The sequence below is a fragment of the Crocodylus siamensis genome, chromosome 1, assembly GCF_052110815.1.
Source record: "Crocodylus siamensis isolate JL-2025a chromosome 1, ASM5211081v1, whole genome shotgun sequence".
Taxonomy (NCBI): Eukaryota; Metazoa; Chordata; order Crocodylia; family Crocodylidae; genus Crocodylus; species Crocodylus siamensis.
The window spans coordinates 387,905,028-388,049,206 of NC_143395.1; the positions used below are offsets into that span (position 1 = coordinate 387,905,028).

At 45.7% G+C, this 144,179-nt stretch overlaps 2 protein-coding genes across 7 annotated transcripts; both read right to left on the bottom strand.

The window, feature by feature from the left end:
- Positions 1 to 5,084: 5,084 nt before the first annotated feature.
- On the bottom strand, positions 5,085 to 63,750 carry ZC3H12C (zinc finger CCCH-type containing 12C). 6 transcript variants are annotated; one of them, XM_090029441.1, is made up of 9 exons: positions 63,515 to 63,652; positions 55,212 to 55,399; positions 39,630 to 39,667; positions 37,328 to 37,405; positions 30,945 to 31,708; positions 15,498 to 15,637; positions 12,083 to 12,317; positions 9,589 to 9,695; positions 5,085 to 8,260 (listed from the first exon to the last, which is right to left on the bottom strand). In XM_090029441.1, exons 4-9 carry the CDS (start codon positions 37,349 to 37,351, stop codon positions 6,864 to 6,866), a joined length of 2,667 nt encoding a protein of 888 aa, XP_089885567.1. In that variant the 5' UTR covers positions 37,352 to 37,405; positions 39,630 to 39,667; positions 55,212 to 55,399; positions 63,515 to 63,652; the 3' UTR covers positions 5,085 to 6,863. The 6 variants fall into 6 exon arrangements, with proteins under 6 accessions (XP_089885567.1, XP_089885598.1, XP_089885575.1 ...); XM_090029472.1 differs by lacking the exon at positions 55,212 to 55,399 and having other exon boundaries at positions 63,515 to 63,750; XM_090029449.1 differs by lacking the exon at positions 39,630 to 39,667.
- A 72,402-nt stretch (positions 63,751 to 136,152) lies between these two features.
- LOC149875206 (uncharacterized) lies at positions 136,153 to 138,894 on the bottom strand. The gene is made up of 3 exons (XM_090052336.1): positions 138,882 to 138,894; positions 137,438 to 137,613; positions 136,153 to 136,905 (listed from the first exon to the last, which is right to left on the bottom strand). Exons 1-3 carry the CDS (start codon positions 138,892 to 138,894, stop codon positions 136,153 to 136,155), a joined length of 942 nt encoding a protein of 313 aa, XP_089908462.1.
- Between the last annotated feature and the right edge of the window lie 5,285 nt (positions 138,895 to 144,179).

Here is a 144,179-nt window from a genome sequence, read left to right on the forward strand (position 1 = left end):
CCTCAGGCACAGAGCAGGGGCTGTGAATTTATCAAGTGACTTGTCATCCAATCCTTGGGTAAAGATTATGCAATTAATGAAAAATAGACTTGTGACAGCATCTGAAAAGGAGTCAAGTTCTGTTGATACACAGAGACTCTCAAACAAATTCTGCCACTAAGTTACTGACAATCCTCTTTAATTCCTTGGCTTTTTGTTTTCTTTGCAAAGGAAAGCTGGGGACAGAGCAGGAAAAGAACAAAGGCCAGGGCTCAAAAGCTAAATCAATTAAACACAAATTACCCCAGTAACAATGTGCTGACAGTTCTTGAACCCCTTATGTATTTAACATACTTGATCTTGGCACTGCTAATAAAGTCAAATAAAGTTAAAGGAAGCAAGCTGTTGTCTTTTGCAATTCTGTGATGCTTTTTAGAATTTCAGTGCTAATTTGTGTGTCAATTTAACAAGTTTTTTTTTTTATATAAAACAAAAAACAACCCAACCATTAAAAAATGTATCTTTTTATTTTTCTCTAAAAGCAGAATTCATGTACATGTTTTGCAATGGTTTTCATGAAGTCTAAAATATTGTTAACAGATGTGAACAGTCACATCACAGTAGTACAGAACAGCCAGTGACGGAATTGAGAGGAAGTTTAACAATTATTTCATTAAGTTGTCCCAAAGTTCACTGACCCTATCTTTTTCTTCAGGACAAACACTAAAATCCCAACTAATTGATACAAGTTCCAGAGAGAATATACGGGGAGGGAATGAAACACAAAATATGATTCATGCTGCTAAGTTGCCTGCATTTTTGTGTGAAGTATATATATTTTTTGTTGGTCAAATGTGTTTAAAAAATGTGATCCTGCCCAGAAAATTAAAAAAACCCCAACCCTATGCCATGTTAACTTCATCAGCTGAGACAAAAAAAAATTGCTTTACAAAAGATGGACAAGTTTTGTTTTGCAAAATGAAACCAAGATCACTATCTATTTGAAAGGTGTGAATAAGAATTTGGGCAAGTTGCTCAATATAAATATTTGTGTTATGTTCAAATGATCAGGAACAGAGTGGTGGTAAAATTCACTGCTGCAGTTAATGTTAATGCAGTTTTACCTATTTGCTGAAGCAGAGGATTTGAACCTACATACTGCTAACTTCACCCATCTCCATTTCAAAACAGAAACAAACTTGAGCCCTGATTCTATAAAAAAGTATGCATGTGGCTAATTTTGTACCTCTGTGTAATTCCACTGAAGTCAAGCCTTTGGGATTATTCCTGGGCTTCAAGTTAGAAGTGTGTGCAAGTATTTCTAGGATTGGCACTTCACGTGATGCCACCACCTTCTGAACGAGAAATAAAAAATCTCTTGAGAAGAAAGTCCAACCTTTTCACACTCTAAAGAGGTCATTACAATCACTTTAACTTTCAGTGCTATCAGTTAGACACAGTAGCATACAATTATAAAAATGTTGACCACTTTTTAAGAACTTAAATTTGCAGCCAGCCCGACTAGTTATACAGCAGAGTTAGCTACTGATTGAATTAACTCTAATTTGATAGCAGCCTTTATATACAACTATACCATTTTTATACAGAACAAAATGTAATAATTTTAATGCACTGCAAAAATATACATATAGTAGTATGATTCACATGTGCACAGAGTGCAGAGATATACATCAATCAGCATTCCAGGTCGAGATATACATCCGGGCTGTCCTACTGGCAGTCTGCAGATTGCATGTGGCCCGTGAGGAGTTAATGCACAGCCCTGTGCTCTTACTGAGCTGCTGCTTTCATCATCACTCTGACTGCAAGTCTCCAGGCTCTCACCTCCTTCCTCTGCCTTTGCTGCACAGAACAGGGATCTGAGGGTGAGCCTGGGACTGAGGGTGAGAAAGGGGACACACTGCAGCAGCTGGGGGAAATCATTTCCATAGTGTGTCTGAGGCAGCCAGTATAGTGCGGAATGGGCTTAGAAGTTGGACAGCCCTGATATGCATGATTAGACGACTGACACACCAGTTGCTGATGAAGTCCTAAGAAAACTACAAAATTAAACTTACTCTGAATTCCTGGGCATGAAATCTAGAGTATAACCATTGCTGTCTAAGTCAGTTAGAATGGTCATTCAAAATGAATCTGGACTATCTGCATGTTCAAGTTAAACAATACGTATATCGATTTTTATGCAGTCCAAATAAAATTCTCCAGTGACTTCCAAACTTCTTGATAAGTTTATAATGAATAAAAAATGTGAGATCTGGCTTGGTTATGAAACCCTAGCCCTTAAACAACAAAACAAGGCCAATATTCTAGCTTTAATCAGTTATTTGCTTTGTTTTGATGTTTTTCTTCAATAATAATTAAAACTTAGATACAAATGTATACATTATAGGAATAAATTAACATTAGTAACTGTAAATAAAAATAAATAATTCCTAACCTACTTTTATTTAAAACTATTTTTAATTGCACAGTATTATAAGCATCCAGTAGTAAGGTAAGTCAACTGGGTATTTTTCTCAACATTTGGGATATAATGATAGCAGTGTGTCTAGTATTTCAATCCTAACAACTCAAAAAATACCTTGTTCAAATGCTTAATGGATGAATGTTTTGGTAACGTCTTACTGTGGTGACCATGGCGGCTTTAAAAAAAACTTCATATCTAACCTTCCTAGTCAAAGTTATCTACTTTCCTGATATGAAGCCACAGGCTTTTCATTTTGACAAACACAAGGTGCTTTTGGTTTCATCAAGGTATTTGTTTTTGCCAGTGGTATTTTCCTTTTGCCTCTACTGCCAAATTCACCTCTCCTCCTCTCAGTTTAATTCATTTGTATCTTCTGTCACCAACCTAAACAGCCAACCCTTTCAGCTTTCAGCTTTAAGTGTGTCACCCAGTGGCATCTCTAGATCTGGACCACCTCCTGCATGCTTCAGTATTGCGTTTATAGTTTTGCTATTACAATAGGTAGTTGGGGAATGTTATATTCAGCCATACTGAATAAAAAAGGTTACTTGACAAAGAAGAGATCTTACCTCATAATATTAGCAGCAGCTGACAACTGGATTCAAGGATAAAAGGAAGAAATTTCTAAAGACAAAGCAGTGGTTAATACCATCACAACTTTGTTATAAAATATGGGCTAAATTCAGTGCTGGTGTAATTCCACTCAAATCAGTGATGTATCAGGAAAAAAATGCCTTTCATGTTAAGCTCATTTAAAAGAGTATCTAGAGCAGGGGTCAGCAATGCTTTTGGGCAGAATACCAAAAACACCCGCAACCTCGACTTGTAAGATGTTGGCATGCCGGGGTGGATGGTGGGGGAGCCCTGAGGGACCTGATCTTTGTTGTGGCAGTGCAGTTCCGGCCCCTTTCCCACTGTCCACCCTGAGGCACGCACGCCAAGGAAAATGCCTTTGCATGCCACACTCTGGCACCTATGCTGGGGGTTGCTTACCCCTGATCCAGAGAAACTTAATTAAAAACTGAATATGAAAGTGAAGATAGTTATACAAAACAGCCACAGATGGAAATACTATGAAAATACAGATAGGTAAAAGTACTGTATATTTACAAACTATTACTTGTATACCCAATAACACTTTGGGTGTTGTATTTCAAATACTGAAGGCAAGGAGACATGTTTACCCTCTTTTCAGTAATGGTGGAAGCCTCCATTTTCTGAAGCTGCTTTATCCAGGACTGAAATCCATAATACTTCATTAAAGCAAAGGGAAAATCCTTAGCCCAGGCTTTTTTACTTTTTAAAATATAAATCACATTACTTTGCAGTTATATTAATTTATCTTACATAAAACAATGTCAAGTCCCCAGTATTACCATTTCTTGCTTAATACTGGTGTCATCTTTTAGCTATTACATATCTAGCCCGATTTCTTCTCCTTGGAAGAGTTTACAAGGTACTGCTTACCTTCTCTGTTGCTTGCAACAAAGGAGGAAATACCAAAGACCTAATGTTTTGTCAGCAGTACCCTTTTCTTCATACAACATAACCAAGTTTGAATTGAACTGGAATATCATTGCACAATACTAAAATACTTGCCAAGTAACTTCTCATCTACCATTTTGTAAAGCATTTTAGTGCTGCAGTACAAAGCACAGAGTTGGACAAACTGTTAAAATTCTAGCAATTAACTTATTCTAAATGATTAAATATACAAGGAAGCATTCAATGCTGATAGCTCGTATCTGTGCACTGCAGTATGCAGTCCCATGCGATACCTCTCACAGGAAGTCAAGCCTAATGATTTAGCACTATAAGTCAAACTGCTACATGTATATATTAGGACATAACGTGATGCTCAAAAGATGAAATGCGTCTGTTACACATATGTGTGTGTGTGTATAGGATATGTGTACGCACACACACTATATCTGCTCATGTTTAAAAGTACTCAAGTTTTTGCAGAAGTCAATTCTGACATAAAAAATAAAGTAGAAACTCATTAAAAACAAAACCCTACTATAATCATTGCAGTACTAAAATGGCTGCACCTACACTATGGTGTAGTATGCAAGTGTAATTCAATTAAAAAAGTACAACTAAGATCATTTACTGTTTTTAGTCTCAGTGTCAGCAATGTATCGTCCTGTACTTTAAAACACATTCTAGAAAGAATGGTTGACAAAATCAAGGAAAATGGTAGTCACAGGTTCTCTCTCTCTAACCAGACAACCCAAGACAGCTTATGTACAACACCTCCTGTAATTGATACAAGGGACAGATGAATGAAGATCCCAAATCAAGCCTGTGTAAAGTAAAAGCTGTGTAGAAGAACACTTCCTGAATTAAGTTTGCTGAACACGGTTCAGATTATTGGCTATGTCTATAAGCACAATGCTTTTTAGAAGCATTTACTGTGTACCCAAATCCTACTTCTCACAACACACAGTGTTGCACAAGTAGTGAAATGTTTTCCTATTCAAAGGTGCTCGGACATTCATTTCAGGCAGCATTTTACCTTTATTTTTAGTATGTTTACACTAGGTACAGTTAGTTTAGAAGGAAGAAAATGCCAATAGTTTTTTTTAAATATAATATATGAAACTGAGACAGACGCTTACCTAAATAAATAGCTGTATTTTTATTTGTCTAATCCTAGTATAGAGCTGAAATCTATTATGTCAAATAAGGGATAAAATGTTGCCCAAAAGTCTAATCATAGTTACACATTTGTGTTTTCATTAGATCTACAAATCAAAATAGTTCTCATTTAAAAAGATACAATTTGTATCAACAGTAAAAGGTACTTTCTGGTTCTTCAGGGCCTTACCTTAAATTGCAGCAATTGTACCAAAATTATTAGCAGTGATTTGTAAACTAGTAAAATTTTAACATTGAACAACATTAAGCTGGAGGGAAACCTAAAATGATAGGAAACTGACTACAAGAATGTAAACAGAACTGTCATCATTTGCAAAATCTCCTTTTTTATATATATAAAAAGCATGAGAGATGCTAGTAAAACCCATGACTTAAAACCAGAAATATCCCTTACTAGTGCTAGAACAGACTATTTTGTCCATTTCTAAACTACACTGTTTGTGGCAAGACTGGGCCTACATAATACAACAGGCCAAAATCTAATTTCAGGAACATATACAGTATTTTACAAAAAAGTTTTTAAGTTATTATTTTCAGCTACGATATCATTACCATAGTGCAGTTAATAAAGTTGCATATCCTCAACACACAAAACTTTCTCGGGCCAGCCTTGATAAACAGTGAGAAAATCTAACTGTATCATAAATACAAAACTTGCATTGAGAATAATTAGATTCATTTTAAAAACAGGTCAATATTTTATGAAAAACATGTTTTATCCAGTATACTTGTGCACCAGTACAAAGGGAAAAAGGACACAAAACAACTGAATGGAATCCTGAGGTCTCAGTTCCATTTCTACTGAGCAGAAATACATAAGACCTGGATCACAATGCATGTGAACGGAAACATTAGTGGCCTATTTTGGGACATTCTGAGCATCTGCAGCTTCTTTTGGAGTCTAAAGGAGTTCCATATGCTCAGCCTCTTTGACAACTAGGCCATCAGGCTTTTGCCTTATCCATAAAACAATGGACATGAGTTGCTTTCCTCTGATTGCATTTGCTCGTACTTAACTGCATCAACAAATTATTTAACTATTTTTTTAAAAGCAATGAAAAAAGTGCCATCCTATAAATTACTAATATATTGTTACCCATTTCAACATTAACTGGTAACTTAAGTTATTAAAAAATAAAGTCAGTGCTGTAGTAAATCTTTGTTTTCTATAAATAGGTGATTATAGCATAAAGAAGCCCACAAAAGCAAAAAATAAAATAAGCAAACACCCCATCCACAATCTCAGTTGGGATAAAAACTTCAAAATTAAGCTTGGCTTTGAAAACTGTTTGCCATGTCTATTAAAATCCTTTTGACTTTCTGCAGCTTGCTTTAATGCCTCATAGCTGAAGGACAAACATACAGGAAGTTAAAACAAACAAAAACAAAAACAAACATGTAATACAAATAGAAAGTGCTGCATATAAACCCCTGATGCACCAAAGACTGTTACCAGAGACCAGAGATAATATATGTATATTCACTTAAGCTGGAAAGATTTTCAGCCATGAATATATAGCCATTTAAAAAACCTTTAAGTTAGAGTGTAAAACAAATCTGTTTTTTCCAGTGCACGGGGCTATACATACAGATTCCATGATACAGTATTTCACATAAATGGATTACTATATAACCTCCTTGCTGAGAAGGAGATCACAAATGCTATTGTAGCAAACCTCCCTCAGCATTAGAGCTGAACTGAAAACTACCAGACACCACAAAGATGCATCATCTCTCAATAACCTAGCTGGGATTTTTCCACTAAAATGGCTGCAGCAAGTTGCTGAGCATCTGTCATGTGAGGGTTCCTTTTCATAACAATTCTCACAAGATCAGAGGGGAAGATGTTGCAGAGGTTTATATAAATTTTCTCCCGGGTGTCTTGATGCCTTGGAGGGTCTTGGGGGATTCCACAGTAAGGTATGCGCCAAGTCTGGTCTTGCTGCTCAGGTAAGCTTTGGAAGGCAAACTGTTCATAACATGGCTGTGTGGGATTACTAGGCAAGGAGTAAGTCTGACGATAGCCATATGCATCAATCCCATAACTCTGCCTATCCCAACTTCCAAGCCCATCTTGGCCAGAATAAGGTTTCCTGTGTCTTAGTGGAGAGTTATCATATAAGCGTGAGTCCGAGATGCTTTCTATTCTTGTGGACACAAGGGCTCTCCCCAGATGCATGGTCTTTGAATGTGGTGAACTCTGAGGAGCAGAATAGTCATTAGGACAACTAGAACGAGCACCCACTGCAGGGTGCTGCAGATGTACAGCCATGTATGGAATTGGAGGCTTTTGGTGATGCTTTGGTTCTTCATGACTGTAACTCTGCACTCGTGTTAAAGGATCGTGGTAGCTCTGTAGAAAGGGCTGTGAGTTAAGGCGGCCATGTGGGTGCATATGTTGGCACTTTAAGTTTTCTTCCAGTTGTGGGTCAGGTGAACTTACATAAGATCGATCATTGTAACCCACGTAGGAATCACTACTACCACAGCTCATACTACCTTCACTGCTACAGTCGGAGGCTACAGAGCTAATTCTATAATCTGTATCTAAGGAAAAACGCCTTTCAGGACTTCGTGGACCAGATATGCTTAAATTTGAATATGCATTCAGCATAGAGTAATAGCCTACATCTACAGGAGACTCACATTTTGGATACTGATCATAAGGCATAAGCGTTCCGTGATTTTTGGTTGCCATCATCATTGGAGCGTACTGTCCCTGCGGTCTTTGATCCTGAGATGGGAAATGAACTCCGGATGAAAGGCCATTGCTTAAAGGTGCAGTACTTTGGGGTTTTGCAGCAGAAGAATTCGGTATACTAACTAATGAAGGTACAGACCTGGTTTCCAATTTGTTTTTGGTGGGAAGCTTTTCCTCCAAGTCTTGATAGACTTGAGTCCTTATACTAGGATCCGATTGCCTCTTTGGAGCAGTACGTTTGAGATCAGAAGTGCCATCATTCTTAGTGCTACATGGAACACTGTTGCTTTTCACCAATCCTCCTTCACTTGCAGTTTTAGCAGCTGTGCTTCTGCACATGGCACGAAGTTCATCAGCTACAGACCGTTGAGGCTGATTTCCTCTTTCTGGATGGTAGTATTTGCATTTATGCCCATAGGTACATTTCTTTCCTATTAACAGTCACATAAGTCAAAGTAAAAAAGAAAAGAAAGAAGCGTTCAGTAATATAAACTAGAAGATCTCTAAACTGTAAAATTTTGGGGTGAGCAGAACAGATTTTAAAAGCACATGTCTGCATGTTCCTGAGGCAAAGCTTCCAAACCTGCCTTCCTGTGCTGTGGAGAAAAGGATTACCATGTGTTGCACTTAGTGCTCTAGAACAGTGATGCTCAACCTTTTGCTTGCATGGGCCAGAGTGGCTTGAGGATGGTTCACAGGCTAGATCAGGCCCCACAAACAAGGATCAGGTGAAGAGCTGCAGGACTGGGGCCCGTACCACTTCCAGCCAGATCCTGGGTCCCTGGATTGGGCCCCAGGCCACTTCTGCAACATGCTGTCTAGCCCATGGGGCTACCTATGGGTCCAGAAACTTGGCAGCAGGGTAGTGGCAATTGCTGCTACTACTCTCCCACTCTCTTATTTCTGATCATCTCCTAAACAGAGTGTGGCAATACTAAACTGGTTTTCATTTGTGACTTCCAGTTTTTTACTGTAGGGCACTAAACCATTGTATTGTTCTTTTATCTTCCTAGCCTTCCAGAAGGTAATATTTTCACTACTTTTAAATAACATCCTCAGTTTTAAGTGTTTGGTTTGGTTCTACTGTAAATACAGGGAAATCTCTTACATATGAAGCAAAACTGTGGCTGCATACAGACAGACCACCTCACTGTTAGAGGTGATTGAACTAGAAGGGGAGGCATAAGCCACTGAACACCTGAACAGGAGGAGTCATTACATTATCAAGCAGGAGGCTCTCCTAGTTACTGAGGTCACTTGAAGGGGACATGATCAGTCAAGAAGTAATTAATGACTACTTTCTTCCATAGTAATCTGGCATGCCCAGATGCCCAAAGACATGCTCTACCTTTTTATAATGAAGCCTGGTCAAACAGATTAGATACCACAGGACTCCAAATCACACTAAAAACCCTTCTGGACCTCAGATACTTAGAAGTATCTTGCCTTACAGGAGGAATATGGAATTATACTGAGTGTGATCACATCTCTCTGTATTGGCTGGTGCTCCCAGTAGCCAACAGCCTTTTACTTACTGATGACTAATAAAGTTACTTCTTCAGAGTAGATACAGACAAATTCTTTAAATAACAAATGAATTAAACATGTCAGTTCTCATTGATCTAGTCAGGTTTGCATGAGTCATGGTAAAAACCCCCCCCAACCCTATGTAAACATCTCACTATTCTTGTCACAGGGATAAAGAAAAGAAGGAGTTCACTTCATATCTTCCAATAGCAGAATATGTAAATCAAATTACCATATGGACATGGTTGCTTCTTGTGTTCTGGAACAATTGGTTTCTTCCTAAGAAAATTGTCCAAACTTGGGCCATGACGGCCAAGAGGATCATCAGGAGGCATGAATCTATAACACATACCAAATTAAAATAAAATAAAAATTAAGTTAACTTTATCAAGCAGCTTACAGAATTTCATAGTATTATCTTCAGCTACAATATTACTACCAGAGTATAGTTAACAAATGTTTCATGTCCTTAGCATATAAAGACTTTGGGCAGAATTCCACTGGATACACCTAGATGGCGATTACCCAGCTGCACACATGCCATTTTGGAACTTGCATTTTGGAGTTTGTGATTAAGCTCTTAATGCACTCTGGGTGTGCAAGTAGCCATACGGCTACTGAGTATGCTCAGTAGGACTGTACTCTAGCTAGGCTAGTAGATGGCACTATATCCTTCTAAGGCCAGGTGAAGACCTGAAATTATAGCTGCATAAAAATCCATGACACGATGGAGTGGGGGTAGGAGGAGGACCTTCCATCTTTTAATTCAATAGTCTAGCAGTTAGGACACTTACCAAGGAAGATCTAAGGTTCTCACATCTGCTCCCCAGTACAGTATTCTAACCACCTGGTCATATTAGTCATTATTCAGACCCCTTTCCAGCCCACCCCTTGAAGCTGGACATCCAAAAGAGTGAGATATGTGGGAACAGGGGAAAGAGCGTGAGCCAGAGGGTGTGTGGTTCCATGAGATGGATGGTTCTTTGGATTTAGGGGTCTGGACCCTTGCTTCTAATGGGGCAAAAGTGTGTCCACCCATTTTATCCAGTAAATACTAGATGCATCGTGCAGTGGCTCAGCTTCAAGTGGAGGACTAGAGAGGGGATTGGGCAATGCCTAACCTGTGCTATAGTGGGTAGCAGGAGATGCAGGTTTCAACCCTCTCCAGATAAAGGGGGCCTAGAACCTGGGTCTTCACTTTCTGGGCAAGTGTCCCAACCACTAGACCAGTGATTCTCAAATGTGGTACCATGGCACCCTGGGGTGCCTTGAGATCCTTTTAAGGGTGCCATGGATTGCTGCACAAGTTAGCACTGTTAAGTATACAATATGATTTAAAAGCTAAACCCAGAGATTTCAAATAGGAATCCACAGCATTAAAAACATTCTGAGTTCTCAGCAACAGAAGAATTGTTCTATTATTTTTCTGTAGTAAAAAAAACAAGTGAAAGCTAAGAGCTGGAATTTTTTGAGGGGAGTCTTTGGTCAATGGGAGGTGCCTTGAACTCAAAAATGTTGAGAACCACTACATTAGGCAACTGAGACATAACATGGAAGAGCCCTTCCTCATCTCTCTGGCAGCTTCAAAACAGTGGTGGGGTGCTTGAACTAAAGCTCACTGAACTTTAAGTCAGTTTCAAATGTCAGCATCATCGAACGAGCTTTCGTTGAAGCAACCCCAGAGCCATTTTGAAGCATGCGATACTGAATACATATGATGCTGCAGGCACTTTAATTAAAGCAGCTCTCAGAGCAGCTTTAATTAAAGCCCCCTGCCTCCCCTCCCAGCCCAGAGCATGTGTATAGATGCCCTTTGTGTTCTTGTTGCAACTACCTGAAGGAGAAGACTGCCCATTACAATAACCTGTTTCATGTATTCTATAGCGGTAAACACTGTCCAGAAAACAATATAGCAAAGAAAGTCTGTGTATGCTGCAACTAAGAATTTGTCAAATCAGAATCAGCCAACAAATCAGCAAGTTCCAAACATACTGGAAAGTATCTTCCACACTACACCATATCTCTAACAATGATGATTCCCAGGATATCCTCCAGAGCCATCTTGCAAGCTGTTTTACAGTTTGCAGGCCTGCAGAACATTTCCCAGCACAATCCTGCAGCCATAACTGTAGCCACAATTTTAAGCCTGGGTGCTTAAAAATAAGGCACTTCACCCAATTTTTAACAGTTAAACTGATGTGACTCAACTGTCAGTGATGCTGAGCAATTCCTGCAGCCAGGGGAGTTCACATGAGCAGCAGGTGCTCAGCTTGTTTGCAGTTTAGTCCCTGTCTATGTAGATGCCAAAATATAAATTAAGGAGCTTACTTTTACATGATTACATTTGAAACTGTGGCTTAAAGTGCCTTAAGAATCTTTGTTCCTCACAGAACTGCCTGGGTGTTTTATGACATGGCACACATGCAATGTACACAATAACTCAGCACTTTAGGGGAATTATATAAGCCCATTAGATAATTCAATCATTTTTTCAGTCTTTGGGTTCTTCCAGGACAGGTAGAAAAGTTAAGGAATTCAAAAGGTTAGGGACTAATACTCTGGCAAAGAGCAATTTTCAAGGCTTTGATGATTAAGATCAGACCCAAAGCCTTTGATTTTCTTCATGGGTAACTAATAATGTTAATGGAAGCTAACTTGAACATAAACCTTTGCAGGAGCCTTTTTTCTACACATTTTTTAAGTGGTACAAAGTCAGGATTACTTACTTGTCATTGACAAATGAATACATCAGCAAACGTTCATCTATGAACTTCTTCCATTCTGGTTTTTCATTAGCTAGGTCCCTGTAGTTATCATTAGAAACAATGATACCATCTGACTCAAAAGCCAGCTTCACTATGAACCGGTCGTCATAGCATACCACCCTTCTCCCCTGCACACGACGGGACGGTGTGAACACCAAGATTTTTTCCTTTTCTAACTTACGCAAGATTTCCTGATCTAGAAGTAATAAGAAATGAGCAATGTTTTAATGTCTGCAGTGAATAAAAAACTCATTTGATCTAAAGATCTTAGGGTTGAGGCAGAAAATCAATTCAGGTACAAAAAAAAGTCTTTTCACAGACTAGTTATAATCCAGCAGAAAGTGTCTGATATTTTAAAATTAATATTTATCAATTGACCAGCAACATATTTATAAAGTAGATTAAAACGTCATATTGTTTTCATAGGACCAACACAGAGGCTTATGTTTTGTGATCACCCTGTTGGTTCTGCAGCAGTCAACAGATGCACTATTTCTCAAGTTCATAATTAAAAGTCCTGAACTACCCTGCTATCAGGAACAAATCCCACAGGATACAAACATACCTACCCCGCTGGGGTTAGGTGACTTGGGTACAGTAGAGACCCCATCCTACTGCACTCACTGGTTTCGTATAACTAAATTGTTAAATCAAGAGAGAACTTTTCATTCCCACTGAGGCCAAACTTCTGAAATAGCTCCAGTAAAGAAGACTCATTTTATAACAGGTGATTGAAAGATAGACAAGAAATTAGCAGAAAAGATTCTTCCCATCAGGAATCTCCAGTTCTGGCTCACCTACTTTTCTAACCTGCAGAGTCTAATGTTGCCTCCATCCCTAACAATCATGGACGCTAACAGTGCTCACATTAAAGAAATGGACTCTGGCTTCATCCTTGGGCCGCAAAGGATCAGACCAAATAAAAGCAAGAAAAAGCTGATCAGACAAATCAGCTAGTTACCATACAGTAAGGGCAGCAAAGATATGGCCCACAGGCTGGATCTGGCCCATGCAGCTGTTCCATTCAGTCCACCAGTGAATTTGGGCCAATGAATTTGGAAGCACAGCGCGGGGAGGGGGCTACCATGGAATTCAGGAGTCCTGTTGGACAACAGCATAGACAGGGGGGCAGAGGAGGGCAAGTGACCTGGGCTTGCTTATGCTGCCTCCACTGCAGCATGGTTCTGCTTGGCCCATAGTTGCTTGCTCCACCATCTCTGCTGCCACCACTGCTGTTGCCACCTCAGCTTCTGCTGGTCCTGCTGTAGCCACTGGCCCCATGGATCCAGCCTGCAAAGAGCTGTATGGTCTGGTCATGGCCAGGGAAAGTGTAACACCCTTGCTCCATAGGATTTATCTCCCTTCCTGGCCAAGAAATACCTTATTTTGTTTTAAAAAGTCAAATCAACACCCCCCCCCGAAAAACAAAAACAACCAACCCCCTTTCCCCGCCCCCCAAAAAAAAAAAAAAACAACAAAAAACCAAAAATCACCCACCCCATCTTTGGACCTATTAAATTAAGTCTATTTTATACCCTGGAGACATTTCTGGCATTTGGCAAGTTCCTTTAGAACAGCCAGACCAGTGGAATCAAAGAGGTACACCACAGCATGACAAATTTATACAGGTTGAGCATCACTGAAACACACAAAGAAACACTCGCATGATACCTAGTATTTAAGCACTTGAGAGTCTTAAGAGCAGGTTTTGACCTCAAAGAGCTAAACAGCTTTTTGGAGTACAAGAAACTTCAGAGAACCTTTTTTATTTGGAATAAAGACTATGCTATTTGGGATATCAACTACTCTACACTCAAGATTTGAGGTCAAAAACATTCTTTTCAGTACCAAACCCCTCTTTTCATACAATGACTTATTAAATGGTTTGAAACACAGTAATGTGAAGAGACTCCTGTTATACCATACTGAGATGACTGGCACGTAAACACCCTGCTATTCTCCCTTAGAAACTACAACAGCTATTCATTTATACTTTCTTTCATTCTAAATACTAAATTCTGAAGAATACCAAAACAGCCTATTTGGTAGTCACAGTTTCAATCAGTGGAAAAAGATAAAGCCTTTTTCCATAGGTGTTCTTTCATTACCTGCTTAGGGCAGGTCATGCTGGGAACTCTTCAGGTTAATTAAAAAAAAAATTCTAGATTTCAAACCGAAGGAAGGAGTTTCTCTTCCTTTCTTGATATAACCCAAAATGCATTGCAGAGAAAAGATCTCATCCTACCCTGACATGAAGCTGGCCCTAATTTTCATCTAGAAAAGCAAAGCATGCCCAATATCAAGTCAGACAGGATGATTTTTGTCTCTCAAAATAAACTCACTGCTCGTAACAGTTAGAGCATGTTAGTATGGGTTTCTAGTGCTACCTCACTACAAAAAGGAGAGAATCTTTCCCTGCTGTTTAAATGAATTTATGTACATGCAGCTCCAGTAATCTATGTGCTCCCAAGATTACTGTTAGTCTCACTTGCTGTACAATGTTTACCAGTTTTGCTAGTGTATTCATTCCTGAAGATGGTCTCCTGGAGATTGATATACTACCGGAAGTGACCTCTTGTGATAAATTCCAGTTTGCTTGCCTGTCTGTCAGTCACCCATGCAGGACTACAACCTGTTAGCTTGTATTACTAGAGTTTTTTAAACCGAAACCTATTCTACAAGAAAAAGAAAATTCCTTGTGATTACTGTCCTGACCAGTGGTGCTCAACCTTCCAGCTGTCTGGGCTGGATGAATGGGAGAGGGCTGGTCTAGGGGCCAGATGCATGTGAGGTCAGTACATATATGCAATCCTGAATATTGGGCAGCTAGTCCCACCATGAACTGATGATCTAGTGTGCAGAGCTATGTCACCTGGCCCATGGGAGTGACAAATTTCCAGAACTGTGTGCAACAGGAGAGCAACAATTAATACTGCTACTGCTCCTCCACTACCAAATTTCTGGAGCTGTGGAAAGCCCTGCAAGCTGAACGAGACAACTCTGTAGGCTGTATCAAGCCTATAGGCCAGAGGTTGAGCACCGCTGGCCCTGACAAGTTAACCATTTATCAAAAAAGCTGATTTTCAGTACACATAGCAGATACAAATGACATGTCCTCAGTGGTATGAATAGACACTGGCAAGCAGAAAAGGGGGCGAGATTAAAAGGAATTTTGCTGGTGATGAACCATGCATTCCCCCAATTTCTTTTTCCCTACCTGTAGATCACAGAAAAGGTCTTACAACAAGGATACTTCACCATAGAAAATATGTAGCTGCACTTAACTTACTCCACTCATGCTCACAAACAGTCATTAGGAATTACACACATTGTACTACACTGTTCAACAGGCAAATGAAGGCAGGCCAGAGATTACCTGTGATAAGAGCATCCGGTCTTGACTGTTCTTTCCTCCAGGCTGGTACAAACACTGTAACATCTTTGTGACCTCTTTCCAAAAACCAGTCTACAGCTAATTTTATTCCTCGACAAGAAAATACTTCCTTGTTGCCATGGCTGAAACAGACATAAAAGAAACACTTTATACCCTGAATGGAACACAGTGCAACACACATCTGCTTACTCTCAGATAATGCTGTTAACTCCAACATTGTGCCTGGACTATAGACAGGAATGACTAGATATGTCTGTATACACCCAAAACTATGACATAAATGACATGACAGGACGAGAACTTTGGTACAGGGGGATAGCTTGTTCAGGTTGGCCAGACGGAGCAATAAGGGAAGAGGTACTGCTTTGTATATCAAGGACATGTATACTTGATCTGAAGTTCTGAAGAATGGAGAGGCAGGTTTGTTTAATGTCTCTAGCTTACATAATATCTTTGGTTAGATAAAAGGAATGAGGGCAATGTCACAGGGGGAAGCTAATTTAGTTAGGTACAGACCATCTAGTCAGGACGATGAATTAAGTTATTTTTAAGCAACTATTATGCAGGCGATGCCACATCACTATAGGAACGTACTATGGCAACGTAGTGTTCGGGTCACAAACCACGATGCCACAGCTATGCTGCCATAGCAACACGCTCCCTTGTTATAGCGTATTGCTACAGCGACACAGCAGCCAGAAATAACTGTGTGTGGTGTGCACAGCGCAGTATATGCTGTTACTGCACCATCATTTAGTACTGCCTTTTGGAAGTACTAAGTGATGGTGCAGTAACAAAGGCGCTGTAGATGTGTAGATACGCCCTATGAGAGGCATCCATAGGACAGAATCTACAGGTGTGTAACAATACAGCAGGACCCATACACTCCATCAACTACCTGCGACATGTTTGGGAAAACCGTTTGCTTCAGAAGTGGGAGCAGCTATTTTAGATCTGGTTCTGACTAGGGGACAGAAATTGATTAAGGATCTAAAAGATGGAAAGTAATTTGGGTGCAAGTGATAAAAAATGACTGACTGCTATTCTAAGAAAAGACAGGTCTGAGAGCAGTGGAGTAAGGATAATGGAGTTCAGAAAAGCAACAAAATCATGAAACTCGTAGACAGGGTGTTTGGGGAAGCTAAAGGGTTAAAGGCATGCATATGAGCTGGCAGTTACTAAAGAGCCTCTGTCAAATGCACAGGAGCAAACTATCCCCATGTGAAAGAAAGGTACAGTCCATTACAACTACCTCAGAAACACTTTACTCACCCAAACATGGCACTTAACTAAGCACAAGCATAAAGAAAAGCACAAACTTGCAAGAACAGAATCAGAAAGGCTAAATGAAAGACAAGATCAGTTTCTCTAAGCAGGGGATGCACCAGGCAACACAAAAAGGTTCTACAAAAAGGAAAAGAAATGGAAGACTTGGCCCACTTCTGAAGAGTAAAATTACAGATGATACTAAGACCACTGAAGTGTTCTGTACCCTTTTTGCTTCAGCCTCCACAGGAAGTTTAATTGTGAACAGACACCTAACAAAAGTAATTAATTAATTATTAACAACTTTTCTGCCTTTGTAAGATCCCCACTACCTCAATTAGTTTGTAGTAGGATTTTGACATATGGCAGAGGGATTATCTGGTGCCAGGGAGGTGTCATTTGCTGGCCAGATTAATTATTAATTATTCATTAATGATTTGGAAGATAGGATTGAGTGCACCCTTAGCAATTTCGCACATGACACCAAGTTGGGTGGAGTTGCAGACACCCTGGAGGGAAGTGCTATGTTCCAGAATGATCTTGACAAAACTAGGAAAATGATCTGAAATTAATTAAAAAAAAATCATCATGGAACAGTACAAAGTCCTGCATTGCAGACAGAACAATGTCCTGCACAGATATAGACTGGGAAATAAGGTTGCAGTACTACAGAAAAGGACCCGGTGGTTTATAGAGGATCATAAACTAAAAGCACATTGTTGTTGCAAAAGAACCCAACAACATATTGGGCTACATTAATAGGAACATCATCTGCAAACCAAGGGAAGTGATTTTTACACTCTTCCGCATTGGTGAAACCTCACTGGTCCAGGTTTGCATGTCACTCTTCAGAAACAATGTAAACAAACTGGTGTTCAAAAGAGAGCAACAAAAGTGATTTGAGCTCTGGGAAACATGACTAAGTAGCCTGGAGAAGAGAAGACTGAGGGGGATTAATAACAGTCTTTAAATATCTGAAGGGTATTTTTCAGATATGTGGGGAGCCAGAGGAAAAGCAAGGGCAACGTTGGACCCCTGCTAAACCAGATGGGGCAACTGACAACTGACGCCCAGGAAAAAGCCAACCTATTAAATAGATACTTTGCGTCAGTCTTTCATCAGTCACACGGGATGCCCATGCCTGCTATAGGACAGGGAAATCTGGTGAGGGGGATCCCCTACCCTCCATAAATGCTGACCTCGTGAAGGAACATCTTGAGAAGCTGGGTACCTTCAAGTCAGCTGACCCTGACAACCTGCACCCCAGGGTACTCAAGGAGCTGGCGAGCGTCATAGCCCAGCCCCTGGCACGGATCTGTGAAAACTCCTGGTGCTCTGGTGTAGTGCCCGAAGACTGGAAGAAGGCCAATGTGGTGCCGATCTTCAAGAAAGGGAGGAGAGTGGATCCGGCTAACTACAGGCCCATTAGCCTGATTTCTATCCTGGGGAAGATCTTAGAAAAGTTTATTAAGGAGGCCATCCTTGAGGGACTGGCCCAGGCTAACATTCTGAGGGATAGCCAGCACGGGTTTGTTGTGGGTAGGTCTTGTTTGACCAATCTCATTTCCTTCTATGACCAGGTGACCTATCACCTGGACAAGGGAGAAGAGATTGATGTCATATATCTTGACTTCAAAAAAGCTTTTGATCTGGTATCCCATGATCACCTCTTGGCCAAACTGCCCAGTTGTGGCCTTGGCTCCACCACGATCCGCTGGCTGGGAAATTGGCTCCGTGGTCAGACCCAGAGGGTTGTGATTGATGGCAGTCGCTCATTGTGCTGCCCTGTGACCAGTGGGGTCCCTCAAGGCTCTGTCCTGGGACCCATCCTGTTCAATGTCTTCATTAACGATGTGGACATTGAAGTCAGGAGTGGACTGGCCAAGTTCGCCGATGACACCAAACTTTGGGGCAAAGCATCCACGCCAGAAGATAGGCGGGTGATCCAGGCTGACCTGGACAAGCTCAGCAAATGGGCAGACGAGAACCTGATGGTGTTTAACACCGAAAAATGCAAGGTTCTCCACCTTGGGAGGAAAAACCTGCAGCACCCTTATAGGCTCGGCAGTGCTACGTTGGATAGTACTATAGAAGAAAGAGACTTGGGGGTCATCATTGACCACAAGATGAACATGAGCCTGCAATGCGATGCTGCGGCTATTAAAGCGACCAAAATGCTGGCGTGCATCCACAGATGCTTCTCGAGCAAATCCCGGGACGTCATTCTCCCCTTGTACTCGGCCTTGGTGAGGCCGCAGCTGGAGTACTGCGTCCAGTTTTGGGCTCCACAATTCAAAAAGGATGTGGAGAAGCTTGAGAGAGTCCAGAGGAGTGCCACGCGCATGATCAGAGGTCAGGAAAACAGATCTTATGATGACAGGCTGAGAGACATGGGACTCTTTAGCCTGGAAAAGTGCAGGCTCAGGGGTGATCTGATGGCCACCTATAAGTTTATCAAGGGTGACCACCAGGATCTGGGGGAATGTCTGTTCACCAGAGCGCCCCAAGGGATGACGAGGTCGAACGGTCACAAACTCCTGCAAGACCGTTTTAGGTTGGACATAAGGAAGAATTTCTTTACTGTCCGAGCCCCCAAGGTCTGGAACAGTCTACCAGTGGAGGTGGTTCAAGCACCTACATTGAACACCTTCAAGAGTAAATTGGATGCTTATGTTGCTGGGATCCTATGACCCCAGCTGACTTCCTGCCCTTTGGACAGGGGGCTGGACTCGATGATCTCCCAAGGTCCCTTCCAGCCCTAACGTCTATGAAATCTATGAAATAACAAAGAGGATGGAGATAAGACTTCTCTATGGCTGCAGGGGACAGGATAAGGAAGAATGGTCTTAAATGGCAGCAAGGAAAATTTAGGTTGGATATACGGAAGAATGTTCTTACAAAGCTGGTTAAAGAATTGGATCAGGCTACCTATCCAGGTTGCGAAATCTCTTTCCTTCAGAGATTATTAGTGTACATTTGGCTCGGCTGATTTAGTTAAGGATGATCCTGTCTTGAGCAGGGCCTTCCACTATATAACCTCCTAAGGTCCCCTACAGCCCTACTTTTCTAAGATGCTAAACAAAATAATTATTGAGAATAAAAAAACAACTTACATGGGTTTTGATGAATGTAGCAACAAATATCAAACTGATCTAATTTTCTTTTTCATAGGATAGCTTTCCTAGTGCATAATGGAAAAGCACTAGGTATATGTTAATTTTAGCAAGGTGCCTGCTATGGTCTAATTTGTTATTCTTTTAAATTAATAAATTACAGCGTAAATGTAAATCACCAAAATGGGGGCACACAAGTGGTTGAACAACGGAGCCCAGAGAGCAGCAATCTAAGGTTTGCTGTCAAGACTGGGAAGGCACTTAAAGCAGGGTCCCACCGGGGGTCCTGTAGGGTCTGACCTGGTTCCAACCTTACTCATTATCTTCAGTGATACTGGAGAGGGTTAGAGAGTCCTTGAGGCCAGGATTAGAATTCAAAATGATCTTGAAAAAATGGAGAAATGGGAGGAAATAAACTAGAACAGTAGCTGGCAACCTTTCTGAGCTGCAGGCTGCAGCAAACTGGCTCTGGTATAATGCGGGCCAGCAGACTTCAGTGGCATTCCAGCAGTGTTCAGCAGTGGGGAGGCTTTACCTACATTCGTGGTGGGCTGGGCATTGGAGAGCTATGCTAAGGCCTGGTGACTGGAAGCCGCATCCAGGCCACAAGCCAAAGAATACCGGCTGCCCAGCCCCAGTGCAGACCACCGCAGCTTGGCCTCAGCCCCAGAGGAGAGAAAGCCCTCTGGCTTGATATGTTGCCAACCCCTGGTTGAAATGCAATTCTGTAAAAGACAAGTGCAAAGCACCTTACTTAGGAAAAAGAAATCAAGTGCACAAATGTGACATGGAGAATAACTGGTCAGGCAGCAGTTCGGCAGAAAATAATTTGGGGGTTGTAGTGGATCATTAAAGTGGATCACAGCTACACACTGGTCAAAAATGTGATGCTGTTGCATAATAGGCCAATCTACTTCTAGAATGTATTAACATTGTATGCATGACAAGGAAGGTAATTATCTGGCCCTGCTCACTGCTGTTGAGACCTCAGCTAGAATACTGTGTCCAATTTTAGGCATCATGCTTGAAGACACAGATGAACTGGAACAAGACCAGAACAGAAGAAAAATACAAAGAGGCTTGGAAAACATTGCCTCTGAGGAAAACTCAGTTTCCTCAGAAAAGAGCAGACAATGTTAACCATCCTCTAGTATGTGAAATGATGTTACAAGAATGCTAGCAACTAGTTCTTCTCTATGCCTGCAAATCCCTTTGTGTGGACCATAAGTTGCCAACCCCTTGCTCAAAGTATACTTGATCCTGCCTCCTTCCAACCTTCTTTCCATGAAAAAGAAACAGGAAGACAGGAGTAGAGGGCTACAGTAAGGACAGGCAGTTGTCACGCTTGTGATATATTTTTTTTATTGTCGCGGGGTGACGCAGTCTGTAACAGTTGTCAGCAGCGACTGGGCCTGAAACTTTCATCATCAAAAAAAAAACCTGTCCCCCCCCAATCAGTTTAAAGCCATGGCTGTTACTACTAACAGCTGTAGAGCTGTGGGGGCTAGTGCCTAGAAACAGATTTGATCATATGCTGAACCATACAGCCATTTTTGTGCACTGACTGCAAAACTCAGAGTTGCTGTGGATTCCAATATGCCCCTGTTTAGCTTTGGAGGGAAAAATTATTTAGTATCTCTTGAAATACCCAAAATACTGCTACCAAGCAGGGGATCATGATATCCACCTCCTTTGTAAAGTACATTACATAAGTTAGGTATTAGCACAATGATCATGTATGGATATTAAAGAGCCTGCAGCACATTTCCAAAGAATCAGGTATGCTTGTTCCAACTACTGGCCAAATTCTAGTTAGTTTATTCTGCTACAACTACCTAAGGCCAATTTGTAGTAAAAAAGCAGTTTTCACTGCTAGTAGTAAAGAACTGTATCACACTGTTGTGCTGTTTAAAAGAACATCTGTGATTCTCTCCAAAAGTAGTCCAGAAATCCTGACCTCAGTAAAGGCCATGAGAGTTTTGGTGATGATATAATCTGGTTATGAACCTAGCAAAAACCATAGGATGGTAGTAGAGAGGGAAGGTGTTCATGTTATAAATAAAGTCTGAAGCATATGTATTGTGGCAGAGGTACACAAATTTTAGCTACCTTGTAGAGCAAGCAGGCAATTATGAGCTACCAAAGGTTTTGTTTTTGTGACTCCCAAAGTGCAGTTGGAACAGGTATTACAATTTGTAATTCAACCAAAAGAATTTAAGATAATTGACAAGAATATTTATGACAATAATGTCTCTAAGAGTAAAACATACAGTGTTTGTGAATACTGCTGTCCTGGGCAGACTTGCTTCTGCCTTTGTTGGTATCGATTCACTTCACCAATTGTTTCATAGATGTGATAAAACAGGAGATTGAGAATTTGGTTTTTCATCTTTTAGTTTTGCCTCCTGTACAATTACCTGGAGCATAGAAGAGAAGCATTTCTACTTCTTTGTCCATGAAAATGATTTTTCAAAATATCTTTAAAAATAGCAGAAGTAGCAAGCTTTCAAAGAGTAAATAAAGGTGCAGTACTGCAGATGGCTAGGAGTTATACTGAGTAAGCGTTAGGACCTATTGTAGTAGTCTACCTTGGTGCTGCTTGTAGAGACAACTTGACCTACTGTATGTACTCAATAGAATGGAGGCAAAAATAAGTTCCTTGATGGAGTACACATTTCCTCTTTATACTCATGTTATGAAAAGCTTTCCCACCCACTTATTTCTCTCCTGTCTTCTTACAGCCACATTTACACACAATCAGCTGGGTATTTTATTTTAAGATAGGACAATAGTAAATAATTAACTTTTTCTCTGGAGCTAACACTGAAGTGCTGCCTAATAGCTTGCATAGTTAGGGACAAAATACCTGATAAAACATTTCTGCAACCTCTGTTACTTTGCTAGTAGACATCTACAAAGAGTGGCTATGCATTTTAATCACAAGGTAAACTTTAGACAGCAATGGTATACAACTGAAATGATGACCAGATGAGACACTTGCATGACTTCAGAGCAAATATATATCCATTGCCATTTTTAAATGTATAAGATAGTTGAAGGTATAAAAAATTGTTAAAAAAAAAATATAGATCCAGTCATTTCTATAAGACACCCCCCCCCCCCCCCGCCAAGAAAGAAACTGTGTTACGCAAAGATTTTATTCAGGTATGAATATACAGATTTTTTTCATGGAACATAATTTAGGAGAGACAATGATGTGACGTTAGGAAGTCCTTTCCTTCTCCATCTTGACTCCAATGTTTTCTCCATATACCACATGAAGTAAGAGAGTAGTACACACAATATAATGCATAAAAAGCATTTCATAATGGATCTGACCATTGAACAATTTTGTCCAGCATCTTATTTCTCACAGTAGTTAGTATTAGGTGTTTCAGAGGAAGAATCCTTGTAATGAAAAGTTACAGTATAAATTTATCTGTGGAAGTTCTCTTAATCCCCCCAAAGCTTCACTTATAATCCAAAATGGGAGGATTTCTGTCCTTTCACAAACTTTGATTGAATACAGCAACCCACAATAATTTGCTATCTTTGTAATACTTTTTTTTAAATAACCCTGCTACTTTCTTAGCTTCACTGTTACTGAATTTCACAAAAATTGTGTACTGTGCGAAAATGTACTTCCTTGCATTTCTTTTGAATCTAGTGCACTTCTGTCTATTTTGGGAGAAGCTATATGAGAACATAAACATATTCCAGGCAGTAAATTTTTGTCAGCACGATAACAGAGAACTGCTTCAATACATTGATTTCTTAAAAATATACAGCACACACAGAAATGACTATTGTTTTAAAGCTGAAGTTTGCACACATCAGATTGTATGTTTATCTTATGATTATTAGAAAAGTCCTTAGATAAGTTATTGGAAAACTGCATTTCTAAATTCTTCTCTTTCAACAGCGTATCTGCCAGATTGCATATTAAACTTTTGATGCATGAAACGTTTATATATTTAGTAGGTTTAAAGTGATTTTTAACTTACGAAGGACTTTCCTGTATAATTTTTTTAAATGCAGCAAAATAAGACAACCTGAAAAAACACATATTTCTTTGGTGATCATTGTCAAACCTAGATGAAAGCATGGGGACAGACTGTCTTTTAATCTTCCCTTTTTCCCCCTTTGGCAATGCAGTCCTCTCCCTGCCAGCTCCCTTGTGCCTGAGACTGTTTGTAGATTTTGCCCTGTCTTGTTTGGCACAAGGGGCCCCATCACCAGCACAGAGCATAGCAGGATGTCTTGCAGGGTAAGAACACTCTCAACCAGGAGAGCTTCAAAAAACATTTTAATAAAAGTTTCAACTTGGACTGCCCTCAGGGACCTCAGCAAAAAAGTGATATGCAGGCATGCTACTGGAAAGAAAGAATTTGGGACAAAAGTGTCAAAATTAGCAACATGTAAATAAAATCCCATAATTTAATTAAATAAAAGCAATGATTTGAGCCCCCTGCAGGCAGCAGCAGCTCTCTCAGACTGGTCACTAATAACTCATTTTTGCCCACTGCAGTCAGTCTCATGCAAGAAGTCCTTTCCTTCTCTGTGTGGGAAGTAGCCTTAAACTAATATTGGCAGCTGTTTTCAAGAACAGTGAATGTGGTTACACAACACACTAAGTGCGCAGTAGCCTATAATACTGTGCAGTACCATGTCACAACACAAACAGTGTTAACATGCTACTGCTCGGTAGCGTCACTAAGGTGGTGTTCAGCGGCACTACTGCACAGTAACTCTGGTTACAGCACAGTTAGTACTTGATTATACAAGTACTAAAATAAATGCATAGTAACCACTGTGCACTAATAAACGTGTAGGTGCACCCACTGAGGACAAACACTGTCAACTGTTAGTGCCTACAGTTTGTATTTCCCATGAACAGAAAGACTAAATCAATAGCAATGTGAAAGCTAAAATAATTTAAGGAAACAAATCTAAGGTGTCCAATAGGTCCAATGAGCATTCACTAAAGCAGGGGTGTCAAACCGATGGCCTGTGAGCCAGATTCAGCCCACAGAGCCTCTCTATACAGCCCACCTTGCTACCAGAGGGCACCAGAAGGGGTGCCCTTTGGCCCTGTGAGGCAGCAAGCCACTGTTAGATCCTGCACCCCACCCAACTCCGCCTCTCACCAGACCCTGTGCTCCTGCTGGACCCTATACTCCATCTACTCCTATCTTGTTGGACCCTGAAATGTGTCCCTCCCCACCCCTTGCTTTGTTGGACCCTGCATTGCCAGCCTCTGCTCCTACTGGATCCTACATTATGCTTCCATCAGACCCTGTGCTGTAGCTGCTGCCAGAAGCTGCACCAGCCCTGCTGCTGTTGCACCTTGTCCCCTGACATCAGACTCCACATGTCCACCATCTCCTGGATTTGACACCCCTGCACTAAAAGGTCCTAATCTGCAATGCACCAACTCATGGGCTGACAGCTGTTTGACAGCTCTCAAAGATATCTTTGTACAGCTTGGCAAAAAAAAAAAAAAAAAGTATGCTATAAGCCAATTCAAATCCTTCAGGCAATACTTGATGATAAAACCTGCAATACAAAAGGACTGATTAATTTGTTATACTTAGCTTAGAAGACTAACTACAAGAAAATCCACCTCAAAGTATTTCTTTAAGCATGAACAAGAGTTGTACTGAAGGCATCAGGACTATTTAAATCATGAAGGCTTTCCACTGCTGCAGATCTTTATCTAGAATCTCCCCAGACGTTTGTTTCTGCAACCACCCTTTCTAAATCTCTTAGATGGAAATTAGAATCATAAAGCGGTAGGGCTGGAAGGGACACCGGAGGTCTCTCAGTCTAACCCCCTGCCTGAGATCCCCATCCAAATCTTCCCATACAAAACCTTGTCTAACCTATTACTAAAACTACACAAATCAGCTCTGTCAGTCAAACATATATAAAGCACAACCTCTTAACTTGCCACAGGTAAAGCAGAAGGATAATTGGTGCCCACAATCCTGCTGCTGCAAGGGTTAAAATATGCTCAAAAGATCCAAGGAGGAAGGCCAGGTGCCCCATAACAGAGGAAGGCAAAACCTCCCAACAGTCCCTACCAATCTGGCTAGGAGGTAAAATTCCTTCCCTATCCCCAGCATGGTTGTCAGTCTGACCCTGAGTGGAAAGGTAAGATCCTCTAGCCTAGACCCCCCCAGATTTTAGTCATACTAGGAGCACTGGCACACTCCAGTCAAAAACTCCAGTATTGACTGTAGCCAACACCAAATGCTTCTGATGAAGGCAACCCCACCTTTCCCCTCCAAACCTGACATGCAAAGCCAGAAGTGTCAGGGAGAACGCTTTCCTGGTCCCATGCAGTAGGCAGCAAAACCCAGAAACATGGGAATTGCCCACAGAAGACCATAGGTATAGCTACACCTAGATCATCCCCAACTAGTACTTGTCCAACCTCTTCTTGAACACCTCCAAATGATGGAGATTTCATAACCTCTCTAGGCAGCCTATTAGCAATTCCTATTTAGGATTTATTCAGTGCAATAATCAAATACTATCTATCAAATATTATCAAGTAAATATTTCTTGCTTGTGGACACAGCAACACAGAAAAAAAAGCATAAAGACCACATCATGATCTCCTACGAGGACAAAAAGGTGGGGAAACTGCGCCTTCCAAGATCTCACTCATATCTTTCCCTCTCCCACAAAGAACAGGCACAATTTATTTTCCTGGGGCTACAACAAACATGGGCATGAGATACTATGGCCCCGTGGCACTAGCCAATTAAATTAATCCGGACTGCAAGTATGGCTGAATGGCCAATTGACAATCCACAGATCCTAGGTACTCCTAGTGTACAAAAAAATAGATAAAAGGAACTGGCAAATCTTATCCAGAATGTCTCCCTGCAGTATAGCCAGGCCTTCCTACATGAGCTTCCAAAATGCCTCTGGCTGTAAAAGAAGGACTATAACCCTACTGCTGTTACCAGCATATTCCATGTTATCAACCCCCCCATGTAAAACCTGATTCTTTGCCACAGCATTTTACTGATAATGTTTTACATCATAGTAAGCTCTGCATTGGTATGTGACTCGCTTCCAGGACTGGTTAAGAAATAAAATGAAGGCACAGATATCTTAACTGATGTATATTAAAGAAAGATGCCAGGTCCTGAGCTGCTTTTGCAAGTACCCAATACAGTGTATGGGTAAGGACATCTTGTTTTATTCCCCTCTTCCTCATCTAATTTGTGCTGGTTAATCTTCATGTGCAGATTAGAAAAGCCCGAACTGTATGCTAGTTGCTAATGCCACCTAGGGGTCATTCTAGCTTTAAAAATCTGATGCTACTTATAGTCAGGGCTATAGATAGCCAATGCTTCCTCTATCCCAGCCAGGCTCCAACAGCAGGAATAAAAGCAGTTTGTATTTTTTTAAAATCCCGCAACCTACCTCCAGCACCCTACAGAACCCTAGAGTCTACCTCCTGCCCAGACTCCAATTTTTCTCCCCTGAACTCTATGCAGAGCCTCACAGTGTATCACCTTCATGGCTTGGTAGTGAGAAATGCTGCAGACACTCAAACAAGATCTACATGCAGTCGCTCCAGAACAGAACACCTACACAGAGGTACAAGCCAAGTAACTAGGTTAGTCAGAGACCAGATTTACATTGCCAGTGTGGCAGGAAAGGTGCCACAGAGCAGCGACACCTTTCCTGGAGGATTTGGTTCCAATAGTTGAAAGTAATAAGAAACAATCAAGCAACAAAACTATAATAATATCTTCTGGTTTGGAAGATTGTTTTAATTAAAACAAACCACTTGAAACAGTGTACAAGTATGTAATGAAGTTTTAAACAAAATTGTTATGCATTTTAGAAGACTTTGGATCATTTCTGGTTAGAATAGTAGAATAGATCTTGCTTGTGTTAATTTGAATATAACCAGTTTTAAAAGGTATGCTCACTTAATTTCAGCTAGGTAAGGGGAGACAGGGAAAAGCATACGAGGTGGAAAGTCCTTGAGGAAAAAACTTAAACAGATACATAATTTAGGCAACACTCAGTTTAGAAAGAAGACAGAGTCCTGCATCCATAACCCAATTACAGTAATTTAAATCTACTGAAAATATGTAATTGCTATAAATACAAGACAGCTCTGTACATATATTTAATTTCAATCTGTTTCTCAGAAAATTGAATTAAGAACTAAATAATCTTAGATGCTTTAAGGCCTGAAGTTTCTTCTACCAAGCGTTATTACAAAGCTATTGAGGAGGTTCCTTATCTTATCAAAACACTAAAACAGTTTTTTCCAGTATGACTGGCTAGGACGGGGTGGGCAAAATACGGCCTGCGGGCCGGATTCGGTCTGTGAGGCCATTCTATCTGGCCTGTGGGGCCCCTAAGAAAAAATTGAAAATTAAAATTCATTTGTTCTTGGTTCCTGTCAAAAATGACAGGAACCAGGACCAGTAGGACCCAGGGGAACCCTCAGCAGGCTCCTGCAACAGCAGGGCCTGCCCAGCCCGCCCCCACCCAGGCTGCCACCTCTGCCCCTGTGCTGCCCAGCACGTGAACTCTGGGCAGGCAGCAGCAGCAAACACTGCTCGGCACAAGGGGGGCGGGGGGCACAGCTGCTGCAGCACAGCCCCAAAAGGCAAGCCCAGGGTGGGTGTGGGGCCCAGGCTGGCAGCACGGTTAGGTTAGAAGCTGGTGCTGAGTGTGGGGGAAAAGCAGCCCCTCTCCTGTCCCGCGGCTGGTGCCCTGCGCTGCAGCTGCTTGCAGCCTGTGTGTGGGGCTGCCTGAGCCTGCTCAGAACAGCCCTGTGTGGGCTGTGAATGGCTGTACCAGGGAGTGTGGGTCACAGGGCAGGTGAGGGGCCGCTTTTTCTCATGCCCCGCACCAGCTCCTTCCCTGCTGGTGAGCAGGGGGGTTGGTGCTGTGCACTGCCCCCTGCCTGTACTGCAGGGCTTGGGGGGCACTGGGAATGAGCGGATGTGGGAGGATGGGGCCCACACCGGTGTCTTAGGGCCAGCACCAGCAGGGTCCAGAGCAGAGCAGCAGGAGTACAGGGTCCCAGCTGGCAGGGGCTCTGGGGAGCCAGGCCAGCTTCCCCTTCTCCCTGCTGGTGCAGCCCAGCCCAGTTCCACAGACCCCTGCCAGCCTGTGCCCCACTCTGGTCCCCAGTGCTGGCCCTGGGACATTGGTCCCGAGATGGTGACTAGGGGTTGGGGCACCTGTCAAGGGGCGGGGCTACCCATGAAGCTCTCGACATCTTGCCAAAACTGGGTAAGAAGCCCTCCACCTGAAATAATTGCCAGCCCCTGGGCTAGGACAATCCTTGTGCTCTGTCCAATTAGTTACTCACCAGTACTTCATCCACATGCCCACTGAAAGCACAGCCACCTAAACTCTCTGACATCCCTCATTTCAGTTTCTTAAGTACATCTTTCCCTAACTCCTCCTTGCCTAGTAAAGCAGGCTTAGACACCCATCTGTCCCACCAACAGTAATTTCCATAGGCGTAGTTATTTGATAAGTGAGGATGAGCACTCAGTGTATGTCTCTCTCATTGGATTAATGAAATTCTGGAGATACAGTAGTGTAACAGAGGGCCTTTTTGGAGCTAATTTCCCTGTGGCCCGCCCACCTGCTTCTGAGCTAACTGCCCACCATGCCTTGTTGTTAATTAATTAATTGATGTTAATTAAGCGGAAGGCTGCCCATTTCTTGCCCCAATGCCAGGGGGCGCTATCTGCAGCTCTGTTCTTCCCCTACACTGCAGCCCAAGCCTCACAGGTGGCATCCAGATGTTATCAATACCACCGGTCTCACACCGGGCCCTAGAATCCTGCTCTTTGAACCCCACCTGGATCTCTCCATTCAGGTAGCCTATTCCACCTTCATTCCAGGCTGCACAGCTCCCTGAGCTGCTTCCCCCTTATGGGTGTGGTCCCCTGGGACCTTTGGCTCTACTGGTCCTGGCCCACCTCCAGGCCAGTCAGAACCCCAGGCCCTCAGCTCTGGGCATCCCTCACTGTGGGCCCTTGGCCCTTTGCCTCTTCTGGTCCAGGCCCCAGCATGGACCAGTCAGGGGATGTCAAGACAGGTTTGAGTCTGTGGCTCCACTCTCACTGGGGTCCACCCACCAGACTCTACAAGGGGGTGACACACCCAATTGTGAGAGCTGGGGTTAAGGCACCCTGACCCACTTTTCACTGGGGTGATACTGGCCTGGCATTTCCTGGGGCATTGCCATAATATCTAGTTCAATATCTTGTCTATAACAGTGGCCATTACCCAACACTTTGGAAGTAGAGTAGATCACTGTGGAATAACCTACACAAAAAGGAAAAATTTCTTTCTTCAATTAGTTTTTGGTTAATACTCTGAGGCAAGAAGATTCGCATCCCACCTCTTTTAAATTTATAACAGTCTATTATTATTTTTGTAACTGGATGTAAAAAATACCCATAGAAATTCTTGCTAAATGTTTGGCCTCAGTGACATCTGGCGGTATTAGTGCCAAGATTAGTTAAGCAGGGCATTAAAAATAAAAAAAGATTTTCTTTTGCATTTACAATTTGAAAGATAAAAAAAACTGATTAGCTATTTCTTTGTTCTTATGTTGTAATATTGTCCCTTAACCTAGATTTGTTAGATCCATTGCTGCCTTGTTTAATCTCAAGAGACGCAAGTAATTTTACATCATGTGTAAAGTTAGCCACCTTGTTGTTTAATATATTAATTGTAAATTTAGAAAAAGTAAACTAAGTGAAGAGATCTAATAGCAGAAGCAGAGGGACTTGCATAATTAACATGTAGTTGCAGTTTCTACGATAGCATAAATCACTGTACTCCGACTGACAGACTCAATCTCAGCACTCAATATGCCATCTGGGTTTCCATACATATGGTTGAGAAATAACCATACTATGACTATGCAAACAATAAATAATGGACAGTTTTTGATAAGTAATGAAATAGCACATCAGCCCTCTAGTTGCTTGCAACAGTTCCATTTTCATATACATAAAACAAATGCTTCATTGCCACATACCTCATTGCCACATTGCTGCCATCAATTACTATTGGCCTCAGGTTGTCACCATCCTCTGTCACATCCTCCTGAAGTGGGGACTCAGACCTCTGAGACTCTATGGAAGATGCTTCACGCATTACACTAGTGTTAACATTACTTACGGTCTGATCAGTTTCAGTTTTATTTCCAAGTTTGACAAGTTCTCCCAAAATATCATTGATTAAAGCATCAGTACCAAGTTTACTTAGAACAAGTTGAACCTGTTCTTCAGAGTAACCTAATTTAAGTGCAAACTCCAGTTTGGTTTGATATTCTTTCATCGCATCAGGGGGTTTCTTTACTTCCTTAGATACTATATGAGCCTCCTCAAGCTTAAAGTCTTGCAGGATTTCATTACGCTTTAATATATGAGGCTCTAAGCAGGGAGATCTGCACAGCTGTCGGTGAGTCTTAGGCAACAAGCATGATTCTGATGCAGTGTTATTCAGTCTTTCTGATTCATTATCAGAATTTGTGCTCTCTTCTGAATCACAACTGGAACTTCCAGTCTCTTCCGATGCCTCCTTGTCTGCATCTTCCTTCCTGGAGTTTACTTTATCCATTGTTGGTTTCTCCACCACTGACCAAGGTACAATTGCATTTATTTGTGTGTCAGTGTTCCCCACATAGAGATGGCCTAGGTCATGCCCCAGGTGATCCTTCAAGCCCATGAAGCTGCTGCATGTACTCGACTCCACTTTGCTGTTTTTCCTGTACTCCTGAATATAAAGTGTCCCGTATTCCTACAGAAAAAATAAAAATATTGGCACCAATTACCTCTTATTGTGGCTGATTGTCTTACTATTACCTTGGGATTTTGTTTTCTGCCACCTCAAAAATATCCTTATTTTGGATGCGTTTTTTTAAAATAGTTCCTAGGAAATCTGCTAAGTGTAACAACACTTCAATCCAACAGAAGTGTCCAATAAAGGTAACTCCACTTCATTTAGAAACTAAGCATTTTCCCGCAGTTTTCATAAAACATATCTATTTCTAAATTAATGAATAATATACATTAAAAAATCTGCATTTTTTTCTTAAGTTATAAGTTGTGCAAAAATATAATGAGTACAGAGGAAGGGGAAACAAAAACACTAGAAACTTGTTTACTATAACTTCAAAAGAGGGGACCCTTCTGTCTAGATTTAAAATAAATGTGATAATCTGACATGTTCAGAAAACATTACTGAACAATGGCATAAACACAGCTATAAAATAAGAGTACTACTGCAGAAAAACTTTTTAAACTAAATAGCTCAGACCTTCCATTTACTAAAAGGTTAACTAGTATATTACTACCTTATTGGCCTAATTAGGCAAATATGCTTAAGTTGCATCATACGGAAAGTAAGCTGATGTTGGAATAACCAAACAACCAGCCAGCTCCGAAACAGCAAATTAATTCAAGTGGGTAAACATCCCCAACATATTTCTAAATTGTGTTATAAAGCATAGACCAAATCAGAAAAGCCTCTGTATAGCCTCTAGGGAGCTTTGCTTTAATAATGAGTGCAGTACTTGGCTCAATATGCAATTCCAAAATCCAATGAAACAGGTTTCCGCTGATGTCAATGGGATACACTTCAGCCCTCAAGAACCCCATCTAGAAAAAAAACACTTAAATATTGACTTCAACAATGAGACTACATTTTTGCTAAAATTTTGTCATGGTTGCAGACATTTTGCTGGATCAGCAGCTAAAGCTGGAGATGGGAAGAATGTGGGAAAAATGGAACAAAGCAAGCTGTAATTTCTGCACCTCAGAAAATCTTGTATTAGGTTTACTGAAGCAGTTTCCCAGATTTTTTTCAGATACTTCCATAACCTATATTTAAAGGGAAATGAGTACTTCATTTACTTTGTTTTGCTCTCTCAAATGAGAATTCAGGCAGAGGGTAGAATTGCTTTTTTTACTAAAAATGAAAGATATTTTACTCTTCTTGTTAAAGAGGACTACACTGTCCAGTTGTAGCTTTAAACGCAACAAAACCTTATACTAGGGGAGAATGAGCTGAAAACAAGAAACAGCACTTTGTGTTCTGACAGGGCAACAAATTAAGTGATGTACACATGTAAATGGGAGAACTTGAATTTGTCCTATATAGTGTGACTAAATTTGGCCAAAGTCACCCTAAGAAAAATCACTGTTTAAACAATTCCATACTAACTCCTAAACACAATTCCATGTCTGTATCCTATTAGAAACAATCCATACCTGACATACAAAGTCTTTTCCATGCGAGTAAACGACTCTCTCCTATTAAATTAGTAGGTATATATTGTTAAGAATATCATCATTTGCACAGTATATATTCCATTTGATAAGGGGAAAAAAAAGTTCTGAATGTATGTATAGAAATTGATGCAGGCTTTTCTCAAGACAAATGGGAATGAAGTGAGTAAGCCATCCATGACTAGATAAAAATGGGTTTTAAATGCATTAAGTGTTAAGACATCTCCACGGCAGCAGAGCTTTTCAGTGAATAGCTGTATTAACTAAATTGTTCTACCAAATAACTTACCATTTTTGGTTTGATACCAAGCAGCAATTTTTTCTGACTAGTTTGATGTAATTTGGACCAATAGAAAGAATATATTCTACTTTGATTTCTACATTGGCTTAATTTAGTTAAAAGTGAGTGAGATTGATACTCTCTCATAGGATATCAGTAGTCAATGATAGGTCCTCTTTACATGGAGCTTTATGAGTTCAGGCAATACTGCAGATTAAATACAAGGGGAATTTAGGAAGTGAATCTTTACACATGGTGATTTATTAACTACTGTAATATACTTGATAGCATAGTGCCAGTAACAAATCACAACAATATCCCAATAAAAGGATACAGTTAAAAACCCACACAGTGGGCCTTCATAGAACTGCCACCAAAAAGTACCTTAAACAAGAAAAACCTATTGGAAGTGAGGCTGCCTAGCAACCAGTCTTTAGTTGCTAGGATGCACTCCTTTAACATGCCATCATGAATGCTAGCACAGTGAAAGAATAATTTGGTATGAACAAAAGCCCATGAAAAAGACTGGGACTTAAGTGCGTCTGGTTTACCCTCTGAGAACAATGCAGCTGCCAAACCAATCTGGAAGCTCCGACATCATTGTTCCATAAACCCCACAATCTGCTCTGACTGGAGGAAATATATTTAAAATCAGCAACATTTTTAAGCTGGACTGAAAAGTTGGGTTGGATGATACATTGCTGCAACAGAATACACTAAGGTAGATGTGTCACTACTCAAATCCTTGCACAGTGAAGTACCAGTTAGCACACTTAACTAAAAGTGGTATTTTTCATTTGGACCTTAACTGAACAGGAGAAACACATCTTGTTATGTATAGACTAAAGAAAATGTTTTATATTAGTCAAGCTAAACTAATATGGTTCTTTCTGAAGTTCTATCCCAAATATTTCTCTTTAACATTTTTAAGAAGTCTTTAATTGTAACTATAAAAACAAACATAATATTTTCCCAGTTTAACAGAAATGTACTGAGGATTAGACATATCAAGCACATACAAATAACTAACTTTGTTTGGAGGGCTCATACACTCAAATGTATTGCATGTAATAGTATGAATCCATCACCAATGAGCTTTGTGCTTATGGGTTTCACATGTTTGCCTTAATCTCTACCTTGCAAAAAAATATAACTGCCTCATTTGTGTAACACTGCCATTCTCCAAAAACTGTCTGGAGAAGCTGCATCAGTAGCAGCTTTCAATCTACTGCAAAGTTTTGTCAGGAAACTATCATAGTAAACCAGTTGCTAAAGTAGTAAGTTCACTACAGACATAAAGCATAAGGATTTGAAATATTTTGACATCTTACTTTTAATTTTTGCTTAATCAGTATGTGATTCCTGCCGTCAGGCCTGTGCCCCACATGCAAATTCTGCATATCTACAAATTTTACAATGTCTGTTATCTCCGCCCACACCATTTGTGATAAGCAGCAAAGAATTTGCAGTAGTATAACCTGAGAATGTTAAGACTCGAATTTCCAACCCGATGTTCTGTGTGACATTCACTGATTGAAAATCAGATCTTACAGCTAAGTGCTCCAGGAACTGATTATTTTACTTGGAGCAAGACAGCAAAGAATGAAATGAGACTCACTCTACCTGAACAAATTAGCCCATGTTACTTTTTCACTCTCCCCACCCCCCATCAAATACCTGTTGCTAACAAAAAGCAACAAAAACAGGAAAATAAACCTGAAGCAGCAGGAACACTGAACATGAAAAGAGCCACACGTTATTTACAACAGAACAAGCAACTGCTTTGAAATATTTTCCTAGACATGTTACCTAGATGAAAATCTCCCTTGTGAACTTTGACTGCCAATGTATGTATAATAACTGCATGAACAATTAGTAGCAGAAATAAACCTGTTAAGAATAAGATTACTATGCTTGTTGGTTATACTTGCAGTGCAGTTAAGTAATAGCTTTGGTAGGTATAAAAATGTAAATATAATATAGAAGTCACCCAGGTTAACCTAGAGAGATGAATGACAATCACTGCAATGAGATGGGATCTTATTTGAATGTACACATAGTTATAATCATCACATCAAAACTTTTAAGGACTTAGATTAAATTATATTAAAAATGCAAAAAAGAAACCTATAAAATAAAATGTGGCCTAATATTTTAAATTAGCTCCCTTTTTTATAGAGAGTTTAAATATTATGTAAATCAAATAACAAAGACACATACTTGTTCAGTCAAGGATTTATACTTAGCACTTTGGAGGAACAAAATGCTACTATGTTACAGAATTGCATTCTTTTTCCATTTACAGTTCTTCAACTTCAGTAACAGACCTACTTTCCATTAAACACCAACAAGAACCATCTCACTGACTCTTTTTGTATAAAACCTTTCTATTTCTCAAAAGGGACAGAAACAATTAGATCATCCAGTCTTTTAGTACATATAATGACAATGTTCCACTTACAACTGAAATTTTTATTTGTAGTTTACTGCAAACTTAGTACATGGAATAAAAAAGAAAAAACAAAACAAATTAAGTGGGGAAATAGTGTATTTTGTGGCAAAATGTTTGTAAAAGCAACTACATTTGTCCTTAAAAGAACCTCAGTGTTTTGAAAGGTAAATCTTACAACAGATAGCCAATTCGTTTTGTTTTCATGCAAAAAATATTCTTAATTTTTTAAAACAGCAAACAGTAACTATTGTACCTCAAAGTATTAAAACACCACAATCATTTGTCCCAAAAACTGTATAGGCTATTAAGACAGAAGCCAGTGTACTTGTTCTCAAATGGCAAAGATATTGCAACAATGCAAATAAAATATTGAATATGTAATAAATACCTACTGCTGTAGTTTCTGTATATTTAATTACCATTGTATTTCAGCGAGCGTTGTTGTCTGCATCGCTCTATCTAACAAAGGAAGGATGTCCCATTGAACAGATTGGTTAATGCTCTGGGGCAACAGATGTCTACTGGAACTGCAGGAGACCAGCAACTGGTGGCCTGCCCATCTTCTGAAAACTTTCAATAGACTTATGCATATGTTCACACAATAGGGCATGTGGTAGAAATGCAAACCTCTTTTTAACCCTTTTATGTGCTCTCCTTCCCTCCCAACTGATATATGAAGGTCTTTGTTTTTTTTTCTTTAGAGGATCCTTGGAGCACTGGCTCATGGAACATACACTGTTTGTTATTTAGCCTAATATCTGAACCCAAAGCATAAAACAGAATAGATTTAAAATTTCACCAGAATATGCTGGTTAATTCTGCAACTGTAAGAACATCACTCAAAGCACAAAGTCTTTGACCACAACATACAAGTTTGTGAGAGTAGCTCAAATGAACTGATGTTACATCGTACTCTAAATCCATCCCAAACACAGCCACTGTACCACAGTGATGTTCTACCTAATTTTAGGAAGCCTATTACATTTTGGTGAAATTTCATAAACTGGGCAAACATGCATAAAATATATTTTTTCACCCAAAGGAAAAGTAAATCAAGCATTGTATATTTGCAAGAAGGGGTAAAACTTTGAACTTAAAGCTGGAGTCACCAAAAATGTACAGAAAAATTTAGCCCTGTTGAAGTGTTCCACCTCTCATTTTCACCCTCCCAAAATCCAGCACTATTGGTGCTCTTAGAAGTTCCTTACTTGACTATATCAAATTAATGATCAGCCTTTCATAACTTATTCTCCAAATGGAATTTTAAAAAGAGATTCCAAAGTTGGAAATTCCAACGGGTGTGTATGATGTTTATGTTGCTCAAAACTGAAACCGACACACTGAAATGTCAGAACAGTGAAATTGCTCAATCCTGCAAAGAGAGTGCATATACTTACGTTAACTGGAAAACACACAGACATTGGTTTCTTGTTGCAGTTCCAGAAGCAACTCCTTAACACGATTTCAGCTGCAGACTTCAGGGAAGCAAGCAGAACAATGAATGGTTGAACAGATGGAATGGCAATGTCTTTGCTTAACCTATTACTGAGTGGAATAACAGCCAATCACAGGCCAGAAAGCTCACAATTAGTTGGCCAGGCAGATGCAAGGCAACCTCCAAACCCTGCGTCAGGTTTGTAGGTTTCTAAGATAAGCAAGTTGATGTCATTCTCAGGGTCTGCCCTGGGCAGCATGTGTATTAACGAGGGGTGTGCAGCAACAATAGGCCATACAAAGGAGACTAGCAGGCAGCTGCTGTATGAGAGCCAGAGTCATTAGGGAGCAGGCTGCCAACAAGAAACACCTGGCTTGGGCAGACTTCAGCTTTTCCTCCTTGTTTCTAATTCATGAAACAAAGAAAAGAATTATTTTTAAGTAGTAAAAGTTGTTAGTTTCTATTAAATAAAAATTCTAAAGAATATAGCCTTGTCTACTACAAAGAACCTTTAGGGTATAGTGGAAGAAATAAAAATACAGAAATGGAAATATCACATTAGTAGTTATGTACCTTTTCCCATTAATAAAACAAATCATGAGATAGGAAAGGAGCTAACATTATACCCTGAAATACATCCAAAAGCATTTTTTGAATTTCCTGAAACTTTACTTTTATGTGCCAGTAAACCTAATGAACTAGTACTTACTCACAACTGAACATAATACTTAGCATAACTATTTCAGTCCCAATATAAAAACAGAACAGATACATTTTAAAACTAAAAATATTAATTTCAATGGTTGAATATTGGATTTTGCTAACCAATGGCATTAAAATATTAAAAAGCTGACACAAAGAAACAACAAACTATTCTAGCACCACTATAATAGTGACTCATCTCTATTTGCCCGTAAGAGGAAAACCTCTTAATCAACAGATTAAATCCTGAAGCCAAAAAAAGGACTTTCTAGTTCCTGGCAGTGTGTACAGATGAAGAAATAGCTAAACACATATTTTGGAAATTAAGTCGTTACCTGAGCCCATTTAAAAAATCTTTCTTCTTGTGGAGTAAACTATTTTGAAATTAAAGAAAAATGACCAAAACATAATTTTTAATAGACATATCAAGTTTGGCAACATGACTGCTTAGTTTTGAGGTTATGTAAGAAACAGAGAAATCTGGACATATACATTTAGGACTTTTTTATCTTTGTTTTTGTTCAGTTAAGATTGAGCACATCATTTTCTAGAACTCTGCATTTTACCAATTTTCATTCAGACTGAATATTAACTGACTTTCACATGCATTCAATAGGCATATTGAAGATAGTGAAATGGTAGCTGTTCGCTTATTCTTTCAGAGGAAATCTACTGGGGAACATCTACTGTGATTTAAAAACATCAGAGAATGCAAATCTCTGCATTGTTAGAGCTCATTAACTGTAATAATTTTTTACTTTTATCTGGAATTTTAAATGTGTCAGAATAATAAATGAATCCGTGTGGCACTGTAATACAAGACTAACATATATACTGATCAGATTTAGAGATCTAAAACTAATAATAATAATACACCAAAATACAATGCCTGCATGCAATCTATTATACAACCACTAAAATAGCTACTATCATTACTATTTTGAAGTTTTTAATTCAGAAGCTGGAGGAGTCTTCTCACTAATTTCTGCCACTATGAACACAAAGAATGAGAAAAAGCTACCCAAGAGCACAGCAGGAAGCCTGATCTCCAGCACTGGATTAAGCTCTTTGCAAACACCAAATAAAAGCAGTGATCTGAAAAAGCTAATCAGTCCCTGCTGTGGTATTTAGACTACCCCAGTTGCGGGTATTGGATAATGTTAAGCATATTAAAACATCTGTAGGTGAAATAAGGACCCAGTCTGGTTTACCTAGTTTAAAGGCACTGACCTCAAATGCAAGTAGCATAACTTTTCTAGCCCTTGGCTCAACAGCTGTCTAAGTAGAGCCAAACACTTTTATATGGTTATAGAAATGTTTATTTTGGCAAACAGTACACATGCTGTACTCTGAGTACAGGCAAAACTCTAAGGCAAACTTGGGAAACATAATGGAAGTAGTGGACTTGTGGGTCGGTCTATACACACAAATGCACAGTCATGCAGGTGGACAGTCTGACTTAAATAGAAGGTTACTAATTTTCAAGAATCACCTCCTCGCTATATATTCATGCATAAGAAGCTTTTTAGATCTCATGCCTAATAAAAAGCAAACTACATCACCTTCAATTCATCTCCAGGCCAACGTTGTTTTGCAACTTCTGAAAACAGTCAAGATCAAAATAGATGTTTAACATGGAAGGATAAAGCCTTCATGTTATATTTTCCATGAATAAATCAATATAAACTATTTTGACAAAATGCAATAGCATTACATTTAAATATAATTGTAAGTTTATAATGATTTAAACAACTGACTAACATTTTTGCACAATCTTGATCATTTCCTCTCCCAAACAATTTTCCTAAATCTTCCTTAAAAAGAAACTTTAAAAAATGCCCAAGGTGTACAAGATGTCAGAACCATTTTATTAAATCCTGCTCACAGTGACAGAAATGCACTCATATGAGGGATTTATCCAGTACATTAGATTTCCTACTGGGAACAACAACGGCAACAAAGAAACCTTAGCAGGAAACAATGTGGATCTCTTGTCACATCTGTGACAGGGTATAATAGCATTACTAGAAAGTACACACTGCAGATGAACAAAGAAAGCTCTACTTCTGCCGCTCAAACCTTCAGCAAGCTGACCATACTAGCTAGCTCCTATTGCTATACTTAAAATACAGTATAGGAAATTAATTGGCTTTGAGCAATCATTGAAATGCAGCCTACATGTGCAATGGTTCTTTGCATTGTTAGCCCCTTCCTGATCTTGAGAAGCCAGTGGTTCTATTCTATGGATCTCTACAAAGATTAGATACTGTATCACCACTCATGAAGGCCCTAACATTTTTTTATTTAAAAGTTAGTAGATGTTAAGTACCACCACAAATAACAAGAATTAGATATAGATAACTAACCCTGAATAACAGCTGGACACCAGAGTGAAAAGAGATTTCAGAATGGCACAAAGCAAAGCAAGGGGGAGTATACTAGAGTCTCTTAGAGGAAATGCAAGCAACATGAATCTCAGAAATGTGTGAAGCAGCAGGGAGGGAAGAAGGCTCTCCCACTGTTCTGTTAGGTATGAAAGACACCCTGGGAAGGATTGAAAAAGGCTGAGAGAGGGAGTGTTGAGATATTCAGAGAGTGTCAGGCTAGGGACAGACATTCAGAAAGCCTCAGCCTGAATTGATTCAATCTTTGCAGGTTAGTCTAACCTGCTAGGCTAGACCAGTTTGTAACCATTCAGGCATCTCCTCTGGACTGAAAGAAATGCAAGCAAATGCCTGCAGTGGCTCAGGCTAGAAGCCAGGGGGCACTAGAGCAGCCCTCCTCCCTTCCAGAGTGCTGAGCTGATAAGGGCATGGCCAGCCAACAGCAAGATGCTCTGATTAGAGAGGGGTTCCCAGCCCCATTTCTGACCAGCCCAGCAGGAAACTGATAACATAGTGTTTATCACCCCTAACTCATTGTTTATCACTGCATTAAGAAAACAACAGTGGGACATTATCAGCTACCTGTTGATTCTGCCTTTGTCCTGTCTGGCACAGCACAGACTATAGCCAGCATGTGGTCTGCTAGCTAATGCTGTGTGTTTGTGTAAGGCAGAGGGGACAGCAGAATTCCTGCTTGGGGGAGTGGAGGAGAAGGCACGCAGATGCCTTCAGGATCTGCCAGAGCTGCAGCCATGGAGCAGAGGGGAAGGGCCAGCTCTGCTGTGGAGCAGACAGCCCCACCCAGCCCAGTCCAGAAAGCATGCCGGGATACTGGGGGAGTCTGGTTTATCTTAAATCAGCAAGGGGTCTGGGACAGACATTGCATAAACTGGTTTGATCCAGACCAATTAAGTCAGATACCATATTCAACCACGTTCATCTCAAATTGATTTTAGCCATTTTTGAACTGGTTTATGTGCACTGAACATCTGTTCTGTTACAGATGTAAACCAGTTTCTGACCTCTTAAACCCATTTATGTGTAATGTCTGTCCTTAGCCAGGGTGGCCAAGTGGATGCAGGCAGAAGACAGAAAGGTATTACTAAAAAAAGGTGAGCACAGTCTTTCAAGTTCCAGTAAACTCCTGTTACTTTGAACACATTAAAAACAAAAGGCTATTTTTTTCAAAGAAATGATCTTAACACACACATAAGATGAACATTTTTTTCTGTTATTGTAACTGCTAGAGGTGTTGCTGTACCATAATGCAAGAAAGAGAAAGATTTGTCTCAGTAGTATGTTTTCTTTCTTTTTGTGTACAACCTTATCCCAAATATATCATAATCTACAAGCACATGATTTTCTTGTTTGCAATAATACATCTGACATGACAGTTATGCATGTACCATTACAGCAGAAATTCAAAAAGCATTAGATTTTAGCTTCAATGCTTCAGACAGGTCTCATAATGTGGCATGACAAAAATAACCTTACATTTCACAACTTGCTTTGTAGCTGCAAAGGAAGACCTCTAATATTTAAAATTAACAGTTGGCAGTCAGCTGAGAGTACTAGTTCATCAGTAGTTAACACGTTAAGAGACAAAGTCTAACCCAAATACAGCACCTTGAAGTGCTACCTTCTATTCTTCAAAACTGAGAAAACTTCAATTTAAACTACATCAAATTTTATCTAATTTGTTAAGAAATACAAGAAATGGTTTTCCCCAGGTAAGGAGCTGAAATTGTGGTTTCCAAACTATTTTGTAGGAAAGAACAATCTGTACTAGTATACAGCCAACCGTCAATCTAGTATAATATTTTGCTTCTTACCAACACAAAGTACATCAGAAGGTATAAGTAAGTTTCATAGGAAATAGGAGTTCAAATTTACCCTCTACAACACTTTTTAAAGCATGTATTTAAATAGTCTCAGCTCCCTGTTATAAAATTATAACATTCAGAAGCCATTCTCTTGTTTATGGTAAAAATGTTACAAGGTTTTTAACAACTTTAGAAAGCCTTCAGTAAAGTGTCAAGGAATACTTCAGCTTGTGATAGACTCATCCATTTCTACACATCCACAGAACTTGTTAAAGATAGGAATTTGTATCAAGCAGCCCTCTTCACAAATGAGTGCATGTAAAGACTAGGCAGCCTGCAGGATCCATGAAGCAACCGTTAGATCACAAATACTGGAGCATGCTTTAAGAGAACTTCTAACTGTTGCAATGCTGTTAACATGGTAGAAGATTTGTATAAATCAGAAAAATAAGAAAAATCGGAAAATGTATATCAGTTATTCTCACTGTTAGTGGATGTACACACCTCTGTTCTTAGGCTGATTGAAGAAAAAAGCCTTAATCTTGCAAAATGCTGAATGAAAGAGGCCCCAGATGTCCACAGAGAGCCCCTTCAAAGTAAATGGCCTGCACACACAGTGACCAACAGGCTCAGGGGCAACAAGAACTGCCAAAGTCAGTAAACTTAAAAAACCCTGTCTGTTAACTTCCCATTATGAGAAATGGCACCTAAGATTATGGTAACAAAGAGTTTTGACCAAAAAAAGTCTTCTTTCAGATTGCTTTGTCTGTAGTCTCTTTCACTATTTCTGGTTACACGGTTATGTCTTGAATTGCACAGATAGATTCTTGCGCCCAGAGCTCAGTGGATGTCTGTAGGGGCACAAGAGTCCATCTGTGTGGATCTCAGTGAAGCCTTGGACCCTCCTCCCTCAGCAGCTCCTGTTTGTGTGGGTCTTTTGTACAAAGTCCAGGCAAAAGACTGTTTTTTCAAACATGTGTAACAAGTGTAAAACCCCACAAGCTGTCAGAAGGCCTCAAACATGAGCATAATAACTTTTAATCATTTTTTAAAAAACTGATCACATTTCAAATGCATACATCTCCTTCAAATCCCAAGTTTACTGCAAGTGCACAAGTCACCTCACCATGCCGGTTTAAGAAAATTGATTTATTCAGACATCCAAATTTTAACCTGGTGTTTTTAACACAAAATAAAAATGCACTACTTGAGAGGGCTGCTGAGTGACTATTCTTGTTGATACCAGTAGAGCAAACTTTTTCCTCATAGTTCTGGAACATCACAGAGGAAGGTGTAGAAGGCAGGGAGCATGGGACAGAGAGGCTGCTGCCTATGAAAGTTTAAGCCTCCAGTTAGTCTCTAAGGCTAGGGACAGACATTCAAAAAACCTGAGCCTGAATTGATTCAATATTTGCAGGTTAGTCTAACCTGGCTAAGCTGAACTGGTTTGAAACCAGACAGAAATTCTCTCTGGACTGAGAAAATTCAGGCATATGCCCGCAGTGGCTCAGGCTAGAAGATGGGAGGTGCTAGAGCAGCCCTCCCTTCCCTTCTGCAGGGAACTGAGCTGAGCTGAGGGGGGAAATGGCCAGGCCTGGCCAGGACTCTCTCATTAGGCAGGTCTTTTCCCCACTGGCTGCTCAAGGGGTGGGAGTGTTGCCAGCTCCAGGCCCCGGCTAGCACTCTCAGGCAAGGAGGGTGGGGGTGCAGTGCATGCATCTGTTGATGATACAGAGCTTTTCAATCTTCCTCCCTGCTTCATCATACTGTCTGCAGCAAACTGACAGGCAAGAAAGCCACCTGGGGGCTGATAGTGATAAAGTCTGTATCACCTGATCAGCAAAACAATGGCCTCTATTACTTTAAACTTCTTAAACACCTTACCAGCTGATCTTTTGATTAGTTCCAAACTTCCGCAAGCAGTCACTGTTCTGTCTGCCTGGCCCAGTGAAACTGGAGAGACACCTCTCGGTATTAGCTAGCATGCCTAGGTCCATGAGGCTGGGGTCTGTGCTGTGGCAGATTGGAGGGAGAGAAGGAGGGGGGGAGTCTCCTGCTTTAGCAGTGAGGGGGGTAGGGCAGGGAGGAAGCCAGGCAGTCTCTGCTGGAGCCTTACAAAGCATTAGCTAGCATACCACATGCTGGCTATGGTCCATGCTGTGACAGAGAGGAAGAAAGGATCCCTGCTTAAGTAGCGAGTGGTGAGGGGATGGGGGGGAGTGGGGCACGGGGAAGCCAGAAGACCTTGCTGTGCCTGCAAGTCTCTGCCAGAGCTCTGGCCAGGGAGCAGAGGGGAGGGGCCAGTTCTGCTGTGGAACAGAGAGTTCCACCCAGCCCAGAGGGACTCTGATTTGACTTACACCAGTAAGGGATATGGGACAGACACTGCATAAAGTGGTTTGACCCAAAATCAGTTAAGTCTGATATTATATTCAACCAGGTTTATCTCAAACCCATTTCAGCCATTTTCAAACTGGTTTATGTGCACTGAACATCTGTTCTGTTACAGGTTTAAGCCAGTTTCTGATCACTGAAACTGGTTTATGTGTAACGTCTGTCCCTAGCCTAAGGTGCCACCTTGCCCAGCTTTCTGCCTGACTTCAGATTAACATGACTAACTATCTCTCTTTACTCAGAGGTGTGTATGTGTGAGTGCCACTTGAATGTAGAATCAGTCTTCATTGTTATGCTTTCTACAAGGGACCTTACTGCTTATGAACTAAATTAAATGGCCATTTAAACACCACTCTCCTTAGAATATAACTTAAAGATTATGAATGTTAGATGCTGATTTTTTCCCACCTTCCAAATGTATCATGGACTAACTGTATGGACTAACTGTATGCTTTCTGCGCATGAAAAAAGTGTCTGTAATTAACTTTCCCTGTGACAATATTGGGCAGACAGCCAATACCTACAACTGTACAGAGTGCACACTGTCCTGCTTAGCAAAGTGCTTTTATTCAAATCTGTCAGAAGAAAATCCTCTAACAAGACTAACATAGCTATGTGAAAAAGCATTCCCTTTCTTTCAGTAGTAATTTACATGAGCTGGATACCCTACATAACATCCATTATAATACATTAGAGCTACAGGGCTCATTAACCATGCTGGATAACTCTCTTTAAAAAATTTTAAAAAGCAAGAGAGAAAATATTAGACAATTTAAGAGTTCTAATGCAGTCACCTGTGTGTTAGGTGGTGAATCTTGCAGGAAGCACATGACACCAATGCTCCATAATCCAGAGTTCCTGCACGGAGTTTAAGGTGTTGTTTCAACTTCATGAAGCACTAAATGGATCGGTTACTGCTTATCTGAGACATCCTGGGTGCTTCTACATGTGCTATTAATTTGAAGTAGGCTTACTGAACAGTAAAAATACTGCACAGTAAGCTTAGTGGGGAAGCATGTCTACACGTGTTCCCTCTTGGAAGCAGATTTGCTCCCAATGTCCCAATGTCCATGTAGATGAACATGGCTGTGCAGTGTGTGATGCCACATGTTCTGTTGTTCTCCGCACTGCAAGGGAGCGCTGCAGAGCATTTTTTGACCCCTGGCTATCCAGGGCTTAAAAAAAAAAAAAAAGTGGGAAAAAGAAGTCGGAAAACAAAAATAGTGTGCCATGCAGTGCACATGGCAGCAGCATGTGCCACTCAAGCCAGAGTGGCTGGACCCAGCCAGGGGCTACACAGCAGGATCGCCAGTACTGCAGCCCTGGGAGGCCTCCAGGACTCCAGATAAGGCTGCTGGGGCCAGCCCAGTGCTGGTCCCAGCTTCCCCTACCTCACCCAGGGTAACCTGCTGCATGCCCGAGATATGTAGTACAAGCATTCTCTGGAGACTAGTGACAGCACAAGGTGCACCACTGCTAGTTGTCCCTGGGGAACCAAATGTCTATGCATGTCTGACCACAGCCAATGGGAGCAGCCTGAAAAGGGCTGCTCCCACCCTGCTCTGCCCCCCTGCAGTAGCCAAGGGGAGCTCTAGGCCCCTCTTGGGTGCTAATCCAGGGGCTGGCAGGGAGCATGGGGCCAGAAGACAGCTCTCCCTTGGCACCGTACACATTGGAAGGGGTTCTGATGTGCATGGGGCAGGAGAGGTGCTGCTGCAGAGCCCTCCCACTCTATACACATGGGGATGAGCCCTGTGCCCAGGAAGGCTTCGCCATGCAGCCCAGAGCTGGCTATGATCTGTCCTGTTCTGACGCAGCTCCTACCCAGCCCAAGGCAGGGCAGGGAACTCTCTTGGTGCAGGAAGCTTCTGGCCCTGGCTCCATAATCATGGAGCCAGGGCCAGGAGCTGCCTGCTGCCAGGGCAGGGGGACACTGTCCTGGCCGGGCTCTGACTTTGGAGCCCACCCCAGCAGCAGGCAACTCCTGGGGGCAGGGATCAATCTCCCAGCCCCTGCTCCGATTATGGAGGCGGGGCCAGGAGCTGCCTGCTGCCAGGGCAGAGGGACATTGTCCAGGCCTGGGCTCCATGCTTGGAGCCTGTCCTGGCAACAGGCAGCTCCCAGGAGAAGGGATTGTTCTCCCGCCGCTTGCTGCCTGGGCTGACTAGCAGCAAATTTGCTGTCCGTCAACATCTACATGTGTGCTACTGTGCTGTCACTACTGCATGGTCCATTTTCTACCCTGCAAATTAACCCTGCAGTTGACTGACTGTGCAATAAGCACCTTCACATATAGATGGTAGATTGCAGTATAGCATCTCTCATAGACACACTCCCTGTCTACCTAACTCATACTTTTGCAGCTATCAATTAAGCCAGGTCCCTCCATAGAGGCTAGAACTGAGAGACTTTCAATTGTGGAATTCATTTCAGTCCTGTCTGGGAGTATAATACTCAAAACACATGGGCAACTGGTGCCTCCTGAGTCTGGGGGGGACACACAGACCCTGCTGGCGGGAGCCACAACAGTGGCAGAGCTGGAGAGTACTTGCCAGTCAGCAGTGGGGACGGCCCTGTAGGGGGGGCACATGCCCCCCCTACCAGTCGCCCATGCCGAAGCATAAAGCAAGGCCCATCTCTTTACTCTGGCATCTGAGCAAAGCAAGACTTAAATAAGGTTGAATATTTGTGGGTGTGATGGTTTGCTGTCAGGAAGTCTGAAATTGATAGTGTTCCCTGGTTTGTTATTTTCTGGGGAAGCTGTTGGAATTGGTTAATATCTTTGTAAATTTAAAATCATGACAGGTACCTAGATCAGATAGGGAGCAGTTTCCTCCCCATAACTAAATAAAGAAAAAGTAGTGTACCAAACATTTAAGGATACATTTGATTGCATATGATTTAGCTATGATTTTTTAAAATTTACCTACCCTGTAACACAGAGAGCAACAATTCAAGCAAAAAAATCTAACACCGCACTCAGACAAGGCTCAAGTTGCCAAATTATACACAACTTGCAAAAAACAAGTCCTTATTTTCTTAATTATCCTAGCATAACAAAAGGAAGCAGAAATGCTCTTATGCTTAGTCTTAACCTAATGAGAAATGTAAAAGACAGGGCTGAATTTTATAAGTGTTTCCTCACTGGGAATAATATTTCTCAGCTTTCTGGTTTTAGTGCAAACATCTGGCTTCTAAAAAGTTCCAGCTTGTTATGCAGTTAAATCTTGTGACACCAATATGCAGGTATGAAGACTCAATTTAGAACTGGCAATGCTATTAATATTCAGAGGTATTAACTCTTCTAGCAATATAAACTTGTATTTACTGAGAGATAATAAAATTACTCTCCAAAGAACCACTACCATTTTAAATCAGTTTATCTACCCCTATTTAGTATATGCAGTGACAATATCTTTTCTGTGAGGGCTGGAATGGAAAGTTTTTCTTTTCTCTTCCTGCAGGCATAATTCTACACCTTTCTGAGTGCATCTAAGCTGTAGACAAACAATTTAGCAGCTTGTGGAAGTGTGAAATGAACAGAAAGAAAGATAAATCTTAAGAAGATGGTAGCTATGATGGTGCTAAAAGTGAGTTATCTGAGGTTGTTCCCAGCCCTACAGGCCAATGAAACAAAATGTACCGAACTGTAACATAAAGGTGTCTGGAATTTAATGAGACACTCCAGCCAGTGACCATGCAGGGTCAAAAGCTGTCACTCCATGGAAACAATTTGATTTGGGATGACTAGTCTTCAAAAGGTTATATATCGCTTTGGGGGTAAAGGACTATAAACTGAAACAAATGTATTTAACTTCTGAAGGCAAAGGTATAATTAACTGAGGGCAGGAACCTCCTGTAATTCCACACTCTAGGCCAGTGATTTTTAACCTGTTTTCATCTGCAGAACCTTAAAAAAAATTGAATGGAAGGGTGGACCCCTTTGAATTGTATGTGTGAGTATTCACATATTTTTGTTTGATCATAGTAATCTTTTGTGGACCCCTTAGACATAGTCTGCTGACCCCGAGGGATCCACAGACTGCAGGTTGGAAACCACTCTCCAGGCACGTACTGAACTTTTGCAGGTCCTGTCTATAATTTAATTTCTCATAATTTACCCAGGAAACAGTTCATAAACTTTACCCAAACATACAAGGAGCGAGTACAAAATGCTATGACTACGTAGAAAGTTTATATGGTTTACACTGAATTACCCTTTGATAAGGTGGCCAAACCCAAACTAGCAAGCAATCCTTGATGGTGTATAAGGTGGGTGCAAACTTTTGTTGGAGGATGCTAAGAATTGCACAAGCTTACATTTGGTACTAGACGCTGTACCCAATTTCTCACACATGCTCTCAAATAAACTTGGCAAGTGACTAGCGAACAGCAGCTGAAGCAGAAAGCTCAGACTGGGTGCCGACTATGAGCATGACATCAGAACCCCACTCTGGGGAGTCTTTGCCACTGGGGGCCATGTGTAGACAGAATGAGAGGTGTGTTAGCACCACACTTTAAAGAGGGCTAAATGCTTTTGCACTGCTTTAATGGTGTTGGTGTTTGCATGCCTCAGTGGCATATTCCAGCTTCTGTAGGAAATTTGGCAACTTGAAGGAGTTTTAGTTTGCTGCCCTTACAATCGTGAAGCGAAGCACTGGGCTCCATGCAGCTCCATGGCTCTCCAGGAAGGCCTGAAGGAAGCCTGGCAGCAGCCTGGGAAAGCAGCTCCGCCTAAGAAAAGCAGCAAGCCTGATTTTCCTCCTCCCCACCATTCCGCTAGAGCCTGCCTGTCTGAGCTGTGCAAGGGCCCGGTGTTTTCCTCTGCGGCTGTGGGACCACCTGAGCTGGGTGCCTGTGGGCGGGTGCTGCCTGTGGGAGCATCACCGCTGCTGTGGAGGGAAGCACCAGCCCCCACTGCAGCCCAGGGACCGCTCTGCCCACCGGCAGCTCGCCCTCCCCCTCCACCAGAGAGGCAGGTAAGTCAGCGGGGCGTGTGCACGACGCGGAGGTTTAATCGGCCCTAAATTGAAGCGGTGTTTTTTAAAACCCACCACTTCAATTTAGGGCTCCTGTTTCATCTATACACACCCAGGGATGACGGTGGCATTGCAGCACCATGGCAAGAGACAGGCAGCGCAGCACAAAACTGCACCAAGCAGTATATCTGGGGGACATGGTGCAAGCGGGACAAATGGAACGGCATTCCCCTCTAAGGAGCCTTTGTCAGAGCAGGCACAGAGTGGCACCCAATACGTATGTACTGGGGAGAGTAGGGGGAGAAGAAACAAATGGGGCACAAGAACTGGCTCTCAGGGAGCCCAGCCACAGGGCAGCTGCTGACAGAGCTAATGCGGATACAGCAGTAGCAGTGGCAGCAGCTTCAGTAGTCTGGGCAGATGAGATTTCCCTTCCTTTCAGCCATACCCCTCCTCCCTACCCTCATCCCACCCAATCTACAGTGGTCAGCACATCCTTGCTGCTCTCACCCCCCAAGCACTCCATAAGCTTGCTACGCCTCTGTTCAGATTTCAGCCTTTCAGCTATAACCATAGGCTGGGGCTGAGGGGCAACTTCAAGAAGCCCAGTCTGCAAACAATGCAGGCTCCAGAAACAGTAACAAGTCCAACTTACAGCTCAGCAAGAACAGCAAAATCCCAACTGGCAGTCCAATGAGAATGGCAGCTGCAATTCTAGGAGTAGCTGCTACAGACTCAAAAACCAGGTTTACTGCCCTTAATGTCTGTGAACCCAGTCATTCCCTATCCAGAAACAGAACCACTTTCAGGGCTGCACCTAAACAACTTGAGATGGCAGTTACTGTAATGCAGGGGGAGAAGCCACTAGAGATTTTTAATTAATTCCTCCTTCGACAGGAAAAGGACAGAAGGGGAACATGACACTGTGAAAATACTTGTGAAAAATATGGGCCTGTCGTATCTACCATTTTAGAGAACCAGGGGATTTCTGAGGAAGTACAACAGTGGTTTTTATAGGGGAACTCTTCTCAGAAACACAGCCACATGCCAATACTTGATGTGTGTGAGAGCTGTCATTGTCCATGGCTCAACTGTGATACTCTGATACAAAGAAAGAACCAACAGATCTTCTTGTCCTAGGAAGAGCTGGTGCCTCAGAAAAAGCAGGTGCTAGATGTTTAGGCTAGTAGTCTTAATTCAGCAAAAGGACAGGCAAGAATTTTTTTTCTGGGGTGATATCTTTTATTGAACTAAATACATAGTTGGGATAAAGTAAGACAAACTTTCAAATGCAAAGCATTCATCTTGCTCATTTAATTTTATCCCAACACTGCAGCTGGTCCAATAAAAGAGATCAACCCAAAAAATCCTTGCGTCTTGCCATCACAGCTACAACACCCCCTAACACTGCTTCACTACTTAAACAGAAGGAGACTGCCAACCACTTCTCAGGTGCAGGCTAAAGGAAGGGGTAGCAAACAAAGAAAAAGAATCTAATTCTTCTCTGCTACACCTCCTACCCCAAGGCTAAGGAAGCCTAAGAAACATGCTAAAGCTGATCCTATTTTGTCAAGTGAAACAGAGCAGCTTCCAGTGGAGTTTGCCAAACTTAGGTAGATTTGTCACATCAGAGTTTTAGTAGTCTTGCTCTGGATGTTGCTACAGCACAATGGCTATTCAATACATCTAAAAGTTTCCAAAAGCCATTACCTCATGAATCAGATTGCATGCAACTTCCTATACCTAGTGATTTATCTTCCTGTCAGCATTACCTGTCCTGAATCACTTCAGTTCATATATAAACTGTTAGGATGCTGTGGGAAAAGAGGTGTTCAGGCATCATCCTAATCAATTTGTGCCCTCGACTAAAATGTCCAAAAAGGTTAATGCTACCTTAGCCAGCCTCTGATCTCTGCCTATTTATGATACTGGTAGAGTTGCCAAGCAGTTTTTTGCATTTTTTTAACTTTTTAAAACATACATTTTCTGACTGTACTTCTCCATCTACACTGACTTCTGCCAAACCTTGTGCTTATTTGTACCAAACCCTGTGCAAGTGAGCAGCAGCAGTAAATGGTAAGCAGTTTGCAGGTCAGTTAGCTGCCCCTCTCTTTGAAGGGGAGCCCTTATACTTGGTGAGAGGAACCAGGGAAAAAGGAACCTTTTATGACCAAGGAGCAGTAAACAGGCCAACTTATTGACAAGTTTGCTAAGGAAAGTGTGCTTGGAAGAAGAGTAGCAAAAAAGAGGTGGCAAATTAAGAAGACATCACAATGCCACAGCCACTGCCACCGCCACTGGCTCTGCTTGCACCCATGAGGGGTCTGTCCAGGTAGGAACGCTCACTGTTGAGATTCACCCACGTCCTGGTTTGGCACTGAAGTGTGTGGCCTGCAGGTTCCTTCTAGTGATAGGGAGGTGGGGGAGTGCCTGCGATGTAAGTGGTGCCTTCTAGTGGTGTCCCTCATGAAGCAGACACGAGGCCCAGAGGAGGAGTGGGAAAGATTCGAAACATTCTCCACCATGAGGACTTCATTGATTCTATGCTGAAGGAGATCTCTAGGACCGTGGAAGAAGGACTACCAAAGGCAGCACTAGAGAAGGGATAGGACATGTAGTCCCAGGAGGATGGAAGCTGGAAGCTTCTGACCTCTAGCGGCAAGCATACATCTTCATATCCACTTGCACCAGTTTGCCTGGAGAATAGATATGGGGTCCTAGAAACAGAGGAGTACGTTCCATTGGAGGACAGGCCAGGCCTTCCCAAGGTGTGAAGGACAGAGACCGCTACCACCAAGAAGCAATGGGTGGTAGGGATTGAAGACTCCCTTCTGCAAGGGGCGGAGGCATCCCTCTGCCAACCTGACCTATTGTCTCAGGAGGCCTGCTACATGCCCAGAGCCCAGATCCAATATGTCACAGAGGGATTAATGAGACTCATCTGGCCCTCTGACTACTACCCCATACTGCTCATTCGTGTGGGCATCAATGATACTGCCAGGGGAAACTCCAAGCAGATCAAAAGTGACTACAGAGCTCTGGGTGCAAAGGTGAAGGGGACAGGGGCTTAGGTGGTGTTCTCCTCGATCCTTCTGGTCAAGGAGAAGGGCCCAGACAGGAGCAGGTACATCCAGCAGATCAATGAATGGCTGTGCAGATGGCATTGCCAGCAGGGCTTTGACTTCTTTAACTATGGAAGAAGTTCCAAGAAAGATTGCTAGGAAGAGATGGTATCCACTTGCTGAAGACAGAGAAGAGCAGCTTCACAAACAGGCTCACTAACCTAGTGAGGAGGGCTTTAAACTAGGTTTGCCAGGGGATGGAGAGCAAAGCCCTCAGGTAAGTGAGGAAGTGGATGACCCGGAGGAAGAGCAAGCAAGAGGGGGCAACAGAGGTGGCCTTCTCATTCTTCCTGAGAAAGTAGAACAAATGGCTAGTTTACTGCAGGTGCTTGTACATGAATGCATGGAGCCTGGGAAACAAACAGGAAGAATTGGAAGTCTTTGCTCAGTCATGGCACTATGACATGACTGGAGTAACAGAGACTTGGTGGGGTAGCTCGCATGACTAGAGCACTGTTATGGATGAATATAAAATGTTCAAGAAGGACAGGCAGAGGAGAAGGGAAAGAGGGGTTGCACTTTATGTAAAATAGCCATATGATTATTCAGAGCTCCGGTATGAAACTGGAAATAAGCCTGTTGGAAGTCTTTAAGTCAGTGTCAGAGGGGAGAGCAACAAGGGTGATGTTGAGGTGGGGGTCTGCTATAGACCACCAGATCAGGAGGAAGTGGTGAATGAGGCTTTCTTCAGACAGCTAGCAGAAGTTTCCCAGTCACAGGCCCTGCTTCTCATGGGGGACTTCAATCACCCTGATGTGCTGGGAGAGCAATACAGCAGTGCACAGGCAATCCAGGAAGTTTCTGGAGAGTGTTAGGAACAACTTCCTGGTGCAAGTGCTGGAGTGGTCAACTAGGGACCATGCTCTTCTTGACCTGTTGCTCACAGACAGGGAAGAACCGGTGGGTAATGTAGCAGTGGATGGCAACTTGGGCAGCACTGACCTTGAGATGATTGATCTCAGAATCCCAAGGAAAGGAAGAAAGGCGAACAGCAGAGTATGGACCCTGGACTTCAGAAAAGCAGACTTCAACTCCCTTAAGGAAATGATGGGCAGGATCCCCTGGGAAGCCAGTCTGAGGAGAAAAGCAGTCCAGCAGAACTGGCTGTAGTTTAAAGAAACCTTATTGAGGATGCAGGAATGAACCATCCTGATGTACAGGAAGACTATCAAGTATGGCGGAAGAGCAGCTTAACTTAGCAGCGAACTCTTCAAAAAGGTCCCAGACAATTGGAAAAGGGCAAATATAATGCCCATCTTTAAGAAAGATGGCCTTTATTTAGAAGAAGGAGGCTACAGGGAACTATAGACCAGTCAAGTCTTCAAGGAATCCATTTCTAAGTACTTGGATGAGAAGGTGATTAGGAACAGTCAGCATGGATTCACCAAGGGCAAGTCATGCCTGACCAAACTGACTGCCTTCTATGATGAGATGCCTGGCTCTGTGGGTGCAGTGAGAGCAGTGGATGTGATGTACCTTAACTTTAGCAAAGCTTTTGATACAGTCTCCCACAAAATTGTCACAATCAAGTTAGGAAGTACAGGTTAGATGAAGACTACAAGGTGGATATAAAACTGTCTGGATTGTCGGGCACAATGGGTAGTAGTCAATGGCTCGATGTCTAGTTGGTAGCTGGTATCAAGTGGAGTGCCCAAGGGACTGGTCCTAGGACTGGTTTTATTCAATTTCTTCATCAATGACTAAAACATGGGTTACAGTGCATCCATAGCAAGTTTGCAGAAGACACCAAGCCAGGGGGAGTGGTAGATATGCTGGACAGTAGGGCTAGGATTCAGAGAGACCTCAACAAAGTGGAGGATTGGGCCAAAAGAAATCTCATGAGTTTCAATAAGGACAGGTGCAGGGTCCTACACTCAGAACAGAGTGCTATGCACTGGTACAGGCTGGGGAATGACTGCCCAAGCAGTAACTGCAGAAAAGAATCTGGGGGTTATAGTGGACAATAAGCTTAAGATGAGACAACAATGTGCCTTTGTTGCGAAGAAGACTGGGCTGCATCAGTAGGAGCATTGCCATAGATCAAGGGAAGAGATTATCCCCCTCTATTCAGAGCTAGTGAGGCCACATCTGGAGTACTGCGTTCAGTTTTGAGCTTCTCACTACAGAAAGGATGTGGGCAAATTGGAGAGAGTCCAGAGGAGAGCAGCAAAAATGGTTACGGGGCTGGGGCACATGATTTCTGCAGAGAGGCTAAGAGAACTATGCTTATTTAGTTTAGAGAAGAGAAGACTGAGAGGGGATTTAATAGCAACCTTCAACTATCTAAAGAGGGGGTGCAAAAGAGGATGGAGCTAGACTATTCTCATTGGGCATGTGTAGACAAAACAGGGGTCCTAAATTAAAGCAGTTGGTTTTAAAAAACACTGCTTCAATTTAGGGCTGATTAAACCCCCGTGTCATGCAAACACCTTGCTGACTTACCTGCCTCTCCGGCGGAGAGGGAAGAGCGAGCTGCCGGCGGACTGATGCTTTCCTCCACAGCAGCTGCGGCCACCCCTCCAGGCAGCACCTACCTGCAGGCACCCAGCTCGGGTGGTCCCAGGAGGCACTGCAGCTGTGAAAGGAAGCACCAGGCTCCCATGCAGCTCAGGCAGGCAGGCAGGCAGGCTCTAGGGGAGGAAGAAAAAAATGAAAAGATCAGACTTGCTGCTTTTCTTGGGCAGAGCTGCTTTCCTGGGCTGCTGCCAGGCTGCCAGCAGGGTTCCCTGCAGAGCCATGGAGCTGCATGGAGCCCGGTGCTCCGCTCTGTGGCTGTAGGGGCAGGAAACTAAAACTCCTCAAAGGAGTTTCAGTTTGCTGCGCCCGAAGTCATTTAAGGTGCGTTACACCACTGAATTTCCTATTGCACTGGTGCAAAAGCATTTAGCCCACTCTAAGGTGCTGTGCAAACACACCTCTTGTTTCATCTACACATGGCCATCGGTGTCAGATGAGAGAACAAGGTACAATGGTCTCAAGTTGCAAGGGAAGTTTAGGCTAGGCATCAGGAAAAACTCTCTCACTAGGAGGATAGTAAAGCACTGGAACAGGATACCTAGAGAGGTTGTAGAATCTCCAACCTGGGAGGTTTTTAAGAACCAGCTAGACAAAGCCTTAGCTGGGATGATCTAGTTGAGGATGGTCCTGCTTTGAGCAGGCGGACTAGATGACCTCCTGAGGTTCCTTCCACAACCCTAATTTTCTATGATTCTATTTGTAACTTCCAACTGCTTCCTAAATCCTTCTTGTCAGATGCAAGTCAGTGTATTTTTCTAATTGTAGGGGCAACAAATTGTATCTAATTCACTCCTCCCCTCCCAACCATCAACTTTGCAGACCATCGTCACTTTCTGTTTCCTTGGCTACAACTCCCTCTCCTTTCTTGTGTATGCTACTGACCACTTTTGCCTCTAACTAAAGCCTGTCCTCTCTAGCACCTAATCCAATACCACTGGCTTTGAAACCCATTAGTAGTGCATTTTACAAAAACTCTTCAGTTTTCTATCTATTCACCCTCAAGAAAAATACAATTTGTAGAAGAAAGATACGACATTAAATGTGCAGCATCTTTCAAAAGCTCTGTATAAAAAGACTTGTTAGCTCAGTCATCCCCAGATCCAAAACTCCTATGCCTAAAAAAGGCAGCCTGTGAACTGTCTTTTCCAAGGTACATGTGAGATTAAACTTCAACATCAAAGCATACTGGGAAGAGTGAAGATATACATGCAGCTATCTTCTATCATAAGGACAGGAACATGGAAAATGATAGAGGAAAGGACTCCGTGGTAACGACAGCAGAAAGAGCCATGGATGACCAACCAAGAAAAGAAGAAAACGGTCCAAAATCTGTTACAGCTCATGAGGTGAACCTGCAGAGAGTAAATAAAGCCTTGGGAGCAAGTGGGAGAATGCTTCCTTCTATTCCCTCATTCCAAGACCTGAAGAGGTCTCTTGCGGCCCCTTGTGAAAAAACTTGTGACTCAGAGTAGAAGAGTAGACAAAGGAAGGATATGTTTAAAAGTAGGGGTGCATCAATAGAGATTTTTAGGGTTGATACAGATAGCCAATTTTTAAGGAGGCATATTGGCCGATTCCAATCCCATTTCCAATGCAGCTGCACGCAGCTGGTAAGTCTGCTGTGGTGAAAGGGGAGGCAAGGGGTATGGGGGGGCAGATCAAGGTCTCTGTGGTGAGGAAGTAGAACTGGGGCTGGGGCAGGCACTGCCCAGGTGGGGCAGGTGATAGAGCCGCAGCTTATCTGGGGAGCACAGGAGGGGGGCTCTGGGAGGGCACGGGGGGGCGTGCCCCAGATCGGTGTGGGGCGTGGGCAGGGTGGGATGCAGCTGTGGGTTGGGGCTGGCACCAGGGCACCAGCGGTACTGGGAGAGGCCTACAGGGGAGGGCTGCAGCCACCCCAAAAATCACCATAGCCATCCCATAGCTCCCCTCCCAGTGCTGCCACTGCCCACCCCATGCAAATCCAGGCGCACATGCCCCGCCCCCATGCCCTCCCAGACAATTGGTGTGAACAGTGGCAGGATCCGCTGGATGGAGTGGATGAGCCTCTGAACGAGCTGTGCGCAGCAGCAGAAGCCGCCCCTCCCTCCCACCTTCCCATTGCCTCCAGACAAGCTGCAGCTCCATCCCGTGCCCCCTCCCCCCCACCGCCCGCCCTGGCTGAGCAGTGCCTGCTCCTGCCTCAGCCCCAGCCCCACACCTGCCTCACCACAGGGGGCTTGATCTGCACCCCCCGTGCCCCTCCCAATCCCCCTCCCCTTTCACCACAACAGACTTACCAGCTACACACAGCTCTCCACACTGCCAGCTATGCTTCTCGCTGCCTACGTGCTGTGCTGCAGCTGCGTGCATGCATGGGCCATTTATTGGCCAAATTATTGGCCACATCAGGCCAATATTTCCAATATAGATAATTTTCTTTATATTGGTGCCAATCCGATATTGAACCGATGTATTGGCTCACTTCTATTTAAAAGGCCTTTATTTAGTTTTCATTTTTTTTGCACTAGAAGAGGTGAAGCTGTAGCATACTACAGAATTTAATCAGTTCTTCAACAGGGGTATACCAAGACAGCACTTGCATTGAAACAAGTGAGTGGTACACTCAGGTGTCATGCCTAGCATTTCTTAATATGTGAAATTCAGTCTAAGCTCGGCATACTGAAAATAATCAGTCAGTCCTGGCGTAAGTGAAAGAGTTGGAGACGGCCAGGCTTATTCAAACAAAACTCATGCATTAAAGGAGCCCTCACTACCCATTCTAGTAATTAAACATACAGTAGAGTGTCTAGTCAGAGTAGTCTGCTTATGCACTACCTTTAACATGTAGTTTATCAACTAAAAATGAAAAAGTGCCAATTCTTTCAAGCTATAAAACGAACAGTTCAAATCCTAGGTTCCTTACCCTATGCCCATATTTTTTTAACATATTAAATACTTGATACACTTGAAGTGTAGTTATATAATAAAAGCCTTGATCAAAGGTCAAAAGTCTTCCCTTAGTCTCTCTCAAAATGCCATTCAAACCTTATATAAAGTCTAGGATATAAGGACACAGACATGACTCTATGTAGATCTCCCGCTACTGTATCCTGGGGCAGCAGAGGTGAGCATGAATTTTCTTGCAGGAAGGAGGAGTGGGGAGAAGAGTGAGCGAGCAAAAGCAGTCTACCCTGGGATACCGGAGGACCTGGCCAAACATAATCACCATGTGTGTGACACGCCACACACTCAAATTATAGCTTGATAGAAACCAGCTATAAAAATGTTCTACCTTTTTCAAGCAACAAATTTATGGCTAGTTGGTCATTTTTATTGGATAATAATTACTTTGCACGTGTAGCAAATCTAAATTTATATGCAATTAACTGGTTAATTACACAAATTGATGTAACATTTCAGGGACCCTTGACTACTTCCTTGGAGTGACAGAAACAGGAAAGCTACCCAGGCTGCCTTATCCACATAGTTACTTGACTGCAAGTTACTATATAAGGTTTTAGTAAAGAATCTGAAGGCAATCCTAGGCAATTGTTAAGATATATAACAAGAAATACCTTTGGCTTTTACTTGTGGTGGTGTGAGTATCTGAATGTATGCGGTCTGCAGCATGGACTATGTCTTGATAGCATGGATATGAAAGGTTAAATGTTTAAAAGAGAAAGATATTTAATACCAGTAATGTACTGCCAGTTGACATTTAACGTAAGGTGCAGTCTGGCAGGGAAGGGAAGCCCAGCGGTGCCTCAGGAACAGGAAGGCAGCCAGGAGGGAGAAGTGAGAAGGGGAGAGGTGAGGGAGCAGTAGTAATCATAGCTATTTTGCTCCTTCCTTCCCAGTGCACTAGGGACTGCAGCTGTTAAACTGTTTATCGGACATAATTAGAGGAGGTTAAACAGAGATTTTTTTAAACAATATTTACATCCTTACTTGATAGGCATTTGTAAGTTATGTAACACAGTGGGAGCCTGATTGGGTTTTTTAGGTGCTACTACAATAATGAAATGAAATTAATTCAATTCAATGAAATTAATTAAATGAAAAAGCAAAAGTGAATTAATATTCGACACCCAAGACCAAATTATCTCAGAGTACCTTTAACAAATCAGCATTTAAGGGCAGCCATTTTTGGGGTCTTAGGTACTGAAAACCTGCAAATAGCTGTGCACCTTGACTTCTATGATCATATGACATGCTTATTGGCAGAGCCTTTTCAAAGGCCTGTACCTTTGAAAACTGGTCCTTTCAGCCCAAATATCGCAATTAGATTAACAAAAGAACAGTAATACAAATCAGAGCAGTAATAGTTCTAGTCCAGCAGCATCACCGAAGCAGCTAGTCAGCCCCAAATAACTTCAAAGAAAAATGCAAGAATCCTCGTGACCAGACAGTCAGGGAATCTTCAAACGTCTAGTGGTTAAAAGTCATGCCTTGAGGCATGAGAACTAATGTCTCATATGTTATTTGTTCTATATTATAATTGTGGCATAATCACTATCTCGTACATGAAATGAGAGGAATTCCAGAAACACTCTACTTAAATAGTTCCCTGAGTAATCTAGATGTGGCTTTCAGGATTTACAGGTATTCTTTACTTTGTAGTTGGCTCAATCATCCACTTGGCTAGCAGTCACGGCAACAGAAGCAGAGAAATTAGTAGACATATGGAAGTCTCTTGATTATTTATTCTCTTTTTCAATTCCAGTCCACTAACTCATCCTAGTCACATCTCAAATATTATGCCATAGGAAAGGGACAAGGTCAGCATAATATATTCAGAAAGGCGGGGGGGGACCGACAGACACAATAACTTTGCCAATCACAACACTCCTTTGAACGCCATTATTCCTGTCTCATTCCTAACTACAATGTATTCTCTACATTCCTGTCTCATTCTGTAACTACAGTGTATTTCAGCCCTTAAAACATTTCTTTAAGACAGTGGTCTCCAAACTTTTTTGATTGTGCACCCCAACAGTAAAACATTTTTGAGCACACACCCCAATATATGTATATTTATATAAATATACATAGAAATTCTAATATTTTCTTCCCGCACCCCAATGGATCGTCTTGCGTACCCCCTGGGGTGCACACACCCCACTTTGGAGACCACTGCTTTAAGAGATTCACATAATAGGAGAACAAAGGCATGAGATTCAATGGCTAGAAGTGATGCCAGACAAATTCATACCAGAAAATTTTCATTTTTTAACAGAAGGCAATTAACCACTGTGACAACTACCAAAGGATGGAGTAGATTTTACATCCTTTGGGATATACATACGTATATTCATATTCTTAATTAAGGGAAGTGTGGTATGCCTTTAACATCTACATTATTCAGTGAGCAGCTGTGACAAAATAAAGGAAAAACAAGTAGTGGACAGACCAATTCCTAGAAAGAATCAAGGCTCAGGTCCAACTCTTCTAGGAATCAGTCTGCTTACTACTTATCTGTCCTCTTATACCTGACTTTCATTTAGAAACAAGCAGAAAGGGACAACAGGGCCAGAAATGAGGTACTGGAAGACAGACTGTGTCTGGCCTTTAGTTTAAGTAACTTCTGAAAACACTGTAGAAGAGAGGGTGGCTGGGGGGAATTTAGCTTTGAGCACTTAGCCTCAGTAGAGCTTTCATTAGGCAGGATGGTCTGCTTCTCAGGAGACAAAATAAGCATTTTTAAAAGCAGATGATCAGTGGATTTGGACTAGAGGAAAGACCTGGAAGCAACCCTTGGAGTTTTTGAATAAAGACCAAGTGTTTCTAAATGGAAAATTCCTCCCCAGGCAGAAACTACCAGCTTGATAGATTACCTGTATAGTTGGTCCAATAAAAGATATTATGAAAAACAAAATGAAAAGACTCCCCCAAAAATCCTTGCTTCTCACATATTTTCTGGACAATCACAGGTACAGCAACACTTCAGCTCTATTACAACCTGATAAAAGAACTACTGAGTGAAATTCTATGGCCCACAGTATGCACCAGTAATTCAGACTAGACTGTAACAGTCCTTGTTCACCTTCAACACTACAAATCACAGAGTTGTTCACTAGCCTGTGATTTTAGATAAAAGCTGACCTGAACCCAAAAAATGTTTTTTTCCCCCCAATGCCTTTTGAATTCCTTATTTTCAGCCAAGTCTTTGGGGTATTTTTAACTGGAAGCTGGAAGTACCAGAAATCTTAAAAAAAGAAAAAGAAATAATTTTATAAGATTTCTAGCTCCATTTTATATAATTATGACTGAGATAATTACAACATAAATTTTTGGCTGCTCCTCAAAATCAAGCTGAGCCTCCAATGTGCTTAAGGTTCAGTGAATCAGTAACAAGTATCTAGTTTCCCTGAGAAGCAATAAATGCCTTTAGAATATAACTGTTTAATATTTTTAAAAACACAATCCAGTCCAGCAATGAATACTTTCCAACAGATTAATACTCAGCCCAACAGTATGCATCTCTATCTACGCATAAGGAGCAACAGCATCCACAGACAGATGAGCAAAGTGCTGGATAATCCCTCATGCTTCATCACTCAGTTCTCTGAAAATTACATATGTAAAATGACACCCTATTTTCCTCATCTTCTACACTCTAAGAATATTCCCCATTAAAAAAAAAAAAATCAAGATGTCTCGAGTTCTCAACTCACATGCAGTCTTCATACAGAAGCCTGGCAGCGCATACTGAGACATAGGTGTCCTATGTATGTCTAACTGACAAAGCAACTCCAGTACTTTAAATCTGGGGGGCAGCCCCAAGGTCAGATTCATTCCCTCCACACTTTAAATTTACTGTATCATTGAGCTATCAAAGACAACTGAGAATCACAGAAAATTAGGGCTGGAAGCGACCTCAGAAGGTCATCTAGTCCAGCATTTCTCAACCCATGCGTCGTGACCCAAAAGTGGATCAGAAGACTATATGAAGGGGTTGCAAACAAATTTAAAAAATGGATCAAGAAAACTTTTAAAATGTTTCTCTTTTAAAGAAGAAAAACGTGGGAAACCATGGTTTTTCCCTTGCAGGCTGGCAGAGCTCCAGCCCGCAATGGGCTGCTTGGGTCTGCCCTCCTCCACCCCCATCCCACACACTGTGGGGCTGGGACCTGGATGAGAGGGGCAGTGGGTCAGGAGTGCGGGGCACTGGGTTGGGACTGGCCATCAATGTTTACAAATGGGCCGTGGTACGAAAAAAGGTTGAGAACCACTGATCTACTCCAACCCCTTTCTCAAAGCAGGACTGTCCCCAGCTGTCTCATCCCAGCCAAGGCTTTATCAACCCAGGTCTTAAAAACCTTGAAGAATGGAAGTGATAATATTGCTTTCAATAGCCTTTCACTAAAATCCACTTCACTGAAGACTTCACCAGGTATACACACAGTTGGTGCAGTCAGTTGTACTGGATACATCTTAGTTTCAGTAAACTGAACAGCAAGATGCTGGAATGGGAACTATACCTGAGGTATGTGAAGGGGTTTGTTCTTGATGAAAAGGCTGTATTAAACCTCTATACCAGTGATTCTCAGTCAGGATGCCACGGTCCTTTCACAGGTGCCAAAGCATGCCAGGGTACCTTGAGAGAACCACACGTTGTTCGCTGCGCAAACCATGTACCAGCGCTTTGTTTGACAGAGTCTTCCTCCCCGCTTGCCCAAAGACCGTAACACAACGGCTCGAAGCAGCATCTGCATTTTTTGGCTGATCCATTCACTTATTTGCCATGGGCTGGAAATTCATTCGTTCATTCATTCATTCATTCATTCAGCGCTTCTCAGTTGGGGGGGGGGGGACGACACTGCAGCACATGGAGGGACTGACTGCCTCGACAACCTTTCCAGGGTGCTGCACACAACAGGGCGTAAAAGACGCTCACAAGATAAACCCCGAGGTCTCCCCTGGGCACTCGCTGCATGGAAACCCTCCGCCTGCCATGCCCTCCCCAAGTGCCTGGCCACGCAGGGCGGGCTCCGGCAGAGGCGAGGCTGCGCCTCCGGTCCGGCCGCGCTCGAGGGGCTCCTTCCCAGCTCGCTACAGGTGCGGGCGGGCGGGAAAGGCCTCCTCCCAGGCTCCGCGCCCAGCCCCGCTGCTAGCAGGGGGCGGCTGCCTGGCGGGCGCGCGGGTCTTCCCCGGGAAGAAAAGCCCCTCGCGCAGCGCTGCTCGGGCCGCCCGCCGTCAAGGGCACCGCGGCCCGGGGTCACAGCTGCGCCCGCGCGGGCTCTTACCTCCCCTCCGTGCAGGCCTGCACCCCGAGCCCCGTTCCGGCTCCGGCTCCGGCTCGCAGGCTCCCGGCGGCAGCAGCAGCAGCGGCAGCACCATGGAGCCGCCCGGGCTCGCCTCAGCCCGCGGCCGCGCCCCCTCGGCGGGGCCTGGGAGGCAGCGGCGGGGCCGGGCCGGGGCCGGGGCCGGGGCGCCCCGCTCCCTCCCCGCGCCGGCCTGGCTGCGCTGCCGGCTCGCGCGCCGCCCCCCCTCCTCCCGCGGGAGGCAGGGCTGGCAATCACCGCCCCTTGCCGGGTCCGGAGGGGGCACGCGTGCTAGCGACGTGCCCGGATCCACGGGGTCCCAGCCTCGCCTGCCATCGTGTCCAGGGGCTGGTCCTTGAAGGAACGGGCCGGGGGAGGGGAGGGGAGTCCTGCCAGGCGCCCCGGGGAGCCATCTCTTCCCCGCACCCGCCCGCAGCCTAGCCTAGGAGAAGGGGCAGGTGCTCCTGGGCGCCCGCCCGCACCTGCCCCTTCTGCAGCAGAGGGTGCCCTGGGCGCCCGCCGCCTCCACCACCTCCCACTGAGGCGCTGGCTGCACGGGGCCGCTCGCCTCTTCCCTTACCACTCCCCCAAGTGCCGGGACCTCCTGGCCAGCCTCCTGCTAGCTAGCCCTGGCTCCCCTGGCCGCATATCTGACCAGGAAGGATTTGTATTCCCTTTGGGAGGCCTCAGGTGGGGTCCTTTTCAAATCTGTTTGATATTGCCTGTTTTCTAATAAAATGTTACCAAAAAAAAAAAAAAAGGTCTGGCTGGGAGGGTCCCAGGAAACTGTGGGGCCACTTTCCTTGCCCTACTTAGTCCCCGTCTCCACACAGAGTTTCACTGGGCAGTGTCCGCTGGTGGGCACTGGTCGAGTGCTCTTCTCAGTGTCCCCCACCCTGGCACTCTTGGGATGAATCTTTGACCTCCACGCCTTTCCCTGTTTTCATTATTTGTCTCACGTACTCAACTGTCACCTTTCCTGTAGCCTCCCTGGCTGAGGGAGGCCAATAAGTTACTTGGTGGGCCTAGGCCAATGTGATTGAAGGTGACAAATAGGCCAGGTCAACCTCCTCCTGGCCCTGGCCCTGGCCCTGGCCAAGCTGGCAGTGTATGTGACCAGGAAGGACGCTCTGGCCAGGAGGGTCCCCAGGGGCTGCGGGGCCACTTGCCCTACTTCATTCCTGTCTCAGAGCAGAGTATTGCCGGGCCGTGTCCACTGGCTCCTGGGACTCATTTGAGGGCCAAGGGGCACTGTCCAGTGTGCTTTGCTCAGTGTCTCCCCTTGGCACTCTTGTTACAAACCTTTGACCTCCGCTTCTGTCCCTGTTTTCATTATTATGTGTCCCAAGTATTCAGTAGCACGTCAGTAATGGCCCCCAGTACTAAAGGAGGCTTGTAGTTTCTTTGGTGGGCCTGGCCCCTGAAATGTCCTGCATGCCAGCACTGACACATGCCCTCCTGCAGCAGAGGGAGTCCCTGGCACATGCCTACCTGCAGTGTGCCAGGCTGCAGCCCCTGCACTGCCTCCTCCAGAACCTCCCACTGGTTCTGCCTGCACTTCTCCCTGCACCTTTCTGGGTGTGCACTCCCCATTGGCAGCTCCACCAAATCCTGGGACCTCCTGGTCAACCTCCTCCTGACCCAAGCCAAGCGGGCAATCTTTCTGACCAGGAGGGAGGCTCTGGCTAGGAAGATGCCCAGGGGCTGCAGGCCCTTTTCCTGTCCCTCGTCCATTTATGTCTCTGGGCAGAGTTCCACTGCTGGCTTCTTGGACTCATTTGAGGGCTGGTAGGCACTGCCTGGCATACTTTGCTCGGTGTCCCCCCTTGGTGCACTCATTTTGAAACTATGACCCTCACTTCCGTCCCTGTTTTTCTTTTGTTTGTCCCAAGCAATCAATTGTTACATCCTCAGTGCCCTCCTTCTTAAGGAAGGCTTATAATTTTACTTGGTGGGCCTAAGCTCATGCTTCCCCAATGACATAACAAATAGGCCTGTATGCTAGTACATGTAGGCACGGTAGAAATGGGCATCTCTGTCCCAGCCTCAGTGACACTCCAGAACAGAATTAAATAAAGGACTTGGCTTCACTGGGACCTTATAACCAAAAAAACCTCAATCCAACTGCAACTTGTGCAGCTTCACCCGAGGGCACACAGCAGATCTGGCACGACTAAACCAGAGAGAAAACCTGTGCTGGGGGCTCTCAGTGCTGCTCCTAGAGATTGGCCAGAAAAGCCCTTCCTACATCAAAAATGTTCTGTAGTTGGAGCAACCTAAGCCCTTAAAAATGAAAGGAGAAGAATGGAATAAGCAAGAGCAAGCACTCAGGCCTGGTAGTCTAGCAGTTAGGGCATTTGACATAGAAGAGACCCTGCTCTGCTTCCTTCAGTCCAGGGACCTGGACTTCAGTCTTCCACATCCCAGTATCACCCAGGCTATGTTAAGGTGAGGTGTTTTTTTCTTTCATGCTCTGGTTTTGACCAGAAACTCTCCCCTTGCCCAAACTGGCATGGGCACATCTACACAAAGTTTCTGTTCCAATAAATTGGTATTGGTCAAGCAAAAATTTCATCAGAAGAGTTCCAACCAGCATAAGTTGCTAACAAACCTGTTGAAGCAGTGTTAACAAAAGGTTGGGGGGGGTTTAACTCCTAGTGTACTGAGGTGAAAGGGGCAAACTGCAATTCAAGAACACAGGCAAAACAGTTTTGCATCAATTTTGCTGCAAAACTGAGGCATGCTAGAACTATGTTGGGTATTAGCATGTTTTGTCTAAGCTCTGCAATAATAGTTTTTTATATGAGCAGTGGAATATAGGACTGAAGTCTCTTGTTGCAGGAGCCTTCTACAGCTGAATAGCCTTCAGGAATGTAAACTTCTCTCCATTGTGCACTCCCAGTTCACAGGAATTAAAATGAAACAGTGACAACAAAGAGATATTTACCATCAGAACTGGACCAATGTGTTCATTCGTAAGCAGTACCAGCATTCTTTGGGGCTACATATAATCATAAAATCATAGAAAATCATAGAAAATTGGGCTTGGAAGGGACCTCAGGAGATCATCTAGTTCAACCCCTTGCTTAAAGTAGGATCATCCCCAATAGGGGTGCACCAATAAAGATTTTCTTGGCCAATTTTCTTGATTATTAACCAGCTGATACCAATCTGATAACCAACTGGCAGGAATGCAGCTGGGCAGTGTGGAGAACAGCACCCTGCAGGTAAGTCTGTGGAGGGGAAGAGGTGTGGGGGTGGGAAAGGGTGTCAGGGGGCAGATCAAGGCCTCCATGGTGAGGGAGGGAGTGGGGCAGGGGCTGGGGGCACTGCCTAGCCAGGGCGGTGAATGGGACCTGGGGTGGGACGGAGCTGCAGACAGCTCATCCAGCATCCCAGCACTTTTAAACGGCAGTGGGGGAGCTTGAAGTAAAACTCAAATGAACTTTAGTTCAAGCACTGTCGCCACCATTGTTAAGCACTGGGACACTTTTAATTGGAGCAGAGCTGAGTGAGGTGAGGGCAGATACAGGCTGCACTCTGTGGGCTTTGGGCTGCCTGCTTTACTGCCTTTGCCCCGGGGGCTTCATGTTGGTCATACATCCCCTGCTTGCCCAGCAGCAGGAGGCACAACTTGCCACCTCCACTGCTGCTGGGCAGGCAGGGAGCATGCGGCCAACATGAAACCCCTGGGGCAAAGGCAGCAGAGCAGAGAGCCCCAAACCTACAGCGCCACATCGTTCCTGTGCACAAATCTGGGGGACATGTGCCCCTCATTTCTACCCCCGGGGATGCACACAGTGGTGGGAGCCCCCACTCTCCCAGACAAACTACTCATGGCTCCATTCCGCTCCCTGCCCTGGCCCTGAGTCCCATTCACTGGCCTGGTTGGGTAGTGCCCTTGGCCCCAGCCCCCAACCTAGCCCTTGCCCCTGCCCTTGCCCCTGCCTCCCTCCCTCCCTCACTGTGGGGGCCTTGATCTGCCCCTCCCATGCCCCTTCCCTCCCCCATGACTCTTCCCCTCCACCGACTTACCTGCAGGGCACTGCTCTCCACACTGCCTGGCTGCATTCTTGGGCACGTGCATGTATTTGGCTGCACACATGCATGCAGCATCTGGCTGCATGCATACAGGGGCCCTGGCCAGCAGGCATATTATATTTATTGATGACATTATCAGCTACACAGGCCAAAAAAGGCCTATAGCTGATAATGTTAATTTTCATAGTTTCTAGGGTCGGAAGGGCCCTGAGCAGATCATCAAGTCTGACCGCTGCCATGGCAGGAAAGAGTACTGGGGTCAAACGACCCCAGTAAGGTTTCATAGTTTCATAGTTTCTAGGGTCAGAAAGGACCTGAACAGATCATCTAGTCTGACCCCCTGCCATGGCAGGAAAGAGTACTGGGGTCAAATGACCCCAGCAAGGTATTCATCTAACCTCCTCTTAAAAACCCCCAGGGTAGGAGCCTGCACCACATCCCTTGGAAGTTGGTTCCAGGCCCTAGCCACCCTGACTGTGAAGTAGCGCCTCCTGATCTCTAACCTAAACCTACCCTCTGCCAGCTTGTGACTGTTATTCCTGGTCACTCCTGGTGGTGCTCAGGGGAACAGTGACTCCCCCAGTGCCTGCTGATCCCCCCTGACTAGTTTATAACAGGCCACAAGATCCCCCCTCAGCCTTCTCTTTTGGAGGCTGAACAGGTTCAGGTCCCGTAGCCTCTCCTCATAGGGCCTGCCCTGCTGCCCCCTGATCATGCAAGTGGCCCTCCTCTGGACCCTCTCGATGTTGTCCACATCCCTCTTGAAGTGTGGCGCCCAGAACCGGATGCAGTACTCCAACTGCAGCCTGACCAGTGCCACATAGATGGGGAGGATCGCCTCCTTTGACCCGCTCGAGATGCATCTGTGGATGCATGACAAGGTGCGGTTGGCCTTCCTAACTGCCTCCCCACACTGCCGACCCATGTTCATCTTGGAGTCAATGATGACTCCAAAATCCTTTTCCACCTCCATGCTGACAAGAGGGGAGTTCCCTAACCTGTAGGTATGGTTCCAGTTGTTCCTTCCCAGGTGCATTACCTTGTACTTGTCTGTGTTGAAACCCATCCTATTCTCTTCTGCCCACCTTTGTAACCTGTCTAGGTCTGATTGTATCCTGTTGCTTCCTTCTAGTGTGTCCACGTCCCCCCACATCTTAGTGTCATCAGCAAATTTGAACAGGGTGCTTTTTACCCCCTCGTCCAAATCACTGATGAAGATGTTGAACAGTGCGGGCCCAAGGACCGAGCCCTGCGGAACCCCACTGCCCACGTCCTTCCAGGTTGAGAAGGACCCATCCACTACCACCCTCTGGGTGCGGCCCTCCAGCCAGTTGGTGACCCATTTGACTGGGTGGGTGTCTACGCCACAGCCCTCCAGTTTCTTAATGAGAACGGGGTGAGAGACAGTGACAAAAGCCTTCTGGAAGTCCAGGAAGATTATGTCCACTGCTACCCCTGCATCTAATGATCTGGTGATCTGATCGTAAAAGGCCACCAGGTTGGTCTGACAGGACCTGCCACTGATGAACCCGTGCTGGTTGCCCCTAAGCATGCAGTCTCCTGCTGGCCCCTCCTGGATGTGTGCCAGAATAATTTTCACGAACAGCTTGCCTAGGATCGAGGTTAAGACTAACTGGCCTATAGTTTCCTGGGTCATCCCTCCTCCCTTTTTTGAAGATGGGAACCACGTTGGCCCTCTTCCAGTCCTCCAGTACCACTCCAGAGCACCACGAGTGCTCGTAAAGCCGTGCCAGGGGACTTGCAATGACCTGGGCCAGTTCCTTTAGAACTCTAGGGTGGAGATCATCTGGACCGGCTGACTTGAAAATGCCTAGCCCCTCCATAGTTTCATAGTAGTTTCATAGTAGCTAGGGTCGGAAGGGACCTAGGTAGATCATCTAGTCCGACCCCCTGCCTTAGCAGGAAAGAGCACCGGGGTCAGATGACCCCGGCAAGGTGCTCATCTAACTTCCTTTTAAAAATCCCCAGGCTAGGAGCCTGCACCACTTCCCCTGGAAGCTGGTTCCAGGCCCTAGCCGCCCTGACTGTGAAGTAGCGCCTCCTAATATCTAATCTAAACTTACCCTCCGCCAGCTTGTGACCGTTATTCCTGGTCACTCCTGGCAGCGCACGGGGGAACAGGGACTCCCCCAATACCTGCTGATCCCCCCTGACCAGTTTGTAGCAGGCCACAAGGTCCCCCCTTAACCTTCTCTTGTGGAGGCTAAACAGGTTCAGGTCCCGTAGCCTCTCCTCATAAGGCCTGCCCTGCTGACCCCTGATCATACGAGTGGCCCTCCTCTGAACTCTTTCCATATTGTCCACGTCCCTCTTGAAGTGTGGCGCCCAGAACTGGATGCAGTACTCCAGCTGCGGCCTGAACAGTGCCGCATAGAGGGGGAGGATCACCTCCCTGGACCTGCTCGAGATGCATCTGTGGATGCATGACAGGGTACGGTTGGCCTTCTTGACTGCCTCCCCACACTGCCGGCCCATGTTCATCGTGGAGTCAATGACGACTCCAAGATCCTTTTCCGTCTCCGTGCTGGCAAGAGGGGAATTCCCCAACCTGTAAGTGTGGTGCCGGTTCTTCCTCCCCATGTGCAACACCTTGCACTTATCAGTGTTAAACCCCATCCTATTCTCATCTGCCCACCGTTGCAACCTGTCAAGGTCAGCTTGTAGCCTATTGCACCCTTCTAGTGCACCCACATCCCCCCACATCTTAGTGTCATCAGCAAACTTGAACAGGGTGCTTTCTACCCCGTCATCCAAGTCACTGATGAAGATGTTGAACAGTGCGGGCCCGAGGACCGAGCCCTGCGGAACCCCACTGCCCACGTCCTTCCAGGTCGAGAAGAACCCATCCACTACCACCCTCTGGGTGCGGCCCTCCAACCAGTTAGCGACCCATTTGACTGTGTGGGCATCGACACCACAGTCTCCCAGCTTTTTGATGAGGACAGGGTGAGAGACAGTGTCGAAAGCCTTCCGGAAGTCCAAAAAGACTACATCCACAGCAACCCCTGCGTCTAATGATTTGGTGACCTGATCGTAAAAGGCCACCAGGTTGGTCTGACAAGACCTGCCACTGATGAACCCATGTTGGTTGCCCCTGAGCATGCATTCCCCCGCAAGGCCCTCCTGGATGTGTGCCAGGATAATTTTTTCAAAGAGCTTACCCGGGATTGAGGTAAGACTAACTGGCCTGTAATTTCCCGGGTCCTCTTTTTTTCCCTTTTTGAAGATAGGGACCACATTGGCCCTCTTCCAGTCCTCCGGCACCTCGCCAGAGCACCACGAGTGCTCATAGAGCCACGCCAGGGGTCCCGCAATGACCTCGGCCAGTTCCTGTAGAACCCTAGGGTGAAGATCGTCCGGACCAGCGGACTTGAACATGTCCAGCCTCTCCAGAAGTACCCTAACTAACTCCTCGCTAACCCCTGGCCCAGGCGTGTCTCTCTCGGGGCCCGAGGGGGGCCCAGCAGGGAGGTGGCTGAACTGGTCCCTACTTAGGAAGACAGAGGCAAAGAAATCGTTAAATATGTTAGCTTTGTCATCTGGCGTGATGACTAAGTTGCCCATCGTGTCCTGCAGGGGCCCCACATTACCCGGGACCCTCTTTTTACCCCCTATGTATTTGAAGAAGGACTTCTTATTGTCCTTAATCCGGGAAGCTAGTCCTATCTCCAACTCTGCCTTGGCCCTCCTGACTGCCCCCCTACATCCTCGGGCGACTGTAACATAGCCCTTCTTGGTGATGACCCCATCTTTCCATTGGGTATATGCCTCCCTTTTAGCAAGGAGACATTCCCGGATGCTCTTAGTGAGCCATGGGGGTTTATGTGCCCTCCTGCTCCCTTTGACCCTTGTTGGGATTACCTCCCTTTGGGCATGGAGGATCGTCTCCTTAAGGAGCAACCACTCCCCTTCGACATCTGATTCCCTTCCCCTCTGGGTCCTCAGCGCTTCCCCAACGATCCTCCTTAGCTTGTTGAAGTCAGCCCTCCTAAAGTCTAGGGCTGTTGCCTTGCTGCAGCCCTTTGCCACCTTACGCTGGATGGTGAATTCCAGCAAGCGATGATCACTGTCTCCCAGGTGGCCCATCACCCGCAGCCCCCTCACCAGGTCATCACCCGTGGCCAGCACCAGGTCCAACAAGGCGTCTCCCCTGGTGGGACTGTGCACCTCCTGGGTTAGATGGAGGTCCTGCACTCTGGCTAAGAACCGACGTGAGCGATCAGACTTGGCTGACTGCTCCTCCCAGCAGATGTCTGGGAAGTTCAGGTCCCCCATGATGACCACATCCTTAGCCCTCACTGCCTCTGTAAGCTGACCTAAGAATTCCTGGTCGAGCTCTTCTCCCTGGTTGGGAGGTCTATAGTAGACTCCCACCGTTAAGTCTCTCTCCCCTGGACTGCCTTTTACTCTAACCCAGAGCACCTCAGAGTGCCCCCCCTCTACCCCCTTGCTAATTAACGAGGAAGTATATTCCTCCTTGATGTAGAGTGCTACTCCTCCACCTTTCCTTCCTATCCTGTCCTTCCTGTATAGCCTATAGCCCTTGACACTCACCGCCCAGTCATGCGATGAGTCCCACCACGTTTCTGTGATCCCTACTATGTCAGGGCTGGTGACAGCTAGGAGGAGGGCGAGTTCCTCCTGCTTCTTCCCCATACTTCGAGCATTCGTGTAGAGGCATTTGAGGCCTCCAACGGTTGTGCCCACTGACCCCCTAGTCTCAGCAATGCCCTGTCCCCCATCGCTTACCTGTTTCTCCCTTTTGACCATTGGTCTGGGCTCGCTGGCTGTTGCTGGGCCTGGTAGTTCATCTCCTCCGCCCTCATCTTCCCCCTCCCCCGACGAGCCTAGTTTAAAGCCCGCCGAAGGAGGTTCACCAACCTGGAAGAGAACACACGCTTACCTTTAGGGGAAAGGTGGAGCCCATCCCATCCCAGCATGTCTCTCATCACGATGTGCCGGTCATGGCTGAGGAAGCCAAAGCCCGCCTCGAAGCACCATTCCTGTAGCCTCCAGTTGGTCTCCGCTAGGCACATCTCGTGACGTCTGCCTCGACCGCTCACTGGCAGGATGGAAGAGAAGACCGCCTGTGCGCCCATCTCCCTCAGCACGCCTCCCAGAGCATGGTAGTCCTCCATCAGGCGATCAGGGGCTCTCCTGGCCGCATCGTTAGTACCCACATGGACAAGGACCATGGGGTAATAATCGGTGGGCTGGATGATGGACTGGAGCATCCCCTTCACATCCTGAATCTTCGCTCCGGGCAGGCAGTAGACCTCACATGCTGAGGGATCCTGGCAACAGATGGGGCCCTCCGTACCTCTCAGGATGGAGTCACCAATCACGATGACGCGACGCTTCCTCCTCTTAGGCCTCTTGACTCCCGCCGCCCGCACAGGACATTGTGTGCGCAAAGTCTCCTCCCTGGAATCTTCCACTGCTCCCTCCTCCTCCAGGGCTGCCAGGACCTCATATCTGTTCTCCAGATGGACAGGAGGAACTGGTGCCGCAACATGGTTAATAGCCCTGGCGCGGGAGACCGTCTGCCACTCAGCAGTGGAGGGCTCATCCCGGGCTGCCCTCTCCTCTGTCGTACCACCCTGCAGAGAAAGAAAATACCTATCAATTTCCTCCTCTGCCTCACGGATTCCCCTCAGCCTGCTAACCTCCTCCAGGAGCTCCTGCACCCGCTCCTCCAGGGTCCTAAGGCGGATACCTACAGGACAGGTGCAGGAGTCCCCAGTCCCTGCCCCCCCAGACCTTGCCGGGCAGTTCCCGCAGGCCAGGGGGTTGGAGGATGGCAGCCCCCCCCGAGGGCTCTGTCTGGGTGGAGGCCTCGGACAAGCCCCGGGAAGGCCGCGCCCCCCAGGCAGGGGCCCTGGCAGAACTCCGTGTCGACACCATCGCAGGAGTTGCTGCCCTTACTAGCAGAGCAGGGCTCCCTAACTAAATCCTCGCTAACCCTTGGCCTAGGTGTGCCTCCCCCGGGGCCTGAGGGGGGCCCAGCAGGGAGGTGGCTGTCCTGGTCCCTACTTAGGAAGACGGAGGCAAAGAAATCGTTAAACATGTTAGCTTTGTCGTCTGGTGTGACAACCAAGTTTCCCAACGCATCCTGCAAGGGCCCCACATTACCTGGGACCTTCTTTTTACCTCCTATGTATTTAAAAAAGGACTTCTTATTGTCCTTAATCTGGGAAGCTAGTCCCACTTCCATCTCCGCCTTGGCTTTCCTAACTACCCCCCTACATCCCCGAGCAACTGCAGAATAGTCCTCCCTGGTGATGACCCCTTCTTTCCATTGTATGTAAGCCTCCTTTTTAGCAAGGAGACATTCCCGGATGCTTTTGGTGAGCAATGGAGGCTTGTGTACTCTCCTGTTCCCTTTGATCCTTGTCGGGATTACCTTCCTTTGGGCTTGGAGGATCATCTCCTTAAGGAGTGACCACTCACCTTGGACACCTGGCTCCCCTCCCCTCTGGGATTTCAGCGCTTCTCCAACTATCCTCCTTAGCTTGTTGAAGTTTGCCCTCTTAAAATCTAGGGCCACTGCCTTAGTGCTTGCCTTTGCCACCTTGCACTGGATGGTGAATTCCAGCAGGCAATGATCACTGTCACCCAGCTGGTCGAGCACCCGCAGCCCTCTCACCAGGTCATTACCCGTGGCCAGCACTAGGTCCAACAAGGCGTCCCTCCTGGTGGGGCTGTGCACCTCCTGGGTTAGATTGAGGTCCTGCACTCTGTCTAAGAACCTACGTGAATGATCTGACCTGGCTGACTGCTCTTCCCAGCAGGTGTACATCTAGCCTCGTCTTAAAAACCCCCAGGGTAGGAGCCAGCACCACCGTTCTTGGAAGTTGGTTCCAGATCCTAGTCGCCCTGACTGTGAAGTAGCGCCTCCTGATATCTAGCCTAAATCTATCCTCTGCCAGCTTGTGACCGTTATTCCTGGTCACTCCTGGTAGTGCATGGGGGATCAGGGACTTCCCCAGTGCCTGCTGGTCCCCTCTGACTAGTTTGTAACAGGTCACTAGATCTCCCCTCAGCCTTCTCTTGTGGAGGCTGAACAGGTTCAGGTCCTTTAGTCTCTCCTCGTAGGGTCTGCCCTGCTGCCCCCTGATCATGTGAGTGGCCCTCCTCTGGACCCTCTCCATGATGTCCACATCCCTCTTGAAGTGTGGCACCCAGAACTGGACGCAGTACTCCAGCTGTGGCCTGACCAGTGCTGCATAGAGGGGGATGATCACCTCCTTGGACCTGCTTGAGTTGCATCTGTGGATGATTGACAAGGTACGGTTGGCCTTCCTGACTGCATCCCCACACTGCTGGCCCATGTTCATCTTGGAATCAATGATGACTCCAAGATCCTTTTCTGCCTCTGCACTGATCTGATACAGCACTGATATATCAGTGCACCTCTAATCCCCAACTAGAGGTTGGGGATCATCTCAGCCAAGGTCTTGTCTAGCTGGGTCTCCAATCTCCAAGGATGGATATTCTACAACCTCTCTGGGTAACCTGTTCCAGTGTTTTATTACCTTCCTAGTGACAGAGTTTTTCTTAATATCTAACCTAAACCTTCCTTGCTACAACTTGAGAGCACTGCTCCTTGTTCTGCCACCACTGAGAATAGTTTAGCTCCATCCTCTTTCAAACCTCCCTTCAGGTAGTTGAAGGCTGCTATTAAATCCCCTCTCAGACTTCTCTTCTGCAGACTAAATAAGCCCAGTTTCCTTGGCCTCTCCTCAGAAGTCCCACAGGCCCCTAACCATTTTCATTGCCTTCTGCTGGACTCTCTCCAATTTGTTCACATCCTTTCTGCAGTGGGGGTGATGTGCAAAACTAGACACAGTACTCCAGATGTGGTCTCACCAGAGTCATTTTATTTACAACTGTACATAATCTTATGTACCATTTAGATTATGGTTTGTATGGGAAGGTTTGGATAGGGATGATCTTGCGGGGTTGGACTAGATGATCTCTGGAGGTCCTTTCCAGGCCTGTTCTCTATGCTTTTCTGATCTGTTTTGGAGTATGGTGCTATTTCTGCTGTGACAGTGTGGTACATCTATCCATATAACAGTAACAATTGACTTTTCCTAAATACTAAAATATTAAGCTTCTTAGAAGCCTAGCTTTGGCTACTGAATGAGCCAATGTACTGAAAAACTTTTTGGCCAAATTGGGATGTGCTGCCAAATTATGAGATCCTTAGCTGGTTTGGACCAGCTAGCTAGACTTTTCAGCCAAAGGTAATTAAATCAGTACTTTGCAACAACTTTGTCTCTACAGAAATTAGTTGTCATCTAATATAGCACATTTTAAGTGGTATTTTGTCACCTTCTAAATGTTCTAGTTGGTACTAATAGTTTTCTTCCAGGATCTCAAAGTGCTTTGCATGCAGTAATTAATTATTTTTGCTGCACTCTTAGGAACAGATTAGTACTGTCTCCATTTCTACAGTGGAGGAAACTGAAGCTACAAGAATAAGCATTTTGTCAGTTTGTGAAGTCAGTAGCAGGGTTGTAAAAGGAACTCAAAAATCCTGACTCCAGTCCCATGCTCTTAATTACAAGACAGTTCCTCCCACCATGTTGTATCTTTTGTGCCAATTTAGTCTGCTTTCCCCCTTTCCCCAGCCTTCTGTGCCTGCTCCTGAAAGTCTAATAATGTAGCTTATTGGTAGGAAGGCTGTCACTGGATATGAATGAAACTTGAATTTGAAATTAAAGCTTCTCACTCAAAATGAGCATGTACACAGTGGGCACATCTACACTTGCAAATCATCTGGGAGCAATTTATTCTTGAGTAAACCACTCAAATGTAAACTCTCCCAGGCACGCATCTACATGTGCAGGGACATGGGAATAGATTTGCTGTTCCTACAAGCAAACTGCTCCAGCTCCCTGTAGCCCTGCAGTGGGCCCTTCTGCCACCAGGGGGAGCTGGAGGCTTTGGCTGCAGCTAGTCCAGGACCTTAAAAGCCTGTTGGGACACTATGGCCTCTGGTCACAGCCAGCAACCATGTCCCCCAAGACAGGCTGCAGGACAGCTGCACCAGCCTGGCTCTACCCCGGTACTGCTCCATTGCACAACAGTGCTGCACAGCTTCTATAGCCATGCCATCCAGCTCCACAGGGTGCTGCAGGCACCTGCTAGGCCTGGTAGCACTCAGAGCCACCAGCAGCCAGCTTCTGGCCACTGAGTCTGGCTCCAGCTGGCCACAGGATACCTGCATCAGCCTGCCTGGACCCTGCACCTGCTGCCTAACGCTGCCTCACCGCATGCCTACCAGTCCCATGGCATGCCCCTCTGCTGGGTGCTGGAGGCACCGCTGCCACACAGAGGCCCAGTGAGTCATCAAGGGCACCATGCTGGCATCCTCCCTGACACCACATGCTACCTCCTGGGGCTCCAACTGGTCCCAGAAGAAGACTGCAGGCCAGATTGTGCTGTGGGATGAGGATGAGGTCCTGAGCCAGTTTGCATGGGATGGGAGCTCCAATGCCCACATTTACGAGGGGCTGTTGGCTGCATGTGGGAATGTGGGCACGACCGATTGGTGTGCCAGTGCCACATAAAAGTCAAAGTGTTGTCGGCACAGTGGGTCACTGTCATTGACCATAACTGCTGATCAGGGGCTGCCCTCAAGTCCATGCCCTTTATGCAGCAGCTGGATGACATCCTCACACCCCAGGACCCTGGCTACAGCAACACTATCTACTCCAGCACAGGAGGCCTGCATGAGCTTCCGCTGTGGCCTAGTACCTGTGAAGATGCATCACCAGGATAGGGTTTCCTGGCCTGCTAGGAGTCCATCCCAACATTGCTCCCCATCCCCAACATGGTTGAGTAGCTCCAGGAGCCTGGACCAGTGCCTGCCCCACCATTTCTGCAGGCTCAGCCCCACCCATAAGGCCAGGCCGGCCGTGGCACCACCAAGCCACCAGCTGCTCCAGCTCCTCCTTAGAGGGATCCCTACTCAGGCAGCCAGACACTGCACCTCTGTGACCCAGGACACATGCCTCTGTGACCCAGGTGCATGCCCTCGCTGCCAGCAGGGACAGTCCTGGGCCACAGGCCTGCCTTGCCCACTGGTAATCCCCACACGGGGGGGAGAACCTTCCCTGCCCTGCCCCCTGCCTCAGTCCCCCCACCCCAGCCAACCCAGCTGCACTCCCCTGGCCTCCACGTTCCCACCCCACCCACCCTCCGCCGCACTCAGGGAGGCAGTTCAAAACTTTATTAAACAGTCTGTGTCCCCACAGTTAGGTGGGCACAGGCCTCACATCCACCAAGGAATGCGTCAATGCTGGTGGTGATGTTCTCCTTGGTTGTGGGGAGCAGGGATGTGTAGCAGAGTTACAGGTAGCCCTCCAGGCAGTGACAGAAATTACAGGGCAGGGCAGGCTTTCCCACTGCACTGCTGAAGCACAGGGTCCTATGCCAGGTGCATAGGTGCACTCAGGGCACCATGGCCATCATCAGCAACAGGGTGTAGTGGGTTGGGCACCCCTCGGTCTATGCAAAAAACTCCTTGCTTTGCACCTGGGATGCTCTCAGCAGGGGCATGCTCTGGGCATAGCACCTCTGTGGGGGACACTTGGCACCCATGCACAGCCCCCTGGTATTGAGCATCTTTGGGCTGGACTCAATGATCCTTTGGGTTCCCTTCCAGCCCAAATGTCTATGAAATCTTATCTCAGAAAAGTTGCAGACTCTCACAAACAGCTTCTTTCTCATGGCTTGGCAGGTCCTGAAGCTCCATGCAGGGGGAAGTACCAATTGACAGGCAGGATGGTGACTTAAAGTCACTGCCAGCCTCAGCTGGAGCCCTGCAGATGTGCCAGCTCAGGCAGTGGAGCACCCAGAACCAGACCCTCTTGTTGGACCACCTGTTTATGGTGTCTGAGGAGCACCTGGCCGACTTGAGGGCTTGGCAGGTAGAAAATGTCATCCAGCAGGAGGCTTGGTGTGCGATGGATATGGCCTGTGGAGCGATGTGGGACTGGTGCAAGGATGAGACTGAGCAGACTGGGAGTTCAGGGAGAGGCTCCTGGCCCTAGAAGAGAACCACATCCAGGCCTTGGAGTGGCAGGCTGTGCCGGTGGCCAGGGCAGTGGAGGCAATGGAGGACGACTGCCTGGTGCTGGACACCATCCTGGCCCTGGCAGTTGCCTTCATGCCATCCACTGCCCTGACCTTGGCCACAGACCCATTTGCCCCCTGACAGCCACCTGCGACCCAACAGCAGGTCCCTCTGTCAACCTAGGCAGAGGTACAGTGTTACCTCCACTGGCCAGGAGCCCCTGCCCCGGCCCTCACTGGGTCCCCCACTACCCAGCCCTGCACCTAGGCACAGGCCCGCCATTTGCCCAAGCTCCACAAGGCCATGGAGCAGGAGCTGCCTACAGTGGTGCCAGCACCACACATGGGTCCTGCTGATCCTGGCCACTGGCTGCAGGGTGGGAGCCACCCGTGCTGGGAGAACAGCACCTGCTGTTGTCCCTGGGTCACCCTCACTCCCACTGGGCTTGACAGAGCATGCACACCCATGGGGGAATGGCCAGATGCTCAGGTGCTGGCTGAGTGTCCCCAAGCTCTGCCCCACCAGGGCACACACACACACACCACTTGTAAATAGTACATTATTGTTGGTGGGTAGTGTAGCTGGTGGAGGGGCTCTGTGGGCAGAGAAGCCAGGGTAGAGAGAGGCTCTTTGTGGTTTTCTGTGGAGGGAAATAAAGTGCTTTTATGAGAACTGTCCAGTTGGGAGATGGAGCATCTTTGGTGTGAGGGGCAGACTGTGGCAACAGAGTTGCTGTGTGCTGCCCCCGTGTTCTGCATGATGCTCCTGGCCAGAAAAATGGTTGGCCAGGGAGCAGCACACAAGGCTGCCTTTTGTAGATGGCTCTCCAGCCCTGCAGCAGGATAGGCTCCCAGCCCTGGAGCCCTGGGGCTAGACTGAAGCTGGGCCCCTCGTGGTGGGGCTGACCGGGAGCAACTTTGCGCTCATATGCAGTAACTATTCATGAGTAAATCTGCTACTTGCATTTGCAGGGACACATGGTTGGCACTGGACCCAAAAGGTTCTTACCCCATGAAGCTTTTTAGAGTTTGTCCTGGGACAAGGAACATGGATGTCTGAATGACTGATCTTTGTCCCAAGATAAAATGTTTTTTTCCAGAAAAAATGCAATGTCTGTTTGTAGTCTCAAAATCTTTTATTATACTGAAATAGTTCTTAGGCATTCCAATCTGCAGGTCCAGATGCCCTCCACCCAAGGGTTTTGAGGGAGCTGGCAGGTTTATCGCGGAGCCCTTGGCCCAGCTGTATGAGCATTCGTGGTCATCTGGCTAATGTGGTCCCAATTTTCAAGAAAGGGAGGAGGGAGGACCCAGGTAACTATAGGCCCATAAGCCTCACCTCGGTGCTTGGGAAGATCTTGGAGAGAATCATCAAGGAGGACATCTGTGGGGGGCCAGCAGAGGAGATCATGCTCGGGGCAATCAGCATGGGTTCATCAAAGGCAAGTCCTGCCTGACCAACCTGGTTGCCTTTTATGATCAGGTGACTAAATCCTTGGATGATGGTGTTGCCGTGGACGTAGTCTTTCTAGACTTTAAGAAAGCCTTTGACACTGTCTCTCACCCCATCCTCATCAATAAATTAAGTGACTGTGGCACTGATGCCTACACAGTTGGATGGGTAAAAAATTGGCTGATGGGGAGCACCCAGAGAGTAGTGGTGGGTGGGTTGTACTTAACCTGGTGAGATGTGAGCAATGGGGTACCCCAGGGCTCGGTCCTTGGGCCCGCACTGTTTAACACCTTCATCAGCAACTTGGATGAGGGGGTGGAAAGCGCGCAGTCCAAGTTTGCTGATGACACTAAGATGTGGGGCGAGGTGGACACACCTGAAGGGAGAGAGAGGCTGCAAATAGATTTAGACAGACTACAAAAGTGGGCAGATGAGAATAGGATGGAGTTCGATGTAGACAAATGCAGGGTGCTGCACCTTGGGAGAAGGAATCCACAACATACATACAGGCTGGGGAGTTCCCCTCTTGAATGCACAGAGGCGGAACGGGATCTTGGAGTCATTATTGACCCCAAGATAAACATGAGCAGCCAGTGCCAGACCACAGCCAGCAAGGCCAGTCATACCTTATCATGCGTCCAAAGATGCATCTCAAGCCGGTCCAGAGAGGTGATACTCCCCCTCTTGCAACATGGTCAGGCCGCAATTGGAGTACTGTGTCCAGTACTGGGTGCCACATTTCAAGAGGGATGTGGCCAGCCTGGAAAGGGTTCAGAGGAGGGCCACCTGCTCGGTGAGAGGGCAGCAGGACAGGCCCTATGAGGAGAGACTGAGGGACCTGAACCTGTTCAGCTTCAGCAAGAGGAGGCTGAAGGGGGACCTGGTGGCTGTCTACAAACTCATCAGGGGAGATCAACAGCAAATAGGTAGAGCCCTTTTCTCCCCAGAACCATCTGGGGTGACGAGGAACAATGGTAATAAGCTGATGGAGAATAGGTTTAGGTTAGAGATCAGAAGGCAATTTTTTACAGTTAGGGTGGCCAAAGTCTGGAACCAACTTCCCAGGGAAGTGGTCCTTGCCCCTACCTTGGGAAAATTCAAGAGGACGTTGGATGATCACCTGTCTGGGGTCTTGTGAACCCAGCATTCATTCCTGCCTGTGGCAGGGGGTCAGGCTAGATGATCTGTTCAGGTCCCTCCTGACCCTAGCTACTATGAAACAATCAAAGTGGGGCTTTACCTAAAACCTTATTGTTTTAGGTATTACATGTACACATATAATACAAGATAGTCCTTATCTGAAGAGCTTTGAGTAGATCAGTGGCTCTCAACCTATTTGCCATACTTGCAGTAGGCCATACTTGCAGCTCTCAATATGTTATGTGGGCCACACCCAAACAATTTACTTCCTAGATATCCATTTAAAAATGTTTTGTATCTGTTATCTGACAGTGATGCAAGACAATTTAATACTCTGTAATAGCTCTCATTTCTACACTGTCAAATGTCCTTATTTTTTAACAAGATGTCACATGGGCCGCAGCAGTGTGCTGATTGGATCACATGTGGCCTGAAAGCTGTGGCTTGAGAACCACTGGTTTAGGCAGAAAAGACAAAGGATGGGAGAAGGGCAGTATTATTACCTTCATTTTGTATACGAGGGGCAGATGGAGAAATTAAATAACTTACCTAGTCCAGACGATCTCCACCCTAGAGTACTAAAGGAATTGGCTGAGGTCATTGCAGGACCCCTGGCACGGCTTTACAAGCACTCGTGGTGCTCTGGTGTGGTGCCAGAGGACTGGAAGAGGGCCAACGTGGTTCTCATCTTCAAAAAGGGTAAGAAGGAGGACCCGGGAAACTGTAGGCCAGTTAGTCTTACCTCGATCCTAGGCAAGCTGTTTGAGAAAATTATTCTGGCACACATCCACGAGGGGCCAGCAGGGGATTTCATGCTTAGGGGCAACCAACACGGGTTCATCAGTGGCAGGTCGTGTCAGACCAACCTGGTGGCCTCCTATGATCAGATTACCAAATCATTAGATGCAGGGGCAGCAGTGGACATAATCTTCCTGGACTTTTGGAAGGCTTTTGACACTGTCTCTCACCCTGTTCTCATTAAGAAACTGGGGGACTGTGGTGTCAACACCTACACAGTCAATTGGATCGCCAACTGGCTGGAGGGCGGCACCCAGAGAGTGGTGGTAGATGGGTGATTTTCAACCTGGAGGGATGTGGGCAGTGGGGTTCCTCAGGGCTCAATCCTCAGGCCCACACTGTTCAACATCTTCATCAGTAACTTGGACGAGGGGGTAAGTAGCACCCTGTTCAAGCTTGATGATGACACTAAGATGTGGGGGGATGTGGGCATGCTAGAAGGGAGGAATAGGCTGCAATCGGACCTAGACAGGTTACAAGGGTGGGCTGATGAGAATAGGATGGGATTCAACACCGACAAGTGCAAAGTGATGCGCCTGGGGAGGAACAACCGGCACCATACCTACAGGCTGGGGAACTCCCTTCTTGTCGGTACAGAGGCGGAAAAGGATCTTGGAGTCATCATTGACTCCAAGATGAACTTGGGCCGGCAGTGTGGGGAGGCAGTCAGGAAGGCCAACCATACCTTGTCATGCATCCACAGATGCATCTCGAGCAGGTCCAAGGAGGCGATCCTCCCCCTCTATGCAGCACTGTTCAGGCCGCTGCTGGAGTACTGCATCTAGTTCTGGGCGCCGCACTTCAAGAGGGATGTGGACAACATGGAGAGGGTCCAGAGGAGGGTCACTCACATGATAGGGGGGCAGCAGGGCAGGCCCTACGAGGAGAGACTAAAGGACCTGAACCTGTTCAGCCTCCACAAGAGAAGGCTGAGGGGGATCTAGTGGCCTGTTACAAACTAGTCGGGGGGGATCAGCAGGCACTGGGGAAGTCCCTGTTCCCCCAAGCACTGCCAGGAGTGACCAGGAATAATGGTCACAAGCTGGCAGAAGGTAGATTTAGGCTAGATATCAGGAGGCGCTACTTCAGAGTCAGGGTGGCTAGGACCTAGAACCAACTTCCAAGAGAAGTGGTGCTGGCTCCTACCTTGGGGGTCTTTAAGTGGAGATTAGATGAACACCTTGCTGGGGTTGTTTGACCCCAGTAATCTTTCCTGCCATGGCAGGGGGTTGAACTAGATGATCTACTCAGGTCCCTTCCGACCCTAGAAACTACGAAACTATAAGAACACAGAAGCTCTGTTGCCATCAGGCTCCGGGAGCGGCAAGAGATATGCGGGTGCAAACCTGCTGTGCCCCTGCTCTCTGAAGCCCCCCAGCACCCCCCAGCAGCTGCAGAGCACCCCGCCAAACCCCAGCACAGCTGGCAGTAAGCAGGGCCCGTGGTGGGAGGGATTAACCCCAGGCAGCAGAGAGGATGCGGCTGAGTGGGGCTAAGAAGGGTCTCGCTCTGCCCTGGCTCCTACTTAGCCCAGCCTTCCAGGGAGAGAGTAGGTGATAGGGAGAGGGTACCTACCGGTCCCCCTCCGGTGGGGCAGGGTCGCCTAAATCCCAGGTAGGGTCTTTCCTAGCCTGGGAGCAGCATGGGTCTGATGGCAGGGCTACTGCGCATGTGCGCAGTTTAAAAGGGCCCACCAAAGCAAAAAACACCCAGTCAGGCTCTGGGAGCAGTGAGAGATGTGCAGATGGAAGCCCATTGCACCCCCTGCTTCCTGAAGCCCCCCAGCAGCCAAGGAGCACCCTGGCACCCCCCCATCACAGCCGGAGATAAGCGGGGCCCGTGGTGGGAGAGGGTTAACCCCAGGCAGCGGAGAGGAGGTAGCCGAGGAGTGGGGCCGAGGAGGGTCTTGCCCTGCCCCAACTCCTACTTCACCCAGCCCTCCAAGAAGCTATGTGACCAGAGTCTTGCGAACAGGCCACGCAAACAGTCATGCTTGTCTGCCCGGCGCAAGTTAGTGTGGAGTTTGCTCAGAAGGGTGAGTGGGAGGGCCCGAGGCCCTGCCTGTGCGCTCTAGGGAAGGCACTTCCAGCTGCAGCCAGCCTCCCAGCAGCATCATGCGGATGGACATGTGCCACAACCTGAGGGTCTCCTCAGGGTCTGTGCCCCCTCTGGCACCTCAGAGGCCTCTATCCAGATGGAGCCCATGATTCCAGGCTTCATGCAGACGGAGTCCCTGGCTCTCGGCTGTGGGGGCTGTCTGTCATTTTTTCAGGCTCTGGGGTCTGGGAGCATGGGCACCTCCTGTTGTGAGGTCTGCTCCCTTTTGGGGTCTGTGTTGCCCCAGCTGGTGGAGCTCCAGGCTGCAGTCTAGAAACTGCATGCCATCAGGGATGGTGAGCGGGAGATAGACTTCTACTGCCAGGCCCTTCTTCCCCTGGAGGCAGAGGATAGATCAAGGTCTCCTTCCACAACAAGGGAGGACTCTGGGACCTCCCATTCTGTCCAGCCAAGGGGATGGACCATGGTGGTCAAGGGCCCAAGGCCTGCCACACCAAGGTCCCCACCCCGCTGGAGCTTTGCAACAGGTATGAACCTCTTGCAGCTCCAACAGAGCCTGCCAAGCTGCCTGATCCTGTGGGCAACACAAGCTCAACAGTAGCTACTGCCCCCACTCTCCCTAAGACAGAAAGGAAAGTGTTTGTTGTGGGAGACTCCATCCTGAGGGGGAATGAGGAGGCAATCTACCGCCTTGACCCCTTAGCCCAGGAAGTCTGCTGCTTCCTAGGAGCCCATATCTGAGAGATTGCGGAGAGGATCCCTGAGCTCCTCCAGCCCACTGACCACTACCCTATGCTCCTTATCCATGTGGGCACAAATGACACAACTCGGAGCCCTCCCAGCCAGGTCATGAAGCATTACAGGGATTTGGGAGTGGGGCATAAGGGGTTGGGGATGCAGGTGGTGTTTTCCTCGATCCTCCTGGTTTTGGGCTACAGGCTGAGGAGGGAGAGGAGTATTGAGGTAGTGAACCAAAGACTGCAGCACTGGTGTCATCAGGAAAGCTTCAGCTTTGATGACCACAGTCTGTTCTTTGCTGGGAAGGGAGGGCCTCCACCTCTCTCCACAGGGGAGGAGGCTCTTCTCAGCCAGACTGGCTGACCTGCTCTACTGGGCTTCAAACTAAGCCCACTGGGTGATGCGGGGCAGGGAAATACTGCTACTGCTGGCCCCCTGAGCAACCCTTGCAAAGCCAGGAGGCCAAGGCACTTAAGGGACCCCACCCCTGCCCCAGCCCTGGAACAATCTGTAGGTAAGGCAAGGGCCCCCAAGGGGACACTTGCCTGCCTGTACACAAATGCTAGAAGCTTGGGGAATAAACAGAAGGAACTTGTCCTGCTGCTTAACACAAATAATTATGATGTCATAAGGATAACGGAGACCTGGTGGGTCACGTCAGGTCCATCAGAGCGCCCCAAGGGATGACAAGGTCAAATGGTCATAAACTCCTCAAAGACCGTTTCAGGCTGGACATAAGAAAGAACTTCTTTACTGTCTGAGCCCCCAAAGTCTGGAATAGCCTGCCACTGGAGGTAGTTCAAGCACCTACATTGAACGCCTTCAAGAGAAATATGGATGTTTATCTTGCTGGGATCCTATGACCCCTGCTGGCTTCCTGTCCCTGGGGCAGGGGGGCTGGACTCGATGATCTTCTGAGGCCCCTCCCAGCCCTAATGTCTATGAAATCTATGAAATCTATTAAATCAGGAGTTAAAAGCAGGTCTTCTAAATCATAGTCTAATGCTTTGGCCAGAGGACTATGCATTCTTCCCTAACTTTATCATAATACATATTTAGCATTATAGGCAGATGGTAGGATTATAGGGTATTTGGAGTGAACTCTGACAAGAACATTAAGAAGAGAAGCAACTGAAAAGTACTAACTTCATAAATCCAAAACCAAGTCCAAACAAGTAAGACCAATATATAACAATGGTAAAGCAAGTAATGGCCATAGTAAGAATCTGTCGTAGTGGTAGAGGAACAGACAAAAGGACATCTATATTACCATACATCTTTATTGTAATAAACCCTATTTATCAGAACCTCTCTCTTTTACCAATCCCAGCTGCATGAACCATTTTTTCATTAGGAGCAGGCAACTGTCAATACTTCTAGATCATGGTGTATGCATGAGAGGTCCCCAAGACTGTCAACATGTACATCTAGGGAGGAGTGGAGGCTGCCCAGACCTTCCATCCCTTCCTTTAGATCATTGAGACAGTATCCAAAGACCAGACTGAGTCCAGATGCTCAGTGCCTTGATGGCTGTAGTTGTATGCACATCCAGAAATTGAACCTGGTCTCTCTGTGGCCTGAAACAGCAGGGGGTGGGGGTTTCCATTGGTACAATGTAGCAAATTGACTAGCTTAATTAATGCTATACCCTTACTAGCCTCTTTCAATGAACTTATTCTGATCCCATAGTGGTTCATTATAATGAGATTGTATTATAATTGCATTAGCATAGCATTCAATAGACATTGATATCCTGATGTTAATTGGATGTTAATTGGACTGACGGTGGTGGCAAAATGCAGGTGGCATATTGGGAGTGGGAGTAGCAGCAGATGGGAGACTAATTCCAACAGGGTTACCTTATTCAACACCTGACTGTGCATTCTAATTGTATCTGAGTTAGCTTCTTGGTTCATTCTTGAACATGAACTATGGGAGATTTAAAGACACAAATGTTCTTTAAAAAAAATAAACCAAGGAATAGCAAAAGCCATTGTCTTTGCCTGCTGTCACTGTTTTCTCCATATCAGACTTCTTGCCAATGATCCATCATGGTTTGGTTTTTAATTCAGTGACTGATGACAGCTAACTGAACACTTATTCAAACACAAGTCCAACACAAACTTGGTCACTGCAAGGTACTCAGGATGCTTCACCATAAGGTGCCTTAACCCCAGTTGGAAGATCCATCTTATGGGCCCAGTGTATAACACACTCCCCAGCTTCATCATTCTGTCAGCAATTTTGGAGCAGTGTCAGACTTCTATCACCTGACTTCTAGCTCCTTTGCTGTCACTTAGGGTGATGGTGTTTTTGAAAAGTAGGAATGGCGTCCCACAGCAGATGAGTTTTAATTTAAAAACAAAATCCATGAAAGCAGGATTAAAAAAATAATATAGCCTTTTGCAATGCATCTTATTACTTTATTGGTCAATTTTGGAAGTCTACTACAGTGAGCAGTGAATGGTTTGGTTAATAATATTGCTGAGCTCTCATATTTTGATCTGAACTTTCAAAATATGAGAGAAAAGTATAATGAGCAACTGAATACATTTTGCTGCTAATTAAAATAGCAAGAGTGACTTCCTCATGAACCTTTGACTTCAGTGGGTTTTACGTGAGGAAACTGTTTGGCTTTATGTCTTAGGATCATAGGTAAGGTGACCCCAGAGCTGCCCGCACACACCGCACTCCTGGCCCTGACACTACTGTGCAAGTGACTCTGCTCACAGCCCAGTGGGGTCCAGTCCAGGGAGAAGCCCATTGGCTGGGCTTCCTGGAGAAAATTGAAGCAAAAATCTCAGATTGGCATGAACCCTGACTCAGAAGCTGCTCAAGTGGGTGGGTTTCCACCAATATGGGACTTTTGCTTAAATTTTCTTCAATGTCTGGGACACTGAGACAGCCTCCAAAATCCAGGACTGTCCCAGCCAATCCAGGACAAGTGGTCACTCTAATTAAAGGAAAATAGGACTGGAAGGGACCTCATAAATTGATCTAGTCCATCCTTCTGCTCAAGGCAAGGTCATTCCCAATTAAACCGTCTCAGCCAAGTGCCTGACTCACCTGCTTTTGAAAATTTCCAGGGATAGAAATTCCACAGCTTCTCTAGGTAGCCTGCATGCAGCCTGGCAACCATCACATTCAGTAAATTCATAGTAATCTCTTGCCTAAATTTCCCCTGCTACAGCTTGAGGCTGTTTCTCTTAGTCCTGTTCCTTACACCCACAGAGGAAAGCCCATCTCCATCCTCTCTATAGCAACACTTCATACATCTGAAGGCTGTTTTGAAAGCCCCCTCTCCTCCATCAGCATACTTGTCTTTGCTTCTTCTAAATAACCCTAGCTCTTTCAGCCTTTCCTCAGAAGTCTGGTCTCCCAGGCCCCTGATCATTTTTTTTGCCCTGCACTGTCTGTATCCTTCTGAAAATGTGAACCTCAAAACTGGACACAGTACTCTGTGTGAGACTTCATCAATCATAGAGCAGAACAAACACTTCTCCATTAATTAAGAAGTTACATTCCGGTTAATACAACACAGGATACTGTTGTGTTTTTTTGCAACAGAGCATACTGTTGGCTGACAGTAGGGTGGCCATTATAGAGGGCAATCCAGTTGTCCTCTGTCCTTTATTGATACAAAACCCGACGCCCCTATGTCCTCTATTTTTCTCTTGAAGAAGAAAATAGAGGACAGAGAACAGAGAATGACCAGACTGTCCTCTATGATGGCCACCCTAATGTGAGCCAACAGTATTTTTCTTAAAGAAAAAAATAGAGGACATAAAGATGTTAGGTTTCGTATCAGTAGAGGACAGAAGATAGCTCAAATTCCCTGAGTTTGTTGAAGTCTGCTTTTCTAAAGTCCAGCGTCCTTATTCTGCTGCTCTCCTTTCTTCTTCAACTTAGGATCTTGAACTCTATTATTTCATGGTCTTTGTCAGTCAAATTACCTTCTCTACATTACTGCAGCCTAGCCAGTCTTTTTTTGCAAAGGACCTGAGAAAAACTCACATACAAGACCCAAGTCCTATAAGTTAAACCAAAACATATTGAATTGTTCCATCTTAGCCATTTAATGAAATACAGGCAACCCTCACCATTCGCAGGTGATACATTCTTAAGATCTCTGCGAATGGCAAAATCCGCGAATACGGCACTGCGTTCATGAACATCATGAATGTAGTCCCCCAGTGGCTGGGGAGAGGCATGGTGACAATGGAAGCCCGGTGGCAGCAAGCGTGGAGCTCCCAAGGAGCTCCTGTAAGTGCATTTAAGATGTGGGTTCGGCATTCACAAATATTTGAAACCGTGACTGCCATACCTGTGAATAGTGAGGGTTTCCCGTAGTATGTTTTACATAAAAGACCAACCCCCTAGAGTTAAATACTCAATAAAGCACAACATTGTGAGAGATAAAAACAAGAAAATGAAACTGGACATGGTGGTCTCATTTTTCAGATTGATAATAGTACAAGACAAGCAGATGGCAGATTATTAAAATGAAATTAAAAATATAATTTACTGCTAAAATATGTAGTAACTACCCTGATGAAGGTCTTGATTCTTTTTGCTGTTCCTTTGTGCTACTGTAAAGCAAACAACAGATGATAGTCTAAATCAGGGGTGGGCAAAATGGCAGATCCAGCTGGTGGCCAGATTCCATTTTCCAGCAGTCACTGCTCGCGTGGCTCCCAGCCAGTCTCCATGGAGATCCCATGAGCATGGGGCCATGACAGTACGGGGCAACAGAACCAGGGCTCTTCCCCAGGCTGGCCCAGCCCCATGCTGAACCCTGGTTCTGCAGCCTCATGGTGTCATGGATCTTCACTCCCAGGGTCTCCATGGAGAGTAGCTGGGAGCCCCGTAGGTGGGGTGCACAGCTGGGCAGGGAGCTGTCTGGGATCTTGGGGTGGTGACAGTGCAGGGCCTGGGCCAGGGCAGAGCCATGATCTACTCCCTGCACGTCTCTGCCCATGGAACCTGCACTCGTTGCAGGGATGTGTGGTTAGCAGACTGCAGCTGTGCCCCAGCCTTGGCCCCAGCCCCATGCTGTCACCACCCAAAGATCTTTGGGTCTCCCCAGCCCTTGTTCCTACTGCACCCCCATCCCAGCTGCCTGGCCGTGAGCCCTGCCCACATGGGTCCTGCCCGTGGTGGTGGGTGCAGGGCGGACAGGCCAGGATGCTCAGGCAGCAGGGCTGGGTCTGGTGGTGGCAGCCAGAAGGAACAGCCACCACATGGGCTGCTGGGAAATGGAGTCCGCCATGAGCTGAACTTTGCCCACTCTGGTCTAAAATAACAAAGAAAAATAGTTTATTATAACCTTTTGAATGTATCTGCTATTTATCATTTGCTGGAATGATCAGTATTACATTCTAGGGAACATGTTCCTGTGCATCAATTGGGAAGATTTATTTCACTATCTGTTCAAAAGTGAATTTTATTCTACCAGTAATTGAAAATGGAAAGAGCCTGCTTTTAAAAACCAACACATCAGCCACACAATTTCTCTTTAATTCCTGACATTGATTTGCTCCTGTCTGATAGAATTCTTGGGAAGGTTTTATAGTTAAGAAACAGAATTCTGAGAAAGAGTCCAAAAAACTCCTATTCCCTCACCATAAATTATTATGTGGCAGTAGCAACTCTGGGAAATGGTGATATTAGGAAGTGAAAGTTCCTTTCCTTGAAAAGACGCAGCAGAGGCAGATATACATCCCAGAACTTCCTCAAACCCTGTCTCCCATCCATCTTTCCTCCAGTCTTCCAGGCTGGAAGTGTTTGCTACAGTGTTGCTGAAACGTAGGGCTGCTGCAGCCTTCATAGGACTCCCGCATTGGAGATAAAAGGAGGGAAGAGTGTGCTATAGCAAATCAGTAATGATGTGGATGATGAAATTAAGGTGCATGGTTTGAAAATTTGCAGACAACACCAAATTGGATGGAGCTATGGACACTCTGGAGGTTAGGGGCAGGATCCAGAATGACCTGGATAGACCAGAGTCAATCAAAAGAAATTCATCAAGTATAAGGGCAAAGTTTTGCACTTGGGATCGAATAATTGCATGTACAAATATAGATTGGGGAATGAGTGACTAGGCTCAGAGAAGGACCTGGGGGTTACAGTAGAGTATAAGATGAATATGAGCCAATGGTGTCTTGCTTTTGCAACAAGAGAAACAGCATGCAGTGTTGCATTAACAAGACTGTCACTTGCAAATCAAAGGAAGCAATTCTTCAACTATTTGGTACTTGCGAAGTCTCATCTAAAGTAAAACTGTGCCCAGGTTTTTAGGCCCACACTTTAAGTAAGATATGCTGAAAAGCATTTCATGGGAGAGGCTGAAAAGCATTGCATGGAGAGCAACAAGAATGATTAGAGGCTTCGGAAGTATGACTTAAAATGAAAGTCTGAAAGAACTAGGGTTATTTAGTAAGGGGGAAGAGATTGTTCTGCTACCTCTGATTATTTTAGGAAGAGGAACTTTCAGTTCATAATATCACCATTCCTAATATCTAACCTAGATCATCCTTGTTGCAATTTAAGGCCATTACTTCTTGTCTGGTTCCCCATGAAAACAGAAAACAGTAAATCACAATCCTCTCTATAACAGCCCTTTTTGTATTTGAAGATTGTTATACAATCCCCCCTGAATTTTGTATACACTGTGTAATCTTAGTTCTTCTATACCCAGTTTGGTGTCACCTGCAAATTTACTAAGTGTGCATTCAATTCCATACTCCGAATAATGAAAGGAAGATATTTCACAGTAATAGGCCCAGGGCAGATCCTAAGACATTGTTTCCTAACCTTTTCCAGCCCAAGGCAAATGTACATCAATAAAAATTTTCCACAGCACACCTGTTAAGGCATTCCCCATCCTCATACCTGTTGTATGTCATTGTAGCTCATTTTCATGGCAAAATTCTGCAGCACACCTGTTAATTTCTGATGGCACATTTTTGTGCCACAGCACACTGGTTGGGAAACACTGCCCTAAGGAACCCTATTTTGGTACAGACTTCCAAAAAGTCTCCCTTGAGCCACAGATGGCAACTCATTCAACACTATTTTTGAAACGGACCTAAACTCTATTTCCTGGCCTACTTAAAAGAATATCATAGGAGGCAGTGTCAAAAGCCTTGCTGAATTCAAAACATATCACATCCACTACTTTTCCACCACGTGTAAAGGCCTTCAAATAGTCAAAAGAAATCAGGTTGGTTAACTATGACTTGCTCTCAACAAAGCCGTGATAGCTATAACTAACTACGCTGCTCCTCCAGGTGTTACTAGTCAAGGATTTGTTGATATACTGCAGTATCTTTTGGGGTATCAGAGTTAGACTGTGACCGGCCTGTGATGTCATGGGATTCTCTTTGTTCCCTTTTTAAAGATCACCACTATATTTGCCATTTCTGGGTCTTCTGAGACTTTACCCACCTCCATGAGTTCTCAAAAGATAATAAGGAATTGCTCAGCAAACATGCACAGGCAATTCCTTGAGTACTCTAGGATGAGTGTCATCAGATCCCACTGATCTGAAAACATTTAAGTAATCTTTACCTAGTTCTTTTCCTGTTCTACACTGAGTATCAACTCTCACTGTCCTTGCTGCTAAATGTGTTCATCATTTCACAGTTAAGCTTTTTTGAAGACGGATGAAAAAATAATAATAAATTAAATATTTTAGTTTTTTCTGCATCACCCTCACCATTCATTAAGGAAGTTGTATACTTCCTTTGGTCTTCCTCTTACTTCTAATGTGTTTACAAAATGTTTTTGTAGCTTTTTATGTCTCTTGCTAATTATATCTAAATTTGTGCCTTACCCTTCCCAAATTTCTCTCTAACTGTCCATACTGTACTCATGCACATTGTCACTTTTTGTATGATTTGCTTTTTAGTTTCAAGTCACTGAAGAGTTCACTGTTTACATAAGTTGGTCTCTTCTTGTGCCTCTTGACTTTCCTTCACATCAAGATGGGATGCTTGTATACCCACAATATTGAATCTTTAAGAAACACCCAGCTCTCCTGGATTCCTTTTTCCTTTAGGCTTGGGTTCCCTCAGATCCTACCTACCAGTTTTACCAGTCTAATAAAGACTGCTCTTTTGAAATCCAATGTTTTTATTCTGACATTTTTCTTTCTTCATTTCATGATCACTGTCACCCAAGCTGCTTTCTGCATTCAGATTCTCAACACATCCCTCTCTATTAGGAAGCAGTGAATTAAGAAATCTCTCTCCAGAATAGATTTCTCCACCATCTGAGTCAAATAGTGGCCTCCACCCTTAAAAGGGCCTACTTAAGGTACAGACAGCTCTCCTGTACTCGTTTTCCCTCTCAGACTTACCTGCTCACCAGTTCCCTGCTTTTCTGAAATGCAGTGTCCTTATTCTATTCCTCCCCTTAGGATTGTAAACCAATCATTTCATGGTCACGGTCACCCAAGCCACCTTCCACCTTCACATTCTCAACCAATTCCTCCCTGTTTGTGATCAGCAAGCTGAAAAGAGCCCCCCGCCCCCGGTTGGACTCTCTATGAGCTGAATCAAAAAGATTACCCCAACACACTCCAGTGACTTGCTGGGCTACTTGTCCACTGCTGTTTCCCAATCAGCAGATGTCCTGACAATTAAAGTCCCCAAGTGCTATGATGTGGAAGCTTCCATCACTTGTTTAAAGAAAGCCTCGTCCACCTCAGGGTGTCAGGCTGGGAAAGTCACCTGTGGGGAACTGCCTCCCATATTACAACATCTGAATCATGGCAGGAGAGAACAAACAGCTTCCAGGAGACCTGGGTGACCTACTCTAGGTCTCACCCTAGCGCTACCAGTGCGCCAAGGGCCAGTTAGGAAGGGCCTTAAGCCTTACAACACTTATAGGTGGCGCACTTACATTACCAAGGCAAATGGACTTTTAATTTTTTCAGTTTTGATATACTAACTACAGGATGAGCTAGAGCAGCTTCTCCTGTCTGTGAGGGGAAAGCTTCGCTGTTGCTTCAGTTTACTGTTGAAGGCTATACCTCACTCAAGCATTCAGTGCCAGAATGAATCATCAGGGAAATAAAACCACATGCAGTCCTTCTACAAGAAACACATATAGAGCATCTGTGGAAGCTCTCAGGCTATAGCCTCGATGACTCTGTAGCCAGCAAAATCCATGGCCTTGCTTCCTTCATCAGAAATAACCTGCCATACACAACACCTCCCAGAGTGCACTAGAATGGAGGGCTGTCCAGGTCAATGACAATCATCATCAATACATACAATTCTCTGCCAATTTTGTCAATCACATCCCTGCCTATTTATGATCAGATGACCTTATATGCAGGTGACTTCACTGAAGTTAGACAAATCCCAGTTGAATGCAGCTTCCTAGCTGTGAGGGTTCATTTAACATTGGAATGTCTTTCCAGGACAGTTGGTGGAGTCACTGTCACTTGGGGCCTTCAGGGTGAATAAAATATATTTTAAACAGAGATTCTTTCAGCCAAGTTCTGAGAGAAATACTATGGCCTGTGTGTTCAAGGCAGTCAGACTGGGTAGTTTGGTCTGTTCTGCCTGTAAAATATAGGATTGCCCACATTGTCTTCATCTTCCCTCTAACATCTGCAATTCTCCATGAAGAAAATGACTATAATCAAAAAAATCTTGTGCTTTAGGGTTTTATCCCATTCGGATCCTTTTTTATCTGTTGTAAAATTGACCAGATCTATTCTTTCTTTTTTTTATTGCTGCGAATTATCAGAGATTAGTCACAGTTGGAGATGGGATGCAGAAGTATTAAAGCAGTGCTTCAGCATGGTACAGAGTTCTTTTTTAGATGGCTGGCTTGTGTCTTGCTTAAGTCCTAAGGACACCAGATTTAGGGTTAGGAAGGACTGGTACATATGATGTACCTACCCTTCACCCTCTGGTCAGGAAGGCCAAGAACCTTGATGGGTATTTTTGCCTTCCACCGAATGGTGTGGGGATTGCTTGCTGGGATCAGCTGGCCACAGCTCAGGTAATCAGTTCCCTGCTATTTCAGCAGTCATGGACATTGGTGACACTTCATTTACTTTTGTTCTCTTCCTATGGCTCTAGCATTTTAATCTCTTATGTCTTGGTTGTCTGAGATTAAAGTTTTGGGGCTTATTATAGGGGTACTCAGTGAAGTTTGGGTTATGGGACATAGGAGCTTAGAGTATCTTCTGGCTTTAAGTTGAGGTGGCATTTCAAATTATTGTAGTTGATACTATTTCTCAGAAGAGTTGTAATTTCCATCATACTTAGATAACTTTCCTTTTCCCTTACCCAAAACACATTGCACTCCATCAGTAAACTGATGGACATGTTGAACTTTCTGCTTTGCTTGCTGTGTAAATGCTTAATTCCTCTGAAATGTGCTCACATAAGTAGCACCAAAAAGCAACAAGATGACCTCCTCTTTTCTACCTTCTCCAAATGTTTTATGTCAAAACTGTCTTGGCATTTTGTTCCTTTTGCTGTAGACAAAACCAGTCTGTTAAATCCATTATTCTCCTTTTCACTGTGGCCCCTAATGCTGATAACTCCAGATTCATTAATGGCTGATTAATGATGTGGCAATAATAAAGGCTACTCGCTGACATTAAAAACAAACAAACAAACTAAACCTACTGTGCTTTACCAGAAGAAGCAGCGTGTTACTTCAAACCGGGTCTGCAGTGTCTGTAAAGATCAGGCACTTCAGTAAGGCTTTTTGGTGCTTTTAGTTACAGCTGATTCAATCCTTTATTAGATAAAAACACCAAAAAAGCCCCACTAAAGTGTCCAGTAATGCACTGCCTCTTCTGGGCATGCATGGGGAATGCGCTGAGTTTAAAATAAGGTGCCAGTTTTGTTTTTATTTTTTACATCTGCAACTACCCTTAAAGTTTCTATCTAAGGTTTGAAGACATCTGTGAGGGATATATATGAATCCTCTCACCTCAACAGCTGGTTCACCTCATTATTTAATAGATTTAATAGATTTCATAGATATTAGGACTGGAAGGGACCTCACGAGATCCTCGGGTCCAGCTCCCAGCCCCAGGGGCAGAAAGTCACCTGGGATCAGATCACCCCAGCAACATAAGCATCTAAGCATTCCTTAAAGATATCCGGAGTAACTGCTTGCACCACATCTGGGGGGGAGTCTTTTCCAGACTTCAGAGACTCGGATGGTAAAGAAGTTTTTCCTTGTGTCCAGTCTAAAACAGTCTTCCAGCAGTTTGTGACCGTTAGACCTTGTCTTCCCTTGCGATGCCCAGTTCCTGATGCACCCAACTTTTATACTTATAGGCTGCCACCAAGTCCCCCTTGAGCCTTTGCTTCTCCTGGCTGAACAGTCCCATGCCTCTCAGCCTCTCCACATAAGGCCTGTCCTCTAATCATGCGTGTGGCTCTCCTCTGGACTCTCTCAAGCTTCTCCACATCCTTTCTAAAGTGCAGAGCCCAGAATTGGATTCAGTATTCCAGCTGCAGCCTCATCAAGGTTGCGTGAAGCAGGAGGATGACTTCTTGGATCTTGCTTGAGAAGCATCCGTAGATGCTAGCCAGAGTTTTATTTGCTTTGCTGGCTGCGGCATCACATTGCTGTTGAAATTAATGCATAAGTGCAAAGTTTTAAAAGCTCAGGAAATAATTAGAAACACAAGTCAGCTTCTGTTTGTATATAGGCATCCTCAGATTGTATACAAGGCAACTCATACAATGCAGTGACAGCCATTAGGACAAACTAAGGTTTGGGGTTTTTTTGGCAAATCACGTGTTATTACTAGTATTCAGATATCTGGAGAGAGCTGTTTTAGCACTCCATGGACTATTTCTTGTGGCAAGGAAGTGCCAGCAATTTGAAGTATGAAAAAACCTGAATGTTTTGTTGGGTGGTAGCTTATTGTGCTGTTGGTGTTTCCTCCCACTAATGCTCAAGTGTGTGGGAACAAAAATAGACCTTAGTTAACTCCATGAACAGTAACCAAATTCAGGTTAGATGTATTTGGCTCTGAATCCAGATTATACTTGTCATCAACTTGTATTACTGGGATCCTTATGATTTAGCCAAGATTGCATGATTTTCTGAATAACAGGCTCCAGCTCAAGCAGAAGTTATCAGCATAAAACAGGAATTGCTGGGTAAAATCCTATGGCTTGTATTTATGTATCAGCTCAGACTAGATGATGGCTGTGATTTCTTCTGGCCTTGAAATCTTGAAATAATCCTGGATGTAATACTGGAGACTCTCAAGCCAACTTGCACTGACATGTTTTAGCCATCAGGCAATTTACCTCTCTCTCAGGTGAGAGCACATGTTAATATGTTTGAGGTTTCTTCAAGGATCTCTGTGCAGGTAGACTCCTGACCTAGTTCAAACACATCCTAGGACCAGAATCCAGTTCTGTTTTGATGTCACCATCAATTTCCTTGATCTATCTACATTTCATCAGATCAGTACAGGTGGGATTTTAAAAAGTGGTCTTTTCTACCCTCTGGTTAAATGTCTAATAAAAGCAATGAGGGAAGTGGTTTTGAAAAAAACCTCTCACATTAATTGTTATATAAATGAATTGGACTATTTCTCATGATAGGAGAAGTCATAGCTCTTGCATTCTGTAACACCAGTATCATCTCCAGTTTTGGAAACTTTTTTACTGTTGAACCCACATGACAAATTATAAAAAACACTTCTCTACATATTAAATTTATTAGAGTGTTAGAAATATAAGCTATTCTTTATGGTGCTATGGCATTAAGTATACCTTGATAGCCTAGTATAAGGATATCTTGATAGCTTAGCATTTTTAAACTATGTTTAAAACAAGTTTTTGAAGGCTCATAAGAACACTATATGGACCTCCAAATGAAATGTGCTTTAAAGTCCTCTATTGGTATTTAGAATTTAGATTTATATTTGCAGATGTTGAAGGAAATACGGATCAAGGAATGTTTCAGGATTTTTTCCTGTCCTAAAGTACAGTAATTTCCTACGTACAATGGATAGACTAGTGGGGGCCAACCTTTTCGGTAGCACCCTCCCCAAGTGCCATTGATCCCCTTCCTCTACTTAATCTGCTGCTCTGCTTCCTGTCCAATCTGCCTCTGTGCTGCTTATCCCTCCTTGATCTGCCACCTGCCACATTCACAAGCTGCCTGTATCACTAATGGCAAATGACTCTTTAACATCATTAAGCAATGCAATGACCCTGCAGCTGTTAAAAGAATTACAGAACAGCTGGCTATCACTGAACAATATCAAAAAGGAGAGATGGCTCACTACCATAGAAGGATTGAGTATGGCCCACTTGAGCAGACAAGCATGGTGCATTACCTAGTGCCTTACAGGCAAAGACACCAAAAATCACATTGCTCTATATCAGCAAACTCCACGAAGACCTCAAATATAAACTGCACTCTATGATACCTGACTGCAAGCTATGCGCTTTCATCGTGAACATGACCTCCAGCAAATCATTCAAACTCACTACTAGCCAAGGAGAAAAAAGCAGAGTACAAACTCTGAAGAACTCTGGAGTCCCCCAAGGCTCATTGCTAACACCAATAGTTTTCAGTGTATATACCTCAGACTTCCTGCATACAACATCTAAGTGATACATGTATACTGACGATGTCACCATAATAGCCTAAGGAACTGATATGACAGAACTGGAAAAAGATATTCAGTATGGACATGGAATTCATTGTTGACTGTCTTCATAAGTGGCACTTACAGGTAAGCTTTGGTAAATCAGTATCATCACCCTTCCACCTAGACAGTCGTCAGGCCAAGAGCACACTGAATATCAGAGTAGGCAACCACATCTTTCCTCATGAACATACTCCAACCTTCCTAGAAGCTGCATTAGACCATTCCCTCAGCTATAAATTCCACATTCAGAAGAGCAGCAGTAAAGTCTCCATATGGTTAGGGACAGAAGTTACACACAAACCAGTTTAATTGATCAGAAACTGGTTTAAACCTGTAACAGTACATAAGTTCAGTGCACATAAACCAGTTTCAAAGTCACTGAAACTGGTTTGAGATAAACCTGGTAGAATGTAGTATCAGACATAACTGATTGAGCTCAAACCAGTTTATGGAACTTCTGTCCCAGACCCCTTCCTGGTTTAACTTAAAACAGAGTCCCCCAATATCTCATCATGCTCTGCAGCCCAGCCCTGGGCAAGGCTGTGCTGTCTGCTCCAGCAGAGTAGGGCTGGCCCCACCTCTGCTCCCCAGCTGTAGCAAGGGCAGGGGTGTGGCCAGCTGCCAGCCCCACTAAGGCAAAGGGGGCAAGGAAGAGGTTTATTCCCCACTCCCTTCCCTCTCCCACTATCACAGACCTGCCAGGCATTTCTCCACTCGCTGCTCCAGCAGTAGGAGTATGGCCAGCCCCGGCAGTAGCCTCAAGTGAACTGGTGAGGGAGGTGGTTTAATTTCCCCCTCCCTGTCCCACTGGTACAGACCCGAGCCAAGGTCTGCCTGGCACTCTCCCCTCACTGCAGCAGTAGTAGGGGTAGGGATGTGGCCAGACACCAGCCAGCATGGCCTCCTGAGGCAGAGGGGTTAGGGAGGGGTTTTATTCCCCTCTCTGCCTGCTCTGCCCTTGGGGGACCACAGCTGGGGTCTGCCCGCCCCAACCACTGCAGCTGCCAATCACTCTCTGTGTGGGGTGAGTGGTGGGATAAGCTCCCTCCTTGCCCCCTTTTCTAGGCACTGAGGCTCGGAGGGGTGGCCATAGCCCCCCAACCCTCCCCCCTAGTGCTGCTGCTGCTCACCCCGCACAGTCTGTGGCAGCTCTGCCAAACCCCATCCTGCTCCTGCTTCCACCCACAGTGCAGCCCCCCAGCCAGAAACAGGCTTGTGCTTGCCAGGAAATCGTGAGAGGGGCTGCTGCCCCCATCATGGTCCCTGCCCCCTTGCAACTCGAGGGGCAGGGGCAGAGGTGCAGCCAGAGGCTGGCTGGCATGGCTCTCTTAGGCAAGGGGGCAGGGAAGGGGTTTATTTTCCCCCACCCTCGCATCTGGTGAAGGGGCAGGGAGGGAGCTTGTCCCGCTGCTTGCTCCACGCAGGGAGCAATCAGTGGAGGTGGCAGTCAGGGTGAACTGACAGCCATATATATCACTGCTCAGCCATTACAAGTGATTTAATCTCTGTTGAAAACTGTAGATTTGCTATTTTTTAAAAAGCAATTATTAATAGTGGTACACACCAGTAGCAGATGTTCACGTTTACAGTTAACTCTAGTGATAATAGTATATTGGCAATCCTTGTGGATTGTTTGAATAGATTGCACTAGGAAACAATGATACAAGCAGACTAGAACAATGATTCTCTGTTTATTTACAGAGGTAGCCAACATGAGGCATGAGTACCACAGTAGAATGGGCAGCCTCCTTGAGTGGCATTTGGCAGATCAGGGAGGGGACAGATAGGACAGCTGACAAGGGAGGAAGCAGAAAGCAGAAAGGGGGATCAGATGGGGCACAGAATAGGAAGCAGAACAGCAGATTGGGCAGAGGAAGGAGTTCAGAGTGGCACTGGGAGAGAACAGGGCTAATTTCTATCATGCCTGTCACACAGGTTGGCCCCCTGGTTTAGCATTTAAAAGACAGCGTGAGCTCTCCATGCAGATTATTGTATTTTGCCTTGTGAAAGGTCAGATCCTTTCAGGTAAACCCCATTGCCTTCATCAGGCACCTGTTCCATATGTGCCTAAATTTAACTAAAGCATTTTTAACCATTAAACCCAAGAGATCCTGCCATTAAATGGGTTTGACTGGATTTGTAACTGTTTATACTTATTATTGTTGGGTGAAATCCCCCTTTTAAAAGCAGACATTGTGAAAAGATGAAAGAAGAATAATGGTTTCTTACTGGAGTTATGAATACATTACTTGCTAGGTTAGCAGGTTTAATTAAGAGTGAATGTGCATTTCAGCAAAACTGCAGGACCAGTCTAAGTAAGTTGAACAACCATGGCAAAAGTGAGCCCTGATGCTGCATGAATATGCTTGACTTGGAATCCTGCTTATATGGTACTTGTCCCTCCCCCATATTTACCCCAAAGTTTGGGATTAAATCATTAAAAAAAACAGGAATCGCTGTAGTTAATTTCTTTTTTGCCTGCAATACATTTATTGAAATAAATATAGAATCCATTTATTGAAATAAACTGCTATTGCTGCACATGTGCAAATACTGAGCTAATGAATCCAGGGCATTTCTGGAAGCATCTGAAATGCACAAGATGAAAAGCTGTGTCCATGCCGAGCTATAACATGTGGATTTTTGGTAAATGAAAGCATTTGGTGAGCTTTCAGTTTGCACGGATGAAAGGTGGCAACAATTTTCTTTTATATATAAACACACCCAGCATGGGGGAAGCTAATTTGCATCACACCCTGTGGTAATGGTGCAGATGGAAACGAACTCTTGTTAAAAGCTCTGTCATAAGAGATGTCGAGTCCTTGATTCCCACTGCGTCAAAGGCCCTCTTAGCAATACACCTTGGGTGTGCTCTCCAACAGTGTCTAACCATCAAGCGTAACCCCTGCTTTAGAAGACAACATGGTTTAATGAATTGCTGATTAATCACACATGGCATAACACTGCAGAGAGCAAAATGTAGGCATACAACAGACTAGCTCCCACAAGCATTCATGAAAAAGAAAGTAAATTAGTGATGAAATAATGTTGTTATTAATACACTATGGGTAGGAAAAGGAGGGAAAAAAGAAACAGGGTCATGAGCCTGCTTTGGTGCCTGAGAGCTAGAAGAATTTGACTACTGCTTTTAATGCAGTTGTGGTCTAAGACAGCAGTTGGGTGGTGATGTCCTTGATACTGATACCCAAAATACCGGCTCCAAAATACTTTGTTGTTTCAGAGTGAGGACACATGATTACTACAGGGACATTTACCCCAGATTTGAATCCTTAGTAAGCCATGATTGGCTCTCCAAGGTGGTTGTCTGCAAGGAGGTACTACTGCAATATCTGACCACTTTGTGTCAGGAGAGACAATGTGAACTGAGCAAATGCCTACCCCAGGATGAAACTGAGTTGGGGAATGGAGACATGGCACATTCTACATGACACGGTAACTTTATCATATAATAAACTTACTGCACATTCTTACGGGGTAATTTTATCCTGGATTCAGATGACATATTATAGTTGGGTTGGAGATGAACCTGCCCATATTTCACCTGCTTGGCAAGTGAGATGAAATAAAATTTCGGGGTATGTATCATTATCACTGACAAGCTATCCAGTGGCTCCTTTATGAATCATTTAGTCTTGGCAAGGAATAAAAACTGTTAACTTTAAATTTCCATTGTTAGGTGAGTGAATCTGAATGAAATGGTCCTACCTGAGGTCCCCTCTCTTGGATTTGATGTTTGAAGAGAAGATGGATTCAATGTCACCTGTTTTCTTACTCTGCTTGGGTCTATGATGATCCATTTACCCTGGGGATGAGCTGGGCTAACACAGGGCTCAGCCATAACTAAGTGATGCAGGGCGTAACAGGTGCTTCATAGCTGATGCTGTCACAGACTGTAGCCAAAGTCACATTGACTACCTTCAGTTTTAGCTCACATCAGTTTGTCTTTGCCTCTTCCTAGGTAGTGGATCTAAACAATGCATAGGTGTTAGTGTCAGAAATCAAGGCTGTTTTTCCTTCTTTGGTCAGTTTCTACTAATTTGGACTGTAGTAGGTGAAGAAGTGGATTGCACCATGGAATGACTTGAGTCGAGGCAGTTGTCGGGGACCCCAGATGCCATAGGAAAGGCAGTTCTGTCATTTCCCTCTGGGAAATGCAACCTGGTAGAGCCCTGGGAAGTATTATGCCTCTGGAGCAGTGGCAGGTGTATTGGCAGTCTGGTGGCACAGGATAACACGGTGGGAGGTGGGACTCCAGAGGAAAGATGCACCGTTCCCTGCTTCTGCTCATCTGGGCCTCACATAAACAGAGTTACCTCCTTAGCATGTAGGAGTACTGTTTTAAATTCAAGAAAGATTTGTAACCGTCCACAGAGCTGTAGTTCACCATTTGGACATCAGCTTATGCTTAGTTCAGCCATAACTTCTACTCTTATTTTTTACTTGCAAGGGTATTATTACCCAATGACTGGAGCTTTGCTGTAAGGGTAAATAGTTTTACTTATATAAATGTTTGATAACAGTGTGAGTGGGTGTCTTAAATCAAGTCAGAAAGACAGCACACTTTGGCAGAGCCTTCCCCCACGTTGCATTTCTCTCTCCTGCCATGACTTTGATGGGAGTTAAAATTAATATTTGCAGGTGGGTGGCCTCTGATTTTTAACTAAATACCCAGAGTAATGATTGCTCTTTCCTTAATGCTACTGCAGTTGGGGAAGCTGGCAAACTTCCACCCCAGGGATAACACCATTATGCATTGAAACAAGCTTCGGGGAAGGCCGAGGTTCTTACCTAGCACTTGGGTTTTTTTTATCTCTGCTTTCTGAGAGAGCAGAGGGTGGAGGAAGGAAACCCAAAACCAACCAACAACAACAAAAAACAAAATAACCCGCCCCCCCCCCCCCCCCACACACAAATCAGATTGTTAAAATCAGCCAGCTGCAGGCTTTTTAATTTTCTCCTTCTATCTGCTTGGAGAGATTCAGCTTCCAGCCTGGTCAGTCTACAAACATTCATTCCCGATGTTTAGCAACAAAAGTCTTCAAGTAAGCAGGAGCACCTGGTCCCACAGAGCTTCCAGTGAGGTTCACTCCTGGTGTAACAGGATGCCTGGCTTTTGTTTTCCTGTGGGCATGCCGCCTGCATCACTCCCATGCCTCCGCATGGGAAACTGGCTCTGTCGCTGCAACAATGTCAGCTCCGGCTTCTCTTGCTTCTGGGGAAATTACTAATCAAGTCTAGCTTCTCTTACAGAAGCTTGCTAATTGACACATTACCAGCTGTACCGGTCTTCAATGCTATGAATGCTCCCAGCACTGGCAAAATGATGTCATCTCACAGGCCAGTCCCGCAGCATCTGCTAAGTTTCTCTTTACTCTCTTCATTCTTCCATAACAGGGCCACCAGCTCCCTGTTACAAATAGCTTTAAAGATATGTTGCCAAAAAACAAACAAAAAAACCCAAACATGTAACAAGCACAAGAACTAGCTCAAAAGTACTGAGCTGCACTAAGCAGGCTTCTAAGCATATTCTTCCAAAAAATTTACTTTTCACTTGCTGCTAGATTCAGGCACTACAGAGGGACACTACAGCCATAATTGTTTGCACAGAATTAAATCCATATGTGACATCTGTAGGTATTATAGGGCTTGCTAGTACTGGCCTGTGCTTGTTTGCCTACAGGTGGCGACAGGGTAGACCTTGGCTCAGGATCACCAGGAAGTGGATCTTACGTTTTTCTCACATACCACAACTTTGATGACATTTATATTCCCAGGAGGCAATGCCCACAGTGATCCTGCCTGGTCTTGATCCCTGTGTCTTCTGTGGGGCTCCAAACATCCCCTTTACCCCAGCCTAACCTCTGCAGATGATGTTTTACAATGTTCTTCTGCAGCCAGGTTGCAGAGCTGCCTGTTGTAATCTTCCTGGCACCCCAGGGTGTCCTAGTGCCTCTTTTGGGTACACCCTTCCAGGGGCTAGTCTTGGACTGTGCTCAAACAAACAAGCAAACAAAAAATAGCAAAAGAAATCACAGAATACCACCCCGCCACCCTTAGTCCGTTCTCTGCTCTGCAAGCCTGCCCTGCACCCCTATGAACGTTCAGTCTTTTGGGGTTTTTCCCCCTGTGCAGGAAGACTCTTGCTGCGGCTGTAGATTTTTTCCCTTCAAACCCTTCTCTGGACCCTCTGCTGGAAAAGACTCAAGTCCGGAGATTCACTCTAGCCTTGTGAACTCCCTTGCTCTGGATCCTCAGCTGTGGCTCCACTCTGGAGATTCCCACCAGCTGCTTGTTCTCAGGCCTCCGCCTGCCTTAGGGTCCCTCCCATAGCGTTCCTCAGGCACGCGCTGCAGTTTCTGCCTGCCGAGATGCTCAGCCGCTCCTCTCTTCTTGTGGCCTGCAGGGAACTGACCCCACTCTGCAGCCAGAAATACCTTTGAGTGGCCTCCCTCAGCCAATCCTGAGTGAGATGCTGCTCTGGAAATTGGGTGGGTATTTTCCTTCCTTTCTGGGCTGCAGCTTCTCACTCTCCTTCACATATCACATATCCCCCCCCCTGCTTAAGATGCCATAAGGCGCTCTTCTTTTTTCATACAGGGGTGTAACAGGTTGCCTTCTGCGCCATCTTCCCTGTTATCTGCACCCTATGTGGGGCAGCCTTGGAGTCCCCTTTAAGGTTTCTTGTGTCCCACTTTCTACTCGTCTGCCACATCTTGATGGAAAATTGTTATACTGATATTCTTGTAAGCAGGAGACTGCCTATTATATTTCATATATTGAGGTCTTCTGCCTCCATGGGCCTTGACCCCTTGCCTTTCTCTAGCTGGGCTTTCTTGTCTAAACCCACCAAACAAGGTTTGACTCTGAGGCTCTAGCATTTTTCCTTGCCTTGAGGCTTGTGGCCCTCCTTTCTGCTCCAATCTAGAGCCTGGCCCAGAGGCCTGGCCACTGGCCCCATAGCTAGAGAGCTTCAAGTTCAAGGCTGGGGAATGGCCCCAAATGGATGCTATCCCAGTCCATAAAAACAAAAACAAAACTGTACCTCAGGGGCACCAGACATCCCTGACCTTTTAGGGTTGCACCCTCTGGTGCCAGGGTCTGTACCCCCCAAAAATCCTGTGCCCATACTGGTGCCAGGGCCTATGTACCCTAAATACTGTGCCTTGTCTGGTGCCAGGGTCAGTACATCCCAGATCCTCTACCCACATGGGTGCCAGACCCCCACAGTGTAGGGGGGTGGTCCCAGTGAGGCCTCCTCCTTCCCCGCTGGCCTTACCAAAACTGCCAGTGTTATTCAATAACAAAAAGAAATATGAACAGGCCTGTCCATGGGTAATAACTGCCACCAAAAAAATGTGATTAAAGAAGGCACCATGCCAGCTTATTTTTATGCAGGTTTCGTGCTTTGGCTCCCCACCGTTGGCTACTTTCTTCTGGGGTGGCTGCTGTCTCTCTGGGGGCTTCTGTAGTTCCCCACCTCCAGGCTTTGGACTGCTCACCAAGCCTCTCCATGGAGCTCTGGGATGCACTCCTTCCCCCTTTGGCTGCTGGCCCTTACTGCCTCTCTGCCCAGGGTTTTTATAGTCCTGGCCTGCCCCTTCTGGTCAGCTGACTAGTTTGCCAGGCTCAGCATTTAACCCCCTTGTTGGTGTCACTGGGCATAACCCTAGGTAACTCAGAGGGATGGAAGACCACGAGTGTCAATGAAGCCCCTCTGCTCTAGGCCCGGGCGAGCCAGGCCCCCCCCCACCCGAACCTTTGTAACCCTTTCCTTGAACGTTTTGTAACCTCCTGTAATACTGGAAAAACAGGATGAGTAGCAGGCAAGCTGAAACTCCCTAAAACTGTTATCTGTGGAATGCAAGGATACTGCTCAGAGAGAGAAGGGAGGAGGGAAGGGGGCGGGGGGGTGTTAGCCAACTAGTGGAAAACTACTGCAGAAAGTGACCAGGATATAAATATACACTGTTTCATGGCTAGGGGCGCAGGATTTGAGACCATACAGTCTCCCTGCACCTTTTACTGGAGCTCAAATAAACTCTGTCTACTTCTCCCCCCAGTGTGTTTATTGGTGCGATGCACACCGGGCCAAACGAACCCAATTGTTGCCTCCCTCAGGCACCCTGTGCCAGCAACAGTTTTTGGCGCCCAACGTGGGGCTTGAGGCTAACATTTCACCTTGCCCGGATCCCTCCTGGGGTCGACGACTTCCGGCAACAACCGACGCCCAGCGCTCACCAGTGGTTTCATCGGGGGCCTCGGCAGAGACGTGGTTTGATCGACCCCAGAGGGCACAACGGTGCAACGCACTCAAATAGTGGAGAAGCGATCGTGGGCGATGGTGTGGAACCGGTCCCTCGGACAAGGTAGGATAAGCTCAGCAGTCTGAGCATTGCCTGTAAGACCTGGGGACGCCTACTGTCTCCCTGTAGGACCTGGGGACGCCCAGTGTCTCCCTGGAGTATGGGGCAGGGACAGAGTATGGTTGGCAGGGCACGGTGTACACCCTTAGAATGCATTCTGACTAATTGGAAACTGTTTAAGTCAGATCTAATGACTAAAAATAATCTTAAAAGGTTCTGTATAGTGGAATGGCCGCACTATCAACTGGAGGATGAGGAAAGGTGGCCTCCAGAAGGGCCAATTAACTATAATACAATCCTCCAATTGCTCCTGTTTTGACAACGGACGGGTAAGTGGAATAAACATTTGTATGCGCAATTGTTTATGGCTTTACAAAATAAGACAGATATTTTGCAGAAGTGTAATTTGACTCCGACAGGATTGGTAGTTGTTAGTGTTGAGTCTCAGCATTCCCCCCCAACCACTGTAATGCCAGAGTCGGCGTCCCCTTCGGCTTTAACACCTCCACCATATAAAGATCAGATGCCCCTGGTTCCAGAGATTCCTCCCTCAGTGGGATTTTACCCTTTACTTACTGAAACTGTAGTAGCCCAGCTTGGGGCAGATGGGCGTGCAGCCCAGACCATGCAACTATACACCCATGTACCTTTTAATCCAGTGGACCTGGCGGCTTTTAAGGCACAAGCTGGAGAATTTTCAACTAACCCGAGTAAGTTTATCTCTGTCTTTGAGGGATGTTAACTAGTCACAAGCCTGATTGGGACGATTGTAATATCCTTATGCGAACCTTATTATCTGAAGTAGAGAGGAATCAAGTTATTTCCAAAGCAAGGGAGGAAGCACAGCGGAGGCATGAAAGGGATCCTGTCAATGTTCCGGGTCCGGCAGACATGGTTCCCCTAGCAGACCCTAGATGGAACCCTAACAACCCTGAGGATCATACCCGTCTTACCTCTTACAAAGAACTGCTTATGCATGGGCTCAGGCACTCGGCTGTCCGACATAATAATTGGGCAAAGCTGTATGAAATAGTACAGGAGCCGAAGGAAAGTCCAGCTGCATTCTTACAGCGCATCCGGGACGCCATTCAGCAAAATACCAATGCAGACCCTGATGACCAGGTGACAGAGGCGATTATAAAAGGTATTTTTACCAGCCGCGCAGCCCCTGATATAAAGCAGAAATTACAAAAAAAGGAAGACTTAATGAGCATGTCTGTAGCACAAATCCTGGAGACTGCAAGCAGGGCATATACCCTCAGAAAGGAAGAAAAGGAAAAGAGACAAGTTAGAATGCTAGTAGCAGCAGTACAGGCTGGAGTCAGAGAAAGGCCACAAGAAGGTGGGAGAGGCAGAGGTATAAGGGGTCGTGGGCGCGGGCGCCCTGGCCCACAAGAAAGATGCCTGGGACAGAATCAGTGTGCCTTATGCTGGCGAGAGGGACACTGGAAGAATGAATGCCTAGAGAAAGGGAGAGACTGTACTCCTGTAATGGCAGCAGAAGGACAGGAGTAGGGGTGTCAGGGGAAACGGACCACCCCACCCCCGGAACCCCGAGTAAAAATGCAGGTGGGGAATTCAGAAACTGATTTTTTGGTAGACTCTGGGGCAGCACGGACCGCTGTAAATCAACCTCTTCAACTTCCTGTAGCGGACTCTCTCACCGTGGTGAGTGCCACGGGAAAAAAGACTCAGTGCCCAGTGCAGAATGTGCTCTGGGAGACCAGGCTCTCTCACAAATTGGTCTACCTTCCAGATTGCCCAACACCCCTGCTAGGACGAGACCTGCTTTGTCAATTAGGTGCATCACTGCATTTTACCCAGGATGAAATAACCCTCACATTGCCCCCTGAAAATGCATGGATAATGACCCTCGCGGTTGAACCCTCGGCTATGAACGCTCCCGCGGAGTGGAACCAGTGGGAAGACCAGGTATACCCTTTGGTGTGGGCAAGGGGGGTCCCTGGAAAGGCTACACATCAAACCCCCATTTATATCCAACTACTGCCGGAAAAAGGTCCAGTATGAATCAAGCAGTACCCTATCAAAAAGGAAGCCAGAGAGGGACTGCAAGAGACTATAGACTGTTTCCTAAAGTACGGCATACTGCGAGAGTGTCAGTCGGCCTGGAACACTCCTATCTTGCCTGTACTAAAGCCTGATGGCACATATCAACTGGTGCAGGACCTAAGGGCAGTTAATGAATGGGTTAAAACTATTCATCCCCTTGTCTCAAACCCGTATACCTTGCTGGCCTCCATAGGGGGGCAGTATACTCATTTCTCAGTTCTTGATTTGAAAGATGCTTTCTTTACTATTCCAGTTGACCCCCACTGTCAGAAGATATTCTCTTTTGAATGGGAGGACAGAAAAAGGGTTAAAAAAACAACTTTGTTGGACAGTATTAGCCCAGGGATTTAAGAACTCTCCCACCCTTTTCAGCCAGTCCTTAGCTAAAGACTTGGAGGAGTGGAATAATGAGCGTGAAGTTCTCTTGTTACAATATGTGGACGATTTATTAATTGCTGCTATAGATTTAAATCTCTTCCCTTAATGCCACTGTAAGCCTCCTGAACTTTATTGGACTTCGAGGATATTGGGTGGCTCCAAATAAAGCTCAAATTGCTCTCCCTGAAGTACGATACCTGGGATTTCACATAAGACAGGGGGAGCACCAGCTTTCAAGTGAACGAAAGGAGGCTATATGTCAGGTTCCCACCCCAAGCAACCGTAAGCGGCTCAGGGCGTTTCTCGGCATGCCAGGTTTTTGCAGAATATGGACTATGGGCAAAACCACTATATGACTGTGTAAAAGGGGTAGACCATGACCCCTTTTATTGGACTCCAGAAGCCGACAAGGCATTTAAAATACTAAAAAGGAAACTAATGAAAGCTCCCGCCCTGGGTTTACCGGACTGTCACGGATGGCCCCGCGAGCGGCCGTGAGCTCGCGAGCGCCCCTTTGCCGTGCCAATTAGGGTGGTCTGGCACCCTCTACTCGCCCGCCACGTCTTTGTTGTTGAGGTTCAGAATGGGAGGCTGCCTACTCGCACCTAACGACACCTTGATGGTATCCCCTCCGTTCCAAAGTGGGGTCCTCTCACCCCAGCCTTATGGGCAAATGCGTGCCTCCAAAACCTCCCCTTTAGCATGCCCCAAGCCTCGCAGCTGTCCCGGGGGACGTTGTCTGGTCCCCTGCCCCTCGGGTGCTCTCCCTCTGGCACCCTGGGCTCGTCACCCACCTGGCGCCCCTGGGCCGGGCTCTCACCCACCGGCCTATTACTGACGCCCTTGGGTCTCCCTAGCTCCTCTCACCCCTCTCGGGGTCTCTGCCGCGCCCTCCGCGCTTGCGGCCCCTCTCGGGGTCTCTGCCGCGCCCTCCGCGCTTGCGGCCCCTCTCGGGGTCTCTGCCGCGCCCTCCGCGCTTGCGGCCCCACTCGGGGTCTCTGCCGCGCCCTCCGCGCTTGCGGCCCCACTCGGGGTCTCTGCCGCGCCCTCCGCGCTTGCGGCCCCACTCGGGGTCTCTGCCGCGCCCTCCGCGCTTGCGGCCCCACTCGGGGTCTCTGCCGCGCCCTCCGCGCTTGCGGCCCCACTCGGGGTCTCTGCCGCGCCCTCCGCGCTTGCGGCCCCACTCGGGGTCTCTGCCGCGCCCTCCGCGCTTGCGGCCCCACTCGGGGTCTCTGCCGCGCCCTCCGCGCTTGCGGCCCCACTCGGGGTCTCTGCCGCGCCCTCCGCGCTTGCGGCCCCACTCGGGGTCTCTGCCGCGCCCTCCGCGCTTGCGGCCCCACTCGGGGTCTCTGCCGCGCCCTCCGCGCTTGCGGCCCCACTCGGGGTCTCTGCCGCGCCCTCCGCGCTTGCGGGTTTCCCGCGTTTGGGGCTCAGGTGGCCGTAGCCGTGCCTGGCCCCCTTGACCCTTTCCTGGGTCGTTTCTGCTCTGCGCCCTCTCCGGGCCTCGCCCTCTCTGGGCCTGTACCGCCCTCTCCGGGCCTGTACCGCCCTCTCCGGGGCCTCGCCCTCTCTGGGGCCTGTACTGCGCTCTTGGCGCTGCGCCCTCTCTTGGGGCCTCGCCCTCTCTGGGGCCTGTATACCGCGCTCTCTCAGCGCTGCGCCCTCTCTGGGGCCTCGTACCACGCTCACCGCGCACCTCGCCCTCTCTGGGGCCTCGTACCACGCTCACCGCACGCCTCGCCCTCTCTGGGGCCTGCACCGTGCCCTCGGCGCTGCGCGCCTCCCGCGCTTGGGGCTCAGGTGACCGTAGCCGTGCCTGGCCCCCTTGACCCTTTCCTGGGTCTTTTGCCCCACTGGGCAAAGTGCCGTCCTTATGGGCCGGGGTCCAACCCCGTGCTCCGTGCCACGCCGGCACAAACAGTTGTGCCCCCCTGACACTGTGCCCCTACTGGGCACCCGGAGCCCCCAAACTGCTGGGGAGCCCCGCTGAGACCTCCTCGCTCCCCTACAGCCTCACCCGGTCCTCCGGTTAACCATAACTCAAACCAAGCCCGAACAGCTGTAACAAAACCAACAAAGAGCCTACCCGCTCGTAAAGCCAACTCTCAGCCCCTCTCAGGCTCTCAGCCCTACCTCTTATCAGGGTGTTCTCGTCCCTAGCATCATCACAGCCAGTCAGTAAGGTAAGGCTGCAACCCCCGACTCTGGCCACTCAGCTCAGCCACAGAGCTCCTGCTCCTGTGGCATCCAGAAGGGTACTGCTAGCCAGGCTTTGGCCTAGCTATTTATAAGGGCCTGGCCCTGCCCCCTCCTGGCCACATGACCTGCCTGGTTGCCCTAGCAACCCCCATCTGTGTTGCTCCAGGGTGCTTCAGCAGCCCTATTCCTCCTGCTAGTAGCAGGCACCCTGGTGCCCTGTTACACCTCTCCCCTTCCCGGGGGCATCTCCTTAGGAGCGGGGCGCGGGAGTGCCCCGCGACACGGACCTTTCTAAACCTTTCCAATTGTATGTGCATGAACGAAAAGGGATGGCTCTGGGAATGCTTACTCAATTGTTGGGGGCGTGGAAACATCCTGTTGCTTATTTCTCCAAACAGCTTGATCCAGTTGCCAAGGGATGGCCAGCGTGTTTACGAGCAGTTGCGGCAACTGCCCTAGTACTTGAGGAAGCTGAAAAGTTAATGCTGGGAGGAGTCGTGCAGGTGTATACCCCACATATGGTCCAGGCTCTGCTAGACACAAAGCGGGGTCTCTGGCTCACCCAGGCTCGAGTGGCTCGGTACCAAGCTAAGCTGTTGGAGAACCCTGAAGTGATTCTGCAAAGCTGCCCCTCCCTCAACCCAGCTACTCTTTTACCTGAAACGGAAGAACAAGAGCATGATTGTTTATACATCATAGATGCACAGTACTCCAGCCGTCCAGACCTACAGGATCTGCCACTTCTGAATGCTGATTGTGAGTGGTACACTGATGGCAGTAGCATTGTTGTAGAAAGGCAAAGGAGGGCAGGTTATGCTGTTGTGACCCTCTATGATGTTGTTGAGGCCAAGGGTTTGCCCGCCAGAACATCTGCTCAACTTGCTGAACTGGTAGTTCTGACCCGGGCACTAGAACGGTCAAAAGGAAAACGGATCAACATCTATACCGACTTTAGGTATGCTTTTGGAGCACTGCATGCCCATGCTGGCCTATGGAAACAAAGGGGACTGCTGACAGCCCAAGGCTCCCCAGTGAAGTATGGATCCCAGATTCTCCGACTCCTGGAAGCTGTTCAACTTCCCTCGGCAGTGGCAGTAATACACTGTAAGGCGCATCAGAAAGAGGATCAAGACATAGCCAGGGGTAATGCCCGGGCGGACAGAGAAGCTAAAAATGCTGCCACCCTGAGGACGCCAAGACCTGCTGACACCCATATGCATGCCCTTATTCCACCAGTGGGGGAGCTCCCAGATCCCCAGTACTCGTATGAAGAAAAAGAACTAGCCGATAAGCTTGGTCTCCAAGAAAAGGAGGGGTGGCTCTGCTCCACTGACGGAAAGATTCTCCTACCAAAGAGCCTGACCTGGCCAGTGCTGCAACGGCTACATCAAGCTACTCACGCCGGAAGAGAATCTCTCACTCAGTTAATGAACAAATATTTTCTAACCTCTGGACTTCGACCTCTGGCCTCCCAGATACAGGCCAGCTGTTCAATTTGTCAAAAAAATAACCCTCGACCCAGTCTCTCAGTACCTCCAGCCACTTTGGAACCTACCCCAGGCCCAGGACTGGTTTGGCAAATAGACTTTACTGAGTTCTCCCGAACTCAAGGGTTCAAGTATCTCCTCGTTATAGTAGATCAATTCAGCAGATGGCCTGAAGCCTTTCTGTGTTGCAATTGTACAGCCAGAACTGTAGCTCTAAAATTCATCCGGGAGATTATTCCCCGCTTCGGACTTCCCCAGTGGGTGGAATCTGACAATGAAACACATTTCACTTCAAAGATCATCCAAAACATCTCAGATGCCTTACAGATCCCCTGGAAACTCCATACTCCATGGCGACCACAGGCTAGTGGTGTAGTAGAACGTACAAATCAGACCCTCAGGCGTCATCTATCAAAGATCTGCCAGGAGGCCTCTCTGCGTTGGCCCGATGCTTTGCCTCTTGCTCTGCTTTGCATCCGTGCCCTCCCCAAGGGAAGATTAGGACTTAGCCCCTTTGAGATTATGTTTGGAAGGGCATGGCCTATGAACGGGATGCCGGTTCTAGCAAGGGAGTGGGAAATAGGATGTAATATTTTGTCACGGTATATGTGCTCTCTGTCTGCTGTTCTTTCTTCTCTCCATAGGTACACTAAAGACTTGCAGCCTCTTCCACTGGATGCTCCAGTCCACTCGTTACAGCCAGGGGATTCCATGCTCATTTGTACCTGGAAGGATGAGCCCCTCCAGGAGAAGTGGAAAGGACCTCACACTGTCCTACTAGTTTCCCACACAGCGGCAAAGGTCGATGGACACAAGAACCGGATTCATCACTCTCGTCTAAAACTGGTGCCTACTCCACCCGCGGAACAGTGGACCGTCCAGCCCACCGACGACCTTGGACTAAAGTTGTTGTTTAAAAGGGGAAAAGTTTAGAATTAACAGTATGAATTCTAGTTTAAGTTTCAAAACTACTGTAACGTTTTTCTTTTTTACTGTAGGTTTTCTTTTCCTGTTACCTTTTACTACTTTCTCCTTACATGCAGGGTGGGGAGGGAACCCAGCAAACCTTGTTACAAACACCTACGAAGCATTGAAGGTTACCTTTGCCCGTGAGTTTAACCTATCTAACTGTTGGATATGTTCTCAAATACCTTATCACGATGCGGGGCTCCCATGGCGAGCCATTCCTAGTAACTGGTCAGATATTTGTCAAGAAGAGATAGCCTTAAATTACACCCAATTCAATGGTTCCAATTTTTCTCCTTATTCTCCCACTTATAATGTCACTGGCAATCCTGGTTGGCCTCATCTAGCTGATAATTGTACAAAAGAAGCCCCTTTTAGTCTTTCAAACTCTTCTTGGTATCCTATTTGGAATAGTTCCCATACCCCACCACCTATCCGGTTACGTTCAGTTCCACCTGGACTATTATGTATTGCCCAAAACCAGACGGCCAATCATACATGGTATGCTGGAAATAGCTCTTGTCAATATTATTTAACTACCGTGCAAAATGTGTCTATTCCACTTTATAATAGCTCTGGGCATGATACTGGAGAAGGATTTTTCTTTTTGTACAAAAACCAATCAAAAGATATGCAAAAAGGAGGCAATGGGATGGCAAGAAAAGGAGAAACTTTTTGGATTTGTGGTACCTCGGCCTACAAATGGCTACCTGATGGCTGGTATGGACATTGCTACATAGGGTTTCTTGCCCCTCCCCTTCGAGTTCTAACCCACCTCCCACCTGGCTGCCCAAGACAACAAAGATCCCTCTATGCAACTCTGCCACCTATTAGTGAGGGAGACAGATTTGGCATGATCCTTCTCCCGTCGTATGGGGTGGGACGGTTAGCCAAGCTGTATCGTCGACTTTCTGTGTTTCTTACAAAATTTGCTAATGACACCTTAGCTATTGAAAAGAGCCTTAATTCTGAGATTTACCAACTTCGGTTGTTATCCCTTCAGAATAGACAAGTGCTAGACTATGTCTTAGCTTCTCAAGGTGGAGTATGTGCCTTAATCGGTAATGAATGTTGTACTTATATTCCAGAAAATTCCCAAGATATTAACAAACACATTTTGTCGGCTGAACAGGCCTTTGAGCAGTGGAAAAGTCAGGAACGTGAACCCACTGTTTTCGATTCTCTCTCGAGCTGGTTGCCCAACCTCGGAGGCCTAGGAATGGGCATCCTTCACCTCCTGGTCACCGGTGTTGTGTTGTGTTTAATTACCCTCCTCTTATTTGCATGCTGTAATGCCCTCCTATGCAAAGTCTGTGTATCCCCCTCCCTGAGCGCTTCACTGTACCCCTGCATTGAAGATCCCAGTTCCCAAACACTTAATCGTCTTTTATCTTCAGAATATGAGAAAACTCAGCCAAAACTTTGTTGAGTATTCTCAAAGGGGGGAGTTGTTGGTGTCACTGGGCATAACCCTAGGTAACTCAGAGGGATGGAAGACCACGACTGTCGATGAAGCCCCTCTGCTCTAGGCCCAGGTGAGCCAGGGCCCCCCCGCCCCCTTCCTGAACCTTTGTAACCCTTTCCTTGAACTTTTTGTAACCTCCTGTAATACTGGAAAAACAGGATGAGTAGCAGGCAAGCTGAAACTCCCTAAAACTGTTATCTGTGGAATGCAAGGATACCGCTCAGAGAGAGAAGGGAGGAGGGAAGGGGGTGGGAGGGTGTTAGCTAACTAGTGGAAAACTACTGCAGAAAGTGACCAGGATATAAATATACACTGTTGCAGGGCTAGGGGCACAGGATTTGAGACCATACAGTCTCCCTGCGCCTTTTACTTCAGCTCAAATAAACTCTGTCTACTTCTCCCCCCAGTGTGTTTATTGGTGCGACGCACACCGGGCAACGAACCCAATTGTTGCCTCCCTCGGGCACCCTGTGCCGGCAACACCCTCCTTACTGGCACTCTGTCCAGAAACTTCTGGCCTTAAAGGGGCAGACCTTTCTTCTGGTGACAGGGCTAGGGTTCCCTGTTACAGGGGGGTTCTCTTTTTAGAGCATCACCTGCTTTCTTGATGCATGCTGTGTTTTGAGAGACTTGCCTGAGTGGCAACGAGAAAGGAAATCAGGCACAACATTGTCTTTACCTGGTCAATATTCAACTGTAAACTGAAATGGCTGCAATGCCAAGGCCCACCTTGTTATATGGGCATTGTCTGGCTTGGAGGATTTCAGCCATTTCAGTGGTGCATGATCTGTTATAACTGTGAATTCCTGCCCCAATAGGTAGTACCGAAAGTACTCCACACCCCATTTCACTCTCTACTGCTGCGTACCTTCTTTCATGGTCATTTAATCTCTTACTGGCATAGGCTATCTGTCTTTCCTGCCCTTCAGTTCTCTGGGAGAGCACAGCCCCTAGTACCTATCCTGATGTGTCTACCTGAAGGATAAAGGGCAGTGCAAAATCCAGGGTATGTAGTATAACATCCTTACATAAAGCCTGCTTGACTGACTCAAAGGCTTTCTATTGTAGCTCTGTCTACTGTATTCCCCTTCCCTTTGATCATGTTGGTAAGCGGGACTGCTAATTCCACAAATCTCTCAGTATGGCATATCCACCCTTTGGAAACAGTGCTTATTTCTTCTGAGCATGATGTAAAATTGAAATGAGTGAGTGTTACCCTCTGGGTCTTACTCCCTTGATAATTAACAGATTAAACTTCTTCCTCCTCTAATATTTTTATTACTTATTTGGCTGAGAGGTAGGTTGTCTAAGGGAAGGAGAAAGGGTCAGAACAGTGGGTGCCAAGGTAACTTGGTGGTCTGTGAGTGCTATAAGACTTCATAGATGCCTGACCTATAGGGTGTCCAGGTTGTGGCCCTATGGTCTAGAGGCAAAAGGAATCAAAACTCATGGCTGAGGTGATATCTTTTATTAGACCAACTAGATACTGGCAAAAGAGATGTTTTTATTTGCAAGCTTTCAGACACAGGCATCCTTCATCAGGCATAGGAGATTGCAAAGATTGTAAAAGTTCACTTGGGTAGAAATGAAAATTCATAATTCACAGGAGAGCTGAAGATGTGGTAAAGTCTCTTGTTTGGAACAGTTCATTTTGTGCACATTTGGCTTAGAAAAAAATTGGAATGGTCTTTTTACCTCAAAGTTGTCTGGTGGTAAGCAGGATGTAGAATCATGTTTCCTTCTGGTTATGATGTTTCATATTTCACAGAAGAGTGGAAAGATGGAACGACCCATAAGGGATAGAGATATGATAGAGCACCCAGTTTCAAGTCTGTCACCTAAGTTCATCTAAGCAGTTGCCTACACTGTTGACCAGTGGTTATCAACTCCTTTAGACTTAAAGTGCCCCTCAGTAGCCTTGCCACATCCCTTGATAGATTTGAGGCACCCCTCAGAAAATGCCAGTTCTTCATTTTTACTTGTTTTTTGACTACAGAAAAAATAATATAGAGCAAATTTTTCTGTTGCAAAGAACTCAGAAAGACCACAACGGGTCAAAATGTTTGAACAGTATGGATTCCTGTCGGAAATCTCTGGTTTTATTATGTGAATCACATTTGCACACCTAACAGCTAACATTGTGTGACACCCTGTGAAGCCCTTGAAAAGGTCTTAAGGCACCCCAGGAAATTGCAAAACCCTGGCTGAGAATCACTGCTGTAGACAAACTTTAAATTAACCATCTTGGGTGTTTTTAGCAGCAAAGCCACAGCAGGATAGTCTGCAACAACCGCTAATCAGTTGAATAAGTATTAGGCTGCTAGCCTGTGCTAGGCAGGTCTGCTGCTACTGGTACAGGAGTTAGCTAGTTTACAGCTAGCAAGGAGCTTTACACAAGCTAAGATCATAGCAGTAGCTGCAGTGTAGAAATACTCGTAGGTCTGGAACTTTCTAGTCCACTCCCTGTATGGCAACTGCTCAAGTAACTCAGTTTCAAGACTCTGTTAGTTTCAAATGCATGTGTGCATATTTGGCTTTGCAAATGGCATATTTCCATGTGTAAAAAGCTCTACTGTTCCCAGATGCACAGGATAGGAAAAGGATACAAGGAACGTTCCTCACTGTTCCTGATTAGCATCACTGTCAGTGTCAGTCCCTGGAAACTTGACAGACAAGGTGATATCACAGTCCTTTATTACTCACCCAGCAGCATTAGCCTGGCATGGAGAGGGTGAGCAGTGTATGTCTTCAGTGTGCACTCTTGGGATAATGAAAATGTGTATTTTGCCCCCAGGCCTCTGTGGGGGTGGTGCTGGGTAAGCTGCATTGCTTCAGGATGAACACTGGGGAAGAGGGCAAGTGTGAGGTAATGGGGGTCCATGGGGATGAGCAGCAGTGTAATTAAGGGGACAACTGGGATACCAGCCCTCAGTGCCAGCTTAGGGGGGTTGCAAAAATAGCAGCTGCTATGTTGCTGGCATCCCAGCTGCACTCCGGGTTTCCCATTGCCACCACCCGTGGAACAGACCTGGCCACTTATGCCTCCTGGCATGAGTATTTTGCTTTGTTGCTCATCAGCCACTCTCCATGGACCAGGTCTGTGAGCAGGGTCTGTATTGTGTTTGGCTCTCCTGTAGTCTTCACAAACAGGGTGACGCTGCAGGCAGAAAGAATGTTGAGCATGACTTAAGTCACTGTATGGTTCCAAGAGATCAAGACTGACACCAACACTTGTTTTGAGCTGTTCAGTACAGGTGAAAGCCATCCATGTACAGAGACCCACAACGCAGCATGAAAGCTGGATATAAATGGTGCATTGGCCTTGGGATAGCTCCCTACTCCTGCAGTGCATTCTTAGCATCAGACATAGCACTGAAGCTGAACTTCTTAGTAACTTACTTCTTCCTAATTATAGGAATTCCCAGGCCATGTAATGGCTTCAGCCTCTTTAAAAATATCTCTGCAGCTCATGCCAAAATAATAGCACCATGAATGAAACAGTTTAAACACGGTAATTTGATCCTTTCCATTTTCAGCATCCCAAGAGAGGCAATATTTTTGTAGGAGACTGGGAGATGGGTAGTGACCTACCTAAATTGATGTTTTGTGGATTTCATGTTGGCTGTGATTTCAACCAACTGTCCCCCTCCAGCCCTAAACATTAGTGAGGTAGACTGAGGGAGGGCACCCTTTGCCAATCAATGATGAGGGCTCAGACACTGGGGCCCCTCCACCAACCAGCAGCAAGGGGTGGGGTCTCTGCAAAATACCCATGAAATTGGCTCTGTGTGCCACAAAGGGGCTGTGCAAAATGTTGTCTTGCTGCAACTTGGCTAGGTCCCTAGAGATACGTGATGTGAGGTGAGAGTGCTCCATCTTTCTCAGTGCTGTAATAGGAATGTGGATGCTGGACTGATGATATTTGTGATTAATTACAAAGTTTGCTTATGTATTTTTAACAGGTAAACTGAAGATTAGCCTGGGCTGCTGGGTAGTATGTGTTTGAATAAATCAATACAAATATTTCCCAACCCCATTTTTTTTTGTGGTTGCAGCTTTATCCCATGAGTTATTCTCAGCATTTGTCTAGTCAACCACTTCCTTCAACTTCCATTTCCTTCACTGGCCTCCAACATCTGTGCGTTATCAGAGATAGTGACATTAATTACCAGGAATACATGACAGTGCTTGCTTGTTTGTGCTATATTTTCTCTAGCTTCATAACAAAGCACTGGAGATACATCTTTAAACACTATTATATCGCGCCATTTTCCCCTCTTTTGTTTGCTGAATAGGCTCTCATCAAAAAACATTTGGATCGAGGGTTTTGTTTTCTTTTCCTACAGTGATTTTATGCAAGGGCTTTGTGAAATACTGATCTATTCTTCTGTTGAGAGAAAGCTTTCAACAGTGGTGTCTCACATTTAAAAGGAAGTATGATTGATCACAGAGGTTATGCGCTAGTGGTTATGGGAAGAGTCCTGTTCTCTTCAAATGGAACTGCTAATGGATTTTGCAGTAAACTAAAAACAGAGTCATTGCACACTCCTCTTGTTGTGCGAAGAGTAATTTGCAAGCCAGCCAAGGTCATGTTCCGTTACTACAGCACCTGTGCATATTCTAGAAAATTGTTACTATAACTGTCAGGCACCGCTTGTCACAAGAACCCTGGCACACGTGGCTTTTTGATGAAAAGCTCAGGGCTAAGTCTTCAGCTCATGTAACTTGGTGATCCATGAAAGTCACTGCAAGTCGGTGGCTGCTGAGGCTCTGGATTGGAAGGTTCCAAAGTGTCTAATAAAGTCAGGTGTTCAATTGCCACTGAAACTTCTGAGAGGAAGGGTGGGTAGGGGCTAGCCTGGGACTTGAAAGACATGGATTCAGCTCTCTGTTTTGCCACAGATGATGACCTTGGGCAAAACAATTATGGCCAGCTCTTCTTCCACCTACTGGTCATCTGAGTAGATTTAGGTACCTATATACAATCCTAATCCACCTTGTTTGAGTTCCTGAAAAATCCATTAATAAATACATCTACTTTTATAACCTGCTGTCATCTTAGCTTTAAGATGAAGTCACAAAAAGCATCAAGAAACAGGACACATCTACATTTTGTATTTAGGCCAGATACAGACATTACGCTTTTACCAGAATAAGTGTATCAGAAACAAGTCTATACCCGGAACAGAACAGAAGTGCAGTACACATAGACTGGTTTAAAAATGGTGGAACTTGTTCTTTCTTCGTCAACTCGCCCCCATTCTTCCCTCCCCCACCAAAGGACGAATGGGTGTTCCATTTGCTACACTGCTTAAAGAAAACTGTGTAAACTTAGATTGATTCTGCCTCAAGCTTTTGGAATATTTGTACCTAGCCTTACAGTACACTTAGATGCCCAATAGGTTCTACTAGATCCTAGTCTTTACTGTCTGTATCTCAGTACCTATCTGCAATATGGGTCTACTAGAGCTTGCCCAAGTCACCGTAGAGTTGGAAGAATAAACAAACATACTGGAAAAGACGGAAGCATTGAGATGCAATGTAACAGAGACCACATATTCCAATTCAAGGTAATATACTTGCACTGTGCATAAGGCAGAGGTCAGTAATAGCCAAACAATTCTAGTCTGGGCAAGTTCCTTTAATTTATTCAAGTTCTAGATTGACACAGTCATTGCTTCAGTCATTATCATACTGCAAGTGATCCCTCCGAGTCAACCTTGCTTCCTTTTGACTTGGAGTCATCAAAACAAGGCTTGTTTACAGTGTTCATCCAGCATACTCAAAAAACTTATGCAAGGAACATCCGTCTTCTTCCCTGCATTTTTGGACAGTCATAGTCAATTCTGCCTGCTTCAAGGTCAACATTAATTTAGTCTGTTAGGGCACTGTATTCTGAATAACTGGTTCAGGCAATGGCAGTGAAAGCTGCTTTACCTTTTGTTACAGAGACTTTTTACTTTTCCATGGTGCTGAGCTATAAATGAATGTTTATTATACTGCTGCTAAGATTCACAGCTTGGTGTTGAAATTCACATGATAGACTTTTCTTTACTGGTGTGAACTTCCAAAAAGTAGTGCTCACCTAACTCATTTTATTGTCAAATGGCCATAAAAGCACACAAATCTAGATATTCCAGGCTCTAGACAGCCCAGTACAGATACAGATTAATTAAATCAACCATACCTTGTTTCCAATCAGACAGCTATAACAAAAGTAGCTTAAGCAAAACCAGGAAGATCTAGGGAGATGAAGACCAGTAGTTCAGCCTTACCAAAACATATGTGATAAGCTGCCAGGAAAGATGACACCACTGGCTGCGCTATTACTATATTGCAAAGCACCTGGAAATATTTTTCTCGGGCGGTGTACTTTTCAGATTTTTTTGTTTATTTACTTGTTCTTGTCCCCACCCTCCCCCTATTTTTTCCAGGATTGAGTGGACAATTGTAAGTGGCCTCTTAAAAAGTATTACATCAATTGCAACCCTAAACATAGTACTAGTCTACAGCCTCAGGAACTTTCTGGTCTCTTGGATGATGTTGGTTGTCTAAATAACTGATAATCAAATAGTATGCTCCCTTGCCTGCATCTAGCCTGAAGGTTGCACCCAAGCTTTTCAGATACAAACCTGGCTGTGGTGAGCCACACATATGAGTGCTTACAATTTTATTATAACTCACTATATTTTAAAATCAGCTTTAGCTTGTAAAAATGCTACCACTTGTCTGTTTCATTACGGTATTTTGCTCACTGTATTGGCTAATAGCATAACAAAGATGGAGTGAGTAGGGCCCAGCCTCAGGCACTAGAGTGCCAGAATCCTTCCACTCCAGGAGTCTTTGCAGGGACAGTCCTGTGTTGCCCCTGCCCAGCCATGGCAGCATCCCTGAACCCAGCAGTGTGTCTGAGGGGTGGGGTGTAGGGCGCAGGAGTTGGGGAATGAATAGCATGAGCAAAATGGTGCTCTTCCCTCCAGTAGCCTTTGCTAGAGTTTCCATGGCCCTGCACCCAACAGCATATCTGGGGTTGGTGGGGAGGAGGAGGAGTGAACAGAACGGGCTCCAAGGGAATGGTTCCCAGGAAACTTGTGCCATAGGGCCAAACTGCTGCCATTGGAGGGACACTGCTTCAGCATTGGCAGCAGTATCAGTGGTCTTCAGTTTGCAGAGAGCCCAGGGAAGGTAAGACTTCCTGGCACCCTGGGCACAGGCATGGGTGAACTGGGTGGCTGCCTGGGGCCTGGACAGAAAAGGGACCCAAAAGTGGTAATTTTGTTATTATTCTTATCATCATTTCTGGCAAAGGGGGGCCCCAATACTAGGAGTTTGCCCAGAGCCATCAGGAGTCTAAGCATGGTGCTGTCCCCACTGCCCTGGGTACTCTGAGTTCTCTACACCTCTGGTACTGGGCTTCCAATTGAATTCAGCATCTAGTTAAAAAAACTGTCTTGATATATACAATCATTTATGGAATAGGCTCCACCTACATGATTTACCATGTTTTCCTCTGCGACCATGATGATAAACAGTACAAGTGATCCACCCTTAGGGAGATTTATGGATACAGTAGGCAGAACTGGGACTTACCCTGTAAGTGTAAGCATGACTCAGGAACTACTTCACCCCAACTCCACCACAAGGAACTTACACACTTGGAACACCAACCCAATTTTTCCTACAGGATGGGAAGCAAAAGAGACTGTGGCGCTGCCCATGTTCAGGATCCTGGTGGCTGGTAGTTGGCTTCCAAGGTGCACTGTTTGGACTCTAGTCTAACACCCAGATATTGTTTGCATCTCAGACAAAGGCAGGAGACCACCTTGCCTTTAATGCCACTATCTTGTCTCCAACTGTTTGAAGGAGCTGCTTTTCCTAAGCGGTAAAGTGGCTGTAGAACTACAGATTACCATGAGTAGAGCCCTGCATATTTTGGAATTTGATTAGATACAAGAACTTCTCTCACACTACCATAAATGATAAGTGAACTATGACCTTGTGACAATACAGTTATGAGCATTAGTAATATTGGATTGTAGAAAACAGAGGGAAAGACAGAAAATTGGATCTAGAGCAAGGCTACTGCATGTGGAACAGAGGGAGGACCTTTGAGGGAAATTACTAAAGGAGGAAGGAGGGATTGATGACAGGCAGTGAAGACAACGTATTGTAGCAGGCTTGGGGAAGTGGGATAGGAAAGATTTGGAGAACAACCAAAGAACAGTGTTGTGTCTTATATTGTCTCATGGCAATGACTGAAGAACAGTGTGTGCATATGCGACTAGAATGCTGCAGAAATATGTTGTCCAGAGCCTCAACTACTATGTTGCATCAGCTGTTTGCCAGCAACTGACACAGGTTTGCTCCAGATCCTATCTCCAGATTGCATCTTGCCAGATACACTTTCATGACTGTTAGTGCCCTAAAATAAGTTTTGGAGCCAGTTGTGTTATAATGACTGTCTTGAGGCACCTGGTAAAAAGTGCCACATGAGACTATTTATATTCTACCCAACACACCAGTGAGGAGTCAATACTAAGCTTTATCCTCTGAAAAAGTTATATCTCCTTAAAATGTTTCAAAGTGGGTACCTAGAAACTGCTTAAAAACAACAACAACAAAAAGAAAAGCAAACAAAACCCCCAGACTTGGCCATCATTGTTTGCTGTTCTATAGAAAATAAAAGGTAAGGGAAAATGACAACTTTGGTGAGCCCTGTAAGCCAACCAGTTTTAGAAATTTTTCTTGAAACTGGCTTTTCCATTTTTGGACCAGTTTATCATCAACTAAGTTTCAGCTGCAGGCCTAAATTCTACCTTTGTAACCCGCCCCCCCCTTGTAAACAGCTGCAGTACCCTTTTATGGTGGCACATAAACTACAAAGATCACAGTTTGGATTTCAAATCCAAAGTCAGGCTTGCACGACAAATGAGAAGGACAAAAAGAAAATTTGCCTGAAAAAAAATAATTTGACCTGGAAATCACCAACACACTTTAGATGAAAACCCACAATTGAATTTCTATATTTGATTTTCCAAATGAAACAAATGTGATTGATACAGTAGTGTTCCTGAAGGCTACAACACAAATTACTTTAGTACCATGCCAGATATAGGCCACCAAGTCTAGGGGTCAATTCAGGATCAGGAGAAGCCAGGAAGTCAGCATCCAGGAGATCTGTCCAGGGAACCAGGGTCAGGTATCTAGGAGAATCCATCAGAGTCAGTAGCAGCACTAGCCAGGGATACAGCATCCTAAATACAGGGCTACACCTTATTACCCAGGCACTTCCCCTTCTGGGTCAGGGGTTTATATGCAGAAGGGGTAAGCTCAGCTGACCTTGGCTGGCCACTCTGGTGGCAGAGAGTGGCTGTGTACCTAGACCTAGATAGGGGTTTTGGCTACTTGTTTCTGCCCTGATGTTCTGCTGAGGTGGCGGCAAACTGGGGTGAGCTGCTGCACCAGGTAGGGCAAGGTCCTAGGTTTAAGGTTACATCCTGACATTCAGCTGTGCACCTTATAGGAGTCAGAGCAGTTCAGCAGAACCCTGTTTGGAAACTAATTGAGTGCAAGTCCTGTTCTGTTCTGCCAGCCTCCAAAGGGCTACTAATAATTTTCCTCAGTTATAATCTGGAACAGGAGGTTTCATAGTCTGTGCACCAACTCAGGACTATAGAAATTCATTGTGAATCTAAAGTTCTCTGCACTATTGTTTTTGGAAGCCCCCTTGAGCCATCAATAATTTGGTCATTAACCTTTCAGTTCCTTCAATTCCTGGCAGCAACTCTTCTGTACAGAAGACAGACTACGCATATTTCTAGAGACACATTTCACCTTCATTACCTCCTTCTGCTTTTGTGAACTGAAGAGTTAATTGGAATGGAAAAGACTCTCTGTAACACTGCTTTAAATTTAATGCTCATAAATAGTGCCAGAATAGCATTCTTAGAAGTTGCAATCCTCTGTTTAAAATCATACAGTCCAGTTTGTTCTTCTCCAAGGCAGCAATATATAGTATGTCATCTCTACTTCTCAGATGGCTCTTAGGGGAATAAGAATTCAGCTTTCATAATTGTTCTGCTCTTGGCACCTCAGAAAGGGTATCGATACTGCAGTCCTAGTGACATGCCTGAACTAGCTATAAAACTAACTTCCTGCTGGTACCCAAGCTAGCTACCCATGGCAGCTTGACTTCCATGCCCAATTTGTCCTTGATCTCAGACAGTTAATAAGCTTGGAAATGGATTCCTTGAGGACCTGCTCCATGCTTTCTCCAGGGACTGAGCTGTCATCTGCTTAACTGTCTCAATATGGTAATATATATAAAAAAATATATGGTATATATAAAAATATTTGTATAGAGAGCAATAAAAAGGCCATGCCTTTGCTGTTATGGTGATGAGGCTTGGTAGAAATCACATCTCAGGTATCTAGTACAAACTACAGGTACTGTAGGCAATACTGCCTGATATACATAAAGCAAAACTGAATTAAATGTTTTGGTCCAGATTCTGATTCCATTACAGCAGAAGGGCCTGAACTAATGGCTTCCACAGGCTATGGATTAGGCCATTTATGGGTATGGATTAGGTGATAAATCTGGAGTAACTCAATTAACTTCAACCAGTACTGAAGCCAGTGTAATTGCTTAGAATTTACAGAGATCAGATTCTGCTGCTTTGAATTCTGCAGTACAAGATTGATTTTCAAATCTCCAGACTCTTTGAATTACTATTAGAGAAGCTATTGCTAGCTTTTTAGAAATGAATAAAATTGACCTTTCATCCCAGTGCTGGTATCATGAAGTTTGTTGTAAATTAACTTCCATATTTTACCAATTTTGTACCTTAACTTTGCAAAGATGTCCCTTTAAACACTTGCTTGGTAAGTTATTTGAAAGATTGTATTAAACCAATTGTCACTTACTTTAAGTTGAAACAACCCTGTATCCTTCTCAGAAGTGGCAAGCTTCAATGTGGCACGTTGTAAGAGTATGAAACCATCTAGACAAGAATGTGCATGAAAATTTGAGTACCTGCTCCCAATTTTGTGCCAATGTTCTACAAAAACAGTCTGTTTTAGTCATTTGGACTTTGTGTTAAAGCAGCAGCACATGGAAAATATATTCAGCAGGATTGGATCAAAGTCAATAGCTCTGTAAAGAATTGTGTGAAGGGAATGAAGCAGCAGACAGTGCCAACTCTGTAGAAGCCTGTAACCGTAAAAAATAAAAAAAGGGAAAAATTTCTCATTTCAATACATTTCTCTGTTGTGTACACAATCAAGAAGCCTAGACTTGATGCATTTGATCCTCTGATGGCAAAGGTAATGGAGAAGGGTTTGAATTTTTAGAATGTTTTTCTTAGTTTTCAAAATGTTTGTGCCTGAATGTTTCCTTTAAAATATTATTCAAGTCTAATGGCCAAATTCTGCTGGAACAGATGTTGGGAACAGTCCTTCTGAATTTGGGCTCCTTCATGATAACAGGACTTAGGGCTTCACTGGGCACATCTACACATTGCCATGCTTTAGTACTTCCTTTTGGAAGTACTAAAGCATGGTGCAATATGGGTAGTTACTGCACCATGCATGCAGTGCACAGTTAGACTTTGCTGCTACATTGCCATAGCAGCGCACTATACTGGGGGAGTGTATTGCTATGGTGACGTAGCTGGCAATCATGTATAGACCCATGTGATCACTACATTCTCATAGCACACTGTACAGCAATATAGTGCACTGCTACGTTACCATAGGGTGCTGTCTCTGAAGCCCAAAATTCACTGTTCACTCTCCTTGACCTAACCTATTCCAAACTTTTATGACCAGCAAGTCCTGTGTAGGGGTGATAAAGAAGTAATGTGCAAGAGCTAGAGTAGCACAGGATGAAGGTTTGCTGTCAATAAGGAAGTTAGAGAATCTATATTATCCCCCAGCAAGGAGATAGGTAAGGGTCTGAAACTCCCCCAAACATTTCAGTGGACATTGAATCGGGTCTTAGGGAATCAAGATATCCTAACTAGCTAGGGATTCAGTATGTTGTCACCATCAACCCAGCATAAAGCAGCATGTACTCTAACTATGCAGCACTGGTGTACAACTAACAAACATTACCTTTACTATTGTGACTGATAGCTCCCAGAAGACAACCTGGAGAGTACTGCTCCAAATCCCAAGGAGGGTTGGTGCACAATTCCTATACAGACATAAGTGGAATGGTACTTCATTACTACAAAGGAGAAACTACTGTGTAGTAGAGACATCTCTACAGTGTGTCCATACATTGCCTTCAGTCTTTATGCATTTCCCATTAACATCCCTAGAACCAGAATTCTAACAACAGTTCCAGGAACTGTTTTACTCCTATATGAAGTTTCATTAAACCAGTGGGTCTCTGTGCAGAAGTAACTATGGGGATGTCTCCTCAGCAAAATGAGAGTGTGACTGTTTCCTGAATAGACATACTTGGGTCTGGGTAACAGTAGTAATAAAAACACAGCAACAGATTTTAGTGCAGGGTAATATATTGAACATGCAGCCAAGGTCCCTGCTGGCTTTATAGTTCATACTGAAGAGTCTGTCTTTCCATGTCTTCAGTGCTATAGTAATCTCTGATAGGTAGATTAGATAGATGCCTACACAGATGCCTACTAACTCCAGTCTCACCCTCATGTTCTGTTAACATAAGGTACATGGGACAGGGTAATTGTTTGTCAGCTCAGTCCCTAAGACAACATATGGCCCAAAGACCAGATTTTTTCATAACCAGAAAAAAAAAGATTTTTTTTAAGTCTTGTCATCAGAATCCTGGCTCAGTTTCTTGTGCTTTTTTTCCTTTTCTTTTCCTGACCTTTATTGCAGATATAAAATTCTGATACCAGCTTTCACCCTCTTGCTAGCTTGTGTTTTATATTCCTGGCTCACCCTCTTTCCTCTCTTTTTTGATGGAGAAATTAGGCAGAGATCCAAAAGCAGAGATGCCTCTTAAAAATGGTATGAATCAAGTACTAGATAAAATGTTTTTAAAAAGAACAGTAACTAAGGGAATTTGATGACTCACAGGAAAAGATTGCTGTGTCTTTCATCTCTGGTTCATAGCCAGTCCTGATTGGTACTAACTGAAAGATGTTACACCACCAAGTACTTCTTTCATAGCCTGGATAACACAAATTGGATGCTCTTAATGCAGCTTCCTAGTGCTCACACCCTTAGGAAACCTACCATTGAGTGGCACTAATATGGGCTTGTTGTCAAGCTCAACAGAGAGGCCAGGGATAAGTAAAGAGAGAATGAATTACCCCCTTGAATCCATAGTTCAACTAATCTTAAGTTTAAAGTATGTAGGGGAGATGGAAAGTTGAGCTGTTTTAAAGGATTCTAGACTTTAGGGTTGCCAAACCCTTCCCCCCCACCCCTCGCTACTTTCCAGAAGCAGTAAATTTAGGCACACACAAAGAAAACTGCATTATTTATAGAAGTGTTGCATGTGGCGTTCATTAGCATAGGACATGAATAAAAATTCAGTACCTAATCTACTTTAAAATGCCCTTTTTTCAGTGTAGTATCTCAGGTCACTTTCAGTATGACTTTCTTGTTTTCAACCTTCCTAGCACAGGTGGAATACATAATACAGACTAGTAAGAGAATCAGACTTCCATAGCTGGTTGTTATAACTTAGGCAATAAAAATCTATACCAAACAAAGAACAAAGAAAGAAGAGAGAAAAAAAATGGGAAGAGCAATGCCAAGCGGTCTGATTGAAATTTCATCAAATTCAATGGAAAAAGACTTCTTGACTTCAATGAGCTTTAGATAAGGTTCATAGGAACCAAATGAGAGATAGAAGGCATAGAAACAAGTAGATACCCAGAGTTAACCCATTACCTCAGCTGTCTGAATGCACGGAGCCTGGGAAACAAAAAGGTAGAACTTGAAACCCTCACACAGTCAAAGAACTATGGTGTGATTGTGTAACAGCTGCAAAGGCTTACTTGATTGTAAGCTGAGTGGGTGAGCTATGCCTAAGAACTTTGCAAGAAAGGCAGCAAAAAGTTTGCAGAGGGTGCAATAGCTTTTTCAGGCAGCAGGGAACACTGTGCACAGTGCATGCTTTTTATTGGAACACTTGAACTGTGACCAGAGCCCCCATTGTAAACCAAGGGTTCTGATTGGCTGCTATTGAGCCATAAAAAAGCTGAAGGAGGAAAAAAAGAAACTGCAGGAAAGCAACACCAGCCTGGAGAGAGGGGCAGGGACTCAGCCCCCTCCTCCCCAGTTCAGACAGTAGGGAATGGAGCTGAGGCTTGCCAGGGAGTAGACATCAGAATGGAGGAGAGCCTGAGTCATCCAAGGAGAGGCTGATTCCCCACCCATGTTGGAGCTGTGCAATCAGGTACCTAGGGAAAGAGTGGGGAAAAGTTGGTAAGCTGACTAGGAAATGGGAGAAGCTGCCTGGTCAGAGACCTTTGGAGAGAAGCCCTCTGTTTGAGCTGGAAAAGCTTGTACTGCAGGAACAGAGACCTGCAGAGGGAATCCACTATCTACTTATGGAGGTGTTAAGGAAAAGAGACAACCCAAAGAGCAAGCAGGCTATGAGAATCCCAAACCCTGCATGGGTGTGTGGGGGAACACTTAACCCCTAGTGTTTGAAGGAGGTGTATTTTTCAGAAGGAAACTAAAGAAAAGAAGCCCATTACCTTCAGTGGCTGATTGGAGACTTGTTCTTTGCTAAATTACCAAGAAAGACCAAAGAGTTTACTTTCCCTAGAGCAGCAGAAGCCTCACCTCTGCCATCTAATAGTGGATCATAGTTAAAGCTGTGTTGTCATTTATTGTTATAGGAGGGGGATTGTGACCAGAAGAAAATCAACCTGGGTTGGGGGGGTGGGGCAACAGAACAGTTTTAAAGGTTTATCACCAGGTAAATGTAAACATTAAAGTTGTTTAATGCAAATGGACCACCCAGTGTGTTAGAATTACTCACCTAATATTGTAAATTTTATTCAAATAGTTAATTTTATTATTAACTATTGATATATGTGTATGTTCTTCTTTTGATTAATCATTTATTTTCTGTATATAGTTGTATATAATAAAGCAACCAATGGGTTTATTAGGTGTGGACCAATTAATTGGGCAGTGAGGGTGAGGGACATAACTCTTCACGGAACACCACAATCAGACCTGCCTGAGAGGGTTTACCAACGCAACTGGCACCCTGAGGACCCAGAATCTGGGACACCCAGCCAGCATTCTGGCATAAGTCACAATTGGAATGCCAGAGACTTAGTGGGATAGCTCGTATGACTGGATCACTGTCATGGATGGGTATAAACTGTTCAGAAAGGACAGGCAGGGGAGAAGAGTAGGAAGAGTTGTATTTCATGTTAAAGAATGATATGCTTGCTCAGAGCTCCAGTATGAAATTAGAGATAGGTCTGTTGAAAGTCTCTGGGTTAAAGTCAGAGGAGAGAGCAACAAGGGTGATGTTATGGTGGGTGTCTCCTATAGACCATAAGACCAGGGGGTTTAGGTAGATGAGACTTTCTTCAGACAACTAGAGGAAGTTTCCAGATGACAGGCCCTGGTTCTCATCTGGGATTGCAATAACCTTGACATCCGCTTGGAGGGCAATCTAGGAATTTTTTGGAGAGTGTTAGAGACAATTTTCTGGTGCAAGTGCTGGAGTGGCCAACTAGGGGTCATGGTTTTCTTGACTTGCTGCTCACAAACAGGGAAGAATTGGTGTGAGGATGTAGAATTGGATGGCAATTTGGGCAGCAGTGACCATGACATGATCAAGTTCAGGATCTTGACAAAAGGAAGAAAGGAGAGCAGCAGAGTATGGACCCTAGTCTTCAGAAAAGAAGATTTTGGCCTCCCAAGGGATCCTGCCCATCAGTTCCTAGAGGGAGTCAGTGATGGGGAAAGGAGTCCAGGAGAGTTGGTTGTATAGTAAAGAAACCTTATTCTGGGTGCAGAAACAAAGCATCTCAATGTGCAGGAAGAATAACAAATATGGCAGGCAACCAGCTTGGCTTAGCAGAGAATTTTTAGGTGAGCTTAAACAAAGAAAGGAAGCTTACAAGAAGTGGAAGCTTGGACAGAAGACTAGGAACAAGTATAAGATATTGCTTGAGCATGCAGGGATGAAATCAGAAAGGCCAAAGTGCAGTTAGAGTTGCAACTACCAAATGACAAGAAGAGTAACAAAAAGGATTTCTACAAGTATGTTAGCAACAAGAAGATGATCAGGGGAAGTGTGGGTTTTTTGTTTACTGAGTGGGGAGGCATTGTAATGACATATGAGAGAGAGGCTTAAGTACTCAGTACCTTTTTTACCTTGCTCTTCACAGGCAAGGTCACCTCTCAGATTACTGCACTGGGCAGTACAGTTTTGGGAGAAGATAAGCAGCCCTCAGTGGTGAAAAAAAAGGTTAGGGACTATTTAGAAGACCTGGTTGCATACAAATACATGGGGCTGGATGCACTGCATCTGGAAGGGGGGGGGGGAAGGGCGCGGTTGAGAGAGCTGGCTGATGTGAATGCAGAGCCACTGGCCATTTTCTTTGAAAACCCATGGTGATTGGGATCTGATGACCACATCCTTGGTGTCAACAGTGTGATCTTGTTGCCAAGAAGGCTAATGGCATACTGGGCTGCGTTAGTAGAAGCACTGCCAGCAAAACGAAGGGAAGTAATTATTCCTCTTTATTCAGCACTGAAGAGGCCACATCTACAGTACTATGTCCCATTTTGGGCCCCCACTATAGAAAGGATGTGGATAACTTGGAAAGAATCCAGTATAGGGCAACAAAAATGATTAGGGTGCTGGGGAACATGATTTATGAGGGAGGTTGAGGGAACTCAACCTCACCAGAGTGCCCCAAGGGATGACTAGGTCGAACGGTCACAAACTCCTGCAAGACCATTTCAGGCTGGACATAAGGAAGAATTTCTTTACTGTCCGAGCCCCCAAGGTCTGGAACAGTCTGCCAGCGGAGGTGGTTCAAGCACCTACATTGAACACCTTCAAGAGTAAATTGGATGCTTATCTTGCTGGGATCCTATGACCCCAGCTGACTTCCTGCCCTTTGGGCAGGGGGCTGGACTCAATCTCCCGAGGTCCCTTCCCGCCCCTGATGTCTATGAAATCTATGAACTGGGTTTATTTAGTTTACTTGAAGGGTTGTTCTAAAGAGGATGGAGCTAGGGTGTTCTCAGTGGGAACAGATGACAGAAGAAGGAGCAATGGTCTCAAGTTGCAGCAAGGGTGGTTTAGTCTGGATAGTAGGAAAAACTTTTGCAGTAGGAGGGTGGTAAAGGACTGGAACAGGTCACCTAGAAAGGTGATAGACTCTCCATTCTTGGTGGTTTTTAAGGCCCGGCTTGGCAAAGCCCTGGCTGGAATGATCTAGTTGGGGATGGTCCTGCTTTGAGCAGGGCATTGGACCAGATGACCTCCTGAGATCCCTTACAACCCTAATAATTTTTTCTATGATTCTGATTCTATAAATTGGGTGTGGTTTCTACAATGAAATGAGAGAGATTACATGACTATTACTGTCTTAGTCTATGTTTTAAGGAAATACTCAAGTATATACACTAAAACCCAATTGAAATCGATAGAATTAAACAAATACTTAGCACTGAAGTAGGTTTCATAGTTTCATAGTAGCTAGAGTCGGAAGGGACCTAGGTAGATCATCTAGTCCAACCCCCTGCCTTGGCAGGAAAGAGCACCGGGGTCAGATGACCCCGGCAAGGTGCTCATCTAACTTCCTTTTAAAAATCCCCAGGCTAGGAGCCTGCACCACTTCCCCTGGAAGCTGGTTCCAGGCCCTAGCTGCCCTGACTGTGAAGTAGCGCCTCCTAATATCTAATCTAAACTTACCCTCCGCCAGCTTGTGACCGTTATTCCTGGTCACTCCTGGCAGCACACGGGGGAACAGGGACTCCCCCAATACCTGCTGATCCCCCCTGACCAGTTTGTAGCAGGCCACAAGGTCCCCCCTTAACCTTCTCTTGTGGAGGCTAAACAGGTTCAGGTCCCGTAGCCTCTCCTCATAAGGCCTGCCCTGCTGACCCCTGATCATATGAGTGGCCCTCCTCTGAACTCTTTCCATATCGTCCATGTCCCTCTTGAAGTGTGGCGCCCAGAACTGGACGCAGTACTCCAGCTGCGGCCTGACCAGTGCCACATAGAGGGGGAGGATCACCTCCCTGGACCTGCTCGAGATGCATCTGTGGATGCATGACAGGGTACGGTTGGCCTTCTTGACTGCCTCCCCACACTGCCGGCCCATGTTCATCGTGGAGTCAATGATGACTCCAAGATCCTTTTCCGTCTCCGTGCTGGCAAGAGGGGAATTCCCCAACCTGTAAGTGTGGTGCCGGTTCTTCCTCCCCATGTGCAACACCTTGCACTTATCAGTGTTAAACCCCATCCTATTCTCATCCGCCCACTGTTGCAACCTGTCAAGGTCAGCTTGTAGCCTATTGCACCCTTCTAGTGCACCCACATCCCCCCACATCTTAGTGTCATCAGCAAACTTGAACAGGGTGCTTTCTACCCCGTCATCCAAGTCACTGATGAAGATGTTGAACAGTGCGGGCCCGAGGACCGAGCCCTGCGGAACCCCACTGCCCACGTCCTTCCAGGTCGAGAAGAACCCATCCACCACCACCCTCTCGGTGCAGCCCTCCAACCAGTTGGCGACCCATTTGACTGTGTGGGCATCGACACCACAGTCTCCCAGCTTTTTGATGAGGACAGGGTGAGAGACAGTGTCGAAAGCCTTCCGGAAGTCCAGAAAGACTACATCCACAGCAACCCCTGCGTCTAATGATTTGGTGACCTGATCGTAAAAGGCCACCAGGTTGGTCTGACAAGACCTGCCACTGATGAACCCATGTTGGTTGCCCCTGAGCATGCATTCCCCCGCAAGGCCCTCCTGGATGTGTGCCAGGATAATTTTTTCAAAGAGCTTACCCGGGATTGAGGTCAGACTAACTGGCCTGTAATTTCCCGGGTCCTCTTTTTTTTCCCTTTTTGAAGATAGGGACCACATTGGCCCTCTTCCAGTCCTCCGGCACCTCGCCAGAGCACCACGAGTGCTCATAGAGCCGCGCCAGGGGTCCCGCAATGACCTCGGCCAGTTCCTGTAGAACCCTAGGGTGAAGATCGTCCGGACCAGCGGACTTGAACACGTCCAGCCTCTCCAGAAGTACCCTAACTAACTCCTCGCTAACCCCTGGCCCAGGCGTGTCTCTCCCGGGGCCCGAGGGGGGCCCAGCAGGGAGGTGGCTGAACTGGTCCCTACTTAGGAAGACAGAGGCAAAGAAATCGTTAAATATGTTAGCTTTATCATCTGGCGTGATGACTAAGTTGCCCATTGTGTCCTGCAGGGGCCCCACATTACCCGGGACCCTCTTTTTACCCCCTATGTATTTGAAGAAGGACTTCTTATTGTCCTTAATCCAGGAAGCTAGTCCTATCTCCATCTCTGCCTTGGCCCTCCTGACTGCCCCCCCTACATCCTCGGGCGACTGTAACATAGTCCTTCTTGGTGATGACCCCATCTCTCCATTGGGTATATGCCTCCCTTTTAGCAAGGAGACATTCCCAGATGCTCTTAGTGAGCCATGGGGGTTTATGTGCCCTCCTGCTCCCTTTGACCCTTGTTGGGATTACCTCCCTTTGGGCATGGAGGATCGTCTCCTTAAGGAGCAACCACTCCCCTTCGACATCTGATTCCCTTCCCCTCTGGGTCCTCAGCGCTTCCCCAACGATCCTCCTTAGCTTGTTGAAGTCAGCCCTCCTAAAGTCTAGGGCTGTTGCCTTGCTGCAGCCCTTTGCCACCTTACGCTGGATGGTGAATTCCAGCAAGCGATGATCACTGTCTCCCAGGTGGCCCACCACCCGCAGCCCCCTCACCAGGTCATCACCCGTGGCCAGCACCAGGTCCAACAAGGCGTCTCCCCTGGTGGGACTGTGCACCTCCTGGGTTAGATGGAGGTCCTGCACTCTGGCTAAGAACCGACGTGAGCGATCAGACTTGGCTGACTGCTCCTCCCAGCAGATGTCTGGGAAGTTCAGGTCCCCCATGATGACCACATCCTTAGCCCTCACTGCCTCTGTGAGCTGACCTAAGAATTCCTGGTCGAGCTCTTCTCCCTGGTTGGGAGGTCTATAGTAGACTCCCACCGTTAAGTCTCTCCCCTGGACTGCCTTTTACTCTAACCCAGAGCACCTCAGAGTGCCCCCCCTCTACCCTCTTGCTAATTAACGAGGAAGTATATTCCTCCTTGATGTAGAGTGCTACTCCTCCACCTTTCCTTCCTATCCTGTCCCTCCTGTATAGCCTATAGCCCTTGACACTCACCGCCCAGTCATGCGATGAGTCCCACCACGTTTCTGTGATCCCTACTATGTCAGGGCTGGTGACAGCTAGGAGGAGGGCGAGTTCCTCCTGCTTCTTCCCCATACTTCGAGCATTCGTGTAGAGGCATTTGAGGCCTCCAACGGTTGTGCCCACTGACCCCCTAGTCTCAGCAATGCCCCGTCCCCCATCACTTACCTGTTTCTCCCTTTTGACCATTGGTCTGGGCTCGCTGGCTGTTGCTGGGCCTGGTAGTTCATCTCCTCCGCCCTCATCTTCCCCCTCCCCCGACGAGCCTAGTTTAAAGCCCGCCGAAGGAGGTTCACCAACCTGGAAGAGAACACACGCTTACCTTTAGGGGAAAGGTGGAGCCCATCCCATCCCAGCATGTCTCTCATCACGATGTGCCGGTCATGGCTGAGGAAGCCAAAGCCCGCCTCGAAGCACCATTCCTGTAGCCTCCAGTTGGTCTCCGCTAGGCACATCTCGTGACGTCTGCCTCGACCGCTCACTGGCAGGATGGAAGAGAAGACCGCCTGTGCGCCCATCTCCCTCAGCACGCCTCCCAGAGCATGGTAGTCCTCCATCAGGCGATCAGGGGCTCTCCTGGCCGCATCGTTAGTACCCACATGGACAAGGACCATGGGGTAATAATCGGTGGGCTGGATGATGGACTGGAGCATCCCCTTCACATCCTGAATCTTCGCTCCGGGCAGGCAGTAGACCTCACGTGCTGAGGGATCCTGGCGACAGATGGGGCCCTCCGTACCTCTCAGGATGGAGTCACCAATCACGATGATGCGACGCTTCCTCCTCTTAGGCCTCTTGACTCCCGCCGCCCGCACAGGACATTGTGTGCGCAAAGTCTCCTCCCTGGAATCTTCCACTGCTCCCTCCTCCTCCAGGGCTGCCAGGGCCTCATATCTGTTCTCCAGATGGACAGGAGGAACTGGTGCTGCAACATGGTTAATAGCCCTGGCGCGGGAGACCGTCTGCCACTCAGCAGTGGAGGGCTCATCCCGGGCTGCCCTCTCCTCTGTCGTACCACCCTGCAGAGAAAGAAAATACCTATCAATTTCCTCCTCTGCCTCACGGATTCCCCTCAGCCTGCTAACCTCCTCCAGGAGCTCCTGCACCCGCTCCTCCAGGGTCCTAAGGCGGATACCTACAGGACAGGTGCAGGAGTCCCCAGACCTTGCCGGGCAGTTCCCGCAGGCCAGGGGTTTGGAGGACGGCAGCCCCCCCGAGGGCTCTGTCTGGGTGGAGGCCTCGGACAAGCCCCGGGAAGGCCGCGCCCCCCCGGGCAGGGGTCCTGGCAGAACTCCGTGTCGACACCATCGCAGGAGTTGCTGCCCTTACTAGCAGAGCAGGGGTCAGCCTTTGGGCCCCGCCTGCTCGCCCGCCGTCGTGAACGCCGCCGCAAACGCCGACGCGCTCTTACAGACTGCGCCTGTTTGCGCGCTCTGTTCGCGCGGCTCGGGAGCGCGGCTCCCTACCGGCTCGGCTAAGAGGGACCCGGGGGGCTTCCCCTCCGGATCCGGCTCAGCTGCGCCGGCCCCTCAGTCCCTCAGCCCCACTTACCTTAGGGGGATCAGCTGCTGCTGCCCCCTCAGCTGCTCCGCTCGCCGCCGCCGCTGCTACTGCTGCACTCTCCTCCGCTCCGGGTCCAGAAAGGAGGCACACGTGTGGGAAGGACACACGTGCGCCTGTGTCCCTCTTCTCCCCACTGCTCCTGACCTCCTGTACTTCACTGTGTCCTGAATAGGAATAGTCTCTTGAATTGGAACCTCATTACCATACTTAGAAGTAGGTCATTCACACAGCTTCCTTATCTAGGCCAGTCAGCTCTGTGTTCAGGTCTTCCATTTTTATTCCTTCAACAGTGGCTTCACAGCACAATAGACAAATCAACACAAACAAACAAGTCCAGGGTAAACAAACAAACCAGTGTAGGTCACACTGGGCGAGTCTACACGAGACACTTTACTGCACAGTAGACTAATCTGCTGCATAGTAAAATATCACACTCTACACATGTGGGACATTTTCTGTTCAGTAAATTAGGCTTCTGTGCAGTTATCTAGTACCTGTAAATATGGGTACTAGATTAAGTGTGCAGTAGTCACTGCGCAGTACTGCATTTGTAGATGCTGACTGGGAGCAAACTCGCAGGGGGCCCTAGGGGATAGAGAGCTCTCTGTCCCTGGTCCTGACACTGCTCAGGCTCCCCCACAGGAGCTGATTAGTGCTGGGACTGGGGAACTCTGTCCCCTGTCCTGGCTCTCAGCCCTCACTTGCTTTCCAGATCTGTGCCATGCAGAGCTGCTTCTGGGGGGAGGGGGAGGGGGAAGTGGGGGCTGGGAACCCAAGCAAGCCCCATGCCCCCCACTTAGCAGGTGGATGACCAGGAACTGTCCCACAATTAGGGCAGCTGTCTGTGTTCCCCCTACCCAGCAGGGGGTTTTAGTGCTCACTGGCAGCTGCCCCAATTGTGGGACAGTTCCTGGCCAGCCCCCTGCTGAGCAGGGACACCCACCCAGCAGGAGGCTCACTTACACCCAGAAGAGCTCCTAGCAAACTCCTTGCTGGGCAGGGAAGCCCCACTTGGTAGGCAGCTTACTGCCAGCTGTGACACAATGTGCACAGGGCCAGGACAGTTCTGCTGGCTGCAGCAGCAGCAGATGTCTCCTGTTCCTTCAGCTACTAGCAGGTCTTGGCCACCTGCTCAAAAGTCTCTAAGAAAGCCTCCAGGTCATCTACCTCCCCACCTTTGTCAAATACTCAGCCCTCCCCATTTGGGAATGGGGTGACATGCCAATCTGTATGTGGCTCTTCTCCAGATAAAGACTGAATAAACTGCTGCAGCTTCTCTTGTTGTTCCCACTGGAAATGCTGTAGCTGTAGATGCTGGTATAGTTATTGCTGCCGCAAGCCTTCTAGCCATTTTAACACACATTCTGACTTCATGATACCGGGAAAATATAAGCTGCCCATGTTCTCCACTACATGTAAGCAAGTCACTCACCCAGCTTCTGCATCTAAGCCAATCCGTTCTGTATTCAGGATTTCCATTTTTATTCCTCTCACAGGTTTCATTGTCACAGTAAATAAATCAACCCAAACCAAGGTAAACAAACAAACCAACCAGACTCTGCTGCTGTCCTTCAGGCCATAGGACAGACATCTCTCTGGCTCTGGGTTTCTCCCCAGCCCTGCAGCCTGTCCATTCTCTCTCTGTATTTGTCTCCCCCTCCCCTTCCAGCTCTTAATCCTCTTTGTGACTTCATCCTTGTTAACTAGCCAGCAGTTTCAGCTTGTTCCCAGCCAGGCAGACTATTAACAGCAAACTATTAACTGTTGACCATCTGTAACTGGATTTCAGCCTCCTGAAGGCTGAGAATCTCCTTACACAGACTAATGGAACTACAAAAAATAATTACAGATGAACTGAAGGAAAGATTACCTTATTGAACTATACTATAGAGAAATATTTCACCGAAGACCACCGAAATCTCTCCAGCAGAATACTAACTGACAACACACAATTAGTAGACATTGGGTCAAATGCACGGCATTGTCAGAAGAAAGGTCCTTGGCTGATTGTATCTTGAAGCAGGATATCAGGGTAGACATTACAGAAAGATGCTTTCATTAAATTTACTCTTTGTTGCTTACCAAACACATCCTAAATTGCCAGAGGAGAACCAGATAATAAAGGTGCTATAAGCCTGATCTGACACTCCTTCCACTGGCAAAACTTACACTGGTATTGGTTACTCAAGCTGAAGAATGATTTACTTATTGTGTAGACATGAGTATGTAACTACAATGACAAGGCTAGATATACTGATGATTATTAATTTCATCATGAGAGCTGTATAAAGACTGGCATTTGTAGAAGCATTATTCTGATAGCATAGCAGGTCTGATGCTGGGGTGGCAAATTCACCCCTGGCAGCTCCCTGGACCCTACCTTCCTTGTTCTCTTTGGCCTTCCAGGGTCCCACCTGTTGGTCTTCTTGCCATACCTTGACATTATGATTGGACAGGGAGACCCTGCCCTAGAGGGCAGGGGGGTTGGGGATCTTTGGTCCTTGTCTGGGCTAAGGCCTCCCTTATCCTGGCCCACTTTGCTTTAGCTGAGTCCCTCCACTCAAGGTCCACTGTACCAGGACCCTAGGTTCTTGGGCCCCAGGTCTTACCCTCTATGGGCTCTGGGCCCCTCAGACTATGGTCTTTGCTGTCTGACACCACAGGCCTTCTGCTAATAGCAGTGCTAGACCCTTCAGAGGGTCTAGGGCCTGGAGTGCCTTTGGCACTTCTCTCAGTGGTCTCTTCCACCCCTACAGCCACAACCCAGTCCTCAGGTCTTTAAACACAAATGACAAACTACAAGCATCTGCTCTCAAACAAAAGGTTCCCCACCTTGGGTCAACACCACCCTATGGCAACGCTACCACACAGGCTCAAAACAATTATCTGCTTCTGCCCACTGCTGCAGAGGTTTCCTTCCCACTTCCCTGGAGTTCTTCTTCCTTGGTCAATCCAGCCCTTCTCCTCCACCAGAGCTCTGCTCCCTGATGCAGGCAGGGCCAGACTGCCTTTGAGTCTCAGACCCTGGGCTTATATGCCCCTCTCTGGGTCATCTGACCAACTACTTTGGCCCTAAGCCTGTCAATCACAGGCTGCACTGTGCTGGCCACAACTGGCATGGGTGGCCATTTTATTAAAGGGCCCTCTGCCCTTGTCAGTTCCTTCAGAGGCTGGAGGCAGCCAGCAGTTCCCTGGGTCCCACTCACTTCCAGTAATGGGTTGCCATTACAGACATAATCAATGAAATACTGTCTATATAACATCTTTCTAACCTGCTTGAATAGTCCATTATGAATTATATTGTTTTGTTTTTTCTATCAATTATTTTTAAATAAAATATTGTACTACTCAATTAGTTCCATCTATTCCTTACATATACGTAATGACTGTTACAAGGAAAACAGCATTTGCCATCGAAGTAGTATGTTAGATGTAACATTTCCTTATGCTTAGAGTAGAAATTATTATAGTAACTGTGGAATCTGAGAACTTATTTGCAAAACCTGTATATATACTGCAGAGGTGGTAGTGAGAAGAACCACATGACAAACTGCAGTGTTATGTGACAAAGTGCATCTATTCTGTATATTAACAATGTTGCTCACACTTTGTCCACCAGCCTGTCTCCTGGAGGCATCAGAGTTTGTGTCCTGGGGCATTGAAATGGAAGCAGAAAGGCTCATGAATCTGGCCATGTGGAGCAGTGCAGGAGCAAGACACTACTACAAGGGGACATGTCACCTGCAGCTGTTGCCAAATTAAAGGCTTGTATTGTTGCTTGGCATATAAATCTGTGATGGCTGCATAGCCAGAGAAGGGTTAAACTGGCTGTTGGAGACAACACACCGATCTGCATGGCTGGAGGTATCCTGCCTCTACTCTGTGTGACCAGAACTCAAGTGCCCCTACCTCCATTCTAGTACCCTACTTTATGGACTGGCATATACTTCATCTGCCCATCCTTAATTCTGCTACTGGTGTCCCCCTCAATTCGGTGAAATAATCAATTGTTGTTGCAGTAATGAAACCAATCATCTAAGAATCTTAGATTCTTTATGACCCACGTACATATTGTGGCAGAAGACCACCTCTGTCTCTCCCAGAAAACTCTGCTCTGTGACAATTTGGTTAATACAGGACCTGCAGAGGGCAGACATCCCATCTCTTAAGTAACCTAAGTTGGATACATTTCCTGAGGGAGGGGGGAAACCGGTTCCTTCTGCCTGCTGGACTGGCATTACATACCTGGGTGAGGTGCTTATGTTCCCTATTGTTCTCAGCAATGCCAACCTGACTGGGAGGGGGCTACAGACCCTGCCAGTCTGCCCAGCAAGCAGTGATGCATTTCAAATTGGTTGGCTGGCAGCCAACAGGTGTTGGTCTCCTTTGGACCAGGTAAATGAGGTCATAAGGGGTATATAAGTTAAGGACTGCCCAGGAGGAGGAGCAGTAGCCATGATGAAAGTTCAGAGTGAGAACAGCTGGATCATCTGAAACTTGTTCTCTCTCTTGAAACTCATGATCAATGAGCTGCCTGCCTCCAGAGCAAATCTCCATCTGCCTCTTGATGATACTCATAAGTAAGCTATCTGAGTTCTAACTAGATATCTAGCTTGCAGTAACTCAGATGCGTCATCAAAGGCTACACAGCCATGCCAGTTTGCTCTAAGGTATTTCTCTGATATTGCTCTACTCTATTCCAAACCTACTCCTTGTAACTAATACAGTTCTCCTTTGTACCTAGCATGGGAGACTTATTGGGAGTGGGTCTAAATTATGCCTTGGGGTCCCCTTGGTTTGGCTGACTAAGGGAGACTACTACTTGTGCTTCAGATTGAGGAACGCACCCCAAGCTCTTGAAGTGGGTCAAGTACCCTCAAGGACTATTAGACCTGTGTTTCCCAGTGGGCACAGTGCCACGGTCAGGCCAGACCTCTGGTGGTGGCGGCACTACCCTCAGGCTAGCGGGTGTGCTTCAGGAAGGGGGTTGGATAGATGTGAGGCACCCCCAGGGAGGCACTCAGAGCCTGGAAGGTGGTTGGGTGCAGTGAGTGCGTGGCTCAGTGCAGGAGCACCCCCTACTGGCCCACCACACATGTATCTTTAAAATCATGACATGATGGAAGGCCCAACTTGCAAGGTTTGCAACAATCTCTGAAAACTGTTTCCTATACTTTCTTCTGAAATTACCAATTCTATTGTAAATTTCAGCAAAAGTTTGTGTGAGACTGAAATTGAGACCATATGACATGCAATTTATGATACTTAAATCTCTATTACTAAAGCAAAACATCCCAGAAGAATTTTTCAGGGTAGTTACATGAAATAAGATACTCAACCCTTTACACTATTCTTCTTACACTTTTCACCAAAAGTAGAAACCCAAATTGACAAAGAACCCTACTTATCTTGCTATGTGCAATCAATCTCTTGCTATTGCCTTAATTGTATGTGGTTACATATATATCTTTACTTTGAGGATTTAAACAAGAATACTCTTAATTTCAGTGATATTTTTGAGAAGGCCTTGCTCCTCTGTGTGAAGGACTTGCTTGGAGTTTGGATCTGCTATTGCAATGATAATGTGCTGCTTGAGAGCAGTAAGCTGACAGCCATTTCTCTTCTGCTTCCAATCTAGTCCTTACCTTTACCTTTGCACCCCAGATATTCCAACTTTCTTGTTTTCTTTTGATTGTTACTCCCAACTTCACAAAGTGAAGGTTAAGGTTGTATCACTAGATCTGGGTAGGCAACCCCTGGTATGCATGCCAGAGGATGGCACACAAAGCCATTTTGCTTGGCACATGTGCTTCAGGGTGGGCAGTGGGGGAGCCACAAGGGGCTTATTCCTTGTTTAGGTAATGCAGCCTTGGCCCCTTCCTTATGGTTCATCTCAAGCCATGCATGCACCTGCCATTGGCAATGAGCTGGGCTGGGGCTCCGTGGACTCCAGTACAGCTTCTTGCAGCCTTCCTGCAACCTGGTGTGAGCATCCTGGGCTCTGTGGCAAGCAGCAGGGGCCTGCCCAGAGCCTGGGTCAGCTGTGGTAGGCTACAAAAGGCTTCCCTGGGGTCTGTGGAGCCTCAGACTGGCTCATTGCTGGCAGTGGGTACATACATGCCTTAGGGCAGATGGCGAGGAAAGAGCTGGGGCTGCGCTGCCGTAACAAGGATTGGGCCCCCTGTAGTTCCTCTGGTGTCTGCCCCTGGCATGCCAACATCTTATGAGTCAAGGTTGAGGGTGCTTTTGGCACTCTGCCCAAAAACATTGCCGATCCCTATTCTAGATGCATAGAGTTATTTCCTAACAGGCTTTCTAGTCTTGATATATAATATTTAGATGGAGGCAGAAAGAATTTATTCAATTTTACTGTAATCTGTGAGTACCATCTAAATCCCCATGTATGAATCTAGGGCTATTGGTTCTAAAAAGCATGTATTACAAATATTATACCAAAGATAATTACTTAAAATTGCCTGCGTCTACATGAAAAGCCAACTGTGCAGTAGCTTGTTACCAGTGCACAGTACATGGCACAAAGCATGATGTGATGCTATTGCACAGTAGTAACAAGCTACTGCACAGTCAGCATCATGTAAAAGCTGTTGGGTGACACTATTGTGCAGCAACTGTGGTTACTTTGCAGTCATTTATTACTTGTATATGCAGGTATTAAATGACTGCACAGTAATGACTCTGCAGTCAGTGTCTTGTGTAGACATGGCCACTG

Bases quoted from the DNA above. Each gene is read 5' to 3' on its own strand.
- ZC3H12C (XM_090029472.1), bottom strand. From the start codon at position 63,608: ATGGTGCTGCCGCTGCTGCTGCTGCCGCCGGGAGCCTGCGAGCCGGAG. The intron at 37,406-39,629 runs GTGATGTAGTTT...GCTTCCCTGAAG, and splicing joins GGCCTGGAGATGAATTGAAG to TCTGCAGCTGAAATCGTGTT. The intron at 15,638-30,944 runs GTATGTGGCAAT...TGTCTGTTTCAG, and splicing joins GGCAGCAATGTGGCAATGAG to CCATGGCAACAAGGAAGTAT.
- LOC149875206 (XM_090052336.1), bottom strand. The intron at 136,906-137,437 runs GTAAGTGGGGCT...CTTTCTCTGCAG, and splicing joins CAGCAGCTGATCCCCCTAAG to GGTGGTACGACAGAGGAGAG.